General features: G+C 42.9%; 3 protein-coding genes across 3 annotated transcripts in view; all 3 read right to left on the bottom strand.

Annotated features, from left to right (window-relative positions):
• Positions 1 to 14361: 14361 nt before the first annotated feature.
• On the bottom strand, positions 14362 to 64211 carry LOC142201159 (glutamate decarboxylase 1-like). The gene is made up of 16 exons (XM_075271985.1): positions 64028 to 64211; positions 50583 to 50783; positions 36698 to 36841; positions 35775 to 36017; positions 30264 to 30354; positions 30071 to 30183; positions 29696 to 29811; positions 26594 to 26673; positions 23244 to 23298; positions 20999 to 21115; positions 20856 to 20920; positions 20503 to 20581; positions 18656 to 18805; positions 18095 to 18202; positions 15249 to 15338; positions 14362 to 14541 (listed from the first exon to the last, which is right to left on the bottom strand). The coding sequence occupies exons 1-16, from the start codon at positions 64209 to 64211 to the stop codon at positions 14362 to 14364; spliced, it is 2016 nt and encodes a 671-aa protein (XP_075128086.1).
• A 19748-nt stretch (positions 64212 to 83959) lies between these two features.
• On the bottom strand, positions 83960 to 84946 carry MC4R (melanocortin 4 receptor). Its single transcript, XM_075272200.1, has one exon. It carries the CDS (start codon positions 84944 to 84946, stop codon positions 83960 to 83962), a length of 987 nt encoding a protein of 328 aa, XP_075128301.1.
• A 25905-nt stretch (positions 84947 to 110851) lies between these two features.
• Positions 110852 to 144179, bottom strand: part of C4H5orf22 (chromosome 4 C5orf22 homolog) — a 59459-nt gene continuing 26131 nt past the window's right edge. Inside the window, exons 5-9 of the mRNA XM_075270945.1 lie at positions 143300 to 143362; positions 139228 to 139349; positions 135358 to 135424; positions 113314 to 113453; positions 110852 to 111621 (exon numbers count right to left, since the gene is read on the bottom strand). Of these exons, the coding sequence (XP_075127046.1) occupies positions 111489 to 111621; positions 113314 to 113453; positions 135358 to 135424; positions 139228 to 139349; positions 143300 to 143362 (525 nt within the window). The 3' untranslated portion in view covers positions 110852 to 111488. The remainder of the gene's footprint in view (positions 111622 to 113313; positions 113454 to 135357; positions 135425 to 139227; positions 139350 to 143299; positions 143363 to 144179) is intronic.

Here is a 144179-nt window from a genome sequence, read left to right on the forward strand (position 1 = left end):
ACATATTGCATAAGCAATACCGAGAAACAGATGACAAATCCTAGAACACTCATCATCTGAAAGCAAATCCGTCCATCGCACATCTTTTACTGTCTTAAAAAGACAGAATTTAGCAATGCATTAGCAATGTAATGAATTGCATTAGTGATCAGATCACCTGGGGTTCAGGACACCCCTAAAAAAAGTAAAATTCAAATCACCTTGCATTCCCTAGAACTCATATAAAAGTTTAAAAAAATGCCCATAAAAAAATTAAGAGCCAAACCGTCATTTTTTTCGCTACTTTGCTTTTCATAAAAATTTTAATAAAAATCATCAAAGTAATAGACATTCCCCCAAATGAACACAGAGTTGGTCTGTGTTCATTTTACACTCAACACTTTTCTATCTACTATCAGTCTAATTTTTGCAAACTAATGGGACTTTTTCTTTGTTGATTAACAATTTTACTATAACTTATGTTTATTAAGTAATCTGTCATATGATAGACAATAATTGCGTAGTGACTTTGGTTCTGCTACTACTTGTTGAATTTCTATCTTGTATATACAGTATCAAATAAGAAGCAAATCCAGGCAGTATTAGTATATGCATATTAAAAACAGTATTAAATATAATAAAGAAGTTAAAATACAAGTAATATATTTATTATTACACTCGGCTTTAAACAACCAACCTCAGATACAGAATTATCACCAGCTAATAAATAATTCAAATAGTTTTTCCACCACTTATAAAATATTAAGTTGTCTATAAGAGAAATGTCATAAGTGAATAGCTTGATATTTAAACAACATCCATAATTGATTTTTAATTACAGGATTGTTAGGTACTTCTGATTCCTCACAGTGCATCAAAATCTGTCGAAAAGTCAAAAACCAACCTGTATGAAATGAATATTCTAATATAATTGAAAATTCAGTCTAATAATAGATTTGCATTGAAAATAGGGTTTGAACCTGACAGTAGATTGTCAAAAGTGTAATTTAAATAATTAAATAAAGTACAGTGGTAACATTTAATTTCTTGAAGTTTCAAAGTAGACTTGGCATGTTTCATTCATACCAACGTGAAATGCTATATGGAGGAAACACAGACACCACTGCAGAAAACCTGAACAAGTGTGCATACACAAAAATGTCAAAATTACTTTCAATTTATTACACAAATTAATCAATAATAGGCCATGTGTGTGTATATATATATAGAGAGAGAGAGAGAGAGAGAGAGAGAGAGAGAGAGAGAGAGAGAGAGAGAGAGAGAGACTGACACTGACTATTGAGAACACAGAGATACCAAAATGGCCACTAATGGTAATAGTTTTGGTCCTGTGACTGATTAATTCTGCATGTAATTATCACTAGTGGTCTTTGGGTATGTGTTTTCACTATATACTACTGTACAGCAGTAAGAATGCTTTCAAAAAGAATAGCCTTAGTTTATTTTTTGTCAAACCTTCAAACCAGCATCAGTTCTTCTAGGTACACTTACACATAGTTATTGAAGGAACTTGGCGGAGTGGTTGCTCCAAACATCTTGAAGAACTAACCACAGATCCACACAGACTCTATGATGTTGAGATCAGAGCTTTCTGGGGGCCGTTTCATCATTTCCAGGATTCTTCTTACAAAGAAAATGTTTGATTTGGATTTTGCTTTTGTTCATTCACATAATTATGTAATTGACAAAAATAAACTAGTAATTAACTTTTTAAAAGCATTGTTACTTTAAAATATTTTTCCACAGCTGGCTAAAAGTTTTGCACGGCACTATACATATACAGTATATGAATATATGTTTGAAACATCTTGAAAACTTACCTCAGTTCTTCTGTGGATGTAGGCTCGCTCAAATCCTTCTGTCTCTTCATGTAATCATAAACAGACTCAAAGATGTGGGGATCAGGGCTCTATGTGCGCCATGTCATCAATTCTAGGACTCCTTGTTCTTCTTTATGCTTAAGTAAATTCCTAATGACATTGACTGTTCCGCAACCCAGTGGAAGAGACCAGACGATGAGAGTAGTAGTGACAATGGCTGTGCCACCTGCAAGGCTGACCACACTTCTACATACACCCCAATCCCACTCCAGGGCCAAACACAGTTGAGGTTGGTCCTGCAGCACTACCGGATGGTGGTAGTAGTAGTAGTAATTCCCCCGGGGAACTTGTAGCTGGGAGAGGAGACCTCTCCTCTCTGAGCCGGTGTGATGGTGTTCAAAAGGGCCCCGGTGTTATTCAGGATTCCAGGTTGCAGTGCAAACAGGTAACAGTTTATTAACTGGAACACTCAGCAAACCAGCAGCTTGCAGTTTGGGGTTGTAGTACATTGTCCAACCCCAGCCTTGGTCACAGGAGATTGCCCAGGAATATTCAGGCTCTTGAATGTAATACTCCACTACTCTTCTTCGCATGCCACTCCTAGCCAAGGATATTGGGGCTAGTAGTACAACAGAGAGCTCTGACAGGGATCTGGGTACCTGGATACTAGGCCCGAATAGGTTCCTCCTATCAGAGTCCTCTGTAGTTACTACTGGCATGGCAGACAAAGTCCAAGCAAGTGTCACCTTGTTGCACGGCAGTCACTGGAAGAGTATGGGGCAGTAAATGATGCTCCTTGGGACTGTAATGGCCAACTGTTGGCCCAGAGACCAGCCGTGGTGGAGGAAAGCTCTGGACACACAATGCTAATTCTCCACTAACTCTCTGAACTAAGGGTCACCATGGAGACAGGTCTCCTACAACCCCACCCAGTGGCCTGTGATAGGCCAGGGCTGGACCAAGGCAAGGATTTGAACAGCACAGGGGGAAAAAGAGGGACAGCTGCACACAATGACACATAACATAAAGGATGGGACATACCAACATAGCCCAGAGGCTCAATAGACAAACACAGAAATAGCATATCCTTCTGGGATGCTGCAACTGTAGCTGTTGGGGTCATTATAAGCATCAGCAAAGTCTCTTCCAAATTTCAAAGCAGGCTGGGGTACAAATTGCCCTGCTCAATCCTGTTTCATGACTACTTATGAGTAGAGGTGGGCGAATCGAGGGTTCAACCTGAATATTCCAAATCAATCAGTTTTTAACAAAATCAAACAAAAGGCGAGTTGTTTTGGGTGAACAAAAATGGCCACCACATTATTCCCTTAGGGTCAGTGGCGTAACTAGGAATGGTGGGGCCCCGTGGCGAACTTTTGACATGGGGCCCCCCCCCCCATCCCAACTGACGCCGAAGACCTCGACTGACCCCCTCCTCCGCACTCTATTATGTCCCTTACTTACTTGCCCCTGCACACAGTATTAACCCCAATAGTGTCCCCTGCACACACAGTATTAACCCCAATAGTGTCCCCTGCACACACAGTATTAACCCCAATAGTGTCCCCTGCACACACAGTGTTAACCCCAATAGTGTCCCCTGCACACACAGTGTTAACCCCAATAGTGTCCCCTGCACACACAGTGTTAACCCCAATAGTGTCCCCTGCACACACAGTGTTAACCCCTATAGTGTCCCCTGCACACACAGTATTAACCCCTATAGTGTCCCCTGCACACACAGTGTTAACCCCTATAGTGTCCCCTGCACACACAGTGTTAACCCCTATAGTGTCCCCTGCACACACAGTGTTAACCCCTATAGTGTCCCCTGCACACACAGTGTTAACCCCTATAGTGTCCCCTGCACACACAGTGTTAACCCCTATAGTGTCCCCTGCACACACAGTGTTAACCCCTATAGTGTCCCCTGCACACAGTGTTAACCCCAATAGTGTCCCTCTGTGTACACCCATAAACAATTATTATACTCTGGGGTCTTTTCAGACCCCAGAGTATAATAATCGGAGACTAAATCGGGAATAAAAACATTAAAAAAAAAAACCACTGTTGCTTCTTACCTGTTCCCCGGCTCCTGTGCTGTGCTGTCCTCCTCTCGCGTCCTTCGTTAATGACGTCGGACGTCACATGACCCGGGAAGCATGCCGGGTTCATGTGACGTCAGAGACGTCAGACAGCAGTAGGACGGAGGCCTGGCAGGATCGCGGAGAGGTAAGTAACAGTTTTTTATGTTTATTACCTCTCCCGATCCGCCGGTCATTATACTCGGGGGTCTGCAAAGACCCCCGAGTATAATGATAGCCTCTGTGGGGCCCGCGGTGTCACTTGCCGATCCCGGCCCAGCCAGGATCGGCAAGTGAATAGGGCCCGTAACTGCCTATTGGAAAAAACCGCAGCGGTAGCGGCTGTCACCGGGCCCCCTAATGGCCCGGGCCCTGTGGCAGCTGCTACTGCTGCTACCACGGTAGTTACGCCCCTGCTTAGGGTCCATTCACACAGAGTTTTTTGGCGCTGATTTTGACGCTGAATCCACGGCAGAATCCATGTGGAAAAAAAGCCTCCGGTTCCTTCTTCGTTAAAAAAATCAGTGGGAATGCACCCTTAGGCTGCATTCACACTACGTAACGCTAGCGTGTATCACAGCCGTACACGCCGGCGTTACAGCAGGGCTGCCGTACACTTCACATTCATTTCTATGGGAGCCGGCATGCGAGCGCTCCCCATAGAAATGAATGGGCTGCTTCTTTCACTGCGAGCAGTCCCATTGAAGTGAATGGGAAGTGCCGGCATATACGGCAAGCTCTGCTCATGCCGTGCCGTACACGCCGGCACTTCCCATTCACTTCAATGGGACTGCTCGCAGTGAAAGAAGCAGCCCATTCATTTCTATGGGGAGCGCTCGTATGCCGGCTCCCATAGAAATGAATGTGAAGTGTACGGCAGCCCTGCTGTAACGCCGGCGTGTACGGCTGTGATACACGCTGGCGTTACGTAGTGTAAATGCAGCCTTAGAGAGATTTTACATAGATAGGTTTCCAGGAGCCCTGAGAGTGTTCTGCACTATTTCTTAAGCTAATTTAAGGTGTAGTTCGTATCAAACTTGTATCAAGGCTTCTGATTGGGCACCAGCAGTCATATGGGGCACATCAACATCATGACATTGGATAAGAGGCTGAAAGCGGCCCCAGGAGCCATAGTAATAGTGGGGGGTTTTATCTAATGAAACATTGGAGTATAATAATGATTTGTGACTGTCTCACTCCTAAAATTCCGGATTTGGGAAGACTCAAAATGTTTGGGAAAATGTGTGACAAACCCGTGCTCTTACGAATTAGTTCACTCATCCCTGTCACTTACCACATATTGTGATGGTGAACACTATCTTCCCTGGTTCTCTGTCACATTTGAGGATTTTATGTTTATTTTTCATGGTTCATAGGAGAAAACCTCACAAAACTATAGAATAAGTCAATGTATTCACTGATGAATCATTAAGATGCCTGACTGTGTAAAACAGATTTAGCATTTTTAATCAACACATTATCCTTTAAACATCTGCTTAATCTTTATGTTAATTGAAAAATGTATTTCATTAAATGAATGTGCAAATCCTCAGTTCTAGTAGATACAGGGGCTATGAATTAATGCTATTATAAAATGTGACCATGATGTAATTTGCTTAGCATGTGTTTGTGTTAACACTAGATGGCACTGTTTAATAGAAAAACAAACTAAATACCATAAATTGAGATGATCTCTAAAGTATAGGATTAATTTATTTCAATATAATGTATGAAGTCATAGTTTTTTTTCTTTAGCCTCTATATATTTTCTGTTGCATGCAGAGTTCACAGGGTATATTGGTCATATCTGACAATGATAAGGCCATTGTGTCTGCTAAGCATACCAGGCATGCAAGTGCCAGACACTAGGGCAGTCAGTGAAAAAACATGCTCACTAATGAAGGGGGATTTCTTTTATACTAACAAATATTACTGATCAATTGCAGAATCTACATATTCATGAATCCAGCAAACACATCTGTATAAAGCTATGCAATACAATAATATTACTTTTAGGGTTTTTGATTTGTCCCAACTAATTCTAGAGTTTCTCACCCCTCGTTCACATCTGTGTTTGTATTCTATTCGGGGGAGTCCACATGGGGACCCCCCCTGAACGGAATACCAAACGCATTGGCAAGCAGTGCCAGTGAAAGCACACAGATCCCATAGACTATTATGAGATCTGTGTGGTTGCCGCAAGATCTCCGCACAAATCAACAATCAGACTTCCTCTTTCTCATTCATACACTTTTACAAATAGCATATCATAATCCCTCTACTTCTGAAATATACAGGAGAACTGTAAGAGTTCCTGACCAGAATCATTGGGTGAGATTCCCCGACACTTCACTCTACATGGACTAAAAATGGCTCATTCAAAAACTTTCACAGGCCTGAGACACAGTAGCACATATATGTAGCAAAGAAGGCAACTCTATAAAGAAAGTTACCTTTAGTAACCTCTCCTGTTTGATCCAAGAGACTCCCAAAGGAGATAAAAGAACAAAAGCAGGTTAAAGCACCTACCTACCACTTGGATTTTGAAGTTTGTCTTTCCTTTGAGCAGGTCCCCATATTATTAGCATACTTCCCAAACGTCCTGATTTCCACGGGACATTCATGAGTTGGGGGGAGGTATGTCCCGATTTCAACTCAGATCTGCGTCTGGAACATATGCGACTAAAGCAAGGAGCTGTCAGAGCTCAGCTCCTTGCTTTGCCGCTGCACTCCGGGGAAGCGAGGAAAAGGTGAGTTTAAGTGGTTTTTGTGTGTAGACATTGAGGTGGAACATGAAACTGGGGGCAGATGAAGGAGGGGACGGCATGACACTGGGGGCAGAGATGGGGGGACATGATTCTGGGGGCAGAGATGTGGGGACATGAATCTGGGGGCAGAGATGGGGGGACATGATTCTGGGTGCAGAGATGGGGGAGACATGAATCTGGGGCAGAGATGGGGGGTCATGAATCTGGGGGCAGAGACGGGGGGACATGAATCTGGGGGCAGAGACGGGGGGACATGAATCTGGGGGCAGAGATGGGGGGACATGAATCTGGGGCAGAGATGGGGGGACATGAATCTATGGGCAGAGATGGGGGACATGATTCTGGGTGCAGAGATGTGGGGACATGAATCTGGGTGCAGAGATGTGGGGACATGAATCTGGGGGCAGAGATGGGGGGACATGAATCTGGGGACAGAGATGGGGGACATGATTCTGGGGGCAGAGATGTGGGGACATGAATCTGGGGGCAGAGATGGGGGGACATGAATCTGGGGGCAGAGATGGGGGGACATGAATCTGGGGGCAGAGATGTGGGGACATGAATCTGGGGACAGAGATGGGGGACATGAATCTGGGGGCAGAGATGTGGGGACATGGATCTGAGGGCAGAGATGGGGGCCATGAATCTGGGGGCAGAGATGGGGGACATGAATCTGGGGGCAGAAATGGGGGGACATGGATCTGAGGGCAGAGATGGGGGCCATGAATCTGGGGGCAGAGATGGGGGACATGAATCGTGGGGTAGAGATGTGGGGACATGAATCTGGGGGCAGAGATGGGGAGGCATGAATCTGGGGGCAGAGATGGGGAGGCATGAATCTGGGGGCAGAGATGGGGAGGCATGAATCTGGGGGCAGAGATGGGGGACATGAATCTGGGGGCAGAGATGGGGGGACATGAATCTGGGGCAGAGATGGGGGAACATGAATCTGGGGGAAGAGATGGGGGGACATGAATCTGGGGGCAGAGATGGGGGGCATGAATCTTGGGGCAGAGATGTGGGGACATGAATCTGGGGGCAGAGATGGGGGGACGTGATTCTGGGGGTAGAGATGGGGCGACATGAATCTGGGGGCAGAGATGGGGGACATGATTCTGGGGGCAGAGATGTGGGGACATGAATCTGGGAGCAGAGATGGGGGGACATGAATCTGGGGGCAGAGATGGGGGAGACATGAATCTGGGGCAGAGATGGGGGGCATGAATCTGGGGGCAGAGACGGGGGGACATGAATCTGGGGCAGAGACGAGGGGACATGAATCTGTGGGCAGAGATGGGGGACATGATTCTGGGTGCAGAGATGTGGGGACATGATTCTGGGTGCAGAGATGTGGGGACATGAATCTGGGGGCAGAGATGGGGGGACATGAATCTGGGGGCAGAGATGGGGGACATGAATCTGGGGGCAGAGATATGGGGACATGTATCTGGGGGCAGAAATGGGGGGACATGGATCTGAGGGCAGAGATGGGGGCCATGAATCTGGGGGAAGAGATGGGAGACATGAATTTTGAAGCAGAGATGTGGGGACATGAATCTGGGGGAAGATATGGGGAGGCATGAATCTGGGGGAAGAGATGGGGAGGCATGAATCTGGGGGCAGAGATGGGGAGGCATGAATCTGGGGGCAGAGATGGGGGGACATGAATCTGGGGGCAGAGATGGGGGGACATGAATCTGGGGCAGAGATGGGGGGCATGAATCTTGGGGCAGAGATGTGGGGACATGAATCTGGGGGCAAAGATGGGGGGACATGAATCTGGGGGCAGAGATGGGGGGACATGAATCTGGGGGCAGAGATGGGTGGGACATGAATCTGGGGCAGAGATGGGGGGACATGAATCTGGGGGCAGAGATGGGGCGACATGAATCTGAGGGCAGAGATGGGGGACATGAATCTGGGGCAGAGATGGGGGAACATTAATCTGGGGGAAGAGATGGGGGACATGAATCTGGGGGCAGAGATGGGGGATATGAATCTGGGGCAGAGATGGGGGACATGAATCTGGGGCAGAGATGGGGGACATGAATCTAGGGGCAGAGATTGGGGACATGAATCTAGGGGCAGAGATTGGAGACATGAATCTGGGGGCAGAGATGGGGGGACATGAATCTGGGGCAGAGATGGGGGAACATTAATCTGGGGGAAGAGATGGCGGGACATGAATCTGGGGGAAGAGATGGGGGGCATGAATCTTGGGGCAGAGATGGGGGCATGAATCTTGGGGCAGAGATGTGGGGACATGAATCTGGGGGCAGAGCTGGAGGGACATGATTCTGGGTGCAGAGATGTGGGGACATGAATCTGGGGCAAAGATGGGGGGACATGAATCTGGGGCAGAGATGGGGGGACATGAATCTGAGGGCAGAGATGGGGGACATGAATCTTAGGGCAGAGATGGGGGACATGAATCTAGGGGCAGAGATTGGAGACATGAATCTGGGGACAGAGATGGGGGGACATGAATCTGGGGCACAGATGGGGGAACATTAATCTGGGGAAGAGATGTGGGGACATGAATCTGGGGGCAGAGATGGGGAGGCATGAATCTGGGGGCAGAGATGGGGAGGCATGAATCTGGGGGAAGAGATGGGGAGGCATGAATCTGGGGGCAGAGATGGGGGACATGAATCTGGGGGCAGAGATGGGGGGACATGAATTTGGGGCAGAGATGGGGAACATGAATCTGGGGGAAGAGATGGGGGGACATGAATCTGGGGGCAGAGATGGGGGGCATGAATCTTGGGGCAGAGATGTGGGGACATGAATCTGGGGGCAGAGATGGGGGGACGTGATTCTGGGTGCAGAGATGTGGGGACATGAATATGGGGGCAAAGATGGGGGGACATGAATCTGGGGGCAGAGATGGGGGGACATGAATCTGGGGGCAGAGATGGGGGGGACATGAATCTGGGGGTAGAGATGGGGCAACATGAATCTGGGGGCAGAGATGGGGGACATGATTCTGGGGGCAGAGATGTGGGGACATGAATCTGGGGGCAGAGATGGGGGGACATGAATCTGGGGGCAGAGATGGGGGGACATGATTCTGGGTGCAGAGATGGGGGAGACATGAATCTGGGGCAGAGATGGGGGGCATGAATCTGGGGGCAGAGATGGGGAGGCATGAATCTGGGGGCAGAGATGGGGAGGCATGAATCTGGGGGCAGAGATGGGGGGACATGAATCTTGGGGCAGAGATGTGGGGACATGTATCTGGGGGCAGAAACGGGGGGACATGGATCTGAGGGCAGAGATGGGGGGCCATGAATCTGGGGGCAGAGATGGGAGACATGAATCTTGAAGCAGAGATGTGGGGACATGAATCTGGGGGCAGAGATGGGGAGGCATGAATCTGGGGGCAGAGATGGGGGGCCATGAATCTGGGGGCAGAGATGGGAGACATGAATCTTGAAGCAGAGATGGGGGACATGAATCGGGGGGCAGAGATGGGGCGACATGAATCTGAGGGCAGAGATGGGGGACATGAATCTGGGGCAGAGATGGGGGAACATTAATCTGGGGGAAGAGATGGGGGACATGAATCTGGGGGCAGAGATGGGGGACATGAATCTGGGGGCAGAGATGGGGGACATGAATCTGGGGCAGAGATGGGGGACATGAATCTAGGGGCAGAGATTGGGGACATGAATATGGGGCAGAGATTGGAGACATGAATCTGGGGGCAGAGATGGGGGGACATGAATCTGGGGGCAGAGATGGGAGACATGAATCTTGAAGCAGAGATGGGGGACATGAATCGGGGGGCAGAGATGGGGCGACATGAATCTGAGGGCAGAGATGGGGGACATGAATCTGGGGCAGAGATGGGGGAACATTAATCTGGGGGAAGAGATGGGGGACATGAATCTGGGGGCAGAGATGGGGGACATGAATCTGGGGGCAGAGATGGGGGACATGAATCTGGGGCAGAGATGGGGGACATGAATCTAGGGGCAGAGATTGGGGACATGAATATGGGGCAGAGATTGGAGACATGAATCTGGGGGCAGAGATGGGGGGACATGAATCTGGGGCAGAGATGGGGGAACATTAATCTGGGGGAAGAGATGGGGGACATGAATCTGGGGGCAGAGATGGGGGGCATGAATCTTGGGGCAGAGATGTGGAGACATGAATCTGGGGGCAGAGCTGGAGGGACATGATTTGATTTACCCCAACTAATTCAAGAGTTTGTTACCCTAATGGCGCCAGAGAGTGGAGAAACACGTAGCTTGGTAGGTTTCAAAGCAGCTGTGGGGATTGGTCTCTCCAAACCATCTTTATTTTAGCTCAAAATGCGTAATACATACCTCACATAAAATGGCCTCAAAAGTGATGAGTTAAAGGTTCTGCGATTGCCCTACAGGTACCTACCACTTATATAAAGTAAAAGGTTTATAAGGTCACTTATAGTACTTCTGCTTTCCAAATATATTTTATAATATCTATGGGGAAGGTAGCTTGGTAGAAGCAGTGGTGCAGAATCAAACAGTCAAGACCAGGACACAAACTATGCAGTAAACGGTTTATTTAGAAAAAAATAGGAAAATAAATAAACCTTCGATTCAGGCACAAATGAGGAAAACAAAATACAACCTTAACTTCAGGAAAAAAGAAAACAAAGTCCTGCTCGTCCGAGAGATTAACTAAACAGAGGTAATAACCTAACTATACATGTGGCTTACTACCAGCCACATGGAAAACACAAGCACAAATTGGTCTCACCGGACTCAGGGTTACAGGACAGAACCAGCCACCTCCTCACTTCCTGGATCTGCCCTGAAGTGCAGGCTCTGCAGTCTTTTATGGGCCAGTAACGAGTCTCAGGACCCACACCTGGGGCTGAAACCTATTCCAGACCCGCACTGGACCACACATAAGTCAGGAATCTGGGGCTGATATAGAGGGACTCCAGCATTGCCTCTCACCTTCTCACACAACAAATTGATTAACAAAATTCCAAGAACAAATATTTCACAGTATCCTATTTCCATTATGCTAGATGTGAAATTGGGACATTAACAGTCATTTACCATCAATTTATTAACCCCTTTGTAACTTCATCTTCTGATCCTTAACGTGTTTTAATTATGTATCAACTTAACCAATTATTTAATCAATTACGATAACTCTATCAATGCACACTATAAGCTGACAGTCTCAATGCCTTAAAATTTTTGATCCGTTGCCAAGAAGACAAGGTCATTTGGGAGGCTACAGGTGAAACCTCACACAATTGTTTGTGTTCTTGTGATTTAGCCAGCTGTAATCCCTACACTGGTCTCTGCCATATCAAATAAAAAGAAGAAAGCATTGCTGTATATAAAGATATATTGTATTATCTTGCATTATAAAGGCTCAGACACGTGTGGGGGCAAAAAAGAAAAAAAAAAATATATAAATCTCTATCATACAATAACAAAGTCTGGTGGAGGAGAAAAGATTGTTCAAACAAGTCTACTATAAACGCAACATAAAGGAAAATAATTGCTTGAAAGGCTATTATGTTGTACAAATACTTTTAAGACATTTATTTCCTAAGCAGACAGCTGCCTCTAATCATTACTATGATCATCTCAATGTTTGAAGCACAAGCTGGCTTCCTAGATGATATTGAGCAGCCATGAATACATTTTTTGATAAATGTGCCATCATGTGCACAGTTGATGGCACATGATCAAGACCATAAGCAGTAAGGAAGTGACTTTATACAAAGAAACCCTTGGAAATCCCCTTGGAAAAGTAAGCTGGAGAGTCACTTTTTGACTAAGGACTATAAAAGGAGCATGTCAGCTAGGCAGAGTCTCTCAGAAGCAAAAATGGTCAGAGGGTCACCACTCTGTGAGAAGGTGCATCAAAAAGGTGTGAAACAATTTCAGAAAAATATTCCAACAAAATTGCAAAGACTTTGAATATCCCACCATATGACATCACCATATAAGATCATCAAAAAATTAAAGAATCTGGAGAAATTCATGGGCACAAAGGACAGCGCCAATGGTTAATATTGGATGTTCGTAATTTACGGGGCCCTCAGGCAGCAGTGCATTAAAAAAGGTATGAATCGGTATTGTAAATCACTGCATGGTGTCAGAAATACTTACAGAATTGTTGTCTGTGAACAAAGTTTACTGTGTAATCCACAAATGCATACTCTTTCATGCAAAGAAGAAGTCATGCATCAAGACAATCCCAAAACGCTACCGTCTTCTCTGAGTGAAAGCTTGTTTAAGGTGGACTGAGGAAAATGGAAAATGGTTAAGGAACAAGCTCACTGGTTGGTGAATTTGTAATAATGTTTATGGGACCTGTCTCTGGTATGAACATATATGTCATCTAAGTAAGATCTAAGTTTCACCCTGGTGTTGAGAAACTCAGTGAACATCAAACAGTCTTGGTGGGTCTACTTGTGAATTGTTTTGAGGGACTGAATTTTTGCCATGCGATCTCCAATCAAGGCCAACCTTCTTTTTTTTTTTTTTTATTCTCCAGCCATATTTGATAAACACACATTTGAGAGCTTCTCAAAGTACCTGTATGGGAGTTGGGTCATGGGCATGATTCAACTCAAACTCCCAAATCATGTAGTTAATATTGTTTGTACATGCAACGTCTTTGAGGAGACTGTTATTCAAGCACCACATAAAGGGGCACAATATGAAGCCTGGGATCTCTAGGGAGAGGAAAACCAGAGCATAGTCAGACCATAGAGCTGAACGAATACGGCCCATTGGGGACCAGGAAAGGACATTGTGATGCACCAGGCAGTGGTAATACACTTGTTATTCAACTTGTACAATTGGAAGGGGGAGGAAGGAGTATGGGGAAGCTGAATCAATAGCCGGGGCTAGCACCAATTAAAATCACCTCCAAGTATAATAACCCCCTCATTAAACTCTGCAAGTTTTCCAAGAAAGTTATTACAGTAGGCCATTTTCTGCTGACCTGCTACATTGACCACTGTGCCTCCAATGTGCAACTTCAGGAAAGCGAATCTGCCCTCAGCGTCAAACATCGTGTCCAGTACCTCGTTTTGGAGAGACCTAGGCAAACCAATAGATACTCCCTTGGACTTTGCAGTTGGGGAGGAAAATCCTCACCAAGAAAAGGGTGGATAAATTGGCTAATACACCAATGTACACACTACTCAGGGTTGCAACAACCCCGGTGGGACACAAGCTTTCTAATGGCAAAGTCACTATCCCCTACACCATAGTTCCTCCCAATAGCACCCAGAATACAGCTATTGACCTCCTGGCATTTTAGCCATCAGGGTGAAAGCTTGATGCCCCAGATCCCGGGGGCACCTTTAGGGACGGGGACCCTTGGCAATTGCTTGGTCGGAAATACTTAAACTCAAATGTAGAAACAGTTTATTTAAAAATTACATTTAAAAAAACATGCCTAAGATTTACGTTACAAGATTGTAAGGTATTTCATTTTATAAACACAAAAAGGGCAGGTCTCATGTAGATAGAAATGTTTTTAAACTCTCAACTATACATAAAATATTGATACATAGATGAAGTGCAGATCTACAAAAATCGTGCAAACCCCCCCAAAAAAACAACCCCTACACACAAGCATGTATAATCTAAGGCAATAATAACCATTGAAGTGCATTTTGCCTGCAGCACATTTCCAAGAAAAAATAAAGATATAGCATTAAACTTCTAGGTCACTTCCAAACCGCTCAATTTCATCCAGAATAAAATCTATATCAGATTTTTTAGAAGCCGGGTTAGAAAACACCATGCGGAAGAAATTGGGCTTTTCCTTCAGAGGTTGGTAACTGACCATTACTGTTCCTTCCTCCATCATCTGAGCTTTAATTTTTGCAGTAACCTTAAAAAACCAAGATAAAATGTACATTAATGAAGTATGCTGAACAGGAGGTAGTTTATGATTAGAGATGAGCGAGTACTGTTCGGATCAGCCGATCCGAATAGCACGCTCCATAGAAATGAATGGAAGCACCTGGTACTTCCGCTTTGACGGCGGACGGCCGCTTAACTCCCCGCGTGCCAGCTACGTCCATTCATTTCTATGCGAGCGTGCTGTTCAGATCGGCTGATCCGAACAGTACTCGCTCATCTCTATTTATGATCTAAAAGGGCTTGTCCAATAGTGTAACACTTATGATCTGTCCCAATCAAGTCAATTGGGTTGAGATTGCAGTTCCTTTCCCAACCACTATTCAAGAATACTGATAGCATCACAACCAGAGTGTCACACTACTGAAATTCTAAGTAAAATGTATACAGCACAATACATACAAGCACTGGAAGACCTACCAAGTTATCCAAGATAGAAGAAACATTGATAGCTTCCTTGTGAAGTTATCATTGTAGTTAATGGAAAAGAATAATGGATGGATTTGGATTCCTTTAAACACAAATACATATCCCATGAGTTGTATGTATGTTTGTTTGTTTGCGTAGACCTTTAGCTAGCCAATTTCACTTTGGTCCAGGTCAATGGAAATTCGGTCTACATTTACACCACATGGCTTAGTATAGTTAAGGACACAGCAGATATTTCCTATACCTCACCTTATGCAGTTTAGTATTCCATTCTTTGGTCCTCGGTATGCTTTTTAGACTGGGTGGTATATACCAAAAACATACATTGGTGTGCTCCGGCTAAAAAAAAAAAAAAAAAGAAAAGAAAAAGTGAATGTGATACAATATAACTTGAAAAATACAGGAAAAAAAAAATTCAGATCTTCATGGGAAGTTTAACTTCATTGTATTACAGACAATTGTAATCTGTTTACTGTATAAATAGAAATTAAAGTGGTTTAAGTTCATTTTGATGGCATGTTAAGTTAGCGACTGATTAAGAATAAAAAGCTAAACCAAGAACTGTCCGGCTTCCAGGTCAAACTTCTAGTCCTCAGCTGTAGTGAGGATTTGCAGAATACCTTTGAGGCCAGTGTTTGCTTGAAGAAGTGTATGCAGACCCCTCTGTACTGCAGCCAGGTAAACAGATACCAGTACAATGCACTGAAGATCAGCGCCTAGGTCAGATAACTTTTAGGCCGGGACCTCATGGGACAGAAAATCCGCGGGAATAATCGCGGTGTTTTACAGTAAGTGCAAAGTGAATGGGATTCTAGAGAATCCCATGCCCACTTTATGGTAAAAAACACACGCCACGATTTCCAAAACTGGCGCGGTTTTGGAAATGACAGCATGATAATTATATCTACGCTGGCAGTTTCCCCATAGATATAATTGTAACAGAAAGTCCGCAGAGGAAAACTCTGTGAACTTTCTGTTTAAAGTACTGCAGGAAGAACTGCGATGTGTTGCTGCCAAGGTTTTTCCTGCAGTGCTTTATTGCCGTAGCCTTAAAGAAGACTTTTCACCACCTCTGCCATCTCCAATTTGTTGAATCATTTAATGGGTGCTACTCCACTGATTCCGGCATAGTTGTAATTTTTTTCTGCAGCCCCCCACTATTCTCAAACAATCAGTGAAGTTAGTGTTGGTGCTTGATAGATAGTGTCAGGCAGGAGCAGGCGAGAGGAGAGATTCTGAGCTTTGACATTATACACTTCAGTTGATAAATCTAAATCACACCACCTTGTTTGCTTCTACCCAACACTACAGAGCCCAAATAGCACATGATGCACCAATATTCACTGCACTTCTTGCTTGGGAACAGTGGGAGATAGAGGAAAAAAACTCAACTGTGCCGGTGGAGCCGCATATATTAAAAAGAAACTTACACCACCTCTGACAAGTCCAGGTCTCTGCTTCATTTGATAGGGACTGCTCCACTGAATACAGCACAGTTGGAATTTTTTGTCAAGTTCCCAAGCAATAAATGCTCTCTGTTTTGGTGCAGTGTCAGGCAGGAACAGGAAAGGTGGTGCAATTCACAGCTCCAGTCTGTGGCGGCAATGTCAGTTCAGAATCACACACCTTATCTTTTCTTGCCTGCCTGACAGAGAGCCTAAATAACATATCAGTCTTCAAAAGCTACCTGTACTTATTGCTTAGGAATAGAGATGAGCGAGTACTGTTCGGTTCAGCCAATCCGAACAGCACACTCGCATAGAAATGAATGGACGTAGCCGGCACGTGGGGGGGTTAAGCGGCCGGCCGCCGTCAAAGCGGAAGTACCAGGTGCATCCATTCATTTCTATGGAGCGTGCTGTTCAGATCGGCTGATCCGAACAGTACTCGCTCATCTCTACTTAGGAACGATGAGGGCTAGAGTAAAATATGCTAACATACTGCAGCATTATCACACAACAAAATTGACATTGATACACTACAACTGTACTGAAGTTGTTATTAAGGCTTATCATAGCTATATTACTGGAAGCTTTCAGAACAATACGGCTGTCATAGTAACAGGGATGCTCCCACGATTTCGCCTGGGGAACCAGCAGCCATCTTTAAAGCTCCAACATCCACCATAATAGTACAGAGAGGGAAGGAGGGGATGGGGGTGTCCAGAAAGGTTTAAAAGGCAATCTGAGTGGGAAAATCAAAAGTAATGATAGTACCTTATAGTGCCACTTACACACTTTTCAGCTTCATCACCGAGAAATTGACTGTTTAATTCATATGCACGTTAGGTGAAAAGGGCTTTGGGGGCATTTCTTTACTCTGTGCTTTAGATTACCTTCCCCTGCTGTTTCCCCACCTCCACACACCATTCTTTGAATGACAGCTCTGCCTTGGGGAGAACAGGGCAGCCGTCAGGAAAGGTAATCTACAGCACAGGTGAAAAGGGCTTTTTCTTATACCCCCCAGGCTTTGCTTTAACTTGCATATGAATAAAACAGTGATTTTCTCAATAATGAAACTACAAAGCTAAATAACAGACCTAATTGAAAAGTCTAAGGAGCACTACAAGGTACTGTCATTACTTGGATTAAAAATCTTTAAATGACAGACTCCCTTTAAAGCACTGAATGTGTGGCATGAAGATGGCACCATAGCACCCTTCAAACTGGGCTGTGAGATAAGAAAATAGGAGACAGAACTCTTAAGTTACTGAAGACTTTATAGCCTGCTGTGATTAGTAAGGTCACTGTGTGCCTAGATTGGCATCACCCTAGAACAGTTGTATGATGTGTAGATGGAAATCATACACAGCAGCCCACATTTTTGCAATCCTGGACAACCCCTTTACAATAGTTAAAGAGTTATCCATACCAGTGTACCATATTAACAGTGTGCCAGTCTCACTCCCTGTGTATTATGTGACAGATTCATCTACAATGTGTACACTTTACGTATCTGCCCTGCTCTTAATCTCTCATCACCTGAGTAGTGCCTGACAACACCAATACCTTGCCCACTCGCATCTCAAAAAGTGGTTTATAATATGGTTGTAGCTCCAATGGACCACCTTAGCAAGAAGATAAGCAGGGACTTACTTCATCAGGAAAGACTAGTTCAAAGTTCTCTCTAAATTTTAGTTTCTTGTACAGGTATTCTGCATTTTCCAGACATCTGTTAACTTGTAGTTCAAAGCCAATTGTACCCTAAAGACACAAAAGTAGAGTTTAGTAAATTTTGTTAATCTGTTTCTATCAAAGGAATGCTATATTCCTTGAATATATTGCCCTTAGAAACAACCAATGAAAACCAGAGTGATTATACTGAAAGTGTTTTAGACCACCATTAAACCCTATTGTCATCCAATTTTGAATCGACAGAACTAAGTGGGAGTCAAGTGCTACAGGTCTAACATGCTCCATCTAGCATCCTTCCATCCAACATTCCTTACTACAATGTAAACCAGTACATTGCATATTTGAGGCTTTCCCGTCAGATGATGGTTGCAGCAGGTCAAGCCTCGTGCACAGCGAAAAAAAGAAATCAAAGGAAACCACATCCATTTGATGTACACAGGCTCTGCAATATATAGCCTGAAAAACACTTGTAAAGTCAGGTCTTTTAGAGAAAGAAAAAATAAATAAACACAAGCAACTTACTTTTGCTTTCCACATAAGCCATAGCTTAAAAACATCAACATGTCTGCCACACTGGATAGTCTTATCTCCTGTATCGTAAGCTACATCGTATTGTTTGTCTGGTTGGAAAAGATAATTGGCACATAACTCATTGCAAACTTGCAAAAGACCCTGCAAGATAAAGACACTTAAGTTATTTGGGAGAGGAAAAGGACAAGTGTAGAACAGATGTATCTATCATTAACAAGTGCGAAGCAGAAACATGAAGGAAAATCTGTTCTTTCTGTGGATATTTGAACTATTCTGAATAGCTTCATGCATGTTTGTATTTTTTTTATGTAGATTGTGAGACCCATATAGGGCTCACAATCTACATTTTTCCCTATCAGTATGTCTTTAGAGTATGGGAGGAAAGCCAAGTAAAAACGAGGAGAACATACAAACTCCTTACATATGTTGTCCTTGGCAGGTTTTGAACCCAGGACTCCAGCACTACAAGGCTGAAGTGCTAACCACTGAGCCACCGTGTTGCCCCAGCCTCATGCATTTTAGGTAAAACATGCAAGTCATACACCTGAGAAAAGTCAAGGACATTTACAATTTACCTTTTCTAGGGAAATGAGCTGCTCACAGTCATCTCTGACACTAGGATTTTAGGGAATACCACGCCCCTGTTGCTAGGGCTAGATAGATTAGTCACATCCCTGTTTATCCATGCCATGCACCTCAGGTAGAAGTCGGAGAACTCTCTCTACCAGGTCACCAGAGAACCTGAGTATTAAAGCCTACATCTCAGCACCACTTTCGGATGGTTTGTGACAGACCAAGTTTTCTAAGCCAGAAAGTCCAAGTGTATGTATTTGTGCTTGGATTTACCATTAATGGGGGCCCCCTTATTGACAGCTTGATTTGGACACTTTTAAGCCAGGTTCACACAGGGATATTTTGGTCAGGATTTTGACGTGGAATCCGCGTCAAAATCCGGCTCAAAAAACCGCCTCCCTTTGAATTCAATGGGTTTCTTTTTCCATGAGCAGTTTGTTTCCACAACGTGCCCTTTCTTGAGGCAGATTCCGCAATGAAATTCGCCACAGAGTCTGCGGCACGACACCTCCCTCCTGACTAGGCCCATTCATTTGGGCATAATCCGGAGAGGAATGCCGCGACTGGATGCCGATGCACTGTATGTAGTCGCTGTGTGAACCCGGCTTTAAAGTTTTTGACAGTGTTGTATTGCTGAGTTTTGGGGTTTTTTCTATATATTAAGGAGATTTCTCATCTCAGGGTTTCGGCTGCCTTCCCATCTCCTCTCCCTTTCACTTCCTGGTTTTCGGCTCCGCAGTGTCTTCTGTACTTGTTTCTAAATTGCAAATCTATTTGGATTTACACAAAGAGCTAAGAGAAGTACTGATCACAAAACTGTTCTAAACCTTATCAGGGCTCAGAAACTGAACGCAATATGTAGAGAGGGCGTGAAGTGTATATGGGTGGCTAGAAGCAGGGACTGAGTCATTAGCCGACCACTTGTGCTAGATGAGAAGTGGTATGTAACCTTGACAGTATCTGGCAAATGTAGCAAGATATTGCAATGTAGTCTGCAACCATAAAAACACTTCAGTCAGCTCAAGCGAAAAATGTAAATATGATCTTGGAGATGGGAATGCCATTTTAAGGTTAACATTGATGAAAAGTCAACTTTTTGTCAATGTAATTATGCAAAAAAAAACTAAAGCAAAAACGTTAGTAATTCTTTTGGCGTGTTTCCTCAAAGCACTATATTGAGGACTAAATTATGCTGCACAATTCATGGTACACTGGCATTAAGTAACATATAAGCAAGACAAAGTGAATAGAAAATGTATAGTTACCTTCTCCCTAAAGAGAATTGCAGAACACTGAAGGGGAACACCCATCATTTTATGTGGATTCCATGTCACCGAATTAGCCCTATTGCGGGAAGGGGAGGTTGGAATTGGTGAGAAAACAAAAGTTATATTAGATGGCCAATCAATATTCCAAAGGTGGGTAACCCTTTTAATGTCAGAAGGTTGCTCTACATGTTCTCAGACTCAGACAAAAAAAAAACAAACTCAAAAACACACACACCACAACACACACATAAACAGACACACTCCACACAATGGTGAAGCTGTGAGCCATTGCATCATTGCTTCACCATTCACCTGTGTGATGCAGGATCAAAGAATCAAAACCACTGTACCTTTCAACACCATGCAGTTTGGTCCTGTGCTTTTTTGACAAAAGCAATCCTCCACCCCATGCTGCCTACATCAATGCAAACATAGTTCATTAGATGCAATTTAAGATTCTGCTTAATTGTTAGGTTTAAGGAATTTACTTTACATCAACGTGCATCCAGAGTCCATGTTTTTTACATATGTCAGCTATCTTGACAAAGGGATCAAATGCTCCATATACTGTAGTCCCAGCAGTGGCACTGACATAGAATGGTACATGTCCCTGCAAACAGAGGTGATATAGAAGGCAGTGAAGATATTTCTGAAGCTAATGTGAAGCACTTTTCAAACTCTTTATTGAAAAGTTGCATACATTTTTTTTTTTTTACATAATGTGATCGAATTGATGCAACTGTAGGAGTCACAAAGATCACAGCTGTAACCAGGCCCAGCGGTCAGCTTCACGACACTAATATTGAAGATTTAAGATTTTCTTTCCGATTTCTTACAATAGATGACAATCTGTGCATCATAAATGTATTAAGTAGATACGCAGCTTTTCAACATCAGAAACCTTAACCATTTCTTATCAAGGAAAAAAAAACTCATCTTACAAAATTAAGGAGCAATTATAACTTGGTATACCTAATACAGAGCAAATTCTTAGTTATTATTATTGGTAATAAAGATAAAACATAAAGGAGAGGAGGATAGTTTATGGGAAGGCAGTTTGGGCTACATTCCCCACCATTCATATAAAGGAATCATTGGGGTCCAGGAGATAAGGCGATGATAAAAAAAGTTGGTCACTACCGTTTAGATAATAACAATAATTGAACAAGACCAGTACATATTTCAGAACTCTACTCAAATGCATCTAAAGCCAAAGCAAGGTACAATTGTATTATTCTATTGAAGCACTTTAGAAACTAAGATACAAGTGTCCAATATACTGAACATGTATGTTAATGTAAGAAAATTTCGGTCTTTTAACCCCTTCCTGATATCCGTCGTACTATGTATTACGGTCTTTAAAGATGGCGACCACTCTGCATAGTTACCAGGTCTAATGGTCTAAGACCTAGCGCTAACCCCCTCAATCAGAAGCCACTCAAACGCCACTAAAAACCCACTAAAAACTCCTAGCTTTGTGACTATGTCTATGATCAATCTCAATAGCTATGCAGCGAATTTTCTACAGACTGCCATACAGTGTCAGAATATGGCGACTTAATGAAATTAAGTCGGGGACCGATCGGAGGCATTAGAGCCGGTTGTCTACTGCTTAAAGCAGTAGACACCCGGCGGCTATGACGGCCGCCCGGCTCCCGGGCGGTCGCCATAGTTACACACCCGACACGCGCCGTACTATTACAGCGCATTTCGGGAAGGGGTTAAGCAGTCACATGCCTCTTTGAAAGGAAAAATAAATAAATAAGAAAAAGTTATGGGGTTTGGAAGGCAGTGAGTGAGTCAAAAATGAAAATCAAAAAATGCCTGCCTGTCACGGGAAAGGGTTAATATTATATTTGTAATGAAACCTCAGAGTCAGTTTCTCCAATATGTCAGCATACAGCTTTCTGCAGAGAATACAATACACTGTTGGATTTATGCTTTGCAGGCTAAGTCCCCACGTTGCTGAAATGCAGATTCTCAAACTGAGTTATTGGGAAGAACAAAAGTTACAGACAGGTGCTGGTTACCTGGACCACAAAAAAAAATAAAAAATGTCATATGGACACAAACTGAAGTGGAGTATAAGGGTGCATTCACACTGAGTAAACGCTAGCTTATTCTGAACGTAAAACACGTTCAGAATAAGCGGCGTCTAAAGCAGCTCCATTCATTTCTATGGGAGCGGGGATACGAGCGCTCCCCATAGAAATGAATGGGCTGCTTCTTTCACTCCGTGCAGTCCCATTGAAGTGAATGGGGAGTGCCGGCGTATACGGCAAGCTCTGCTCATGCCGGAGCGTACACGCCGGCACTTCCCATTCACTTCAATGGGACTGCACGGAGTGAAAGAAGCAGCCCATTCATTTCTATGGGGAGCGCTCGTATCCCCGCTCCCATAGAAATGAATGGAGCTGCTTTAGACGCCGCTTATTCTGAACGTGTTTTACGTTCAGAATAAGCTAGCGTTTACTCAGTGTGAATTCACCCTAAGGGTGCATGCACACTGAGTAACGCCGGGCGTGTATGAGAGCCGTACACGCCGGCATTACGGCAGACTGCCGAACACTTCCCATTCACTTCAATGGGAGCGCTCGTAACAGCGGCGTTTACGAGCGCTCCCATTGAAGTGAATGGGAAGTGTTCGGCAGCCCTGCTGTAACGCCGGCGTGTACAGCTCTCATACACGCCCGGCGTTACGTAGTGTGAATGCACCCTAACAGTGCTTTACTGCTTACCTTGTCCTTCTCAGCCATTATCTTTGCTTCCAAATCAGATGGAATCATCTTGCCCCTGGCAATACAACAGTTACAAACATTACACATTTGCAGAAGATGGAGCTTTTTGCAAGAAGCCGGCTTGGTGATCACTTTTCAAAACTCCAACTATCAGTTTTTATCACAAATCATGTTGGATAAATGGCTATGCTGGGCCTGTTTCAGCAATTTTATGGTTCAAGAACCCCAAGCAGAAAATGCCTTCCTCTGGGAAATCTATTAGGGTGGGGTTATCGGATTTATATAATCTCTTGATCCCAATGCTCTCTCTTCCTCCACAGCATGTATATACTATGTATGATTATACTATGTACAAATTATTCATTATTCTTGCCCATTTTAATTTTCTTATGGTCCAGACTAATCTGGAGATGGGTCATGTGGGTATTCTGTGGGTATGCTCTGTGATTTGTACAGATGTCAAGGTGAAGGATGGATAAGACGGCAAGCTGCTCATCCATTGTCAATGGTGAATTCTAGCTCTATAACAGAAGTGTTATCTTAGTAATTGTAACTGTAGTGATAAGACGGCAGAGAACCAATCTTTCAGCACAGAACTATACTGTGAGACTTCCCAAGTAGTCAGTAACAACATTACAATATTTTCTATTAAAAAGTGACTGAACAATACAGGATTTTTGCTATTCCATGAAAGAGTACCTGCCAGATCCCCTGATAGGTCTGTTTTACTAAATTTTATTGCATCTTTTTGTAGAACTTTAATGTGAATTTCCACTAGAAATTAAACAGTAATTTGACAACTAGTGTTGCCATTTCTCTAGTTAAAAAGGGGGTACCTCTAGACCAGTGATGGCGAACCTTTTAGAGATCGAGTGCCCAAACTGCAACCCAAAACCCACAAATTTATCACAAAGTGCCAACATGGCAATTTAACCTTAATAATGTGTGGATCCACAATTGCACACAAGTACAGACCTGCAAAATATGGTCATACGAATGGGGATTTATAGAGCTTTCTGCTCCACTTTGACCCTCACACAGTCCAGTCTGCTTTATAGTGACCCCCACACAGTTCAACCTGCTCTACAGTGGCCCCCACAAAGTGTAATCTGCTGCACTGTGGCCCCACACAGTACAATTTGCTCCACGGTGGCCCCCACACAGTATAATCTGTTCCACGGATGGGTGCCCAAAGAGAGCGCTCTGAATGCCACCTCTGGCACCAGTGCCATAGGTTCGCCATCTCTGCTCTAGACAATTCAATACTATCAGGACTGGATTGAGCAGTGCAAGTTTGTAGGTACATATCCACAACTGGTAGAGATGGGCAAACTGGTGCATTCTGACCCACATATTCCTAAAACGTTGGTTTTTAACTAAACCAAATAAATGTCAATTTGTCTCAGACAAACTAAAATGGTCACTGTCATATGTATTGCACCATGAAAATACAGGAGACACACGTCTAAGTAATTGATGTTACAGCCAATTGTCAGTGGTATGTCATTAACTATAATTATATATAAATTATTTATATTACCCACACACATTTTGATTTCACGGCTGTTCCCTTAAATGGATAATTTATTTATTTATTTTTAAATATTGAAAATGTGTAACAGCAATTGGAAAGACTCAATCTGAAACTGAAACCGAAACCCACAGATTGTACAGGCAGGTACAGTCATACCTAGACTGCTCCAGTTTCATGGCATATAACCTTGACTTTATGGAATTCTAGGCCAATTGGTTAAAGCAGTGGAAGGAGCTGTCCCCATTTGCCATGGGAGTTTTTTCTTATTCAGTGCTGCCAGTCGCATTTGACTGAAGGATGAAATTTGCCCACAACTATGTTGCCTGCTGCTCCTAAACAGCCAGACATCTCCTGCAACCTATTCCATCACATATTCCTTACTGTACTGACACAGTTACCACCATCCAGACTTGTCCTGCGATCTGGCCTACCATGTTCTACTATTCAACACCATTAGTGCCACAGTGTTGGCATACAATTATATTTAAAAGTTCACACCTCAAAAAATAAAAAAATAAAAAATTTGTATTTGCTAGTTTGAAGTCACATCTGCTCCCATAAAGGGATAATATGGAGTGGCTTTTTTTTTCACCCCTCATCCACTTTTCAACTGATAGGGACACAGGAAAACCACTTTATCCCTTTTCAACCAGGCACACTGCCACAGATTTATATTAAACATAACAAGCTTGTTGCACTTACAAATATCCAAAATGGGCTATTGTTTCTATAGAAAACCATTACTACTTCTAATAATGTATGTGTATATAATATATTGTACAAAAAAAAACATGGAAAAATCGTGGCATTTTACAGTAATTGCAAAGTGGATGGGAATCATGTGAATCTCATGCCCACTTTGCGTTTAAAACCGCAGTGCGGACACGCTGCTATTTCCTAAACTGGCGCGGTTTTGGAAATAGCAGCATGTCAATTACCGTATTTTCCGGACTACAAGGCGCACATAAAATCCTACGATTTCCTCAGAAATTGAAAGTGCGCCTTATAGTCCTTATATAGCCTTATATGTGGATGGAAGCAGCGGCACACGAGGAGTTAAGCGGCAGCCGCCGGCAAAGTCTGCGCGCCGCTTCCATACATTGCAATGGGAGCGTGCTATTCGAATAGTGCCATTGAAATGAATAGAAGCGGCTGGCACGCGGGGGGTTAAGCGGCCGCCGGCAAAGTCTGCGTGCCGCTTTCAATCACCGCCTTATAGTCCGGTGCGCCTTATATATGAACCTAGACAGGACTATAAGGCGCTCATGGGTAATGCGCTTTATAGTCCAGTGCGCCTTATAGTCCGCAAAATACGGTATATCTACGGAAACGCCGGCAGCTTTCCCGTAGATATAATGGTAACACAAAGTCTGCGGGGGAAAACTCAGCGAACTTTCTGTTTAAAGCGTGGCGTGAAGAACCGTGATGCGTTCCCACCACGTTTTTTTCTTGCAAAGCTTTATAGCTGCAAATCGTCCTGTGGGACCTTAGCCTAAATGTTTAAAACACAGTGTCAGTGCGGTGTGTTTGCCGCTGTCTTTGCCTTAGAAAGCTGTCGATTTACTCTTAAAGGTTTTAGTATAAATGGTACATAGTTCTAAGTGGACAGGTTCTCTAATTTTTATTGTATTCGAGCCAGATATTTTCTGAGAAACCATGAAGAACAGTTTTGAAGTGGCTCTAGCATTCATTCAGCATGCTAGCATTTAGCATTCAAGTCTATAATCTAAACTGTGTGAATAGACAAGTATACAGTCCCAAGTTACAGAACAAAGATTGGTACAATGATAAAAAGTGAACAGTAACTAAAACTCACCTTTCATCACACTTAATAGCAATTACATATTCTGTTCCAATGCCAAGCACAGCAGATGCTTTCTGAAAGGAATAGTGACTCTACAGAAGGAAAAAAAAAATCTGAACAATAGATGAATTCCAGGCACAAGGCCATGAGAACATACAGTGTATTAGTTGGAGTCTCACTGACTGAACAGTACAATAAGTATGATTTATCTAAACCCCATGCAATTCAATTTTATAGAATGCCATTTGAGATTCCTGCTACTATATAAACTCAGGAACTGAAGCCCTAAGTGCAACTTATAGAAGCTTCTTCAATATTTCCTTATTCCTTTTGTAGTTATTCATGGCTTTGGCTCAAAACAAAAGGAAAAAAGTAGGGAGTGGGTGAGGACTAGAGACAAGTGAATCTGTTCAGCTCCTACCAGTTTTAGTCCAAATTTCCAACTTGCAGGCACACTCGAAAGTCACTTCATTTAAGAAAGCCAAAGCTTTTGCAGTTCTAAGATGAACTCAAGCGCCCACTAACATGTAACACAAAGTATAAGAGCAGAGGAGACAGATCACATGTCTAAGGGGGTGTTCACACTACTGTCGGTGTCTGACGGCTAGTGTCCGCTGCTAATGTCCATTCAAAATCTTGCACGGACATTAGGAGCGGACACTAGCTGTGTCCGTGACATTTTTCATTCATTTAAATGGAGATCGAGTGCGTTGTGTTACACTCCGTGCCTGTCCTTAAGTGTCCGTTCCTAAAGATGTCCATCTTTTCAAGCAAACAGAAAAAAACCTACATGTCGGGTTTTGCTGTCCTCTGGAAAAGTCGGACATCTTTAGGAACGGACACTTAAGGATAGGCACGGAGTGTAAAACAACGCACCCGATCTCCATTTAAATGAATGAAAAATGTCACGGACACAGCTAGTGTCCGCTCCTAATGTCCATGCAAGATTTTGAATGGACATTAGCAGCGGACACTAGCCGTCAGACACCGACGGTAGTGTGAACGCTCCCTAATACCCAAGTGGACTTTTGGCATCACCTAACAACTGTTATTTCAGCACCGAACTTTCACCCTATAGAATTCTAATCAACAAAAAAAAAAGTTGTATTATAAATAATAGAACATTCTTACCAGTTCTAGTAGGTAATGTAGCATCACACACTAAGGTCACACAGCTTTGCAAGAGCAAGGGAGACACATTGGGAACAGAAAAACAATACTGAAACACCCTACCACCCTAATAATAGCTCCTGCCCTAACAAGGGCTACATTACCTACTGGAACTGGTAAGAATGTTCCATTATTTTTAATACACCTTTTTTTTTGTCGATTATGGGGTTGTTTTTTATAACCTAGAGTCTTCTGCTATAATTCTGTAGAGTTATGGTTGTGATTGAGCTTTCTTTTTACCACTAGTAATGTTTTAGCAGCAATTGCTTTGTAATACACAGCGATAACAAGTCTTTCCCCTTATTTAGAGTATCACAAAATAGCTCAGAGTCTCTGCAGCAGTCTGACATGACATTAGCACTGTAACCTGACCACCTTCTTTGAGTTATTGGCACACAGACTATAAGATTCTCCTCTTATGCTGCACTTCTGCCTCATGTTACATGTGGCGGCGGCCATTTTAGTTCATCTGAGACAATTTGAAAAAGTTTCAGCTTCATCAAAAACTGATGCTTCAGAAATTCAGGTTGAAACCAGTTTGTTACAAATAATTTTGCTAATCTCTAGTAGTCATGCTGGCCTGCACAGTGCTGCTTAAAGTGAGTCACATGACTGAAGAGGTCTGTAGCCAAAGCTTATCTATTCATCATGGAGGCATGTTAAAGGGATTCTATCATCAGAATCCATTTTTATAATAACTAATACCACGTAGGAATAGCCTTAAGAATGGCTATTCTTCCCTACCTTTAGAATTCTTTTCCACGCCGCTGTTCTGTAGATATCCCGGTTTTTATCGATATGCTAATGAGTCTCCAGACAGCACAGGGGGCATTCCCCCATGCTAAAACAGCACTGGTGGCATTCCCTGTACTGCTTGAAAACTCTCAAGTGCTGCCTCCATCTTCTACAGCTGCACCTTTCCACCGTGTCCTCTGCAAGGTCTTCTTCCGGCGATTCTGTCTTTGGGATGTAAATCCAGCACATGCGCAGTCGGCTCTGCCATCAGGCTTTGGGCAGAGCCAACTGTGCATGTCTGTTTGTCCATTTTATTGTGGCTGAGTGTACTGTTCCTGTAATGATAGAATCCTTTGAAGTAAAATTCATTTTCCTATTTATCAGTGGTAGAGGCATAACTTGAAGCTCCTGGGCCTACTACTTACCTTAGAATAGTGTTATATTTTATGCACCAGAGGGACCTTTGGAGGCCCCAAGGTTGGTAGCAACTGCTACCTCTGCACCCCCTATAGGTACGTACATGATCAGGGGCCCTATGGAGGTGCAGTTACTGTGTGGGGCACCATCTTGCTCAAATTGAATTCTGACTATAGCTATGGTGGCGGCAACAGGCATGGCATCAGGATGACACCAAGGTGGAAATAACAAACACTTGTGTCAGCTGGGAAGAGTGATGGAATAAGTAGGGTACTTAAGAGTGGACAAGTCATGGTCAGGAGATACCTTTTTAACAGGTTTCATCAGGAAAGTGAACAACTCTAATCAGAGAAGTCACATGGGAGTCTGCATATGTATTTACTTATACACCAGTCACCTAAATGTTCTGCAGAGTGCTGGTTTACTACTGGTATGTACCCCTACATGATTTCTGTATGGTCTTCTATATGGTCTTCTATGTTTTAATATTTTTTACCCATTAAGAGTGTGTTGCTCACAGTATTCCATCCAAAGCTAATTTTTTTTATATAAATCCCTCAAGAAAATTCTGCACATTCCTCTGTATCAGCCTCAAGCTATACTTTAGCTACAGGGGTACAGATTTTGTTTCCTTCAATGATTTTCAATACTGTATGTCTTTGCAATTTTTTGTCGTGGGACACGTTGTTTTTGTTTGTATTATTTTGGGATATGTTAGATTATACCGTTTGTAATACAAGTCATACAAAATAGTTTGTTGTACTGTAGCTGGAATGTCAGGATCTTACATACATGTTCTGAAGTGAAGAGAACAATTGTTGGTAGTGCAGCCATCCCCTTTATTTTCACAATAGGAAAATACGTGTGTCGCGCTACAAGAACACTGTACAGGTTTGAAATGGTACCACCTAAGGGATTGTGGGGAAAAAAATTTAAAAGTAACAGCTATTTAAACTATACTGTATATTTGCAAAGTACTACATTGAATATCTACAAAGCATAGAATCACAGATGAAAAGTATTAAAAACCACCGAATACTTATTTTTCTGTTACTTGTCATTTGCCTTACCACTTACAGAAAACTTAGATTTTATATACCCCCCCCCCCCCCTCTTTTTTTTTTTTAATACTTGGAAAGGTTCAGTGATCTAAAGGATTATACTTACCAGGCGAGAATATACCATCAGCTTCAAGTCCTCTCCAGCCTACTAACTCATGCATTTTCTTGATCAATAATCCTTCCATAATAATGAACACTGGTGCAATTTCATATGTGAACCTACAGGAGTAGGAAGGGTGGTATTCACAATAGGAAAACAATATTATGCTGCAACAATATCTATAAAGGCAGATACATACATGTTAGTGTTTGCTGCTGCTGTCAGCCATTCACCTGCAAGTCCAACCACGTCAAGGCCACCGGAAAGTTGATTGAAATACCGAGGATGGGCTGTTTTTTTGTTGTTGTTGTTTGTTTGTTTGTTTTAGAGGGGGTGTGGAAGGAACAAAAATAAATAAATAAAAAATTACTAAGAGTACCACAATGCTGCTTTTGCTTAATGTGGATTATATATACACATAAACACACATTAACCCTTCGTTCACATCTGCGCTTGGTAATCCGTTCAGGGAGTCTGCATGGGGACTCTCCCGAACGGAATACCAAACGTATTGGTAAGCAGTGTGCAGTGAAAGCACACAGACCCCATTAACTATAATGGCGTCTGTGTGCTCTCCGTGTGCTGCCCTGTACGAATCATGCAGATAGGAACGTAGATCATGAAGTACTTTTCTGCCTCGTGGAAAGCACATGGACCCCATTATAGTCTATAGCTTTCACTGCACACTGTTTGCCAATGTGTTCGGTATTCCGTCCGGGGGGGGTCCACCAGTGGTGGATCCAGGGTTTGCGGGGCCCTGGGCAATTGACTTTGGCGGGGCCCTACTTACTGGGGGTCTTGCACTTCTAACCTGTACTTCCCAACTGTTGAAGACTAGAAAGAGGGAACAAAACGTGCGGCGCGCGCAGCGCGTCGCAACAAATTAGGCCCCACCCACTTTTATGTTGACTCCACCCATTCTCATTCAATTTTCATGTGATTCCACATAGTATAATCCTCCTACAGTCACCCGTAAATTATATCTCCCCCCATTTTCATATACACCCTTCATCTACCTCTAGTTTCATGTCCCCCCCTCTATCTCTGTCCCCAGTTTCATGCCATTCTCCCCCTTTATCTGCCCACAGTTTCATTTCCCCCCGTCTCTGCCCCAGTGTCATGCCATCCCCCCCTTCATCTGCCCCAGTGTCATGCCGTTCTCCCCCCTTCATTTGCCCCAGTGTCATGCCGTTCTCCCCCCTTCATCTGCCCCAGTGTCATGCTGTTCTCTCACCCTTCATTTGCCCCAGTGTCATGCTGTTCTCCCCCTCTTCATCTGCCCCAGTGTCATGCCGTTCTCCCCCCCTTCATCTGCCCCAGTGTCATGCTGTTCTCTCCCTCTCTATCTGTCCCAGTGCCATGCTGTTCTCCCCCTCCATCTGCCCCAGTGTCATGCTGTTCTCCCCCCCTTCATCTGCCTCAGTGTCATGCCATTCTCCCCCCTTCATCTGCCCCAGTGTCATGCTGTTCTCTCCCCCTCTATCTGTCCCAGTGCCATGCCGTTCTCCCCCTCCATCTGCCCCAGTGTCATGCTGTTCTCCCCCCCTTCATCTGCCCCAGTGTCATGCCATTCTCCCCCCTTCATCTGCCCCAGTGTCATGCTGTTCTCTCCCCCTCTATCTGTCCCAGTGCCATGCCGTTCTCCCCCCTTCATCTGCCCCAGTGTCATGCCATTCTCCCCCCTTCATCTGCCCCAGTATCATGCTGTTCTCCCCCCTCCATCTGCCCCAGTGTCATGCTGTTCTCCCCCCCTCCATCTGCCCCAGTGTCATGCCGTTCTCCCCCCTCCATCTGCCCCAGTGTCATGCCGTTCTCCCCCCTCCATCTGCCCCAGTGTCATGCTGTTCTCCCCCCTTCATCTGCCCCAGTGTCATGCCGTTCTCCCCCCTCCATCTGCCCCAGTGTCATGCTGTTCTCTCCCCCTCTTCATCTGCCCCAGTGTCATGCCGTTCTCCCCCTCCATCTGCCCCAGTGTCATGCTGTTCTCCCCCCCTCCATCTGCCCCAGTGCCATGCCGTTCTCCCCCCTCCATCTGCCCCAGTGTCATGCCGTTCTCACACACACTCACCATTCCTCATTCCCCCGCAGCTCTCTCCCTCATACACATATTGTAGCCACGATGTGATGACGTCATCACATAGCGGCTACAAATGCCGGAGGCCCGGAGCTCAGCGTTAAAGCAGGAGCTGAGCTGTAACAGCTCCGGCTTTAAACGCCTATGCATTCAGCTCATCGGCGGTAGGACGCCGAATAAGCGCGGGGCCCCGGGCGGTTGCCCGGCTCGCCCGGCTCTGGATCCGCCCCTGGGGTCCACATGCGGACTCCCCCAACAGATTACCAAACGCAGATGTGAACGAGGGGTGAGGTTCAAACAAATATCAAACGGACTGTTTACCTGTGAACTAAGGGCCCGTGCACACGGAGTTAACGCGAGTGCATTTTAGCATAATACACGTGTATAGAATACACGTGTTAAAATAACACTCCCATTGACTTCAATGAAATTTTTTACACATGTAAAAAAACGTGCCAAAAAACGTGTCGCGTTTTTGATGCTTTTTTTACACTTGTAAAAGACTTTATTGAAGTCAAGGGGAGTGTTATTTTCAGTCTCTGATTGATGTCAATGGGTAGCACGCGTATATCGGCACCCATTGAAATCAATGGGCTCTATTATGAAGCGCAGCGCTCGGACACGTGTATACGTGTCTAAAGGAGCGGCGTGCTACGCCGTGTGAAGGCACCCTTAGAATGTTTTGCTGAATACAAAATGGACGCTATCAGAAATACTGATTTGCTGGTTAGCAGCCATTTCTCCTTTCCAAACTATAAATACTTAAGATTTTTAATAAAGAGGAGTATGTTCATAAACACACTTCTCTCTGGTATACTGTACAACTAATACCAATTTGGACCCAAAGATGAACAAACACTGAGTCTTACCAGCAAATGAGAAGAAAGATTATTCCACAACACCTAATTTTTACGGAAATCATGGCTGGGTTTCTGACTATAGTTCCTAGGCTGTAGAAAGTTCCTGCATCCATGGTTTTATCCACTGGCAACTGATCAAGACAAAAGATCAATCACTAAGATGGATAAGAATATATTTAAAATTCTGCAACTAACAATTAGTCATTTTCAGACCATCTTGTTAGTTTAAAAGGCTTTGCCATAACAGGTTTATGGTAGGCTTGTGAATTGAGACTGGTGCACATTTATTCCAAAGCGTGTTTTGTCTCTCAGCTTTGACAACTTGTGTGTGACATGTTTTTATGCCAGAAATTAGAAAAAAAAGGCCCAAGTTTTCACCAAAAATTGTGACCATTATCCCTCTTTTACACCCCACTTTCCCAAGAAATTGCTATGTCAGGGTCAAGTCTTAGGAGAAGCACTGTGTTTCCCAGCAGAGTAAGTATAAAATTGATGCCAGAAGCTGATGTAATTTATAGCTCCTATGTATGCGAGGATTCTGTTACATACAGGGCAGTAGACATGCCCAAATCACTAAAGAGTTATTCCCATTCTGGCAAATCATTGTTAAAATGAGAACATTCCTGACTGGATACATTGTCTAGGTTTGACAATGGAAGCGCTTAATAGGTTTAGGATGTACCAATGATTTGATGGTTGAATAGAACCTAACACATTGTCTGCTATCTTGGGCTGAGAATGTGTTAATTTGTGTGCGATTCTGCTACTCTTGATAAAATAAGATAATCCTTTAATAATCCCACAGTGGGGAAATTTCAGCATGTTACAGCAGCATAGTAATACAGATACAGGATAATACACAGTAATATATTACAGATGTAGACACACATATGCTGAGAAGAGAAGATATACTAGGAGTCCATAGAAGCTAAGGAACAGAAGAATAAAGAAGGAAGACATCATAATCATTCGTTTTTTGCGCGGAGTAATCTTCGCTTGGGCTGATGTAGATTATACAGCCTGGTTGCGGTTGGAAGGAAGGACCTGTGATAGCACTCCTTCTCACACTTGGGGTGAAGCAGACGGTCACTTACAGTGATGCCAAGTGCCATCAAGGTCCCATACATGGGGTGGGATTTGTTCTCCTGCATGGAGGTCACCACGGACAGTATCCTTCTGTCACCCACCACCTGTACTGGGTCCAAGGGGCTCCCCAGGACAGAGCTGGTCCTTCTGATCAGCCTGTTAAGCCTATTTCTGTCCCTGGTTGATATATTGCTGCCCAGCAGGCCACACCAAAAAAGATGGCTGAAGCAACCACAGAGTTGAAAAAGGCCCTAAGAAGTGTCCCCTGGACTCTGAAGGCCCTCAGCCTCCTGAGCAGGTAGAGTCTGCTGTGGCCCTTTCTGTGCAGCGCCTCCAGGTGATCAGCCCAGTCTAGTTTATTATCTATATATACCCTAAGGGGATTGTTTATGCTACACCTAGATGCAATCAGGTGGAACAGGATCTTCTATTGAATACAACACCTAGATATACTAGCATCTAGCAGATAATTCCTTATGGTCGCTAAGCGCTGAAAATTTTAGCCATTTTATATAATTTTTAGGGCACAATGTTACATACCTTAAATAAAGACACGTAATTCACTGTTATTCCCTTCCCCTTTTTTCCTGGTTGTAGTAGTTATTAGGGAAAGCTTTCTTTGTGGAATTATCCCACGATTTACATTTTTCTCGCTATATGCTGAAGGGTGACCCATTCATCGGAGTGCCATCTATCTCCCATTTGCCTCAATGAAGGTTCCGTTCTAATGCCATGGAGCAGTATAAAACCTGCTCTATAGTCGACTGAACTTAGAATTTGAACCCCCACCCCCTGTCAGGAGAGCCTACTGAGAGTGACTAAATATCATATGGAATAAAGGGTACCATTAGAAAGCCCATTAAAAAAAAATCCCCAGGGCAACATGGTGGCTCTGTGGTTAGCACTGCAGCCTTGTAGTGCTGGAGTCCTGGGTTTGAATCCGCCAGGAACAACATCTGCGAGGAGTTTGTATGTTCTTCCCATGTTTGTGTAGATTTCCTCCCATTCTACAAAAAGACATACTTAAAATGAAAAAAAAAAAAAAATAGGGCTCAATCTACATTTAAAAAAAAAACAAAAAACTCCTTTTGTACAGATATATGATTGTAGTAATATAAACTCACAGAGTTTCGAAGGCAGGGATTTAAAAATGAATATTTTAAGAGGCAGCATCAGGAATGTACTGCAGAAGAAACCACACAAAACTGATAGTACATAGAAGTCATATCACCAGGACAATAAATGATCAATAATGGGCATGCCAATTAGCACCTCAAATGAAAACCACCTACCAATGCATGAATATTAATTAAAGGTGTATGTATATGTCTATGGTTACATAATTGTACAGTTTTAAAGAGTTACAGCGAGTATATTGGAAAATTGTGCATCAATTTCTCACAGTTCTGTTTAATGTTACTTTGAGGATAAAATTAGTCCAGTGTGACACTAGTTACAGTCACAGCTCAGTAACCAGCCATCTGTTGTGTAACAAGCCGTACACCTATGTTCTTCACATGAACAGAGATTAAGTTTTATCCACTGCAAGTAAATAATGAACAACAGCAAGGAAAGGTCTAGAAAACCACGAGGAACTGATACAGAAAGTATATTGGCAAATGGTATAACTTATTATACAAAAACATATTTACTGAAACTGGACAAGCCCTTTAATTCAAAATGTACATACCTGTTTTAACACCATATTTTAAAGTATCTCTACAGTCGACGAGAATCTGCTCCAAAGGTTCTGGATGATCTGATAATTCAAGATTAAATCCTTCCAAACCTTCTAGCAACTGATGAGGGTGATGGAAGTCTAGAATTTTACTTTTCCCATCAAATGTTTTCTTTATGTAGCTGAAGAGAATGTCAAACATTTCTAGTAAAAAAGCCTTGGTGTATTTTTCTCCATTTCTTGCTGGAAGTAAATCTGTGCAATATATAAAGAGCAGTCACAATACTTTGTCAACTGTAATGCTATTTCAGATTCAAGTACACACAAAGCGAAACCTAGAACACAGCTCAATCATTATATTATAGGCAAGCTATGAGTAAGGAATCGTGAATTATCTCCAACGCGTAAGCTCTTTATGTTTTTTTCTACATGTCTGGATCCATGTTCATGTATGATTTTTAACCAACTGTGAGTAAAAGTTAAATCTAAATATTTTGGCATGCTGGAGTACATTTTTTAATTTTTTTCTTTATTATGCTCAATCATTATATGTCATAGAATAGCTGAAGAGCTGTAAATAGTGAATGTGGGGAGAGACCACCATTTCAGAGCTTATTAGGTTTACTTACTGCAGTTATCATGGCATAGACAATGGTAATAAGTTTTCTTACAGTCATTGGGTTTCTTTTCTTAGAATATGATGTACAAAAGACAAAACCCTTTATAATGGCAAAGCAACTTTCACCAAAGATGTGTACTGTGCTTTGAGTTCTATCCAAGGTTCAAATGCATGAAGCAACATGTAACAAGATCAGTAGATAATAAATCTGAATATTTGCATTGTTCTGCACCATTATATCTAGATTTAAACTAAATGGTTGAAATTTAAGGCTCACTAGATAAAACAAATTGCCAAAGTCATCTCAGCACCTTACCTGAGGCAAATACATTGGAAAAGTCAGAAAATCCTTGTCCAAGGCCTTCCTCTTTACCATGCTTTTTAATATTATCAATGAACTGCTCACTCCATTGCTTACTTTGACTGTAATCTTCACCTTGACATATCTGATGAGAATTGTCTGTAGATACAAAATGCAAATAGCTTCACTATAATCAGGTAGTCCATCACCTGATGCAGATTTCAGCCCTAGAAGGACACCATAGCAGAAATTTAGCAGCATTTTCACCTAAAATCAGATGACTTTTGCTGCAACATGCCTCTAAGGCCAGTTGCAGACGACCGTGGCTTTGTATCCATGTATTTCCCGGCTAATACACTGACTCAATCATTTCAATGGGCCCGCATATAGGACTGTGAATTTCACGGTCCCAGTTCCGTGTTCGGGCAGACAGTCCAGGCTGCAAAATATAGAACACGTCCTTTTCCTGCCCTATTTTGCAGCCCTTGCTATTCATGAAAGGAGCTGTGGAGGCACGGTACATGCACATACGGCACACGGGCAATACCCCCATGTCCCACCAAACCCCCCCCCCCCCAACTGGTGCTTTTAATTCATGCAAGAAGGTTAAATCAAAGATGTCTGCAACCGGCCTAAGAATCAGTGCAGACATCCTGCAACTTTCAACATTTGTAACCTGCAGCATTGATTGACATGCCGCAGATTGAAAATGTCATTTGTAGAAGTGTCATCCATTAAGCTGCTACAGTACATAACAGTGGGTTAGCTGCTCTAGCCTCTTCATTTTGGGCATCTTGAAAGCTCCTGTACACCAGAATTTAAGTCTATACTAGATGAGTACTGGCATCTGAACCATTTTTCTGGCATAGATAAAATCTTACGTTCCCCTGATCTATAAATTCTCATTCACATTACTAACAAGTATGTTAAGTATTTTTAGGCTAAGGCCCCACTCTTTTAAGTGTACACTAAATCCCCTATCTATTTTTGTTTGTAAGGCCCCATGGTGTGGAAACTCATTGGGTTTTGAAGATTTTGCTTTGGTTTTTTTGAGCCAGCTATGAGTGCCTTGAAAAGTAATTGAAAGTATAAAAGGATTTTTCACTTCTGTTAAATTCACTTCTGACTTTGGCTCAAAAAAAAAAAAAAAAACGCAACAAAACCTGTTGTGTTTCTGCATAGTGAAATTTTAGCCTTAGAGTACAACATACTTAACAGCAAAACAAAAAAAAAATTCCAGGGTTGGGTTCCAGCAGCTTCTTTCAAACAGTTAAAGTAACAGTGTATATATTACATACAGTATATACTCATGTACATATATTGCATATAGGGGCAAAAGCAGTGTGGATGTGGAGGCAAGCAAAGCAGGGAAAATGGTGGCTAGAGGCAAAGGGATGTCCATAGGCAGCAAGGGCAAAGATGCAAAACTCTCCCCTGTTTCAAGAATTTTCCTGACTTGTCTCCCCACAAAACATTCCTGGGAGGAGGGCTGAAACACCACCCTCCTCCTCCTCCGCTGTTAGATTGACCCCAGCTACGAGCTGGAAACGCTGCAACACTGGTGTGGGGAGACGTCAGCGGGCCGTGCTGAAGCTCATCAGCTTGGAGGCCAGGCAGCACACTGCCTACAAAGTGAGTCATGCCATCCTCGATGAGACGGCAATGTGGTTTTTGCCACTGCACCTGGGCCCAGGCATGTTGTCATGTGTGATAATGGCCGTAACCTGGGATCGGCTCTGTAGCTTGGCAGCCTGCAACATATTCCATGCCTGGGCCACATTTTTAACTCATTGCTGCTAATCTTTTTAAAAAGGTACCCCAATGTTCCTGAGCTACTGGTGAAAGTGTGGCGCTTGTGCGGATAGTTTTTAAAGTCTATAGTTGCCGCTGCTAGCCTCTATGCACTCCTACAACGCCTGTACCTGCTGGAACAACGGCTGTTGTGCGACGTCTCCACACTGCTGGCACTAAACATATCATGTGTTGAGCAGAGTGTGTGAGCAGCACAGACCTTTGATGTAGTTCCAACTCCAAAACCCTCGGGTTCGTCAAAGTCAACTCCCTCAGTTGCTCAACCATGAGTGGCCATGGGTGGCAGACTTATGTGAAATCCCATCCATTGCACTGGACACGAAACATTAGCATGCGCTCAGCACAACTCCGGATATGGCAGCTGCGTTAAGCAGGGTGCAGGGTACAACACAGACCAGGCCCGAGCACCAGGAACAGGTGTTAGAAATACTGCAGCATCCGCCATTTCCTTCCAATTTTGGGGTTTTGGACCCGCCACCGACTTGTCTGGACCTCAGTGGGGATCATGAGACACAGTTGCCATCAGGGCAAGCTGTGGTCATGTGCGGTTTGCAGTAAGGGGGCAATGCGCAATTGGAAGAGGAGTTGGTGGATGACGAGGCCACCGACCCCACATGGACAGGGGTGATGTCTAGGGGCTAAAGCAGTGTAGATGTGGAGGGAAGCTAATTCAACAAAAAAACAGGGTAGAAGCAAAGGCATAAACTGGGGTGATGTTTAGGGGCTAAAGCAGTGTAGATGTGGAGGGAAGCTAATTCAACAAAAAAAACAGGGTAAAAGCAAAGGCATAAACTGGGGTGATGTTTAGGGGCTAAAGCAGTGTAGATGTGGAGGGAAGCTAATTCAACAAAAAAACAGGGTAGAAGCAAAGGCATAAACTGGGGTGATGTTTAGAGGCTAAAGCAGTGTAGATGTGGAGGGAAGCTAAGCAGCAAAAACAGTGGGTAGAAGCAAAGGCATGCAAAACTCTACCCTGTTGGAAGACTTATTCCTAGGTCTGGAACACGTTAATGGCCCCCCCTGGACAAATTACTGCCACTCAAGGGCCTAGTGTCACCATGAGGGACAAGTATAGGCGCATGTTGTGGGAATATCTGGCCGACACCAGCTCTGTCCTCTCCGATCACTCTGTGCTCTACAGCCTACACTTATTTTCTCATCTTTTTTTCTGCACTGCACATCTCTTGCCTACTTCCTTTGGGATCTTAGAAGTGGTGGTCCACTTCCAAAGGTGGTAATTTCAGTGCTGGAGATGTCAATAGACAGTGTAACGGGAGTAGCTGAGGTATCGCTGTCTTAACCACTTTTTGGCACAAAATTAACTTCCAAAGCCAAGTATGGTGCAAGTATATGATGCAAGGACACCTACACACCTATCTCTGACACATTGGGGAGTTCACCCTTATGCGCCCTTTTGGCCTGCACCATCATGCGCCTCTTCCCAGCCACTCCACATCTCCCAAGCTTTTCATTGCAGGCAGAAGTACAACACAACCCACCCCCATGCCCAAGCCTTTAACAGCCTCATCGATAAACTGCTGGCCCTGGAGATGTTGGTGTTTGTTTATGCTTCTGGATACCCAGGCCTTCCGTCAGCAGATGGCAGCTGGGGCACCTCCCTATGCTGGGCCTAGCCGTTACTACTTCTCTTGGTGTGCTGTCCCTGCCTTGCGCCTGCATGTGTCCCATAACATCAGTCGGGCCCAGAGCTCTGCGCTTTGCTGCAAGGTCCACTTGACCACCGACACATGGACAAGCGCCTGTGGTCAGGGATGCTGCAGTGCTTATCTTTAATGACAGGCAGGGTGAATGTGGTGGAGTCTGGTCCCCGGGTGCAAACTGGGGTGGCCTATCTCCTCTCCCAGGCCAAAATTCATGGCAGGAATAGACTGAAACCCTACGACGCTGCAACCTCCACCCCAGCTACTAGCGGCAAACGCTAAAACACTGGTGTGGGGAGACGTCAGCAGGCGGTGCTGAAGCTCATCAGCTTGGGGGACAGACAGCACAGTGCCTCCGAGGTCAGGGATGCCATCCTGGCTGAGATGGCATTTTTTTTTCCCTGCTACACCTGGGGCCTGGCATTTTTGCGCCTGTGATAATGGCTGGAACCTGGTAGCAGATCTGGAGCTTGCCAGACTCAAACACGGTCCACGCATGGCCCACGTTTTCAACTTGTTGGTGCAATGTTTCTTTGAAACCTACACCATGGTGCCTGATATACAGGTCAAAGTGGGGCCATTTTCGTAAGTGAGAACTAGCCTCTGCTAGGCAGAAAACATTCAGAGCACACTCCTCTCATCTTCGCACCGTTGGCTGGCGGAGGAAGATGAGGGGGTTGGAGTGGCATCTGATGTCCCTGTCCCACACGAGGCTAGAGGGTGCACTTCAGTGCATCCCATTGCTTCACCACAAATGGTGTGAAGGGGAGTGGAAAACGGAGGAAATGGAGAGTGACCCTTACAGTTGGGGCCAGCAAAGGCATGCCAAGTAACACACTGGCACACATGGCTGACTTCATCTTGGGTTGCTTTTCAAGAGTCTAACACATATTTCACATCATGGGGAACAAATAATACTGGATTTTTACAAGCCTCGAACCCCGGTCTAGGTCTAATGTCTGTTCCTTTCTTATATTAGGGGAGAGGGAAAAAATTACTTCAGTGATACGTTTAGCGTACATAGACTGACTATTAATGTGTATCCCACTTAGTGTTGTTAGGGTTACACACCGTCACAACCTGGCTAAAGCTTCTATAGCTGTTAATAAAGTCAACATAACTTTACGGTATCCAAAAAGACAGCTGTACCGACAGAGAGCAAGACAAATGTCAACCAAAGCTGTGAGCTCTGAACACCCACAGTGACTTTGGCGTCATCATCATTATAAGGGAGCGGGTGGTAATAAATAACTTGGCAGTGCCTAAAACCCAAAAAGCTTATACAACTATATTTACATTAAGATACACAAATGACACTTTTTAGTAGCATGTCATGAGACAAGCTGATAAGATCTTCCTTTGTGCAGTGCTATTTGAAAGTTAAACGCTGCCTTCATTTTAATTCTGGAGAAGGTGCAGACATTAGATCTAGAACATGTTGTCTTCATTGTCCAAATCCTCTATATAGGTAGTGTTTTTCGGGCCAAACTGTCTGGGAACGAGCTGGTGCAGCACTGACAACCTGGGTGAATATGGCAAGAGCCTGAGATGTAGGGTGAATGAATCCCCAAATTATTTGGGGAATTTCCACTCAGAAACTGGCACTATATGGCAGTGGCAGGACTTGAAGGTATTTGTAACCCCAATATATTCTTTGCATTCCCAGTCAGACAATGGCACTATATGGCAGTGGCAGGACTTGAAGGTATTTGTAACCCCAATATATTCTTTGAATTCCCAGTGAGAAACTGGCACTATATGGCAGTGGCAGGACTTGAAGGTATTTGTAACCCCAATATATTCTTTGAATTCCCAGTCAGACAATGGCACTATATGGCAGTGGCAGGACTTGAAGGTATTTGTAACCCCAATATATTCTTTGCATTCCCAGTCAGACAATGGCACTATATGGCAGTGGGAGGACTTGAAGGTATTTGTAACCCCAATATATTCTTTAAATTCCCAGTGAGAAACTGGCACTATATGGCAGTGGCAGGACTTGAAGGTATTTGTAACCCCAATATATTCTTTGAATTCCCAGTCAGACAATGGCACTATATGGCAGTGGCAGGACTTGAAGGTATTTATAACCCCAATATATTCTTTGCATTCCCAGTCAGACAATGGCACTATATGGCAGTGGCAGGACTTGAAGGTATTTGTAACCCCAATATATTCTTTGCATTCCCAGTCAGACAATGGCACTATATGGCAGTGGCAGGACTTGAAGGTATTTGTAACCCCAATATATTCTTTGAATTCCCAGTCAGACAATGGCACTATATGGCAGTGGCAGGACTTGAAGGTATTTGTAACCCCAATATATTCTTTGCATTCCCAGTCAGACAATGGCACTATATGGCAGTGGCAGGACTTGAAGGTATTTGTAACCCCAATATATTCTTTGCATTCCCAGTCAGACAATGGCACTATATGGCAGTGGCAGGACTTGAAGGAATTTAACCCCAATATATTCTTTGCATTCCCAGTCAGACAATGGCACTATATGGCAGTGGCAGGACTTGAAGGTATTTGTAACCCCAATATATTCTTTGAATTCCCAGTGAGAAACTGGCACTATTTGGCAGTGGCAGGACTTGAAGGTATTTGTAACCCCAATATATTCTTTGCATTCCCAGTCAGACAATGGCACTATATGGCAGTGGCAGGACTTGAAGGTATTTGTAACCCCAATATATTCTTTGCATTCCCAGTCAGACAATGGCACTGTATGGCAGTGGCAGGACTTGAAGGTATTTGTAACCCCAATATATTCTTTGCATTCCCAGTCAGACAATGGCACTGTATGGCAGTGGCAGGACTTGAAGGTATTTGTAACCCCAATATATTCTTTGCATTCCCAGTCAGACAATGGCACTGTATGGCAGTGGCAGGACTTGAAGGTATTTGTAACCCCAATATATTCTTTGCATTCCCAGTCAGACAATGGCACTGTATGGCAGTGGCAGGACTTGAAGGTATTTGTAACCCCAATATATTCTTTGCATTCCCAGTCAGACAATGGCACTATATGGCAGTGGCAGGACTTGAAGGTATTTGTAACCCCAATATATTCTTTGAATTCCCAGTCAGACAATGGCACTATATGGCAGTGGCAGGACTTGAAGGTATTTGTAACCCCAATATATTCTTTGAATTCCCAGTCAGACAATGGCACTATATGGCAGTGGCAGGACTTGAAGGTATTTGTAACCCCAATATATTCTTTGCATTCCCAGTCAGACAATGGCACTATATGGCAGTGGCAGGACTTGAAGGTATTTGTAACCCCAATATATTCTTTGCATTCCCAGTCAGACAATGGCACTATATGGCAGTGGCAGGACTTGAAGGTATTTGTAACCCCAATATATTCTTCAAATTCCCAGTCAGACAATGGCACTATATGGCAGTAGCAAAAATAGTGGGTGTATATAGCCCCAATTCTATTGCTAGGGGACTTGCAGGGTATTTCTGGGGTGAAGGTGGGGGGGCACACCGTTGGAACGGGGATCGGGGGTGTATATATAGGGTATACGGGAATACACTGTCAGTGTATTCCATTCAGGATCCTGGGAAAGCTGGGTTGGGGTGATTGAGCCCGTCAGTGCCACGTTACACTGACAAGCTTCTCCCTGGAATTGAAGTTATATGTAACCCCAATATATTCTTTGAATTCCCAGTCAGACAATGGCACTATATGGCAGTAGCAAAAATAGTCGGTGTATATAGCCCCAATTCTATTGCTAGGGGACTTGCAGGGTATTTCTGGGGTGAAGGTGGGGGGAAACACCGTTGGAATGGGGATCGGGGGTATATATAGGGTATACGGGAATACACTGTCAGTGTATTCCATTCAGGATCCGGGGAAAGCTGGGTTGCGGCGATTGAGCCCGTCAGTGCCACGTTACACTGACAAGCTTCTCCCTGGAATTTAGCTCTTACAAGAGCTGTTGGTTGTCTTCTCCTTCCTATCCTAGCCTGTCCCTGCCTACCCAGAATCTAAGCCCTAGCTAACTGGACGGAAACCTCCGTCCCCGGTGAATTGCAAGCTCAGAATGACGCAAACCTGGGCAGCGCTGTTCTTTTAAATTAGAGGTCACATGTTTTCGGCAGCCAATGGGTTTTTCCTACTTTTTTCAACGTCACCTGTGTCGTAGTTCCTGTCCCACCTACCCTGCGCTGTTATTGGAGCAAAAAAGGCGCCAGGGAAGGTGGGAGAGGAATCGAGTAATGGCGCACTTTACCACGCGGTGTTCGATTCGATTCGAACATGCCGAACAGCCTAATATCCGATCGAACATGAGTTCGATAGAACACTGTTCGCTCATCTCTAATAATAATACAAAAAAGTGCATATCGAAATAAATACATAAAATAAACTAATTGTTATTAAGCACTACTTTTTATGCATTTATACCATTTACCCTCCCCCCTTTATATATATATTGTTTATTGACTTTATATATTCATTTTAGACTTCTGATCTTTCATTGAATTATTAAGTAAATATTAGGAAGGTTCCATTTCAATGTGTATTGCCTGCAGCGTCTTACTTTTTACCAGTTATTTATACACATTTACACACACACACACACACACACACACACACGTAGTTACACGGATCAGAGGTTGTTGCCAATAGTCTGTTAGAAAGCATCACCAATTTAGGCTTTGCTGCAGTCAGACTCATGTGTGACACCACCCTAAGTGTAGTCATTCAGAAATACAGTAGGGTTAGATTTCTGCCAAGTGCAGCCATATTCTTTGCTATAATGCATGATGTAGTAGTGCAGTCCTAAATTACTCAACTGCATATTGCCATGTAGCCCTGAGAAGGATTAAACAAAGAAAAGCTAGAAAACATCTTGTATTTCTAGTCATTCATGTCTCTAAGCCCTTAAGTACTATCATGGTGTCTATCATACACCACTACCATACACATATAACGATAGAAACCATGATAAGGGTTAATATTGCTAGATGCAGTAGAACCAACAAACACAAGTTGTGTAAATCAATCTGGCGGAGACAAGATTAGCATATAAAGCATCAATTGATTTATTTTTTTTTAAATATCTACGTCTATCATGTGATTAAGGGCCATGTATAGTATGGATACTGAAATGCAGCCGTATTATATTTGTGAGAAACAGTCTTGAGATTTGTCCCAGAAATGTGTAGGATTAAAAATCCACTCAGTACATCTGCCTGTACTGTGTGCAGTATATGGTTAATTCCTTGCCGACCTCATGTACATTAATAGGAGACAGTTGTGGGAAATAGGATGGCTTAGTCTGTAGAGACATAAACACACACTGCATACAGTACAGTCAGATGTACTAAGTGGATTTTTAATCATTCACATTTCTAGGACAAATCTAAAGACTGTTTCACACAAGTATAATACAATTGCATTTCAGTGTCCATATTACATACAGCTCCCAGACCACACATGATCTCATAACAATTTACCAGTATCACAGATCCTCAGTTCCATCACACCATGTACACATTTCTTTTCACATTTTCTAGTTAAACTGCAGTCCCCACTCCAGACCCATCTGTTTAAGTACTGGCATCTCCCATAACATAAAAAGTTCTCTACAATCTAATTTAGCATTCCTCAATAATTATACAAAACTAAATCTAAAACACACACGACAAACTATGCAGATTGATAAACAAGACTGGTAACAAACCGAGCAGGTAAACATACTCCACACGGATGAGAATAAAGCTATTTCTACAAGAAAGCCCAATAAAAGATATATAGGGTTAGTCTTACTGAGCTCATTCGTGGCAGTCATAGTTCCACTGAAACACCTAAATGTTGCACTGCAAAGATACAATGCTCATTAAACAAAACCACAGAAATCCATAGAGCTAATGATGTGCAATGCACACTTGTCTAGGCTTTTTGTACTGTAATGTGCTGGGAGTTTCCTCCCACTTGTTTCCTACGTGGGAGGGTTCTCTTGGTTTTGTCTTTTTTATGTCCTCAGGCTACATTGTGACCAATAGATAAAATGCTGATGCATATTATTTGTTTTGGCAAAATTTCCTCATTGGTTAGTTAGACCTGTTTTTAACCCCTTCCCGACATCCACAGTAATAGTATGGCACTGCTGGGAATGACTTCCCACAAATCTTTGTGCACACCCTGCCATGCGGATTATCATCCGTATTCTACGGTTGACACTGTCTTGGACTCCTGTAACACCTGCGGTCAGAACCGGGTCCGATCCCAGGTGTTAACCCCATCTCAGGGGTTTCAGTATGTCTTGGGGCCTGATCGGCACCCCCGTAACTTGTTGGGGGTATTCCTAATAGGCAGCCTGGGGTCTGATCAGTGACCCTGGGTCTGCCCTCCATCTTCCCCTCCACGTACCTGGTTGAACCTGCCAGAAGTGGAGGCTGCCAGCCGTTTTGTGTCTGCATGGGCTGACAGCCTCCTATACACAGCAATACATGAGTATTGCAGCATTTATCTATTCAAGCAGCGATCAGAACATCGTTGCTACAATCCCCTATGGGGACAGAAAAAGAAAGTAAAAAAAAACAAAAGTTTAAATATGTTTTTAAAAAAAAAGAAAGAAAGCCCCAAAAATCCCATTTTCCCATTGTCAGTGTCTGAGGTTGCTAGGTGGGGTGGCATAGACACACAAGTCCAGTTTCTTTTAGTCCAAAACAAAGGTAGAGTTTATTTTCACACAAAAAGGTAGTGTAGCAACAAAAGGAAACAATACAAAAATAAATACCTGCCCGGCTAGGCTCTAACTAAACATAGAATAGGTTACCTCACCTAGAATAACAGAAATCCAAAAAGCCAGTAGAATCATTCAGGACACAGCTCCAAAAATATGACCTCTCTGTTTGCTCTCCAGCCGAACTCTGCCAAAGTGTTGCTGCTGGAGCTGGCTTCTTAAGCCTCCTTGACAAGGAGACTCTCTGCACCTGAGTCGCTGCTGGAACATCCCCAAAGTGTGGACGGGGGGGGGGGTGGAATGACAGGTCCCACTACCAATCCTACATGTCATTCCTAAAAATCCAGCCCAATGCTGAGCATTTACCAAAATGCTCAGCAGACGAAAGTTGTCTGCTGAGAACAAACATTCCTGGAGTTTTCTCATCTCACCCTCCTGAGTAGTCTGGGTGAGATGTACACCCCCTCCATTACCTGACCAGCCATCGGCTTACACCATATAAAATGTTTTATTATGTAAAATAAAGAAAAATAGAAAAAAATTACATATTTGGTATCAGCGCATCTGTAAAAACCTGAACAATAAAAATTATTTAACCTGCACAGTGAACGAAATAAAAAAAACTTAGAAAACTGCAGAAAATAATAATTATTATCCCCTTTGCCTCACAAAATGTTCAATATAAAGTAATCAAACGGTCATATGAAAACCAATGTGGTATTAATAAAAAGAAAAGGTCATCCCGCAAAAAATAAGTCCTCAACTGGCTCAGTCAACAGAAAAATAAAAATGTTATGCCTTTCAGAAGATGGCGATGCAAAAATAATAGATTTTTTTCTATATATTGAATTTTATTCTGCACAAATAGCAACGCATTAAAAAAATAATATATATGAGGTAGCACCGTAATCGTACCGACCCGCAGAATAAAGGTAACATGTTACTTATGCTGTACGCTGCACGGGATAAAAAATAAATGCTAAAAAGTAATGCCAGAATTTATATTTTCTTTTACGTCCCACCCAGAAAGAGTTAATAAAATTTAGTCAATAAGTTACAGGCACCCCAAAGTGGTGGCATGGAAAAGTACAACTCATGCCGCAAACAACAAGCCCTCATATGGCCACATTGCCAGAAAAAAAAAGCTTGTACAATGTAAAGACAAACCCCCCAAAAATCGCCAAATCATTAGGCCATATCAATCTGCAACTAGAAGGAAATGTATAATCTGTGCGAGCGTTTTCAGGGGACACCACAGATTTACAGTTTATGAGAGAGAATACACCAGCGCTGATCCCCTAGCATGCCCCTCTTCCCCGTCCGTGTCGTAGGAGCTAGTGGGGAAATAGCATGGGATATGGTGTACCCAATATACTCCGCACAACTTACATATTCACTTCTGGGATACTAATGCTCACTACAATGATAAATTCTTTGAGGGGCGCAGTTTTCTTTTTTTTCTTTTTTTTTTGGTCTTTATTTAAGAACAAGTTACAGCTTAACACAGAGGGGATAGGAACGAAAGGAAGATAGGGACACGAAATGCCCCAACTGACAGCGTCAAAACATACAGTATATACATTAACATGAATTATGTGCAAAAAATAAAAAATAAAGAGGCAACAGGAGAATGGAAACCACCAGAGAAAGACTCTTACTGTGCAAGAGGAGGTCATCTAAGTTTGGAAAACTGGATCCATGGGCCCCAAGTCTTGAGATAATTGTCGCATTTACCCGACGCCCATCCACAAAGCTCCTCAAACCGGCAAATCTGGTTAACTCTGGAGAGCTATTCTGAATGAGTGGACTCTGTGGTCTGCAGCCACCATTGAGGAATCAGAAACTTTGTGGCTGCAAAAAGATATGTTGTCAAATCCCTTTTAGAGGTTTCTAGGTGAGCATCAGGCAAAGTTAATGCCACCTGGGACATAGAGTTCTGAAAGCCAGATTTAAGTATGACCCTCAAAGAGGACTCCACCGACCTCCAGTACAAACTTAAGGCTGGACTGGACCACCATATGTGGGAAAGAGAACCGATGTCTTGGTTACAACGCCATCACTGTTCGTTGTGCTCTAAGTGATATGCATGTAACCACTTTGGGGTCTTATACCAATGCGTCAGGAGCTTGTAATGATTCTCCTGCAGCCTCACACAGGAGGAATATCCATGTGGCATTGATAGGACACGCTTGACTTAATCATCTGACAGAGATAACCCCAGCTCCAATTTCCAAGAATGTATAAAGGTTGGCCTAGTGGGTTCTCTGTTCACAATAGATGTATGGAGGACATGCAACACTTTTCGGAGTTTGGACAGAGGAGCCAGAATCAGCTTTTCAAAATCCGTAGATTCCTGTCTCATCATGAATTTGTAATAGAAAAGCAAGATTATTTGAGATAAATGCTTCCTGTGTAATTTGTTCAAGGTGGGTAGGTCGACCAGTTGTAGTAATTGATCATCTGTCAGAGAGCCACTTGATGCCTGGATAGACAGTAGGGGTTTATCGCTTAACTTGGACCACAAGTCTTGCGGACCATTAATAGCCAGTATGTCAGGAATCAGGGAAATTGGCAACACCCATGAGGGGAATGGAGCAAGACACAGGCTTGTGCCCATGCCTGTATTAGACCTGCTAGTAAAGGGCTGGATCTCCCAGTGGCCTAAGTGGTTCGTTTGCATAGCCACAAATCCCATAGAAAGCTAGGACCATGTATGGCCATTAGGAAGTGTGAAACTGCGGCATTCCTGGCAGGCTTTATCAGTTCAAGTCAACAGAACAGTTGAATGGCATTATAATAAGCATGAACATCCAGGAGACCCATCCCCCACAAGTTTGCTCCTAACCAATAGAGAGTGGTCCAGTCTTCGTCTTTTACGTTTCCAGACAAATCTGGAAAAAAGGGACCGAATCTCTTTGAAGAAAACGGTGGGCAACACAATGGGAACCATGTTCATTACGTATAAGAGTTTGGGCATGATATACATTTTTAACAGATTAATCCTACCCATCCAGGAGAGGAGTGGGATGTTGTAATCCTCTAACAATTTTTTGATAGTGGAGAGTAATGGAGAGGGCATGCTGACTCGGAAAAGGGAGTGAGTGGCTTTAGCTTTGCTATCAGCGATTGCAGTAGGGTAATGTTTAGTAGTTCCAAGTTCCTAAAAATTTACCTTAACATTACTTGCCACAGTGTTCCAGCTGATGGGTAATAGCTGGGAGAGATACCTCCAGTTTTGTGACAAAGAATAATAGATCATCAACAAAAGCTGTAGCCTGAAGACAGGCATCACCAGTGTGTAGGCCCAAGATATTGCTTTCTTGCCAAATGCTCTGTAATAACGTCTCCAGTACCAATATAAAAAGGACCGGGGATAGGGGGCATCCATTTCTCGTACCATTGGCGTGCTGCAGTGCTGGGAATTCTTTCCTTTGGGATGAGAGCAATATGAGCTTCCAGAGATTGTTTCGGCCAGGACTGACCCAATAGAAGGGAGTTGTAAGTGCTATGCAAGTGTGGGAGCAGGGTCTTCAGGAACTTCTTGTGATTAGGGAGTGACAAGCCATCAGGGCCTGTGCTCTTACCTGAAGGACTAAGAATAATTGATCAATGTCTGGGGTCACCATAATGGAAACTTGGTGTTTGTTGATGACCTGGTGAATGTGTGATCTATCTTTAGTTTTTTTATAAGAGTGGACATTAACCTCCCATCTTTACTACCATGGATGTATATCTTATGTCGATAAAGTAAATGTGACCTAGCGGACTTAAGGCTGAGCAAACTTCTTAATCGTTCCCTTAGGCTCATCAGCTCGGTCCATTTTTCCTCAACACTGGAGAATTTGTGCGTCCTTTCCAGAGAGGAGATCTTGGCCAGTGGGTCATAAATTTCCTTCTGTGTTTTCTTCTTAAAGCTAGATCCTAGCGATAGGAGAACCCCTCTTATATAGGACTTATGGGTCTCCCAAATCACAGAAGGGGGTGGGGTGAGGGTGGAGGCAGTATTTGTTTCAAAAAAGAAATGGTGGTGTGTCTGAACAGCCTCCACAGCCTCCGCCCAGTTCAACAAGGTCTCATTTAGATGCCAGTGCTATTCCCTAGGTGTCAGAAGGTGTGGAGCATAGAACAGGGTACATGGTCTGAGACCGTAATGTTGCCAATAGAAGCCTGTCCTGGTATGTCTTGTGCGGAGTGGAATAAGAAGAATAGTCTCTACCCTTGGTGTGCAGGAGCCTCCAGCTATCTAATAACTTTAGGTCCTGTACTTTCATATGAAGTTTCCGCAAGGCTGCTTGTGTAAGGGCGGACTTTTGTGTGGAGGAATCTAGTAGGCGGTTTAGCACTGGGTTAAAGTCGCCCATACCAATACTTCTCCGCCTATTCATATTGGGTTCCCATTATATTTATATTTTTTTTTCCTCTTTTTTTCTTTTCTTCCATTAATTTTTGTAATTTTTCCTTGACTGTTCCTTCTCTCCCCATTTTTTCTTCATTTACAGCCTTTTACTGGTGGTTTTTGCCGGTTGCCTGAGTTCTACACACTATTTTTGTGTATTCCCATTCATTTCTATGGGACTTCCGGTTGCGTTCCACCAGAATTTAACCTACTGGGCACAGCAATTTATGCCCCTTTGTTCCTCTGCACACTCCCAGCAGCTTCTTAAGTGTATACTGGGCGCAGGGTGTCCTTGGACAGGTGGTGACGTCACTTCCAGTGGTTTCACTTCCGGTCTGATGGCACTTGGCACCAATCTATTCTATTTAAACCTCTACATGTGGTTGGCACATCACCTCATCCTCAGAACATTCCACATTGCTTCCACTCTATTCCTTTCTACCTCACTACATCGCTAAGATTGTCTAGGATCTGTTTTGGCAGCCTTCATTGTTATCTGTATTAGCAAGCTGGACATCCTTCCTTTAAATACTCTAATTTGATTTGTATTTGTATTAATTTATTTGCTTATTTTTGAGTGTCATATACTCTGTTTTTGCCCCCATTAGTAGGATATGGTTTACCAACTACCGTCTTGTATGTACGTTTCTTTGTGAGTTTTGTAAATAGACATTTGTATATGTGCACATATGTATATATAGATACACCTACTGCTTTACATTAATTACTTATGTATTTTGTACTATTATTATAAGATATAATATGTTTTTGTTTCTTTTGTTCCTATTTTAAGATGCAATGATGAAGGTCCATAGAACTGAAACATTTTTTTTGGTGGATGCTTATGATTGTGGATACAATAAACTCAATGCATTTTCAAAGTCAATTTTGAGTGCCAGAAATGTCTTACTTTTGGTGATTCGACTGTGAGAGGCCTTTTCTGCAGCATCTAAACACTTGAACCGAGCGACGGTACATTACTACGAGTATAGTATTTACTCATAACCGCTCAGGATGTGGCTGTATGCCTATTAATGTTTAACCCCTTCCCGACATGCGCCGTAATAGTACGGCGCGTGTCGGGTCTGTAACTATGGCGACCGCCCGGGAGCCGGGCGGCCGTCATAGCCGCCGGGTGTCTACTGCTTTAAGCAGTAGACAACCGGCTCTAATGCCTCCGATCGGTCCCCGGACCGATCGGAGGCATTAACCCCTCCGGCGCTGCTGTCAAAGGCGCCGGAGGCGCCATCTTCCCGGTGGCACATGGGCGCCGCCATTTTGGCAAGGATCGCCGGCTCCTGGAGCATGCTCCAGGGCCGACCCCCCGTTGCCATGACAGCCGGGAGCCTTGTTAAGGGCTCCCAGCCAGTCTGCAAATTCTCTCTTTTGCAGGCTGGTGTATACAGCCTGCAAAAGAGATGATGATTTTTTGCAATGCATTGCAATGCATTAGCATTGTAATGCATTGCATTAGTGATCAGACCCCCTGGGGTTCAACACCCCTAGGGGGTCTAATAAATGCAAAAAAAAAATAAAAAAAAAGTTAAAAAAAATATAAAAAAATATAAAAAGTATTAAAAGTTCAAATCACCCCCCTTTCCCTAGAACACATATAAAAGTAGTTAAAAACTGTGAAACATATACATGTTAGGTATCCCCGCGTCCGAAATCGCCCGCTCTACAAATCTATAAAAATATTTTTCCTGTTCGGTAAACGCCGTAGCAGGAAAAATAGTCAAAAGTGCCAAACCGCCGTTTTTTCACTGTTTTAATTCTGAAAAAAATTTGAATAAAAAGTGATCAAAGCAATAACATTTCCCGAAAATGGTAGAAATAAAAAGTACACCCGGCCCCGCAAAAAAAGACGCCCTATATATCCCCGTACACCTATGTATAAAAAAGTTACGGCCGTTGGAATATGGCGACTTTTAGAAAAAAAATTTTTTAACACCGTTTTGGAATTTTTTTTAGGGGTCAAAATGTAAATAAAACCATATAAATTTGGTATCCCTGGAACCGTACCGAAACACAGAATACAGGGGACATGTCATTTTGGCTGCACAGTGAACGCCGTAAAACCAAAGCCCGTAAGAAAGTCGCAGAAATGCATTTTTTCTTCAAATCCACCCCATTCTGAATTTTTTTCCTGCTTCCCAGTACATTATATAGAATAATTAATGGTGGCATCATGAAGAAAAAATTGTCCCGCAAAAATTAAGACCTCATATGACTCTGGGAGCGGAGAAATAAAAAAGTTATGGGGTTTAGAAGGAGGGGAGTCAAAAACGAAAAACGAAAATCAAAAAATGCCATCGGCGGGAAGGGGTTAATAGGATAGGATAGGCCATAAATAAAAATTTCTGGACAATCCCTTTAAAATCCACTACCATTACTATACTACATCATCAGTCCAAATTGAGTATTTCAATGTAGTGTTTATTTTCTCTCCACTGTCTCCTTATTATTTCTTTTTACTATCCTGATATTTTTGTTTATTGTCATTGCATATGTATGTTAGTTGTCTTTATATACTCCTCACATCTATAGATATTTATGCTCTCGTACAGATAGCATGACTACCATTACATAGCTGAGGGCCAAGACCAGCTGCCAGAGTCAAAAGATTCTCAATAGTGATCACAACATCCAGGGGGTCTGGAGGTAAAATTGTCGACCCGTCGCTCCTTGGACACGCCCCAATAAGATCATGGGTTCTGAGGGGTTGCGAAGGCAGCCAGAAGGACGTGCAATGGCCTCTTGACTGCCTATGCACAGTTCCCATAGTACCTAATGTGCGATATTCTAAGATCCCAGCTTCAAGTCCCCTTGTTCTCTCTTAAAGTCCTCTTTAAATATAGTGATTATTGTTAATATTACTTGTATAGAACTTGTCATGTGTAATGAAGCTTTAGTGTTTTCTTTTACTTATATTCTATAATACATCCGCAATTAGTGCAAATAAAATAACTGGTTTAAAATAAAAAGAACTAGTAGGACATTTAAAAAAAAAAAAAATATAGTCAGCCTTTCTTTGTATGTTATTTCTCTAAAAGCACAGAGGGTTTTTTGTTCAGTGAAATATCCATTTACACTAGCTCAAAAAACCTTTGTTGAACAGTACAAAGGATATCAAGGTAACCGGAAAATGAATGGGTTGTCTGTAAATAAACTTAGAAGTACATTTCTATTCCATAACCAGGAATTACATTCATGTTATACTGTTGTATATTAGACAAGTAATTATGTCACATCAAGCATATATATTATTGACAATATTTCTAAGCAAAATAGAGGTTAACATAAAGCCCTGGAGGTGCCCTCTTACCATAAAAGAAGAGGCACTGTTTAACTATTGTTCCAAATGTAATTAGATACAGAGCTATCTGCTGTTAGAAAGTCTATTTACGTTGTGAGAGAGTGAAGAGTGTGGTCTGGGAAGACAGGCATGTCCCAGCCAGGCAGCTAAAGGGTGTTTGGTAAAGACCCACACCAGGGAGGTCAGCTGACTAATCAGGCCCTAATAACAGTCTGTGTGTGAAGACTAGCAGGGTGGCACCATACTGACAGAGTTGAACTGTCCAGACCGGACATCTAAAGCAGTTACTGTGCCACCCGTTGTTATTGCCAAGGTGGGAGACTGGTAGCCAGTCTCCTGTATAGTCAGGGAAAAGTTTCCTTACGTTTAAGTTAGTTTCTCAGCCGAGAAGGGTTTTGTTTTGTTTATACTGTGGCTTTGCAAAAGCAGTGTATACGTTACATGTGAATAAAGCCTGAACCTGTGTGCAATCCAGTGTCTGTATCCCTGTTTCCTGCACTGCTCCAAGCATCTACCTGAGCGATTCCCCACAACGTGTACTCTATTAAAAATGAGAACATGGAATGTGACTAGTGTCACATAAAGGTTAGAACATTGCAGTCTGCCAATCTAATTACACGTAGGAAGACAGAAGAGATGCTGTCTATGGGAGCTACATTATGGTTCAGTACAATGAACAGTAAAATTTAACCTTGCTCTAATAAGTATACAGTGATAAGCTGTGCAAAGATAAAAAATAATACATTTCTATAAACTGCTTGCAAATATTTGCTGTAGTTTTTGTATGTGCAACATTTTTCATGTTTTATCTAACAAAAACAGCAGAGCTCGCCTGTGCACAATTTATAGACCACTTGCTCTCAACACAGAGCATTCCAAAATTCATCAGTAAATCTGATCATACATATGAGATAGTTATCTGTAGATCATTGGCATATCAATATCAATTTTGTAACTACTGTATATGGCCACCACTGACATCAAACGGTGAGACATCACAAAGTAATGTAAGCTTTTCCCTATAAAATAGCAGAACAATACCGCCTAAGATATTTATCCCTTAATCACACTCAACTGGTGCAAGCTACCCTTAACCCCTTCCTGCCGACTGCATTTTTTGATTTTCGTTTTTTGTTTTTGACTCCCCTTCTTCCAAACCCCATATCTTTTTTTTTTTTTTTCACTCAAAGAGCCATATGGGATGTTAATGTTTGTGGGACAAATTGTTCTTCATGATGCTACTATTAAATATTCTGTACAATGTACTAGGAAGCTGGAAATTTTTTTAGAATGGGGTGGATTTGAAGAAAAAATGCATTTGTGCGACTTTCTTATGGGCTTCGTTTACACGGCATTCACTGTGCAGTCAAAATGACATGTCATCTGCATTCTATGTTTCGGTACGATTCTGGTGATACCAAGTTTATATGGTTTTATTTACATTTTAACTCCTTAATAAAAATCCAAAACTGTGCGAAAAAATTTTTCTTCTAAAAGACACCATATTCTGACGGCCATAGCTTTTTTATACTTCCGTGTACGGGGATCCATAGGGCGTCTTTTTTTGTGGGATCAGGTATGCTTTTTATTTATATCATTTTGGGGAATTGATATTGCTTGATCACTTTTTATTCAAATTTTTATCCAAGGCAAAACAGTGAAAAAATGCCCTTTTGGCACTTTTGACTTTTTTTCCCCACTACGTTTACCGTACAGGAAAAATATTGTTATAGATTTGTAGAGCGGGCATTTTCGGACACATTGGGGGTGATTTGAATTTTTTTTTATATATTTTTTTATTTAAATAAAAAAATTATGCATTTATTAGAGTAGCCTGCAATAGAACCCATTGAATGACAGGCCGGAGAGCCTTCACAAGACTACCTGCTGTCATGATAATGCAATCCCAACCCTGGAACTTGCTAGTACGTACTAGTACAGACGAGGGGTTTTCCAGGCAAAAAATGCCTTTTTGAAAAAGGTTTGTTAGTGCTGTTAATGGGTTAATAAATGCACCAATATACCTTTAGCCATGTTTTGAGTGATTTCTGGGTGTCTGTGGGAGCTCTTGGTATCTTCAGCATTTGTTTACATGGTTCAGATTCCAGCTATGTAACTTCCACACTACCTCCCTCTCACCTCACTCCCACCATTCCTCTTCCCTCCCTCCCATACTCCCCCTCCCTGTCGCTCTAGCTATCCTGCCCACTACTAGCCCTCGCTACCTATTCAGCTCAACCCCCGACCCCATTATGTACCTCTCTTCCCTCCAGGCTTCCTCCTGTAGGACGGCCCCATCTTCTTTTGTCATGACTTTTGGATAGGGGATGGACCCTCACTCCTTCCTAAAACCACACAAACTACAGTAAATATTGACTATAGACCATTGGGATTCACAAATATTGTAAAATCCCCACCTGTCTGACATACAGCACCTGACCAGACAGAAATAAAGGGGCAGCACACTTGCAATTCTAGAAGAGCCAGTACACTTTACGGGCACCACCGACCCTGTGCTTAACCACTGTGCCTGCCCCTGGATGATGTTACTATTACCAAATCCTTCAGGCTGGCCATTTCCAAAGCTCAGCCTGTTCACCACCATGAGGTTTAACCTCCTCTATTAGAGGCTCTAAGATGAGAACGATCTTATCTTTCCTTTTTCACTATTTTTGTCTGTATCTTCAAGAATCCTGTACTCAAGTACCCTTGCACTATGAATAGCTAACTATTTGGAAAGGAAAAACCTGCAGACTATTTTTCTTTGTGTCTATTGTTAATACTTGGAAGATGCCTGCAGTCGGATGAATGAAGTGTACATGTGGTGGCTTTGTTATAGCCTTGGTACTATCTCCCATGAGCTAAGGAGCATGGTCAACCTGAGGCAGACAAAGCATGGAGGAGAAACCTGAATGAAATTGCAGACTCCTTCTTTCAAGGAAATGTTTTTGGCATCTATTAATTATGCTTGGAAGATGCCTGCGGTCAGCTGACTGGAATTTCTTCTTCCTGGGGACATGTGGAGACTTTGTTACAGTTTTTGTTACCATCATCCACCCTTCCCATGAGTTAAGAAAGCATGGCAAGAGAGCAGATAGCATGGAGGAATAATCAGCACCCTGTCTCACTGGATGGCTTCAGACTTCTTCGGGAGAATAGAATACTTGCCAGTGGAAAAAAAAGACAGGAGGAGGGTTTACGAAAGATGGTGTACTTTTTAGGGGGCATTTTTGTGGTTACGGAACAATAGTGCTAATGCATGATATCGAACTATCAGCTGTGAGCATGAGATCGTACTACCTACTGTAACGGGATTAGCTCAGGGATCATCGTCTCCTCAAATAGACGAGAACTTTTTGGTACAAAAATGAAAGTTCAATCCAGTCAAGTATGGTGCACCTGGCCACATCCAGTTTTATTAGGATTTTTTCAGGCAAAACAAAATGGAAACAATACAAAATAAAAACCTAACCATCCGGCTTCTACCTTCAACAACAGGTATCCTAACTAAAGGGAGCTGGGCCTTCTGCACAGCTCCCTAAACACAAAATACAGCAGATTTACTCACACTTGGTTTCCCAGGATCAGAGAGAGCCATATACCTGTGGGCTTCCCTTCAGGAACACAGGAATTAACCCAACACATCCCAAAAACCTGGAGAGGCTGAGTGGAGTAGAGCCACACCCAATTCTCCCTACCCCGGCAGCCAGACCTTTACCAGGGTTTTGGTGAAACCCTCCAGCCAAGAACACAGCTTTTCTCAGCTGCATTAGATTGTGTATGACAGGAACCATTTGAGAAATGTACACTCCTTCAATGAATTTGCCCCTGGTCCTGTTACAGTACCAAAGGAACTACCACACGTTATCATCATGATAGTTGCATATGTCCTCCACCTCTGCAAAAAGCTAATATATCCTGTTATGGCTATAAGCTGTGCCCCCTCCTCGTGTCCTCCAACCACAGTCGGGCTGTATTATCAACATCACTTCACACAGAGAACTAAATGATCCTGAAGTTTTTTCTTTCTTTTTAGTTGCCATGACTCCTAGCATCTCTATCTGCTATGAGCTTGTATGTGTTCTCTCTAGTTATATACTACTCTACTATTCATGATGCTGTATCACACTGAATTTCCCCATTGTGGGACTATTAAAGGATTATCTTATCTTATCTTATCTTATAGGTCTTTGGAAGGTTTGAAAACCACCTGCCCATATCACTTTAAACAACAACACACTGGATGCCACACTGCAAATCACACTAGATTCTCTGAAGTATTGTGTATTTGGAGAAACCTGTGTTGCTATGTCTATCCATTATCAGATTGACCCCCTTCCAGGCAGTTCGGAGGCAATCAATAGTATATAGTACTTAGGACTCCATTGATACTGCAATATTGGAGCTATTTAGACCTTCTATCTACCTGTATTTAGGCTTATCTATCTCTCCTGAGGAACCCATTCATTTGGAGGAAACATGCTGAGGAGTAATTGAGCTTATATTTGTTTCAGAGTAGGCAACAGATAGGAATACATTGGTCTCGTTATTTGATTTTATTCTATTACCAGGGGACTTGGGTTTATCTATTTACTATATACTACTGGTTAATATTAATAAGTGTAGTGTGAACAAGCCTAAGTGCTTACTTCCCCTTGCTCCAACTTACCCAAGGAAACGCTATACAGAAGCATGTTGTCACCAGCATTTACAGAAGTTAACATCAACTTATAAGTAGTGAGAAACAGCTCAGATCAACATCAGTGGTCCATATAAGAGGAAGAGAACATTTCTTTCGTCAACAGAACAGGTGCACTTCTCACAGGGCTTTACATTCAATACTAAAGTGGTCGTCTTTCCTTTTATATGAAAGACTGCCCAGCTGAGATGACTAAAAGGCATCAGGCAGCAGCATGTGAAGGCTGTACAATTAATGGTGTGAAAGGGACAAAGCTCACTGCAAACACTATTGGTGCAATTAGGTTTCACCCATTTGGAGAATCATCGCGCCACCCTCTTTCCAGAAGGTATCAGATCAAGTTACATTTGATAACTCAGCAGCAAATAAACAATTAAAGTGACAATGTAACATCATACAGTACAGTACCTGTATATCAGTATATTCAGCGAAATACACATCCTAAAATGCACAATAAGAAAAGTAAAGTGCAAGAAAATATACACAACAGTCACAAAAGCAAGGCGGCAGGTGGGATCTCCTCTGGCACACAGTTTTTCTCCCAGAACTCCGACCCCTAGTCCATACCTCCCAACTGCCACGGATTCTGCAGGACAGTCCCGGGTTATGTCCTACAATCGCGATCAGCTTGTCCCAGATTCAACTCATCTGCGTCCGAAGATTAGAAAATTGGACTGGGGAGAGATGAAGGAGGACATTAATTAAACTGGGGGTAGATGACGAGGAGCAAGTAAACTGGAGGCAGATGAAGAGGGGAAATTCAGCTAGTGGCAGATATAGGGGGCAATTAAGATGGGGCAGAAGAAGAGGGGAAATTAAACTGTGGACAGATGAAGGGGTAATTAAACTGGAGGCAGATGTAGGGGGACATTACGCAGGTGACAGATGAAGAGAAGACTAAACTAGTGGCAGATGAAGGGGTAGTAAACTGATGACAGATGAAGGGGGCATGAAATTGGTGGCAGATGGAAAGCAGGACATTCAATTGGTGGCAGATGAAGAGGGACATTAAACTGAGGATAGATTGATGGTACATTAAACTGGAGACAGATGTAGGAGTGGACATTAAACTGTGGTGGACAGATGGAGGGTGACATTAAACTAGCGACAACTGGAAAAGGACATTAAACCCTGGGAGTAGCTGGAGGGGGACATTTCTGCCTCTAGTTGCCCCCAGTTGCCCCCTTCCAGCTTCCCCAGTTTAAAAGGGCTCTATCAGCAAAATTATGCTGTATGAGCCCCACATATGCGTGAATAGCCTTTAAAAAGGCTATTCAGGCACCACTAATCTTATTTTAACCCCCCTCCCATTTTAAAATAAAACTATAAAAACATATATGTAAATTATACCTTAGCGTGCATGCTGGGTGGGTGGTCGTGCATGGTCCGACATCATCTTCTGGCACGCCTTCCTCTTCTTTCTTCTTTTTTTGGTGACGCCCTGCGGTCTTGGCTCATCCCCGGCTTCATCGTCGTCTTCTTCCAGTAGTTCAAATCCGATTGGATCAAATCCGGCCTGGGCGCACTGCCATTGAGAAAAATGACGCCGAAGCGTGCACAGTAGCTCCGGAGGAAGTGCTACTGCGCACACGCTAGATTTGAACCAATCGGATTTGAATCGAAGATAACGATGAAGTCGGGGAGAAGCCAGGACTGGAGGGCATTGCCGAAAGAAGAAAAAAGAAGAGGAAGGCGTGCCAGAAGATGACGTCGGACCATGGATCACCGCCCAGCGTGCATGCTAAGGTATGATTTACATATATGTTTTTATAGTTTTATTTTAAAATGGGAGGGGGGTTTAAAATAACATTACCGGTGTCTGAATAGCCTTTTTAAAGGCTATTCACGCATATGTGGGGCTCATACAGCATAATTTTGCTGATAGAGCCCCTTTAATGTCTACCTCTATTTGCCCCCAGTTTAAACTGGGCATAAGGATAGGGACTTCATACTGTGGGGAAAGTCCAGGGGAATACTATAATTTGAGGTCATATAATGTTAAGGTGACTGTAGGAGCGTTATACTGTGTGAGGGTACAATGGGCAATGGGCAGAGTCAACATAGAAGCTATGTTATGATATGGCGAAAATAATTAAAATAAATATTTTATTGATATGCATTAAAATATATTCCCCGGGTATCAAACTTGATAAAAAGTCGTAACAACCCCCAAGTCCAGCTGTACAAGTTCCCTACACAAGATCCAAACAAAAAAGTGAATTCAAGTGGCAGATTCTCTATTAATAACTAGCACACACCCTTGGCTCACTTGTGTGAAATAATAGGAAGGATTGAGTGCAAATATTACATAAATTATTTATTGCACACAACAAAATCCCTATACAACTTGAAAGAAGGGACACATAATCGATAAAAGGGTGGGGTGGAAATAGGTTAACAATCCCAGCTCTAATTGTAATGCCTGGGATAGGGACTGGACACCCACTAATTATAGTTAGGTGGCTTCCCTAACTCCATAGATACATCATATTTGAAGCATCCTGCGCAACTATAAAATGCTGCTGACAAAAGTATCCATAGATACATTATTCCACAATTTTGTGTATCACAGTAACCGCTGGAGACTAACAGAGTACAGCCACCGCCTCAAGTAATATAATGATTAGAGATGAGCGAACACTAAAATGTTCGAGGTTCGAAATTCGATTCGAACAGCCGCTCACTGTTCATGTGTTCGAATGGGTTTCGAACCCCATTATAGTCTATGGGGAACATAAACTCGTTAAGGGGGAAACCCAAATTCGTGTCTGGAGGGTCACCAAGTCCACTATGACACCCCAGGAAATGATACCAACACCCTGGAATGACACTGGGACAGCAGGGGAAGCATGTCTGGGGGCATAAAAGTCACTTTATTTAATGGAAATCCCTGTCAGTTTGCGATTTTCGCAAGCTAACTTTTCCCCATAGAAATGCATTGGCCAGTGCTGATTGGCCAGAGTACGGAACTCGACCAATCAGCGCTGGCTCTGCTGGAGGAGGCGGAGTCTAAGATCGCTCCACACCAGTCTCCATTCAGGTCCGACCTTAGACTCCGCCTCCTCCGGCAGAGCCAGCGCTGATTGGCCGAAGGCTGGCCAATGCATTCCTATGCGAATGCAGAGACTTAGCAGTGCTGAGTCAGTTTTGCTCAACTACACATCTGATGCACACTCGGCACTGCTACATCAGATGTAGAAATCTGATGTAGCAGAGCCGAGGGTGCACTAGAACCCCTGTGCAAACTCAGTTCACGCTAATAGAATGCATTGGCCAGCGCTGATTGGCCAATGCATTCTATTAGCCCGATGAAGTAGAGCTGAATGTGTGTGCTAAGCACACACATTCAGCACTGCTTCATCACGCCAATACAATGCATTAGCCAGTGCTGATTGGCCAGAGTACGGAATTCGGCCAATCAGCGCAGGCCAATGCATTCTATTAGCCCGATGAAGTAGAGCTGAATGTGTGTGCTAAGCACACACATTCAGCACTGCTTCATCACGCCAATACAATGCATTAGCCAGTGCTGATTGGCCAGAGTACGGAATTCGGCCAATCAGCGCTGGCTCTGCTGGAGGAGGCGGAGTCTAAGATCGCTCCACACCAGTCTCCATTCAGGTCCGACCTTAGACTCCGCCTCCTCCAGCAGAGCCAGCGCTGATTGGCCGAATTCCGTACTCTGTCCAATCAGCACTGGCTAATGCATTGTATTGGCGTGATGAAGCAGTGCTGAATGTGTGTGCTTAGCACACACATTCAGCTCTACTTCATCGGGCTAATAGAATGCATTGGGCAATCAGCGCTGGCCAATGCATTCTATTAGCTTGATGAAGCAGAGTGTGCACAAGGGTTCAAGCGCACCCTCGGCTCTGATGTAGCAGAGCCGAGGGTGCGCTTGAACCCTTGTGCAGCCTCGGCTCTGCTACATCAGAGCCGAGGGTGCGCTTGAACCCTTGTGCACACTCTGCTTCCTCAAGCTAATAGAATGCATTGGCCAGCACTGATTGGCCAGAGTACGGAATTCGGCCAATCAGCGCTGGCCAATGCATCCCTATGGGAAAAAGTTTATCTCACAAAAATCACAATTACACACCCGATAGAGCCCCAAAAAGTTATTTTTAATAACATTCCCCCCTAAATAAAGGTTATCCCTAGCTATCCCTGCCTGTACAGCTATCCCTGTCTCATAGTCACAAAGTTCACATTCTCATATGACCCGGATTTGAAATCCACTATTCGTCTAAAATGGAGGTCACCTGATTTCGGCAGCCAATGACTTTTTCCAATTTTTTTCAATGCCCCCGGTGTCGTAGTTCCTGTCCCACCTCCCCTGCGCTGTTATTGGTGCAAAAAAGGCGCCAGGGAAGGTGGGAGGGGAATCGAATTTTGGCGCACTTTACCACGCGGTGTTCGATTCGATTCGAACATGGCGAACACCCTGATATCCGATCGAACATGTGTTCGATAGAACACTGTTCGCTCATCTCTAATAATGATGAAATTATCCTAACCAGCGGGGTATAAACCTACACTGCCACATATATGATAATCAATGTCATTACGCGTTTCGCTCTTGATTGTAAGAGCTCCTCAGGAGACTAACAGGTATTAGCAATCACAAAATAAGTGGTGAAAAAGTCCTTCATGCAGCTATTCTAATAAACGTGATAATGACGGACAAAACCGCCGTTCCTCGTGCCTTGATGGTAGGAGCAAGTAGTTAAATTGTAACAACCAAGGGTCTAACTCACCTGCCCGCTCGCTCTCCCCACTTGGACTGGGGGCGTGTCTCACAACTCTACCCCCAAGTCCCAATTGGCTAGCAAGCACACCGGTCAGGTAATCATAGTACCCGGGACGCCAACTCGCGTCCACATGATCAAAACGAAGCATACAGCGCTTATAAGAAGGTGATCTTAGTTGGCAAATCTCCATGATACTAAATAAAAGATGTCATATTATATTAAATGATGTACCCAGAATGACATTAATCCAGGCAAAATCGAAAAGGTATCTACCTGTTATAAATAGATATAGAGCCTAACGCTAGGTTCACAGCTGCGTTCGGGTGTCCGTTCTGTGGTTTCCGTCTTCTGCATGCAAGAAGACGGAAACCACAGACTGGGTCCGGCCGTGAGCGGCGGTGAATGTTTTATGCTCTCCGCCGCAAAACCGTTTTTTTAAATCTGGACACAGAGTACTGCATGTCCGACTCTGTGTCCGGATTTAAAAAAACAGTTTCGCGGCGGAGAGCATAAAACGCTCACTGCCGCTCACGGCCGGACAGCTTTCTCACCCATTCAAATGAATGGGTGAGAAAGAGTCCTGCAGGTTTCCGTCTTCTGCCCCTGTTTTGTGCAGGAAACGGAAACCTGCAGAACGGACACCGGGCGCAGATGTGAATGAGCCGTAAATCATTGATAGTGATACACTCAGGATGACCAAGATCATAATCATAGTGCTTTGCAACAGTTGTGTGTCCTACATGGCCATGTATCTTATTGTCACATTTTAGTAAATTAAACAAAACGGGTCGCAGGATCCTTCATAGCCATAGTTCTCACTTTCATATTCTAATATACTAGGTAATAAGGCCGCAGGGTTTTATAATGCATCAATGAAAACGCATCAATCTGAACAGGGTCCAGTGTCTTCTTTATTAAAATCCCACCATTATTCAGAATGAGAACCCATATCCGTTGCGGGCAAAGAGGTTAGTGAATTGTAATCATAGATTACCATAATGATGTTCAAAAGTCAATTATAAATAATAAATAGCAGGACTCCACATGGTATTAAAGGGGTTCAATTTAGGAAAATATGGAATCAGAAATTTCTCACCAGACAAATGGGAATGAAGAGGGGAAAAACTATACACCGACACCATACTGGATACGATCAGATAACGTGGGAATGTCCAAAGTAAGTTCCCCCAAATTACTTCTGTATAGATAATAATAATAATAATAATACATTTTATTTATATAGCACCAACATATTCCGCAGCGCTGTACAATTTGTAGGGTTAAAATACAGACAGATACATTACAAGGAGAATCATTTCACACAATGGGACTGAGGGCCCTGCTCGCAAGAGCTTACAATCTATGAGGTAGAGGGGGTGACACAAGAGGTAGCAGGGGCGGTATTACTTATACAGGGGTCAGACACTTCTGTAATAGAGGTGACTGTCATTACACAAACATAAAACTTTATGAGCCGTCACCAGTCGTGTCCTGTAACATGTGGATGGAGCTTGGACCTATAAAGTTATCCTGAGATGACATCATATCATGTGGGATAATGTGGGAGCGGGGACAGAGGACGGTTAAGGGTTTACGTTAGACATTGTGATAGGCTTGTCTGAAAAGATGCGTCTTTAGTTTGCGTTTGAAACTGTAGAAATTGGGAGTTAATCTGATTGTCCGGGGTAGAGCATTCCAGAGAAGTGGTGCAGCTCGGGATAAGTCTTGTATACGAGCGTGGGAGGTTCTGATAATAGAGGATGTAAGTGTTAGGTCATTGAGTGAGCGGAGAGCACGGGTTGGGCGGTAGACAGAGATGAGGGAGGAAATGTATGGAGGTGCGGCATTATGGAGAGCCTTGTGGATGAGAGTAATAACTTTATATTTTATTCTATAATGAATAGGCAGCCTATGTAGCGACTGGCACAGACCAGAGGCATCGCTGTAGCGTCTAGCCTGATAGATGAGCCTGGCCGCTGCATTCAGAATAGATTGTAGAGGGGATAGTTTAGTGAGGGGAAGACCAATTAGTAAGGAGTTACAGTAGTCAAGGCGAGAATGAATCAGAGAGACAGTAAGTGTCTTTAGTGTATCTCTGGTAAGGAAAGGGCGTATTCTGGAGATGTTTTTGAGGTGGAGGTGACATGAACGTGCAAGTGATTCAACATGAGGGGTGAAGGAAAGGTTTGCGTCAAACATAACCCCGAGGCAGCGGGCCTGCTGCCTAGGAGTTATAGTAAGGCCTGAGACTGCAATGGATATATCAGGGACAGATCTATTAGATGGTGGAGACAGTAGTAGTTCAGTCTTGGAGAGATTTAGTTTCAGATAGAGCGAGAACATGATATTAGAGACAGCAGAGAGACAGTCACTGGTGTTCTGTATGAGTGCAGGGGTGATGTCACGGGAAGATGTGTATAATTGGGTGTCATCAGCATAAAGATGGTACCTGAAGCCAAATCTGGCAATGGTTTGTCCAATGGGGGCTGTGTAGAGAGAGAAGAGCAGGGGGCCTAGGACCGAGCCCTGAGGAACCCCAACAGCAAGGGAAAGAGGGGAGGAAACAGAGCCCGCAAATGATACACTGAAGGTGCGGTCTGAGAGATAAGAGGAGAACCAGGAGAGCGCAGTGTCATTGAGACCAACTGAGCGGAGCCTATTGAGGAGGAGATGATGGTCAACAGTGTCAAAAGCTGCAGAGAGGTCCAGAAGAATAAGAAGAGAGAAGTCGCCATTGGATTTAGCCATTAGGAGATCATTGGAGACTTTTGTGAGAGCCGTTTCAGTAGAGTGCAGAGCGCAAAGCCAGATTGTAAGGGGTCAAGCAGAGAGTTAGCAGAGAGATAGCGGATTAAACGAGAATAGACCAGGCGTTCCAAAAGTTTAGAGCTGAAGGGGAGTTTAGAGACAGGTCGATAGTTAGCAGCACAGGATGGGTCCAGGGAGGGTTTTTTCAATAGCGGGGTTATAACAGCATGCTTGAAGGAGGATGGGAAGATTCCAGAAGAGAGAGAGAGGTTAAATATTTTAGTAAGGTAAGTAGTGACAGCAGGCGACAGAGATTGGAGAAGATGTGAGGGGAAGGGGTCACTGCTGCAGGTTGTAGGGCGAGATGAAGAAAGTAGTTGGGAGACTTCCTCTTCTGTAACAGGTTCAAAAGATGAGAATGGACAGTCTGAAGTGCGGTTGGTGAGGGGATCCTTGCTATGGTAGGTGGTGGGATCAATGCGACCTGCGGCTTGGGCAGTGATTTCCTGACGGATCTTATCAATTTTAGCATGGAAATACGTGGCCAGGTCATCAGCACTAAGGTCTGTGAATGGCGTCTGCACCTTGGGTGTGAGTAAGGAGTGAAAAGTTTCAAAAAGCCTTTTAGGATTGCTGGAGAGAGAAGAGATGAGGGCGGTGAAATAGTCTTGCTTGGCGAGGTGAAGGGCAGAACTATATGTTTTAAGCATAAACTTGAAGTGGAGGAAATCTGCAGGTGAGCGTGATTTTCTCCAGAGACGTTCGGCACACCTAGAGCACCGCTGAAGAAATCGTGTCTGTGGCGTGTGCCAGGGCTGCTGCCTCCTTCGTGGGACTTTACGAGTGGAGGGGGGAGCCACCTCATCCAATGCATTTTTAAGGGTTTCATTATAGTGACTGGTGGCCAGATTGGGACAGGAGATTGAGGAGATGGGGGACAGAGAGGATGGTAGAGTATCTAAGAGGTACTGGGTGTCGATAGTACGCAAGTTCCTATATGTGTGTTGGGTAGGTGTATCTTGTGAAGGGGAGAGGGCACTGATGGTGAGAGACAGAAGGTTATGATCAGAGAGGGGCAGAGCAGAGTTAGTAAATTTAGAAATTGTGAGGAGTCGATGGAAGACAAGATCAATCGTGTTTCCACCTACATGTGTGGCAGAAGAAGAACATTGTGAAAGACCAAGAGAAGTGGTTAATGAGAGAAACTGTGAGGCAGCTGGGGAGTGAGGGGTGTCAATAGGGATGTTAAAGTCACCCATGATGAGGGTAGGAATGTCACTGGATAAAAAGTGGGGAAGCCAGGAAGCAAAGTGATCCAAAAATTGGTAGGGTGAGCCAGGTGGACGGTAGATCACAGCTACCCGTAAGGAGAGTGGGCGAAAAAGTCTGATAGCATGGACTTCAAATGAGGAGAACGTGAGTGAGGGTACCGGTGGAATGGCCTGAAAAATGCACTGTGGTGACAGAAGTAAGCCTACCCCACCACCCTGCCTGTTGTCAGGCCTAGAGGTATGTGAGAATTGTAGGCCACCATGAGACAGAGCAGCAAGGGAGGTTGTGTCTGCCTGCTGGATCTAGGTTTCAGTAAGGGCGAGCAGGCTGAGGGATTTACTAAGGAATAAGTCATTAATGTATTCTAGTTTGTTACACACTGAGCGGGCGTTCCAGAGAGAGCAGCTAAAAGAGACAGGGGAGGGGTGAGGGGAAGGAACACGGTAAATATTGATGAGGTTTGTAGGCCTTCTATGTGTGCAGGGAGAGGAGTTAGTGAAGGAAGGAGGGCCGGGGTTAGGAGAGATGTCCCCAGCAGCTAGGAGGACTAACATGGACAGAGACAGAAGGTGGTTCAGTGATTTATGTGAGCGCTTATATTTGGTATCACTGCTAAAAGAAGTAAAGGGATTAAAGAGACTGAAAAAGTGTGTGAGAGCTGTACATGGGAGAGGGAAGAAGAGAGGGACTGACATGGATGGTGTGTGCAGGTGGTAGAGGTGGAGGAGAGATCTGCAGGAAGCCAATGGCTAAGATAGTAAGAGACAGTGTAGCTATAGGATACCATGTGGTAAAACTTGTTCTTTTAGGTTGTAAGTTACCTGGTGTTCTGCCATGGTTAGCCTGTTTCGTGCCCTGTTTAAGTGCCATGTATAAGTGCACTTTGGTTAATCTGCACTTCGGTTAAGATGCAATTTGGTTAAGATTAGAGATGAGCGAACAGTGTTCTATCGAACACATGTTCGATCGGATATCAGGCTGTTCGATGTGTTCGATTCGAATCGAACATCACGTGGCAAACTCCCAAAAAATTCGATTCCCCTCCCACCTTCCCTGGCGCTTTTTTTGCACCAATAACAGCGCAGGGGAGGTGGGACAGGAACTACGACACCGGAGGCATCGAAAAAAATCGGAAAAAGTCATTGGCTGCCGAAATCAGGTGACCTCCATTTTAGACGAATAGTGGATTTCAAATCCGGGTCATATGAGAATGTGAACTTTGTGACTAAGAGACAGGGATAGCTGTACAGGCAGGGATAGCTAGGGATAACCTTTATTTAGGTAGGAATGTTATTAAAAATAACTTTTTGGGGCTCTATCGGGTGTGTAATTGTGATTTTTGTGACATAAACTTTTTCCAATAGGAATGCATTGGACAGCGCTGATTGGCCAGAGTACGGAACTCGACCAATCAGCGCTGGCTCTGCTGGAGGAGGCGGAGTCTAAGATCGCTCCACACCAGTCTCCATTCAGGTCCGACCTTAGACTCTGCCTCCTCCGGCAGAGCCAGCGCTGATTGGTCGAATTCCGTACTCTGGCCAATCAGCGCTGGCCAATGCATTCCTATGGATTCCTATATTCACACTCGGCTCTGCTACATCACACACTCGGCTCTGCTATATCAGATGGGCTGACCGGCACATCAGATGTAGCAGAGCCGAGTGTGCACACTCGGCATTGCTACATCACACACTCGGCTCTGCTATATCAGATGGGCTGACCGGCAATAGGAAGGGTCAGTTGGGGGCTTCAGCTTAGGGCACACTGTCCCTTGTGCCCCTTCCTCCAGGGTTCACCAGCAGCTTCTGGGGAATTATCATCTGCTATTCCCTAACAGAATAACCGGCCCCCAAAAAACCTACATCCATTGCTTCCCTACAGATAGCATGGATCCTATTCAGTGCCTTGCAGCCAAGTTGGATGGATTGACAGGCCTGGTAGCTGAGCTAGCTAAACAGGTTCAGGCCCTAACTGAGGCTGCTGCATCATCCCCAGCTGTTTTGGCATCTTATAAGGTCAAGATGTTACTCCCGGATCGTTTCTCAGGGGACCATGAAAAATTTGAGACTTTCAGGGAGTCTTGTCACTTGTACTTCCGTGTCAATCCACATGCGACTCAGGCCCAAATGGTGGGAGTGGTTATATCTCTTTTACAGGGGGATCCACAAGCTTGGGCCCTTAAACTCCCTCCTGATGCTAATGAGTAGTCTGATGTGGAAAAAAAAATTAAGTCCCTGGGCTCTATCTATGCTGAGCCAGACCACATTGCACTTGCGGAATCTCAACTTCTCACCATGCGGCAGGGGAAACGCTCTTCAGAGGAGTATTGCTCTGAGTTCCGTAAGTACAGTGTAACCGCAGGTTGGTGTGAGTCAGCGCTAAAAGCTCAACAAAGTTTGTGTGACCGTGTGAAGGAGCTCTGGGTTGGTCACCCAGATCCCCCTACTCTTGAGCAGGCCATGACTTTGGCGGTCCGTATTGACCGTAAGATCCGAGAAAATTTAAAAGAGAGAGTAGGGCCTGTTGCCTCCAAGTTTTCTGTCTCTTCCTCTCTCTCCTCTGAAAAACCTACCTTTCCTCCCCTCACTTCTGGTGAGGAACCCATGCAACTGGGAGCTGTGGATGCCAGAACACGATGAGAACATAGTCTCAGGAATAACCTGTGCCTGTACTGTGGTTCCTCTGGTCATGTCATCCGAGACTGCTCTATCAGACCCTTGTCACCAGTGAAAAAACTTCAGTGCCTGAGTGGTAGTCAGGAGAACCACTCAGGCAACCAGGTATTTGGTGGGAATAAGATGATGTTATCTGTGTCTCTGTCCTCTGGGGACAGGTCTGTTTCTGGCAAGGCCCTAGTTGACTCTGGGTCTGCAGCAAACTTTATTAAATATTCAGTTGTTGAATCTTTGGGCATTGAGCTTTTGCCACTTGACACACCTATGTCAATTACTGGTGCAGATTCTACTCCACTAGCCAGGGGTCAAGTCCGTTTTAAAACCCCCTTAATCTCCTTGCAAGTGGGTTCTACACACACTGAAGCCATAAGCTTTTTTGTTATGGAGCATCTGTCTTCTGATGTCATTTTGGGGCTCCCTTGGTTGAATCTCCATAACCCTATTTTTGATTGGGGTAAAAAGGAATTGGTAAAGTGGGGAGATCAGTGCTCATCCAACTGTATTGCTTTACATTCTGTAGATTGTGTCAGTGAGGAGAAGGTCTCAGCTACTAAAAGTTGGGAACGCCCCTCCGGTATTAAAACCTGGTGGTATCAGAAACGCCAGGTGAATAAAAAATGTTTGCCTGGTTCTCAAGCGTCTGTGGTTCAAGCAGAACCAAAATACAAGGCAGGGAAAATTCAGAATCCCTCTAAAACTAGTTTGTCTGGTGAGGGTCCGGTGGCCCCTCATAAAAGGGGGGGTACTGTAACATCTCTGCCTGTTCGGGGTTCTGCGCCACCCTCTGCTCGCATGCTGCGGCGCAGGAGGCGGGCGCAGTTTGATAATTTGCTTGATGTTTTTAGTTGCACTGTGTGAATACGGCTCTAGTTCTGTAATTGTATTTGCACCACACCCGTCTTCTGCCCTTGTTGCCTCTGTCCATTCAGTGGTTTGATTTTGTCTTGCCTGTATTGACAGCCTGCCTTCCTGTCATGTTCAGGGTGGGTTCTTCCTCCCCTATTTAGTCTTGGCTCATATTCACACTGGTGCCGGTTATTGCCTCTTGCTTGCTGGTTTCCCTTGCTGTTCTGTTACTTGTATTCTAATCCTTGACCTCTGGCTTCCCTACTGACAATTCTTTTGGACTCTGATTTGGCACTGCATCGCTCTCCTGTTACCGAACCCTGGCTAGCTGACCTCCCTTTGTTGTTGTTCGTCTTGTCTGCGTTTTGTGTTTTACGTATTCAGGGAGGGACTGTCTTCGTGGTTGCCGCCTATTACCTAGGATAGGGTCTGGCAATAGGAAGGGAAAGTTGGGGGCTTCAGCTTAGGGCTCACTGTCCCTTGTGCCCCTTCCTCCAGGGTTCACCAGCAGCTTCTGGGGAATTATCATTTGCTATTCCCTAACAGTTGGCTGTTATTGTTTGTAATAAACCACATTCGTGGAAAAAGAAAATGTCCATTGCAGAAAATTAGTAGCAGTAGTAGTAGTCCAAAATCATGGAGGCATTCAAGGCCATTTCCTCCCTTTGCCCCCGCCATCTTGGAAACCTAGAGGGTACCATCAGAAAATTCTTAGGAGAAAAGTCAGCATCACACTGGATTCCTTAAAATATAACTTTTAATTCATCTTGTAGAAAAAAAATAGTCCAAACCAAACAAAAAATGAAAGATGGGAAAAACATGTAGACACAAAAAGTGAATGAAAAGCGCTGACGCATTTCGGGACTGTCTATCCCTTAGTCATATCGCAAATAGAACTCTGAATGTCTCTCAGGCTACCAACTTTATTTATACTCCCTTTAAAGACCAATCGTCAGTAATCAATTCATTAGACACCTGCCCGTTTACAACCTATAGTCAAACCAACATATCCAAGCTAAGTTAACAATATTCACCTGCGCCTTACCTTTATCTGATGCTATTTAATTGTGTTTCAATACGATTAAAACATGAATAAATACTATAACCAACTTGTTTCTTTATATCATAACTATTTACTTACACATTCTATGCCAAATGAATCGCAACTTGAAACACTCTATTGTAAAACCTCCATACACTGAGACTTCATCTCATAAGTATATAAACATTGATTATATTAAAGAAGGAAGGAAAGGAGAAGGGGGAAACTAAGTTCTAAGTTTTCTTTATTCTAATATGGGAGTTCTGAGAAACTCACTATAATTTCAAAGGATGAATGGGACCCTACAATCAATCCACGATAATCATATGATCACAGCCAACCAATCACCTTTCAATATGATTCCGGTCAATTTACAAGCATTTCATGAATGAAACTTTTCAGCTCATCATATAGTTATGTGGCCGTTCTCAACCAATACAATTACATTTAAGCAAATGTTGCATATCTACATTGTGTTACCTTTAATATTTCTTCTTATATTATAGAATGATATTCTATTTCAATATAATTAATTAAAGATATGGATAAACACATTAGCTAACATTTTGCTTCCTTACGTCAGTAGTTGCTTACAATCGCTTCGAGATTTGACAGAAAATGGAAAACCACTTTTCATAAGCTACAATCTTTATTGACGCCAAAACGTTTGAATTTTTTACACTATGCGCACTTCCAAATGATTATTCAGAAACTCAAGTTGGACACTCCCTCTAAGAGGGCGCTAACACCATTTGAAACTATATTAAACTCTGCTGATCCCATGAAACGTTCTATCTCGAAGTGTAAGTCCATTCTCTACAATTCTAGCTCCCCTTCCAAACCTCTCTATATCTCCTCTTGGGAGAAAGAATTAAATGTTAAATTGACAGAGGAAGATACAGCTTTGATCCTCAGAAACTCCAATGGTTTTTCTACATGCGTAAGGCAGCAAGAACTACATTTTAAAGTTCTTTCTCGTTGGTATAAAACACCAGAATGGCTTCGCCATAGGAAACTTTCTGACACTGATTTATGCTGGAGATGTAAAAAACAAACGGGATCCATGCTACATATCTGGTGGACATGTGACCTCATACAGGTTTACTGGAAAGATATTCAGTCCCAGATCAATCGCATTTTGAAGTCGAATTATGTGCTGACTCCAGAATTTGTTCTCTTGTCGAAGCCATTATCACCAGGTGTTAAATTGAAAGAAAATCTTTTGACTCATCTTGTAGAAGGAGCTAAACAATTGATACCGCTCTATTGGTTGAAATCTGACATTCCACCTGTAGCTTTGAGGCTCGAAAAAATGCATCAAATCGCTAGATTTGAAGAACTAATCAGTTGGAAAGAGAGATCCCATGACAAATATCTCAAAATTTGGGCACCCTGGTGGAAATCCCTTTCGCTATGATTTTGTTGGATATACTTACGCTGTCTTGATATATCCCCATTCTGTCATCCTAAACCCTTTTCTTTACCTTCCTCTCTCTTCCCCCCCCATCTCTCTTCCCCCCAGTTTATGTTTGGTGTGTGCTCATTGTTGGACACATCTTGACTTTATTGCTAGTTTTCCGATTCTTAACGTAATGAAGCAGACATGGACGCAACTAGGCTGTATATTGTCTTTATTGTTTTCTCATATCTACATGAAAACGACTTAGAGGTCTTATTCCATCTTTACCTTACATGGTTTTGTACGTAATTTCTTGTAACTAATTTGTTTGAATTGATACTACTTATCTTGTACTGTTCATAAGAGATGTAAAATATATAAAAATTTCAATAAAATAAGATTTAAAAGAAAAAGTAGTTGCTTACAATACGGTCCCATGCCGAATCTTTAACGGCTTGGAACACTCCATTTCACAATCTTTTTGTATTAAAACCTAAAATAGATGTAGAAAAGGTTGATCTTTTTTATTATTTCTTATTATAGAGGAAAGGGAGAACTTGGCCTCCTTAATCCTGTTCACGGAGCTACAATAAACGCACCAAAACTTTAAAACATGAATGTAATCCATTTATCCGTGTTTCGTTCTCTGTCATGTCTAAACTAACAAGACATGGTGGTGTGGGCCTTCCGAACCTATACCATTATCATCTTGCAATTACCCTTAGTTATCTAAAATACTGGTGGAACACTACACAGGGAAAAATATGGCCATCTTTGGAATCTAACATACTCAATATCTTGAACTTGAAATCACTACTATTATACCCTCCAATAAAACTCTCCTCCTCAACTTTTATCCCCCCTTCAGTTAAAGCTTCACTAGAAGCCTGGGAAAAAGGATGCTTGATTGCTACAAAGGACTGCTCCTGAAACTCCTAGAGAGTGGAATAGGAGGAAGTACATATGACGTCATCAAGAGCTCCTACACCGGAAACCAGTGCAGTGTGAAGGTGAATGCGGACAAATTGGCTCATTATTTCACATATTTTGGGGTTACCTGAACATTGCTCCACTGTGGCATGCCACCTTCAACTTACCGTATATACTCGAGTATAAGCCGAATTTTTCAGCACAGTTTTTGTGCTGAAAAAGCCCCCCTCAACTTATACTCGAGTCAGCAAAAAAAAAAAAAAAAAATTCTTTGGGGGGGGGGGGAGTTTATGACCAGCAGCAATATCAATGTATAGAACCTCCCATAAAATAGTGAGGAAAAAAAGAAGCTTTAAAAAAAAAAAAATTTTAAAGTTCTAAATCACTCCTTTCCCTAGAATAGACACAAAAGTAGAAAATTACTGTGAAACACATACACATTAGGTATCCTGTGTCTGAAAGTGCCCGGTCTACTGAATATAGGGTATCTGCAGTGCTCCTCTTCCCTCGGGAAGGGGTTAATAGGAGCACTGCAGATACCCTATATTCAGCCGGGCTGAATTCCAAGTGGGAAAAAAAAAAGCAGTCCTCAAACTCAGGGAAGGGGCAGACAGACAACCAAAACACCCCCTCCCCTTTCCCAGCACCCAGCAACTACTGCACCCAAAAACTCTGACCATTTTAATTTTTGAAATTTTCCAGTAGCTGCTGCATTTCCTCCCCTTGGCTTATACTCGGGTCAATTTTTTTGTGGTAAAATTAGGGGGGTCGGCTTATATTTGGGTCAGCTTATACTCGAGTATATACGGTACTCAGCTTTTATGTTCAAAGTACAATGTCCCCATCAGCACCCTTGGCCTTACTCCTGCTGGGAATCCATAACTTCCCACCACACTATAGGACTCTTATATGCCACACGTCTATTAATAGCTGGACATTGGAAATCTCTATATATCCCTTCACTTACAAAAGTTATATCCACTACCACACACCATTGTATACAAGAACACATGTTGGCCTGTCAAGAACGCAAAGTCACAAAATTCTCTTCTCAGTGGTCGATTTGGCTGGCACACCACCCTCTTCCTTGTAATTGACCAATGAGATTGTACCGTTCCCCAGAACTATTGAATGTTAATTCACGGTATCTGTAGACACCGAATATCAACAACACGAAATGATAATGTCCACTGTATTAGGTTGGTAAGGACTTCCCGTATTCCCCCTACCTAACCCTTCCTTCCACAGGTTTTCGTCTACCCTCATCAACCGCAAAACACCTCAACTCGATGATCGATGGACATTTAATGCTTTCTTTGAAATTTATTCAATAATATCTATTGACAATATTGTCTCTATTAATGTGATGTTTTCTGTGATCCTTATTATCCTTTGTTTTATTTGTTAATTTGGAAAATTCAATAAAAACTATTGAAAAGAAACAATAAAAAAGCAAAACTCACATTTCCAATTCCCCAACAATTCTGTTTCATTGCTTCCCAGGACCCGATGTCTCTCTTGGCAGGAGGAAATATTATCGTCCGGCAATCAAATACTTAAAATGTAACTTTTACTTCATTGATATAAAAAACATAAACATGTTTCAGGAGCAATGCTATGACTAAGGGACTCAACACCATGTCCTGAAATGCGTAAGCTGTTCCTCTTTTTTCTTGCTCCTGAAACATGTTTATGTTTTTTATATCAATGAAGTAAAAGTTACATTTTAAGTATTTGATTGCCGGACGATAATTTTTTCTATTTTGTCTGTTGTTGGCCCTTACAATCTGGGGTTGTCCGTTGCAGTCATTGCATATATACATGCAGTCAGATGTAGCGGTTTTTCCTTTTGATTTTTCAGGAGGAAATATTGCTTAGCCAATCACTGAGGTGGATCATTTTGTTGTTTGATGTGAGGGAGAGGGAAGCAGATACTGGCATGGGACCAAGGAAGTGTCGAAATGGGATAGATGGGGGGGGGGTTGAGGTGAGTATTTCTTCTTTTTTTTTTTTTTTTTTTAAGCCATTCTGATGTTTTGTCAAAAAATTCCCAACTGGACAAAACATTTTTTAAGGAGAAACGTAGGTCTTGGTAAATAGAAATTACCAGTTGGGAATTCATTTGTGCGGTAAGCACACGGAGCCCATTATAGTCTATGGGGTCCGTGCGCTTTGCAAGCACATCGCTTGCAATTGCGATTGCATTCCGTCCGGGGGGTCTCCATGCGGACACCTTGCGGACGAAATACAAACGCTAGTGTGAACCAACCCTTAAGAGTATTAATTTACTTATCTGGTCCCTGGGGGTGTTGATTACAGACCCACGGATTCTGGCGATGTTACAACCCCCAAGTCATGTGATCCAAGGCAGCGTTTGCCCACCCTGAATCACATTGCCACCACTTCCCCCTTGATCACACCAGTAATTAATTAATGGTGAGATCAGGGAGTAAGGGGCAGACTGTCGTTGGAACTCCGAAGTCCATCATCAGCATCTTCCAGACCAGGTAAGAAAATTCACTTTCCTATTATACAATGCCTAATCAATTAAGGTTCCTTATGTTCTGTCACTCGTGCATGATGTTCTACAGTTTGTCTACTCTATTGCTGTCCCTCTTGTTACTTGACCATGTCTTCTTATCTGCTGCCTGCCTTGACCCTCTGCTGTTCTAACACGTTGCCTAAATTCTGCCTGTCCCAACTTCAACCTGCTTATTTGTGTGAATGTTCTCTGTCAGCCCTGTTCTCTGTTCAGCTGGCTTCAACTTCAGCCTTCTGACGTAGTAATATGTGTTGATGTCATCTGCCATTGACACATCCCTGAAGTGACATCCACTATCTAGGGATTAAGTTAGTAGTTATCCAGTACTTATCCAGTAGTTATCTTCCTGTTCACACAGACAACACTTCAGCTGTAATCAAAGACTAAACCTGTCATAGTAGCTGCTTCATTGGACACATAGAACCAAACTAACCTGAACCAGCTCTGTGCATGAACCTCTGAAAGGCGTCATAGAGAACACCTTCACACAGGCGAAACACAATGTCATGGCACAACCAGAAGAGAGTCACCACTCGTTCACATCTGCGTTGGTAATCCATTTGGGGGAGTCTGCATGGAGACTCTGACGAGAACCTTGAACAGCTGATTATGCCACGCCCCTTTCGAAGTTTCTAGAAGGTCTCGTCAGCTGATTAGAAATAACCTAAGCCTTACATTCAGCTGCCTGAGGTAATTTAAAAAGGGTGGGAAAAATTAACCCTTCATATTATAAACCAAACAATATGAAGTGCTTTCCTGAGGAGAAAATGTTACATTTTATTCATAAAAATTTGATTATTTTGCTGGAACCATGCCACCATGTGTCCCCCGAGCAATTAATGCTCTGGGGGGCCCCTTCATTCTGAATTTTTTTCCGGCTTCCCTGTACATTTCACAGGATATTGAATGGTGCCATTACAAAGTACAATTGTCTTACAAACAATAAGCCATCATGTGACTGTGGACGGAAAAAAATTTTTTACCTCTTGAAAGGTGCGGAGGAAAAAACAGATACGCAAAAATGAAAATTACCTAGGTCTCTAAGGGGTTAAACATACATCATGTGGCTTCACCCAGATAGTAAGTTTTTTTAATTCTGTTTTGGGGGATTATGGATGCAGTCATCTTGCCTGACTTGGTACTGCAATTCCAGAAATGTATTTTACAGTGGGCTCTTGAGCATGAGAAACTTTATAACATATACAGATACAGGTCACGGTACATGGAAACGAAAGAGGTAAGCTGTGTGGCAGCATCCTGATTGTAATCTCCTTTAGGGTGCATTCACACTGAGTAAACGCTAGCTTATTCTGAACGTAAAACACGTTCAGAATAAGCGGCGTCTAAAGCAGCTCCATTCATTTCTATGGGAGCGGGGATACGAGCGCTCCCCATAGAAATGAATGGGCTGCTTCTTTCACTCCGTGCAGTCCCATTGAAGTGAATGGGGAATGCCGGCGTATACGGCTAGCTCTGCTCATGCCGGAGCATACACGCCGGCACTCCCCATTCACTTCAATGGGACTGCACGGAGTGAAAGAAGCAGCCCATTCATTTCTATGGGGAGCGCTCGTATCCCCGCTCCCATAGAAATGAATGGAGCTGCTTTAGACGCCGCTTATTCTGAACGTGTTTTACGTTCAGAATAAGCTAGCGTTTACTCAGTGTGAATACACCCTTAGGCTGGGGCCCCAAGGGCTGGAAATGCCGCGATTTCCCCGTGGCAGAAAAGCTGCAGGAAAAATCACGGCATTTAACAGTAACTGCAAAGTGGATGGGATTCATGCGAATCCCATACCCACTTTGCGTTTAAAACCACAGTGGGAACACGCTGCGATTTCCAAAACCAGCGCGGTTTTGGAAATTACAGCATGTCAATTATGTCTAAGGAAACCCTGTAGATATAATTATAACAGAAAGTCCACAGAGGAAAACTCAGCGAACTTTCTGTTCAAAGCTCTGCGGGAAGAACCGCAGTGCATTCTTGCCGCATTTTTTCCCGTCCTGTGGGGCCTTAGCCTTACTCTGTTTTAGGGGATTATGAAAGCAGTCATCTTACCTGACTTGGTACTCTAAGGAAGCCTGCACATGGAGTTACGTTCCGCTCATTCTGAACGTAAAACTCATTCAGAATGAGCGTGTAAAAACCAGATCCCATTGATTTCTATGGGTGCCGACATACGCGTGCTACTCATTGAAATCAATGGGAGGGTTTTTTCCCTATTGCATTCAATGTAATATGCGCATACCACACTCGCACGCAAACACACTCAGATGAATGCACACTACACATACGGACGGACAGAGCACGTGTACTCACACACAACTACCGCATGGATGGACACTTGCACTGCGCACGCACAAACACATGGATCACATGAGCACATATACGCATACATATACACGGACCACACACGTGCATGCACACATGCATGGATCACACGCGTGCACACACACGCATACATATACACAGACCACACATGTGCTTGCACACATGCATACTGTCACATGGATCACACGCGTGCACACACACACACATGACACACACTGACAAAACACGTCTGGTATCCTTAGTGGCTGTTTGCACAATACAGTATTTTTCACGGGCATTTGGAGGTTCCATAGATTTCTTTGTGCACAAAGCTGTGAATTTTGGCAATTATGGCTCAGATTTCCAGTGGAAATGAGGGACTATTTTTCCTAGATGCACCAGGAGGTTCTAGTAAAACATTTTTACTTACGATAATTTTCTGCTTGCAGAAATTGGCTTAAACAATGACATTGCCTTGGCTGCTGCATCATCTGGGATTGTGGCCACTCTTTTAGATGGAAGGCAAATTGCTCATTCAGCATTAGGATTGCCCTTTAATCTAAGGTCTGTAATATCACTTAGGCTTGGTTCAGACGGGGGGTTTTGGTCCAGATTTTGACATTACAATAAGTAACCAAGGAGTTTTTAAAGTCAAAGATTGCTACACGTTTTGGTACACATGTACCAATCTCTCTCATTTTAGGAAAATTTTCCAAATATCAGAGCCAAACAAATGTTTTATGGACAAATAAGAAAACATAAAATATTAATAAAGCAGGTAAGTGATGTTCATCTGAGTACTAATACACAAAAACATTCGTATACTGTATGAAAACATAAGCAGCATTTATTAAGACCATAAATCACAAAAATCTGTACAATCCCAGTAACCTTCACAAGTTCTTCTAACTAAACAATCAGAGACAGCGTAACATTTTATTACCAACACTGGTCAAACTTCCACTGCTTTAAAGAATGTTAACACTGACCATTATCTACTCTTATGCTAGTGTGTATAAATATATACCATCAATCCATCAAATAAAAGAAAATGGACATTGTGGACTCCCCAGTGGCATAAAACTTGTCATTATCATCTAGTAGCATAGCCAGTGGGCCCATAGAAGCCCGTCACCACACTTAGGCCCCGTTCACACGGGGAGTGGAAGGGCGGATTTTGACACAGAGAGTGACACCGGGAGCTGCGTCTCTCTCGGGCCAAAATCTGCCTGCCACGACTGTCGCGGATTCTGACAGTTGCGGCTTCCCCCTCCGGAGTAGGCTCAAATGAATGGGCCGACTCCGGAGGTGGCTGCCGCGAGGCGGACACCGAGGCTCAATGAGCCGTGGAATCAGCCTGAAGAAAGGGCAGCTTGTTTCTTTTTTCCACTAGCAGCAACATGCCACTAGTGCAAAAAAGAACACTAACGGTCTCCATAGACCACCATTGTGAGGGAGCGGATTATGACGTGGATTATGCGCCATAATCCGCCCCCTCTGTGCCCGTGTGAATTAGCTTCAATTATTGTTACTTTTCTATTGTGTTCCTACCCTACACAGCACAATATAAGGCAGTGTATGTGTATCTTCAATACTCCTCACTTCTCTCCACTATCAGGTTCCTTTGATGATTTGACACAGTGGAAAGGGAGAATAATTTAAGATACATATGCTACCACATTCCATGCTGTATAAGGAAAGAGTCCATTAAACAAGCTACAGGTCATATCATACTTTACAAAATGAATTATTACTTTAGCATCACAAAGAAAAACTATTACTTTATGGGCGTACAGAAGGGGTTTATCATTTTAAGCAACGAGTTTCAATTTCAACGGGTTCCAGGGACGCAAAGAAGGAAACTATTACTGTGGGGCCAGATGCGGCATTATTATTTTGTAGAGCACAAATGGAGAAAATTTGCTGTGTAGGAGAACAAAGGGGTCAGTTATTACTTTGTGGGAGTACAACAGGAGTATTATCACTGTGTGGGGACACAAAGGGGACATTATTTTGAGGTGGGTGGAGTGTAGGCACTATTACTTTGTTTAGCATAAAAGGGGGCACTAATACCGTGTGGGAGACACAGAAGAAGGCGCTGATGGTAGCAGCAACAGAACAAGTTGTAGCGGGAGGAAGTAATCATGGTGGCCTGGGCATGACTAGAGAAAAGAGAGAGTGGACAACTGCAATCAGAAAAGATATTGCCTTTCCTGGAAGTGTTTTGTATTAACTTTCGTGTATTGTGTAGAACTGACACAGTATATGGCCATTATTTGTTGACTGCATCATTAAGACTTATATTCCGTATTTAAAGCTGAGCTACTCTATCTAAGACTGCTATGTTTAAAAAGCTGTGTTTTAGATACTGCATTTGACATTCCCCTTATGCTGTAGGTCAGAGTGAAGAGATACTGTAAGCAATGGTTTGTTGTCTATGTCAAATCTATGTGTTACATAATTTGCCATTCATTTGAATTAATACCATTTAATACCACATGTATGTATGCACTTTCCACAGCTAGCCATATGACTAGGGGTCTATGACTCTGGACGGGCTTTGTTCAGCTTCAATAGGAAGGGAGTTGTTATGTTAATGCTAATAAATCAATAATCGTATCAGAAAATATAGTATTTATTTTACTTCATGGAATGTGAATTCAAGTGCTTCAGACCAATTTCTGTCGGGAAAAGAAATGCTGGAGGAATTGTATGTTGTTTAGTGCTTCAGTTACAGAACAATCTTCTTAAAAGGGTTCTCCATTTATATAATTAAAGTAATCTGAAGTAACCTCCGTTCTTTCTCATCTTGTAGCTTACACCCTGTAGCAATTCAATACTTGAGAGATCATCTTGGGGACCATCGGCTATGCTATTTGTGTTCAAGCAATACACTTGTAACCACAATTCAGAAAATCTTCAAAAAAGTGACATATTTTATGTTGCAATTTTAAAGTTCTAATATGTATAATAATAACTATGCAACATTATATATCATATCACTGATATCAGATAAAGCAATGGCTCACTGCAGGATTCAGACACGCAAGTGGTTTATGGTACAGGTGAAAAAACTGATAAAACATCCACTCACACACCTAACAATGCATGAGAGGGGTGGGTAGCTGGTATTCTGAATGCACCCAGATAAAACTTATATAGGGTGCCAGTTACATGTTGCTCATCACCTGTATACATACCGTATACCCCACAAGCACCACCACCCAATTCCCCTCCACAGTAAGAGGGCCTGACTGCATCATGCAAAAAATGACTTAATAACCATGTGGTATAAGTAGATAGTTTGACCAAAATATTCAGGTTTTCAAGGGTACTATGCTGAAATCAAAATCAATATATTGAAAAATATGTGGTTTATAATGTCTGTTTTCAATTTTATCTTACAGACTTGCAAAACATGGGGACCCTTGACCCCCTTATGTTTGTTGAAGGAAAATGAGGTGTTGGGAATCACATGTGATCTAATAGTTTGGTGTAACTAATAGGCCGTAGGCCACCATACATTACCATGTTGACTGGCACCACTTGGGTCTGTCTGCAACTTGCAATGAGTCATTGCTTCACCTAATAATAGGTAACTATAGCTTATCCATAATAATAACAACTTTATTTACATAAGTAGAGAACACTTTTCCTGGGGTTATCCACTTTCTAATATTCACGGCCTATCTCTTCGGGTCTTGGACATCAATATTAGAAGATAACCCAAGTAACTGAGAAAAATATTGGAAAATTTGTATTAAAACTTAAGTATTGAATTCATTTTAAATACATAACCAAGAATATCAAAGAAAAATAGAATAAAAAGGAGCAGTAAATTACATTTACACATAACATAGCATGAATGAGAAATCCTAAACTGCAACACAAAAAGGTCTCACTCTGAGGGGCCACACGGTGGCTCAGTGGTTAGCAGTGCAGCCTTGCAGTGCTGGGTCCTGGTGTTCAAATCCTGTCAAGGGCAAAAAAAACCATCTGCAAGGAGTTTGTATGTTCTCCCTGTGTTTGCATGGATTTCCATCCCATACTCCAAAGACATACTGATAGGGAAAAATGTACATTGTGAGATCTATGTGGGGCTCACAATCTACATTAAAAAAAAAAGAAGAAAGGTCTCGCTCCTGAGTCCACCTGTAGTAATGGCCAAAACGCTCATCTTCCCATAAAATAACAACATATCATTTCCTTCAACGTTTTTCTTAACTCCTGACTTCGCAGAGCATAAATTAGTGGATCAATAACAGAATTGCACATGATAAGAGTAAGATACACATTAAAGTGGGACATGAAGCATACACAATACGGGTTCTGGGGACAAGAAATGTAAAAAATGAGATGCAGAAAGAAAGGAGCCCAGCAAACAACAAAAACTCCAAGTAAGATAGTCAGTGTAATGGCTCCTTTCATATTTGCTCCTTGCCTCATGGTGCTGGTCCCTGACAGAACCGCAATTCTCTTCATATGCAGCCTGGCCAGCATGAACATATGCACATACAGGGAGACCATAAGAGCAAGCATGGTGAAGATTATACTGATCAGGCAAATAATGACCACATTACTGTCATAGTACAAAATAAATAAGATGCCCGAGAGTGAGCATGATGTCCAAATACAAGTTATAATGAGGACCGTTCTCTTGACTGTGATAATGGTATGATACTGAAGAGCATAAAAAATAGTAAAGTACCTGTCTACTGCAATAGACAGCAGACTGCAAATAGAGGCGAGGAAGGAGCTGCAAATGATAGAATCCAAGATGTTGTCAATGCTCTCAATCAAGTGTTGTGCTTTTCTACCTGTATTACTTGAAAGAGTGATAACAACAGTTTCAAAGCCATTAGATACACTCACAAGCATATCTGCCACTGCCAGGCTACAGATGAAGAAGTACATTGGAGAATGAAGGTTTTTGTTTCGAGATATTGCAACTATGACCAGTATGTTTTCTAGCAAGCTCACAATTCCCAAGATCACAAAGACTTCAGGCAAGACAAATAACTGTTCATAGCATCCTTCAGATTGATGGCTCTTTTCCATGATTTCTTTGGATCCAATGTGCAATCCATGACTGTGATTTCGAAAGTGAATGAAATGCATCCTGTGGTGCTGCTGCTGAAGATGGTGATGTGTTAAATTCATTTTCTCCACTCACTCAAGGGTTTAACATAGCCGTTGTAACACACTTATTTCCAGATGACGCAGCATTCATAAAAGCAAGGAAAAGTCATTCACTTAAGCCCAAATTACGCCTGATGTTTTCCTCTTTTCACTGTCCAGTAAATAACATTCCTTATTTTTCTCCAAGCTGCATCAAAAACCTTGTCATGTTTTGACACTTATACAAACATGTACTGTACTGTCTTGAGTATCCCTGCAGTGATGAGAAGACGGCATACATATAGTATACAGCAGTATTTATATGGTGTGGAGAAAAGAATGAAACAGTTTGCTTCCACCTCTCTTATTCTCTGTTAGCCAATGAGGACAGAGAAAAACCTTGCTTTATTGAATGCTGAATATGTCAGTAATTGACTGCGTCATCTGGAAACAAGCATGGTATACCGGTTATGTTAAATGAGTAGAACGATTATTATACAGCCAGCAGCAGAGGGAATGTAAGTCAGCTCTTACAGTAATATCCATCACATACAAACAGTATGACTGGCAGCACCTGGTTTACTCACCATCAAAATGATTGAGAGACATGCAAACCTGTATGTTTATGTAAAGGGAATGTCTGCGCCATTGCAAAATATTATTAACCTACAGTATATAAGATAGAATGTTAAGAACTACCTAATTATTTATTGATTTATTGCTCAAGGTTTCTGTGACTGCTTGTTTTAATAACACTATCTAGTCCATGTATATTTTTGTATAATAAAATTACTATTCTGCTTTTTTTCAAATTCATACCACCAAAACTACTTTTCCCATTTTTTTTTTGCACTTTTCTAGTTCATGCCTAAAGTAGTTGTCTTCTTTAGATCAGAAAAAAACATAATGCATGGTTTGGAATCATTTTACCTCTTCCTGTCTGTAATATGATCTAATAATAGGCAGGTAGTTAACACGTAACAATAGTCTTAAAAAAGGCTATTCTTCTCCTACCTCTAGTAGTGTTCTCTGCGCCACCATTCGTTTTCGTTAGATATTCCCGAATTTCTTCGGTATACAAATCATTCTTCTCACAGCCCTGGGGGCGTTCCCCTGTGCTCAAATAGCATTGAAGGCGTCACCTCTGCCATAGGGCTTCGAGCAGAGCCAACTGTGCATGTCTGCAGCCATTTTCTTGAGGCCGCTTACATGAGCGTACTGTGCATGCAGAGTTTCCACAAAATAGTAAGTCAAGCAGAGGTCCATGTTGGTGACAACTGACCCAGAAAAGTCTACAGTGTATGGCACCAAGGGACAGTAGGTGACAACTGACCTATTTATGCAAAATGATAAGCCAGGCAGAGGTTAATGTAGGTGTCCCAGGTAGGTATACAGATACCAGAACATGACATCGCGAGAACAGGCAAAAGAGTAGTTGAGGTACAGCCCAAGGTCAGGGCAAACAGAGTTTGTGCAAAATGGTAATCCAGGCAGAGATAAACATAGGCAGACTGCTAGCATTACAAAAGACATCTTGGCAGGGAATGAGGTATCCTTGGATCAGACAGAGATGTTAGGAAACAGGCCAAGACCAAAAATAGGTAATCAGCAAACAAAGCAAAAAAGAAATACCTAAGCAGGACACTAGCAGGCTGGAAACATTTGCACAGGCAGCTTCCTGTTAAGGAAGGAAATTTAGAAAGCCCACAGGTGAAATGGCTAAGTGCAGACAGCAAAATCATAGGTTCTAAAAGGGCCAGTTCACGCTATAGGCAAGGAATGGAGGAAACTATGAAAACTGCACAGCAGACAGAGAGTGGGCACTGCCAAGCATATCAAGGCAGTGCTAAAGTGCCACACCATTAAGACTCTTTTTTTTGGCCCAGGTTATGGACTGACATTCCTGAGAATGACAGTAACATTAATATTCACAACCGGCTGAAATTCTTTATTGATGGAGTCAAACAAGAAAAAAGTGTCATCATTGCACTATTCAGATTTGACCTTTGTCTGTGGGAGGGACAACTGGTAAACACAACCTCATGGAAGTAAGGGATCAGACAACAGATGAATCGATCAGGCATAGGACAAAGGTGCTGAAAGAGTCTCAACCTTGACAACATTGTTAATACTGGCACACAGAAGCCATGCAAAACCTGTGAACCTGAGCCGTGTCATTTTCACAGCTTGTACACTGACCCATTTATTTCTGTGGCCGCATACACATGCTGGTATACTATCATGGGCTCATGTATGCAGCTGGGAACCCAGAGCAAAACTCAGGGCAGATCCTATACCTGTCTGTTTTACAGCCTGAGTTCGCTGAAAGTGTTAGGGACATCAAGGGGTCCTCATAATAGAGCATGTTGCAGAGTTCCAAATTAAATAACAGGCCTGGATAAGCTAGACCCATCCTTTAGGCCTGGAGAAGCCACGCACACACACAGCTGATAGTGTATCAAGTGAGTTATTTTTAATGGTGCAAAAAGGTAGTTTAAATATAATACAGACAAAAGCAGGTTGGACTATTCTAATGACATGATTGGTTGAAGAGTTATAACATAAGGTGTGGCACGTGACTATTGGATACAGCCTAATGTAATCTGCATCTCATTATTACTCTCCAAACTGGGATGACCTTTCTCATGAAATAAAGAAGAATTTAAAATATTTATGTGTAAACCAACATCTTACACTAATTCTAGATGTATATATCACAGCAAGAGAGATAATGATCACATGCTGGTCAGACCACTCCAGTCTTGGGCTAACGATCAATAGGTTATAGAACCTGTTTCTACACACACCTTCAAAGATGAGACCCTTACCACAAACAGATAAGGAGTTATAACCCATCCATTAACATTCCACATGCCTTATCCCCTAAAGGGCTCTCTTAGACTCTAAACAGACATTCTTATAAAGTTTATATAAGAAAAAGATTACAAGATGGCTGACAAAATACAAGATGGAGGATGTGATCCTAACATCTCCAAAATCAATTACATTCCTTTCTGTGTCCAAACTCATTAACATACAAAGAGCTGGCCTTTATCTCTCTTTCCCATGTGGTCAAACTCGTTTACACAGGCATGGCACATGGCATAGGAATTATATAGACAAATGGATTTATACATTATAATTCACAGTTTAGCCATGTTTTAAATTGTCAGATCATTCAGACTATCTAATATAAGTAAACATAACTTTCTCAAGCTCCCACAACTCAATGACTTTAGTAAATACACAAAACATTGCCAATCAGTGCAGCAGGCAGAAGATATGGGAGAGCTTATAATATGGATTAAAATCAAAAAGAATTTTTATCGTGGCCACTGGTCTCCCAAATCTATCTACCATACCACATCTGTTCTTACTAATCATACACCTACTGAAATCCTAAGCATATACAAGATTTATAAACAATATACATGACTCTACTGCTGGGCAGAAGGGCGTCCCTGGCTAACTGTCAGAAACGCCCTTCTGACTGTAAAGCGCTACGGTACCGGGAGCAATAGCGCTTTACCCGGGGCACAGATCGGGAAAGCCGAGAGTGCACTGAATTCAGCGCACTGTCAACAGTTCAGCAGTATATAGAACTGCCTGTGCCCAATCTGATGAAAGGTCCTCTTTAAATAGTATTGACATATATTGCACGCCAATACAGCTGTGGAGCTCCTAGGATTCAAGCAATCAGACTAAAAGCCTAATGCTATGAATCCTGGGGGCCCCTTGGGGACAGGGTCCCTGGGAAATTTCCCAGTTTGCACCCCCAATGCTGGCCCTGAGCAGTTATTAACAAAGTTTTGCTTTTGCTGAAAATGCCCAAACTATTAATATATAAAAATATTTTTCCCGCTTTGAAGTCTCACCACACCTTTGGTCCTACCCTCCAGGTGTGCAAACCCCTCCCTAGTAAGGAGCAGGTGTTCTCTTCTCCCTCTCCCTTGTTTCCCATTCTAGGTAATCCCGACTTTCCGGCAGGCCTCACCCTGGGGCCCTTCCAGCATTGGCAGGCAGAGGGCATTGCACTTCCGTACTGGGAACTCTTGGCATTCGCATGGGGATCTATTATCGGATCCAGACCTTCCTCCTCTGGGACCTTGGAGGGTCCTACAACTTTCCAATTTCCTCTCCTCGCTCCCCAGCTCCATGAGCTATGATAGACCCCTCACGAACTTTGAAAAAGCCTGTTCTGATTCTGGTTTACTCAGGCTCTTGGATTTCTTTCTTTGATTTTTTTTTTTTAAGTGTGGATTGTGAACCCCACATAGAGTTCACAATGCACATTTTTCCCTATCAGTCTGTCTTTGGAATATGGGATGGAAATCCATGCAAACACGGGGAGAACATAGAAATACAATATTCGTTTCCCCTCCAACCTCCCCTGGCGCCTTTTTTTTTAACTCCAATGTCTATGGAGGGGAGGTATTCGATTGAATATATTCACTCATCTCTAGTAATGGTGTGTAAACATAGACTGCTGCTCACTTTGAGATTGTCACTAGATGGTACCATGTTCTATCTAAGTTACACAGGTTCTTCCTGGCCTCCTCTCCAGTCTGCTGGCACTGTGGCACAGAGGAGAGGACCCTTTTGCACATCTTCTGGAGTTTTCCTGTGCTGAGGGATTTTTGGGATGGCCTTCACAAATTGATTGTTCAGATCTTTCAGATTCCCCTTCCCTGCACCCAAGCCCTCTTCCTGCTCCACCTCTTGGACCTCCCTCTGCGGACTTACCGCAGATCTGCTTTGCATCACATGATTAATGCTGCTAGGGCTTGTATCCCGGCACTCTGGAAATCGTCTCGTCCACCCTTTCTCTGCCACTGGATCCTTAAGGTGGATGACATTCAATGTATGGAGGACCTCACGGAGTCCCTGAGGGACGAGCGCAATGCCTTTATAAAGGCTTGGACGCCATGGATTCTCTTCCAGGGTACTCAACTCTATTGAGATCTGTTAGGTTGAGGCCGTTCTGGTAGCCTGGCTCCCATGTCTGGGATCGGAGTCGCTCACCGCTCCTGCGCTACCCCCCCCTTCTTTTTTTTTTTTTGCTCTTTTTCCCTTTCTTCTCTCTCCTCGAAACTTTCCCTTTCTTCTTCTTCTTTCTCTTTTATCTAATTGATTGTGATGTTTCATCGCACTGTAATTATCGATTTGCTTTGTAATGTTATTGGTTGTCGCATTTGGTTCTGTTTATATTTTTGTCTCGGACCCCTTCTTGTCTTGTGGGTCTTGTTTTGCAGTTTGTATATATTGTTTTGTTATAAATAAAGAATTTATAAAACATATATATATTTTTCCAGAATGGTGAAAGCTATAACAGTTGCTGATTCAACATTTATTTCAGTCACCTCTGCCCCCAAACTAAAACTTGCCTAGGAACAAAACAAGCAAAACCCCAAAACGTTTTAAATAAAGAGAATGTAAAATCATTGGGTTAAAACCCACAAAAGCAGTGAGTCAAGATCTGGGCGCCAACACTAGTTGATGAGCCATCTCCACAAATGACATACATAACTATAACTTAGAGATACTATGGACTCTATGGGGGAGCTCTATTATGCCTCGCACACCAGTTTTTTGGCATAAAAGGTGTGAAAAAGTTGCAAAATTTTACCCGAATCTGGCTTTTCTGTACGTCTTTGCAACTTTTTTTTGATTTGTGCAGTTCCTGCCACTTTCCAGATGTAGGCCACTGGCCTCTTCAGCCAGCAGTAGCGTGTGCTTGATTTATGAGGAACCTGGTTTTCCTAAATGCTAATGACATAATCAGAGATTAAAGCTAGAACCCTTAGCAGGGCATATATGTCCTATAATTCACACTGACCATAGAAGGGATTTGGGATGACCATAGTTAGTTATGGTGTGAAATCTTATGACAAATACTAATATTGATGATATTCACATTCCACCTAATGCAGCTGACAAATATGTGTTCTTGACCTGAATTTGAAATGCATTTCCTAAAACAATACAGAAAGATCCATTTTAGGAGCTTAAGGTATTAAGTTATTAACCCATTTGCGCCGCAGAATTGAGTGATTCCATAATTTATTCCCTGTGCTTGTTCTAAAAATCTAACTGTTACTGGCTATCAGAATTATTTTTCTTGATTTCTTCTATCACAACTAAAAGAGGTGCAATGCTATGACATCATCGTGTCCTCCTGTGCTAAGATACAGACATGTGTCCATGGTTCTCAGTGTCTTGTAAATCATAGGCCTGAAGTGGCTTGTGGTTTACAAGACAGTTAAGTTGCAGGATGCATTTTAACTAGATCTGTCTGCAAACAGCCATCTAATTAAAAGTAAAGCATGTATTAATTGCGGCCCTAGGGTAGATTTCACAGATTCAGTGGACACAGGGCAGTTGCTTCTTCTAACCCCCCCCCCCCCCCCCCTTCCCGGCTACATCACTGGTCCATACCCTTGGCAACAGTAAAAGGCCAGTTGCAGAAATACTACTGTTACTATTATAAGCTCTTACAAAATAACAGGCCTGAAAAAATACAGAGGCATTCTATAGTGAATGTTACCATAGTAACAGCAGCAAGCCATACTTATCTTCTACATCACATAGCAAAAGTAATATTATTAATTATACGATATCACCAAACTAGCTATATAGAGCAAGTTATATAGGCCATAATTATAACACTGATAATACTGTAAATACACATATACATACAGAAGATCTGGACATGACGCTGATTCATTTATCATTGTAGATGTATGAAATACACTGAATACTGTCTGTGCATGTGTAGTATTTCGTCTTCTATGGGGTGTCATGTTGTTTCATTTGCTTACTGTACCTGTAGCACATAGAGACCAGACAATAACACTAAGAAAGAAAGAAACAGTAAAAGTACTGTATACTGAAAGCGGTATGAGATAAGGAACTCTCCTATGACAGTGTGCAAGGTCTTAGAGGAGCATCTGTAGAAAATTACTTAAAAGGAGCTTTCAAGTCTTCTGCCATGCACTATATATCGGTATCACTCTAGCATGTCCCCACCTTGACAAAAATGTATCCACATTAATGTATCATCTACTTAACAGTAGGATTTAATAGTAGGTATGTACGTACCTATTAATAATGCTGAAATAAAGTTCATCCATGTATGATGTACATTACTTACCGAGGTCGCTGTGTTTTGTCAATTGATGTGTTTACATACTATAATAATTAACAGATAACCGCAAATTGCAAGTACAATATTGCACCCTGTCAGATAAAAGACAGAGATCAGCCATTTTTCACTCTGATAACATTTTCAGTGTGTGTGACAGAGACTGTGAAGAAGTCTGTTTTGGGTCTTAGAGGCTGAGCATTCGTTTTCATTTTTACCATATTGAATTTCAAGAACCATAATGTAGCTTTTTTGGGAGAGTATTGGGTAATTCAAAAAAAATAAAAATCCTATGTTTTTTCCAACTGTTTACTCTTTAGCAAGTTAACTTATTCTCTTTACCAATAGGATCGCAGCAATACCATCTGTCCAATATTTGTTTAGTTTTTCATGGGCCCCTACATAACAATAGACATGTAGCCTAATAATACCGCGCAACAATGATTTTGCTACTGAGAGAAAAACATGTGATTTATACTAAAATGAGTGCTCTGATTCCAAATATGAACTCAGAATTTGCAAAATTTCCTGACGGGTTACAACAATTCTGACTTTGGATTTGGAATCCATACACTAGATTTAGTATAAGACAAATGGTTTTTGCCCAGTAGCAGACGGAAAGTTTTTGTTGTTGTTCCCAATTAACCTGATATTTACAGAATCAAGATACAGATAGAAAGCAAGTAGCCGTAATTTGCTAAAATAAATAATCCAAATGGGTAGATAAAGTGCAATACTGTATCCTCTTGTGGTATGTGTGACACCAAATACGTTATTGTTAAATGGAGGAAGGAAACTGAAGTATATTTCAGGATCACTCTGTTTTTCTGAATTAGAATTTTAATTAATTTAAAACAAAGCGTATGACACTGTCGGGGCTTTTAAGACCCTATGTAACCAATTTTTAGATCTCTAAGGCAAGTACAGGCAAAGTCATGTCAAGTGACAGCTAGGCTATGTTCACACTCGCACTGGGCTGTCCGTCATTCCGGTCTACTGGGAAACCTCAGTCGGACTGCTAAAATGGACTATAATGGGGTTTGCCCGTTGTTCGTGCAGGAATTTTCTCTCTGATTTTTGGCGGAGACTGCAGTGCAGATGTGAACTTGTGAAGCAACAAAAAGCGTTGTGGGAACAACTGTGGCAGAAACGCATTACAGTTTTTACTGCAGCGCTTTTTACAGTGTTTTCCTCTAGCAAAGTGCGGATTGATCCATGCCTGATACATTTTGATAAATGTAATTTTTTCCACACTTGTGGTGATTAGTTTGGTCCAGCTAGTTGTTACAACACCACCTGCAGCACTTAACACTCTCTTAGCCATTATGATTGAGCCTGGACAAGAAAAACATCAATGGCCATCTGAGCCAGCTCCTTTCTCTGGTCTAATCTGCTGGCCCAGAAGTCCATGGGGGTCAAGGTTATCTGCCGGAGTAAGCAAACAGTCTAAGTACAACTGTACCTGGTTGCAGTGGCGTAACTAGGAATGGCAGGGCCCTGTAGCGAACTTTTGACATGGCCCCCCCCTTCCTGACCAACACCGTAGACCTTGACCGACCGACCCCCCCCCCCACACACATTCCTGCGTGCTCTATTATGTCCCTCAGTGGCCCCTGCACACAGTATTACACCCCATTGTGGCCCCTGCACACGGGATTATGCCCCATAATGAACACCCATGAACAATTATTATACTCTGTGGTATTTTCAGACCCCAGAGTATAATAATCAGAGTCCGAGGGGAGATACAGACATAAAAAAAAGTTACTTAGCTGTCTCCAGCTCCGCTGCAGTCTTTGGTGGTGTTGGCCATCTTCAATAACGCACGGATGTCACATGACATTTCATGCCCTCCCTCCATCTGCTCCCAGTTTCATGTCCTCCCTCCATCTGCCCCCAGTTTCATGCACCCCTCATCTCTAACCCCATTTTCATGTCCTCCCCTCCTTCTATGCCCCTAGGTTACTATTGCTCCTCAATTGCTCCACACCACACATACATACACACTCACACACTCTCCATTCTGCATCTCACATCCCCCTCCCCTTCAGTACAATACAATACAATACACAGAGCACCCCTTGACTACAATTAGACAGTCATTAGTAACAGCAATTGCAGGCAAGTCTGAATACAAACAATGTTTAAAGTACTGATCCATCTACTGACACTCACCTCCCCCTCCTCCTCATACACAGATATCAGGACACTGTCCCCTCCTCCTAGTACACAGATATCAGGACACTGACCTCCCCCTCATACACAGATATCAGGACACTGTCCTCTCCCCTCCTGCAGACCACACATACATACACACTCACACACAAACACACACACATTCTCCATCTCACATTACCCCTCCCCTTCAATACCCAGCACCACATCTGTCCTTCTCTTCATCTCTTGCAGGACTGCATGGGCTATAGACACGCCCACCTAGTCATGTGACAGCTGATGTCACACAAAGTCCTTCATCTACAGGTCCTACAAGCTTTCCCCCGATCTTATCGCAGTTACAACAGTTTGTCTGTGATAAGAGCAGGGGTAGCAGTCAGGGGTAGCTGTCACTGGGCCCCCTAATGTCCCGGGCACTGTGGCTGCTGCCTCTGCTGCTATGGTGGTAGTTACACCACTGCCTGGTTGTATAGCTACAGGGTGTTAATAAACTGCTGTGTGCATACCTTCCAACCGTCCCGATTTCCGCAGGACATTCACGATTTGGGTGACATGTCCCGCGGTCCTGGTTGGAGGGAGTTATGTCCCGATTTCAACTGAGATCTGCGTCCAGAGGACGCAGATCTGAGTTGAACACATACGCGGCTGAAGCAAGGAGCTGACACAGGTTAGCTCCTTGTTTCGCCGCTGCCGCCGGCTACTGGCTTGTAGACGTGATGTGATGACGTCACATCGCGTCTACAACTGTGTCAGCGAGAGAGAGAGAGGTGCGCAGAGAGCAGCGGGGGAACGAAGGAGAAGGTAAGTGTAATGTGTACTGAGGTGGAACATGAAACTGGAGGCAGATGAAGGAGGGGACGGCATGACACTGGAGGCAGAGATGTGGGGACATGAATCTGGGGGCAGAGATGGGGGACATGAATCTGGGGGCAGAGATGCAGGACATGTATCTGGGGGAAGAGATGTGGGGACATGAATCTGGGGGCACAGATGGAGAGGACATGAATCTGGGGGCAGAGATGGAGGGACATGAATCTGGGGGCAGAGATGGAGGGACATGAATCTGGGGCAGAGATGGAGGAGACATGAATCTGGGGGCAGAGATGGAGGAGACATGAATCTGGGGACAGAGATGGAGAGGATATGAATCTGGGGCAGAGATGGAGGGACATGAATCTGGGGGCAGAGATGGAGGGGACATGAATCTGGGGGCAGAGATGGGGGACATGAATCTGGGGCAGAGATGGAGGGACATGAATCTGGGGGCAGAGATGGAGGGGACATGAATCTGGGGGCAGAGATGGGGGACATGAATCTGGGGACAGAGATGGAGGGACATGAAACTGGGGGCAGAGATGGGGGACATGAATCTGAGGGCAGAGATGGAGGGGGGACATGAATCTGGGGGCAGAGATGGAGGGGGGACATGAAACTGGGGGCAGATGAAGGGTGTATATGAAACTGGTCGAGAGATAGAGGGGGGACATATAATTTATGGGTGACTGTAGGAGGATTATACTGTGTGCGGGCACATGAAAAATTAATGAGTGGGCGGAGTCAACACAAGTGGGCGGGGCTAAATTGCTGCGGCGCGCGTTTTGTCCCTCTTTCGGTTCTTCAAAAGTTGGGAGGTATGTGTGTGTCTGGTTGATGGTGCAAAGTAAACAAAAATCTGGTCCATCATGTCCTGGATACCATATTGTCTGCTGCTGGTGCTGATTTTCCTGCTGGTACTTGTAATGGTGATGTTGGAAGAGGGGGTGGAGCGCTGATTGAGTGAGGAGGTAGACTGCGAGAGGACAGAAATCTCCAGGACATACATGTGGCTAGACTTATGTGGCTAGATGTATGCACTTCGTTAGGAGAGTCTTCGTTTAGTGAGACATACCCAATGTTAAGTCGGGTTTGTTACCAACAGCAGTTGTCTTGTCAACCCAAGACTGGGGAGGAGAGGAAATTACAACTGTTCAGCCACCTGTGCGTCCCTTAGTTGTAAAGGTTTGCTCAAATGAACACTGTGCTAGAACCGACTGGTGCAAGTTCTGAATCTTGGTACGTGTCTTCAATAAAGATTCAGAACTTGCACCAGTCAGTTGTAGCGCAGTGTTCATTTGGGCAAACCTTTACAACTAAGGGACGCCCAGGCAGCTGAACAGTTGTAATGTGGCTAGAATAGGGAGTCATCAATCTAAAAGCTGTGACAAGCTGAATATTCAGACATCCTATCCTGATATTAAACCTTTTTGGCTTTTTGGCCCCTATCTATCTCAATAGATGTTGCTGTTTCAAGCCATTTAGATCTCAGTTCAAGATTCATTTGCGGTAAACAAGATTAGAATGAGCATTGTCCTGTATATAGAATTGTGTTTTCTGAGGACAGTAGGCATGGCCATTTGCATTCAGTTTTCTTCTATTATATACACCATCATTTTTTTCATGACCTCCTCTGCCCTATAACAGCTATGTAACTACTTTCCGCACACAGCGGTAGACATGTATTCACTGCTACAACATAATGTAATTCATTCTGATTGCAATATGTGAAGTATTACCACTTAAAGGGCTGAATCACTATGTTAGCACTCTTCTATTTTTTTGAAGGGCATGTATCACTTATATACCTTATATTTTCATCAATTTAAAGGAGCTCTATCATTGGAAAAAGTCATTTTTAAGTAATCACATGCTTGCATAGCCTTTAGAAAGGCTAATCCACACCTACCTTTTGTATGTAAATTGCCTCAGTAGTGTTTGAATAAGTCCGTTTTTATTCATATGCACATTAGGTTCTCAGTGCACAGGAAGTTGTCAGCAGCCTCCTCTCTATGCTGTGTGCTATGTGTGAGAGCAGGGAGGAGTCAGCAGCAGCCTGTGCTATTTACACAGAGTGCACGAAGAGACTTCCGGGCACCTGACCAATGTATTTACATTTGCCTCAACACACAGGGGCCCCTATTAGCTGATGTTAAAGCTGTACTGTTCATGGTGTCCTCCTGATATATAGGGAAAGTATATATCGGGAGAACACCATGTGCAGCTTCGGCATCAGCTATTGGCTGCTTGCAATCCTTCACTTATCTGCAGCAGCTATTGCTGCTTTCTTCCCTGTCCGTGCTGACTGAAATTCTCCCTTCCCCCTCATAAACTATTGCCTCATCCCTCACATCATAGCGTGTGGGGAAGACTGGGAGCAGTCTGCTGTAATGCTTCACTCCTGGAAAATGTGAGTATATTCTTTGGGTAAAATATGTATATTTAATATGTACAGTGCCTACAAGTAGTATTCAACCCCCTGCAGATTTAGTAGGTTTACACATTCGGAATTAACTTGGCATTGTGACATTTGGACTGTAGATCAGCCTGGAAGTGTGAAATGCACTGCAGCAAAAAAGAATGTTATTTCTTTGTTTCATTTTTTTTTAAATTGTGAAAAGTTTATTCAGAGGGTCATTTATTATTCAACCCCTCAAACCACCAGAATTCTGTTTGGTTCCCCTAAAGTATTAAGAAGTAGTTCAGGCACAAAGAACAATGATCTTCACATGTTTGGATTAATTATCTCTTTTTCCAGCCTTTTCTGACTATTTAAGACCCTCCCCAAACTTGTGAACAGCACTCATACATGGTCAACATGGGAAAGACAAAGGAGCATTCCAAGGCCATCAGAGACAAGATCGTGGAGGGTCACAAGGCTGGCAAGGGGTACAAAACCCTTTCCAAGGAGTTGGGCCTACCTGTCTCCACTGTTGGGAGCATCATCCGGAAGTGGAAGGCTTATGGAACTACTGTTAGCCTTCCACGGCCTGGACAGCCTTTGAAAGTTTCCTCCCGTGCCGAGGCCAGGCTTGTCCGAAGAGTCAAGGCTAACCCAAGGACAACAGGGAAGGAGCTCCGGGAAGATCTCATGGCAGTGGTGACATTGGTTTCAGTCAATACCATAAGTAACGTACTCCACCACAATGGTCTCCGTTCCAGACGAGCCCGTAAGGTACCTTTACTTTCAAAGCGTCATGTCAAGGCTCATCTACAGTTTGCTAATGATCACTTGGAGGACTCTGAGACAGACTGGTTCAAGGTTCTCTGGTCTGATGAGACCAAGATCGAGATCTTTGGTGCCAACCACACACGTGACATTTGGAGACTGGATGGCACTGCATACGACCCCAAGAATACCATCCCTACAGTCAAGCATGGTGGTGGCAGCATCATGCTGTGGGGCTGCTTCTCAGCCAAGGGGCCTGGCCATCTGGTCCGCATCCATGGGAAGATGGATAGCACGGCCTACCTGGAGATTTTGGCCAAGAACCTCCGCTCCTCCATCAAGGATCTTAAGATGGGTCGTCATTTCATCTTCCAACAAGACAACGACCCAAAGCACACAGCCAAGAAAACCAAGGCCTGGTTCAAGAGGGAAAAAATCAAGGTGTTGCAGTGGCCTAGTCAGTCTCCTGACCTTAACCCAATTGAAAACTTGTGGAAGGAGCTCAAGATTAAAGTTCACATGAGACACCCAAAGAACCTCGATAACTTGGAGAAGATCTGCATGGAGGAGTGGGCCAAGATAACTCCAGAGACCTGTGCCGGCCTGATCAGGTCTTATAAAAGACGATTATTAGCTGTAATTGCAAACAAGGGTTATTCCACAAAATATTAAACCTAGGGGTTGAATAATAATTGACCCACACTTTTATGTTTAAAATTTATTAAAATTTAACTGAGCAACATAACTTTTTGGTTTGTAAGATTTATGCATCTGTTAATAAATCCTGCTCTTGTTTGAAGTTTGAAGGCTCTAACTTATTTGCATCTTATCAAACCTGCTAAATCTGCAGGGGGTTGAATACTACTTGTAGGCACTGTATATATTGTGGGGAACCGCTCAGGCAGATGCTAGGTAGCAGTGTAGGAAACAGGGACACAGACACTGGGTTGCACACAAGTTCAGGCTTTATTCACTTGCAGTGCATTAATTGCCTTTGCAAAGGCACAATTAAACCAAAACCTTCTCGGCTGAGAACTAAACTAAACACAAGCAAAATTTTCCCTGTCTATACAGAAGCCTGGCTACCAGACTCCCACCTTGGTAACAACAACGGGTGGCACAGTACCTGCTCTGTAGATTCAGTTTGGACAAGTCAGCTCTGTCAGTGTGGTGCCACACTTCCCGTACTAGTACGGCGGATGTCGGGAAAGGGTTAAGGACATTACATCAAAGTTGGATCAACCTGTAGTGTGTTTTTCCACTTTAATTTTGTTTTTGTTTTTTTTTGGGGGGGGACTCAAAATCCAGGCCTCCATTGGTTAATAAATTTGATTTCCATTGATGATTTTTGTGTGATTTTGTTGTCATCACATTCAACTTTGTACAGAACAAAGTATTTAATGAGAATATTTCATTCATTCAGATCTAGGATGTGTTATTTGAGTTTCCCTTTATTTTTTTGAGCAGTGTAGTATGTGAACATAAATTCATAACAGTTACGAAGCCATATCATTTACCGGGATAAAAAGTAACCTATGTTTTAATTGAGTTTACAAATTATCTATGTGCCAAATTTCATTCAAATCCATTCATCTGTTTTTGCGTGATTGACTAACAAACATCCAACATCCAATCTTCCACATTACTAATATTAGTAGGAAGGATGGGGTCTGTGTGCTTTCACTGCACACGGCTTGCTAATGCTTTCGGTAGTCCATTCAGGGGGTCCCCATGCGGACTCCCCGAATGCATTACTGAACGCAGATGTGAACCAGGCCTGAGTGTGTAGGTATATAGTGTATGCAATCCCATCCTCACGTTGCAGAAAAATACACGCAGCTGACACATTGCAATTTCCAAAACTACCTGTCACCGGCGGTTTCCCTATAGGTATAATGGAAGCAGAAAGTCCGCAGCGGAAACCTCTGTGGAGTTTGTGCAATAAGCTCTGCGGGAAAAACTGATGTGCCACCGGGGTTTTTCCTGCAGCGCTTTTTTCTGCGTCTTGCTACATGGGGCCTTATCCTTATAGATGCTCAGTAAATTGAGATAAGGATGAGGCCCAACAGCAAAGAAACACTGTGGAGAAAAAAAAAGCGGTGAATCACAATGTATTTTTTTAAATAGTATTTTCATTGCACTTTTCATGCATTTTCCCTGTACTTTCTCCCAATTGCGCAGCTGAAAGTAACAGGCCATGGTTTTTTTTTTGAAGCGCACGCATTTTAGAGTTTGCGGCAGTTCCACATCTTTTTTCCTGCAATGTGTGGATGAGGTAAATTTAATTAAATTTCATTCACTTTGCTGATTCTGTAAAACACACACACACACGGCCATGAAAAATTTGGCCCAGACAACCTCTTCAAAGAGGTTGTCTATAAACTGGAGTAATCACTGTGGTAGCCGCCAGGGAGGTGTAAACAAAAAGTATACTTTCCTGTCTCCAGCACCCAGTTGTCCCCCACCTGTATCTGTTCAGTCTCATGGCGGAGACTTATTTCTGGAAATCCTGTACCTAATTGGTCTCAGCGATCACTTGAGGTGCAGGACTCCCAGCCAGGAGGCGCCAGCACAAGACTGAACGGACACTGGCGTCAGACAACGGAGACAGGTGAGTATGTTTTTTTTATTTTACACCTCCCGACCAGCACGAGTTGCTACAATTCTTGGACAACCACTTTAACCCTTTTACTGCCAAGGGTCTCTGGAAATTTTGGACCTCCAGTAGCCAGAGCAATTTTCACAGTTTTGAGATGGATAAATCAAAACTAAATTGCAACAGTAAAAAAGCATCCAACCCCCCATACCTATATATTTTCTTAAAGTAGACACCTGCAGCATTGTCTCAATGCCACTTGGTACTGTATACGAACAGGCACCTTCATGCAATTTTGATTTAAAGTGAATGTTTTATGAAAAGATGCAAATAAATGTATATTAGTTGTTAAAAGTGGAAACCAAACAATAAATTATCTGCACAAAACCTCCTAAAAATAAGAGTTTAAAATGTGCAGAGTTCATTCATATAACTATGGCCTACATCCGCATGCGTCTTCAGAAAATCACCAGAACTGGAAGGAACAAAAATCTGCTTTGAAGCTGGAAATACTAAAAAAAAGTATCATCCTATAAAATGTAGGGCTTACACACCATGAAAAGTAAGTGAACCCCTAAACCCTATATATTTTTTGAAAGTAGACACCCTGAAGATTACATATGTCTCAATGGGGCATCGATAGCCACATCCACCTTCATGCAACTTTGTGACAAACACAAAACATTTTTTGAAAAAATGCACTAAAACACATATTTGCATCTCAGATTCATATACAAAATACATTTAAAATAATATGTTATGGTGTATACAATGTGTATATATACTATATGAACCACAAACATAAACTACAACAAGAGCTCGGACTCCCAAAAACATGAATACAGAAGACAAGCAGGATTTTGCTGTTATTCACTAATATGTTAAAAAGCTATACTGCACCTAGCAAACTGTGACTGTGATCCCAAAATCTAACTTTTTTGAGATTGCACAGCATACCATATATAAAAACACAACTTAATGTTTCATATATACAACCACCTTCATGCAACGTTGCGCCAAACAGAGATTGCATGCAAAAATTGCACAAAAATTCAAATTTACCACTCAACTCAAGCAATCCCTTTCTGCAATCAAAATGTACTTTCTAAAAAACTGCAATATGTGAGGAGTTCATACATACTACACATGTATATATTTACAGGTGCGAGTGTTAAAGAAACGCCAAAATCACAGAAATGTGCCAACCCATTTTGTGCATGCAAATTAAATTGGACTTTCCATCAAAATATTATTTTCCATCCCCCTATAAAAATTTTAGCAAACTATACGTTCATCTCTAGTGATAATAGTTATTACTATTATTTTAGCGTGTAACGGATATCGCTAGAGGTGTATCTTACTCTAGAAAGCTCAGATATAGACAGGGATTGGGTGAAATGTAAACTTTATCCATGATTTTGTGTATATGTTGTGTAAGTGTTTGGTGTGACTTGTTTTTTGGTGCTGCAACCTGGACAATAGTAAATATCTGGGTGACAGCACCAATAAGTTTCCTGGTAATGTTCAGAGGGTATTACAAAAAAATACCCCACTAGTAATTCTCAGGGGGGAAATTACCTGTTTGTGACAGAGTGCAAAAGTACAGTATGATCTCTGATTGACAGGAGGGGGGAAATAGGGACTAAAGACCCTTCTCCCCCCCTCCTGGGGTCACATACAGGCTGTGCACAGAGACAGAGAAAATGCTTCTCTGTCTCTGTGCACGCTGGCTGCAGGCTGCTCCTCCTCCCGCCTTTCTGTTTCACTAATGCTTGCCGAGACAGGGGGGGGCACTTTAAAGTCCTGTATCTCAGCACTCGTTTGGGTATGAAGACAATTTTAGATTCATTTTAAAGATGAGAATATCTTCATAATAGCCCTTACAGAATTTTAGCAAATTGCTGTTAAAAACGCTGTCGGATATTGAGATCTTCAATGAGATCTCAATCCCCAATAGCGTTTTCAACCGTGAATCGCTTTGGCACAGTAAGGGTTAATATGAAGAACTTGGAATCATTTTAAAGATGAGATTCTCATCTTTAAAATGAATCTAAAATTATCTTCATAGTCCAAACGAGTCCAGAGATATGGACATTAGAAGTAAGGACGTAGCAGCTACGTTCTTGGCTAGACAAGTGACACCCTGGGAGTACGGAAAGCTACGTCCTTGTCAAGAAAAGGATTAAAGAATTTATCCATGTTTCTAATATTGATGGCCTGTCCTTAGGATAGGCTATCAATGTTACATCTGTGATGATACAACAGCCAAGACCTCTGCAGATCAGCTTTTCCAGGACACTGCAGCTACAGGTAATGGTAACATTTCTAGGAGCCATGATGTTCACTTGCCATACAAAATGTAGCAGTAGGTTTAGGTAGTGAAGTGGTGCACATGGTATAGTGGGTGAGGAGCATAGTTCCCGACATGTTATTACCTTTAGCCGTCGTGTCTCGTTACCGCTGATCTGCAGGGTCCTGGCGGTGGGCCCTAGACACCCCAGTCTAACCCTGATGGTGACTATTACCCAGATGTCCCCCAACCTTCACTTTTGACAGTGTGTCAGGTTGATTTGTTAAAATTAGGTCTAGAAGTGCCTCGCCTCTTGTTGGGTCCTGAACTAGTTGTGAGAGTTAATTGTCTTTTATTACTGACAAGAACCTGTTCCCTTTGTTGGACCTGCAGGTTTCTGCTTCTCATTTGATATCTGGGTAGTTGAAATCCCCCATAATAATGACTTTATTATGCTTTGTGGCCTCATCTATTTGTTTTATTTTCAGTATATTTTCAGCTTCTTCTTCTTATATTTGGAGATTTATAACAAACCCCTATCAGTATTTTGTTATTATTTGCACCCATAAAAACTCCACATATTCATTTTCCTCCTAGATGTCCTCACGCAGGACTGGCTTAAAGGGGTTGTCCCATCACAAGGATCCTATCTATACTGCTTGTTAATGTGGATGTAAGACTTTTCCTAAATACACTGCTTCAGCAAAACTGCTTTGTTTGTCCACTATCTTACTTTATTCAATTCATTGTTGACACAGCCCTTGACTTATCTGCTCAAAAGTCAAGTGATGTATCTGCCTGCTCTCAGGGGGAGGGAGGAGGGGCTAAGTGCACGGAAGAGAGCCTGTGTTTCTAGCTATTCCTGTGTCTGCACCATATGTGACCTAGGTCCTGCACTCAGATAGGGGAGAGGAGCTGCTTTCATTTCTGAACGTCTTCTGTTCTCCCAGTTATCAGGCTAGCTAATTCAATTGTGTTCATTATGGCAGAGGCAGGCAGTCTCTGTATGTAACACAGAATGGAGTTGCTCCTGCCTGTACTTCATAGTCCAATATTGTGCATATAGTGTTTAAGGACCTTTGATGACATCACAGGCCCTTCAGCCGCCCCATAGGATCACGCTATGCGGTGGGCTGAGCTACATGTTAATTTGGGGGCGGAGCAAAACGACAGGTTGCATGTGAAACCCCGCCCACCAAATGACGCAAGAAACCAGGAAGAAAGAAGATTTTACAGCAGTGAAGACTGGTGAGTATGCGACGTGGGAATACCCCTTTAAGGCAGGATTTTACGTATAAGCAAACACCTCCCCCTTTCCTATTGGTACGCTCCTTTATAAACATACTGTAGCCTTGTATATTTACAGCCCAGTCATAGCTAGAATCCAGCCAGGTCTCACTTACCCCCACCATGTCATAATTTTCTTCCAACATTATCACTTCTAGTTGCTCCATCTTGTTAGTGAAACTTCAGGCATTGGTATACATACATTGCATAGATTTATCTTCCCTACTCTTCCACTGCCTACTGATTGTTCTAACCCCATCCCCCGCTCCACCCCCAGTTACACTATCTAGCCCTCTTTCCATCTCTACACTATCTTGGCCTCTACATATGTTACCCTCCCCCCAGTCCCTAGTTTAAACACTCCTCCAACTATCTAGCCATCTTCTCCTCCAGCATAGCTGTACCCTCCCCATTGACGTCCAGCCCACCCCTAGCATAGAACCTTTAGCCCACAGCAAAGTCGTCCCAGTTCTCCAGGAACCCAAACCCCTCCTTCCTACACCAACTCTTGAGCCACTTGTTTACCTCTCTAATCTCCCGCTGCCACTTCTGTGTGGCTCGCAGAACAGGCAGTATTTCTGAGAATACTACCCTGGAGGTCCTTGCCTTCAGTTTGCACCCTAGATTCCTGAAAGCAGACCTTCCACCTACCACTAACTTTGTCACTTGTGCCAATGTGCACCATGACCACTGGATCCACACCAGCCCCACCCAGTAATCTGTCAACCTGATCCATGATGTGTCAAACTAGAGCGCCAGGAAGGCAACACACCGTACAATGATTCCAGTCTTTGTGACAGATTGCCCTCTGTTCCCTTGAATCCCCACTACCAGCACTTGTCTAGTCTGCTCTGCACTCCTATCCCCCTTTTTACTGGAGCAGATAGTCCCCTGGCTGTCAGAAGAAGTGTCTTGCTGCAGTGGTGTGAGGCCAGGTTCAGACAGGGTATTTTGGACTGGAATTTAATGCGGAGGCCGCCTCAGGCTCTGGTCCAAAATACGGGTAGCCGTGACTGGATGCCGATCTGGATTAGGCCCAAATGAATGAGCCTAGTCGGAAGGAGGGAATGTCTTCAGGCGGATTCGCCTCGCGAAGAATGAGCATGTCGCCTCTTTTTTCCAGAAGCCGGAACAAACGGCTACCGGAAAAAAGAACTGACCGGCTCCCATTGATTCCGATTCTGTCTCAAAATCCTGACCAAAAAAAACTACGTGTGAACTCAGCCTTACCCCTGTACTAACATCCCCCTCATCTGCTAATTTAACAAACTTGTTGGACTGTGCCAGTTCAGGACTAACCTCCCTGGCACTGTGACAATGTCTTTTTGGCCGTAGCATTTTACATTACCTACAAAGTGGACGGGATTCTGGTTAATCCCATTCACACATTGCAGATAAAAAAAAATCTACAGCAAAGAAGCTGCGATTTTAAAAACGTTAGTATTTTTGAAAATAGCAGTATGTCTATTATACCTACGGCAATACTTATTATAACTGTATAGTTATAATAAGTAAGAAAGTCTCTGTGTACTTGCTGTGAAAAACACTACGAAAAAACCATGATGAGTTTCTATATGTTTTTCTTACAGCCGGTTTTGAGTTTGACTATTACTAGCCCATTTCTATTAGTACACATGCAGGTGCTGTAACATCCATAATTATGCCCTAATAAAAGGTAGCATGACTAAAGAGCGTTAAAAGGAATGAGTGACCTATTTTTTTTTTAAATGAAGCTTTATGTTAAATTTCTTTTTTAAAATAATTTTTCAGTTTTTTTAATTTTTCATGTTATTAATATGGTTTAAAATGAATCCTAAAAATCCTGCAGTTCTGACTTTGTCCACTTGGTTATATAATATTCAGCGATTTATTGTTTTCTATGATGAGGTTCAACTTATTATGCAAATTGGATTTTAGTGACAAAGATTAAATTTTTTGTTTTTCAATTAAACTCATGGTTGGTCTTATCTCTCTGGGCTGTTTGGATCACTGAAATCAATTTCAAACACCTGTGATAATTATTAGGCTAAGTTCACATGGGGTATTTTGGTCAGGATTTTGAGGCCAAATGGCGTCTATCAGTTCTTTTTTCCAGGAGCTGTTTGTTCCGGCTCCCAGAAAAAACGAAGCAATGTGCTCATTCTTCAGGCGGATTCACCTCTGCCTCAGTTTCCAGACCAAAAAACCCCGTGTGAACCCAGCCTCAGTTTGTTAGGGGGCATTCACACTACTTATACTGAAGCTTATTCTGAACGTAAAACACGTTCAGAATAAGCGGCGTATAAAGCAGCTCCATTCATTTCTATGGGAGCCGGCATACGAGTGCTCCCCATAGAAATGAATGGGCTGCTTCTTTCACTATGAGCAGTCCCATTGAAGTGAATGGGAAGTGCCGGCGTGTACGGCAAGCTCCGCTCATGCCGAGCCGTACACGCTAGCACATCCCATTCACTTCAATGGGACTGCTCATAGTGAAAGAAGCAGCCCATTCATTTCTATGGGGAGCACTCGTATGCCGGCTCCCATAGAAATGAATGGAGCTGCTTTATACGCCGCTTATTCTGAACGTGTTTTATATTCAGAATAAGCTTCAGTATACGTAGTGTGAATGCCCCCTTAGGTGAACTCAATTATTGGAAACCTACTTAAGTCTGGGGCCCCACATTGCAAATATGTATCGTTTTGGCCATAGTGGAAATGCTGTGGCAAAAATGCTGCATATTACAGTACTTACAAAGTGGATGGGATCATGGCTAATCCCATCCAAACATTGCTGCGATTTCAAAAAGTGTTGCGTTTTTGTAAATTGCAGCACACCAACTATACCTATTGAAACACTGGCTTTTTCCATATAGGTATATTAGAAAAAAATGCATAATCAAAGCATGTTGATTATGAAATTAAAAGGTTGGAGCTATAATTAAAGTCGGGGCCCCATGGACCAGAAACGCCGCGATTTGCCCGCAGCGGAGACGCTGCCGGAAAAATCGCAGCGTTGTACATGTGAATCCTATCTCCACTTTGCAGAAAAGATCACAGCGCGGACACACTGTGATTTGCAAAGCTGTTGCGGCTTTGCAAATCGCAGCATGTCAATTATATCTACAGAAACGCTGGCGGCTTTTCCGTAGATATAATGTTAAGAGAAAGTCTGCAGAGGAAAACTCTGTGAACTTTCTCTTAAAAGCGCTGCAGAAAGAACCGCAATGCGTTCACGCAGTGGTTCTTCCCGCAGCGCTTTAGTGCTGCGGATATGGCCCGTGGACCTAAAGGGGTTATTCAGAATTACAAAACATGGCAGATTTCTTACAGAAAATGTTCCACATCTTTACATATGAAATGATATCACATGTGTTGGTCACACAACCATGCCATAGCACAGCTCCATTCAAAATAAATCCTGGATTTCCACTAGCAGAAAATTCCACTAGTGGAAAAAAAAAAGCTAGCAGAACCCATTGAAATTAATGGGAGGCTTTTTTTTCTACGTGGAAAATGCCAGACTAAATTCTTCACCATTTTCCTCCATATGAATGCACCCTTACACCCTCCTCTTAATGGAGTGTTGGTTGCACATGCATGCTGCTACTCCATTCATTTCTATGGGACTGCCACATGCTGCCCTTCAACTCCAGCAGTCCCAAAATATATGGAACTGCAGGATGGGATGCATGGTATAATCCTCATCCCACCACTGTCCTCATGACTGATGGTGACCCCAATGAGTGAACGCTGACTGATCTGCAATTAAAAGTGGTTATACAAGACTTTAAAAATATGGCTGCTTTTTTCATATCAAGAAGTGAAATCACATCCTTTGGTTACATGGCCATGCTACAGCTCAATCTCATTAATTTCAATGGGATGGAGCTGTGCCATTGGCATATGACCAAAAGACATGATGTCACTTCCTGAAAAGAAAAAGGCAACCATTTAATCTCTAAATTTTATAAAATTTTAATTAATAAGTGAGCAAGTAGGAATATTTATATAGAATTCTGTATGATCACTATACAGCTACTGTACAAAAGGATTTTCAACAAATAAAAACAATCCTTAGTCATCATCCGTGACATTTAAAATGGTTATTGAACACACAATCTACATCTCCAAATCTTTATGTTCTATAGAGATTAGAAACTGACATCGCATATGTGCAAAGTACAAACACAACATCCAATGTAATTTTATAAAATGAATATTGGCAGTTACGCTTATTGCGCTTATTGCTCACAGTGATACAAATGCTGTTCCTCTCTACTTATCAATGTACTATACTTTGTGTGCACTATGCTGTTGCTAGGCAACTATTAATGGCAGAAAACAAGTCTATAAAATACAAATGCTTCAAGCCTCCATTATTTATCCCCTTCTGGCTCATATATATATATATATATATATATATATATATATATATATATATATATATATATATATATATATATATATTTTTTATTTTTTTTTTCTTTTGTTTGTTTGTTTCTACCTCACCATATTCCAAGAGCCACAACCTTAGAATTTTTCATTTATGGTGAATTTTGAGATATTTTGGTAACAGATCCTCTTTAAATATGCCAGAATGACTAATACAAACGGAAGACTTAAAATTAAAACAAAAAGAAAAAAAAACACACAAAACCTGCCTCAAGGTTTCTGTGCTCCACAACTGAAAAAGTTGTTAAAAGTTGATTTAGGGAAGTGATGTCTCACCCAATACAACTCTGTTACTGATCTTCTATGAGCTAACAATTTGGCAGCTTCACATATTATTTATCCCTTTAAATATATTCACAGTTCTATTTTTCACCATATTTGCTTATTCCCTGGCACATGATGTGATTGTATTGCTTAATACATTTATTAAGAACAGTTTTTGGTTGTATAAATTTACAGAAATCTGACCCAAGATATCTCACATTGATACTTAAGGAAATGTATCATCAGAAAATGACGTTGCATGTAAATCAGGTTTTTCACATCAGAGTTTTTCTCATAATTAATATTTACAGCACCTGGCTAAAGTTTCCATCAAGCCCAGTGTCACTGGAGTGGAAGACACAAGCTTGACCACCATGTTCATCAGGGCTGTGGAGTTGGTACACAGACAACTGACTCCTTCACAAATGATGACAAGATAGGTCATCAGTATATGATATGCCTTGGTATGACACCTACATTGCCTGTCCACTAGCAGCTTCTGCATTTTGCAATGTTGCTTTGTTTGCCTGCTCTTGAAATTATTCTTTCCATTGTTTACTTAGCGTTTCCATAGAGCTGACCCTGTGTGACAGGACAAGTGATGTTACTGCTCTTACTGTTATCTACAGTTCTACTAACAGGATAATCAGTTCAGCTAATTGCAGTTTGCTGATAAAGCCCTGTCTATTATCTCTATTATTATAAACACACAGATAACACCGAGTCTGTTCTCTACAAGCATCTGCATATTATCCAATCTGTATTTATATTAGATTTCTAGTAAATATAAGTATTGTGAAAAATACAGGAAGTGAGATGAAGAGAGAGCAGGCAAAGCTGATGTAACAGGGAGATAGGAAAATCCCTTTAAGTGAAGGGTTGTACAGTATGTATGAGCACATTCAAAATTAGATATTTGACTGAAGATGTACAATTCCTTTATGATTTTTGAGATGATGTATATAAATTTTGCTGTGTGCTATATATCAAGTATAATTGTAAAACAAACGTACATATAAATCCAATATTGCTGAAAAGCCTGTAACTGACTTTGACAATTATGTACAACACTGACATACAAATAAGTAGTTACAACAAACAGCCATTTTTCCATCTTAATAACTACAAATATGCAGTTAATGTATAGTATAGCCAAGACTTCTTAAGGAAGGACAACACCATGTGAATACCACCAATATAAAACTGATTTTTATGCAGTCTTAAAACATACCTCCAGTTATAAACAACTTTTCATATATGAATAGTACAGGTGAACAGAAACATAATTTTTCTTTTAAACTTAAAGGGGTATTCCCACGTCGCATACTCACCAGTCTTCGTTGCTGTAAATTCTTCTTTCTTCTGACTTTGTTGCATCATTGGTGGGCGGGGTTACATATGCAAAGCCAGCGACGAGATGCCGCTGGCCCTGCGTGCACGCTCATAGGCCAGTCTAGCCTTCACAATGCGAATACAGACCCGGCATCCGCCTCTCTCTATTACAGCGGATGCCGGGTCTGTATTCGCATTGTGAAGGCTAGACTGGTCTATGAGCGTGCACGCAGGGCCAACGGCATCTCGCCGCTTGGCTTAGCATATGTGAATACAGACCCGGCATCCGCTGTAATAGAGAGTCGGATGCCGGGGAGTGTAGACGCCGGCACAGATGCCTGCAACAGCTATGCTCCTGTGCTGCATGAAGCCAGCAGCGGCAGAAGTGATGCTGTTATTCCGCTCCTCCGCCCCCTTCCCCCCAGCCTCCTCCCCCCAGGCCCAAATCGCGGATTAAAGGGGTTGTCCCATCACAAGGATCCTATCTATACTGCTAGCTAATTCAATTGTGTTCATTATGGCAGAGGCAGGCAGTCTCTGTATGTAACACAGAATGGAGTTGCTCCTGCCTGTACTTCATAGTCCAATATTGTGCATATAGTGTTTACGGACCTTTGATGACATCACAGGCCCTTCAGCCGCCCCATAAGATCACGCTATGTGGTGGGCGGAGCTAAACGGCAGGTTGCATGTGAAACCCCGCCCACCAAATGATGCAAGAAACCAGGAAGAAAAAAGATTTTACAGCAGTGAAGACTGGTGAGTATGTGACGTGGGAATACCCCTTTAAGTGTTGATCCACGCATTATATCATCAGTCAGTACTAGGGCTTTTCTTTGAACATCCTATCTTTTCCAAACTACACAATACAAAGAATAGCTTTATAGAGGTCCCTAAATGGATTATCTAATCATGGGGTGATAATATGACCTGTGATACTAACAAATCATGTACAGACAATACTTCGATAATTTAACAGGTAGTACAGTAATAGATGAAAAAAAAAAAAACAGACTAAGTTTATTGTGTCAGAAACGGTTCTATTTTCAGGCCACTATGTGAATACTGATCACGATCCGACAATCAGACAGATGATGATCCAGGAGAAAATTCTAAATGAACATCTAATGTGCCATAAAGTGAACGAAGAACATCCAGAACCTTTTCCTGTATGTAGTCAACTTGTTCAGAAGGGCAATAGTCATCAAGACTGGACCTGGGAAACAGACAATAAATCAAGTCATAATATGAGTTGAAACAATAAAAACTACGCATTATACAAATGATAAGAAAGCAACAATTTACCTCAGTTGAGTTCTCTATTTCACTGCTAATCTGCCTGCATAAGAAGACCTTCTCTGCAGAACTAACAGATTACCGAACTCACAGCCTGAATGCGGTCTTTGTACTATGACATCCAATTATAATTCTATGATCACTGCAGCAGTAAGCACTTCAATGTATATAATAAAGCTAAATATCAGTACACTAACAAATTACAAGTAACCAACAATAATCATTAAATTTAAAAAAAAAAAAAAAAAACCCCCAAAAACAATATTAGATCATGCACATGTTTCAGGGCACCCCATTTATGCTACTCTGGGTGCTCCTATAAACAATGCTTACAGAATAGGTCAATCAAATGTTTTCAACTTGAACCTCATCAGTCAATCTGCAGTCAACCCATGACCTCACCAGCAAAGAAATACTAGCATGGAGCCCCATAGAAATGCCACTGTGCAGCAAACATAATAACCCCACCAATGGCAATTAAATAAGAGTGCATCATGAATAATAACCCTAGTACTAGGGCTGGGTGATTATGACCTAAATCAAAATCACAATTTATTGGGCATTTTACCCAATATCTATGTCATTATCTAAGTTAAGCCCACTTTAAATCACGTCCTTTTTACAATATGTTTTAAGTGTTGGGCGAGTATTCATGTTGCGAGGTTTGCCTGGCAGTGTAATTTGGACCAAACACGGCTGAACCGAAACTGCCATTATTATAGTGTGGGGTCTCTTAAGACCCCAGAATATAATTAGCAGAGGGCCAGGGGAGGTGAGGAAACATAAAAACAGGATTACTTACCTATTCTGCATCTGGCGCAACTCCCTGCTGTTTTTGGAGCTACTGGGTGATGTTAGGGACCACTGACTAGGCCTTAGTGTCACATGGTATTGTAAAAAAAAAGTGTTGTGATTCCATGTGAAGTCTCCTAGTCCCTGATGTCAGCCAATAGCATCAAACACAGCAGGAAGTTGCGCTGGAGGGCCGGGGTAACACTGTTTTTTTTTTTGTTTGATCACCTCCCCTGGGCCTCAACTCATTATGCTTTGGGGTCTGAAGAGACCCCAAGGTATAATAATAGCAGTTTCGGTTTGGGCCGAACAAAATTGAAAATTTTGTAAAAACCGAACCGAAATAAGTGACGTGAACAAAATCATATCCCAGGTGATGTTTGGTTTCGGCTATTCGATTAACTGTCCAGCCCTATCTATTGGAAAAAAAATACCAAACTGCAACACAAAATGGCAGCATTCAGCAGAAAATACCAACCCAGAAGTGCCAAACAACAAAGTGCAAGGCAACATCTTACTCTTGCACCACCAAATACCACTGTGCAGCACAAAATACCACCACAGTAGAGCATCACTAGTAGCAGCACCTTCCCCTCATTTATGGTCATCACAGCTGCTTCAGCCTTAATAGCTAGTGGGACAGCACTGATGACAAGATAACATTATCAGAGCTTCTGCTCTAAAGTCCTTGCTTTGTGCAAAATATGACACTGGCAGGGACCTGCACCTCACCAATCAATGATGCCTGCCTCACAGTTTTAGAAGCATTCTTATGACATTGTAAGAAATTTGTGGACTATTAAGCTACACTACCACTTACCTGGCTAATGTGACAAGGGTTGGTTTTGGGAGATGTTTCAATAAATGTTTCATGGATTGGATTAAACATTCAATTTCCATCTCTGAGCTGACATGATGGGGAAGCTCGGCATAATCACATGTAAGACCAGCTTGATGAATCTGTAGGACAATAAATATCACCAAGTGAGAAAAGAGACAGGTCTGTTGACCCTTTCCAAGGTTCTTCCCATATATATATATATATATATATATATATATATATATATATATACATACAGTGTGTATATATATATATATATATATATATATATATATATACAGTTAGGGCCAGAAATATTTGGACAGTGACACAAGTTTTGTTATTTTAGCGGTTTACTAAAACATGTTCAGAAATACAATTATATATATAATATGGGATGAAAGTGCACACTCCCAGCTGCAATATGAGAGTTTCCACATCCAAATCGGAGAAAGGGTTTAGGAATCATAGCTCTGTAATGCATAGCCTCCTCTTTTTCAAGGGACCAAAAGTAATTGGACAATGGACTCTAAGGGCTGCAATTAACTCTGAAGGTGTCTCCCTCGTAAACCTGTAATCAATGAAGTAGTTAAAAGGTCTGGGGTTGATTCCAGGTGTGTGGTTTTGCATTTGGAAGCTGTTGCTGTGACCAGACAACATGCGGTCAAAGGAAGTCTCAATTGAGGTGAAGCAGAACATCCTGAGGCTGAAAAAAAAGAAAAAAATCCATCAGAGAGATAGCAGACATGCTTGGAGTAGCAAAATCAACAGTCGGGTACATTCTAAGAAAAAAGGAATTGACTGGTGAGCTTGGGAACTCAAAAAGGCCTGGGCGTCCACGGATGACAACAGTGGTGGATGATCGCCGCATACTTTCTTTGGTCAAGAAGAACCCGTTCACAACATCAACTGAAGTCCAGAACACTCTCAGTGAAGTAGGTGTATCTGTCTTTAAGTCAACAGTAAAGAGAAGACTCCATGAAAATAATACAAAGGGTTCACATCTAGATGCAAACCATTCATCAATTCCAAAAATAGACAGGCTAGAGTTAAATTTGCTGAAAAACACCTCAAGAAGCCAGCTCAGTTCTGGAAAAGTATTCTATGGACAGATGAGACAAAGATCAACCTGTACCAGAATGATGGGAAGAAAAAAGTTTGGAGAAGAAAGGGAACGGCACATGATCCAAGGCACACCACATCCTCTGTAAAACATGGTGGAGGCAACGTGATGGCATGGGCATGCATGGCTTTCAATGGCACTGGGTCACTTGTGTTTATTGATGACATAACAGCAGACAAGAGTAGCCGGATGAATTCTGAAGTGTACCGGGATATACTTTCAACCCAGATTCAGCCAAATGCTGCCAAGTTGATCGGACGGCGCTTCATAGTACAGATGGACAATGACCCCAAGCATACAGCCAAAGCTACCCAGGAGTTCATGAGTGCAAAAAAGTGGAACATTCTGCAATGGCCAAGTCAATCACCAGATCTTAACCCAATTGAGCATGCATTTCACTTGCTCAAATCCAGACTTAAGGCGGAAAGACCCACAAACAAGCAAGACCAGAAGGCTGCGGCTGTAAAGGCCTGGCAAAGCATTAAGAAGGTGGAAACCCAGCATTTGGTGATGTCCATGGGTTCCAGACTTAAGGCAGTGATTGCCTCCAAAGGATTCGCAACAAAATATTGAAAATAAAAATATTTTGTTTGCGTTATGTTTATTTGTCCAATTACTTTTGAGCTCCTAAAATGTGGAGTGCTTGTAAAGAAATGTGTACAATTCCTACATTTTCTATCAGATATTTTTGTTCAACCCTTCAAATTAAACGTTACAATCTGCACTTGAATTCTGTTGTAGAGGTTTCATTTCAAAACCAATGTGGTGGCATGCAGAGCCCAACTCACGAAAATTGTGTCACTGTCCAAATATTTCTGGCCCTAACTGTATATATATATATATATATATTCAATTCCTACAATACTCTAAGTCAAATTTCATTCAAAGACTGCACTCCTGGCCAATTCCCATCTTGAGTCACCTTTGAGGCTGTAGATTATAATCGTAAAGAGATACATACAGAGTGTCCGGAAAATAAGTACACAAAATAAAAGGGTGGACTTTAGCCGGTATATGAAGCGTTTTTTTTTACTAATAAACGTGTGACTGGAAATGCTCTGCTGTGGTGCTGCAGGTAGACCAAGATGTCGGTTTCCTATTCCTCGCTGCACCATGTGAAAGGAGAAACAAAGAAAAGAAAGCGCTTTAATGGGAAATCAGTTTAATCACTGTTACTTATTTACAAGAATTTCTCGAAGTGCTGGCTGCCTGCCTCGATGCAAGCAGTGCAATGCTGGATAGACACACCCGTTCACAGACTCCTGGCATGGCCCTCACCGCGACAAACACAGCCAGGATGCGGTTCACGAGCTCTTCGTGGGTTGGCACAGGCGTTGGGTACACAAAGGACCTGACATGTCCCCACAAGAAAAAATCAAGTGGGGTCAAATCCGGTGAGGGGGCCACAGCACAGGTCCACCGCGTCCGGACCACTGATTCGGCCATCGGTTGTTGAAGTGTTCACAAACGATGTGGCCAAAATGGGGAGGTGCTTCATCCTGCTGGAGCCACATCCTTGCCCTCATGTTCAAAGGCACGTCTTCGAGCAACACCAGCAAATCATCCGGCAGAAATGCCAGGTAGTTGTTGGCGTTGAGTCTCGGTGAGAGGAAAAAGGGCCCTAAGATGTTGTCTCCCAGAATTCCTGCCCAGACATTTGCAGAGAACTGATCCTGGTTCTAGTGAATAAAGTGGGTTTGGGGATCACTTACTCCCATATGTGGCTGTTGTGGTTGTTGAAGAATCCGTCCCTGGTAAAACAGGTTTCGTACGTCCACATGACAACCCCTGCAAAGATGGGATCCTGCACATTCTGCTGGAGGTACCACCTACAGAAATTAATGTGAAGCGGGTTGTCAGTTGGCTTCAGACCCTGAACCTTTCGGAAGTAGAATGGGTATAGGCCCTCGTCATGCAATACCTCCCACACAACGGACTTGTTTGTCTGAAATCATAAACTGCAGGCATGTGTAAACATTGATTGCTGGTGTCAAATGTGAAAACAAGTCACCTGCTAACTCTTACTTACCTGTGTTGCACTGCCGACAGCACCCGTGAAGGACCTCTGGAGGACACCCTCCTCAAACTCCAGGGTCCGCACAGAGTGAGAATGGCCCATGTCATCAGGTGCTTGAAACATTCCGCGCCCGCGAAGCTGGCGGTCAGTGGTGACAAATGTACATTGATTTGGCAGATAACGGTTAGGGAACCTCTCTGCGTAAATCTACCTTGCCGCATTAGCGTTTCCATCTGCGGCACTATAGGACAGATGCATGTCTGCCCGCTCCACCCATGTGAATTGATGCATGGTTTATGTCAACAAAATGCCTGAAAGGGAATAAGGAAAATGCTTGTTCTTGTACCGTGTTAGCCAGTGGGTAGGAAATATAAAAAAAAAAACAAAAAACTTGATAGTCTTCAGTAGTTCATACCTTTTTAATGGCTAACTAATAATGATGACAGATTACAACGTTTCGGAACTCTTGGCTCCTTTCTCAAGTAAATTTAAAACCATTTCTGAAGGATGCATATTTATGTACAAAAGGACACATAGGGATAGAATTCCAGGAGGAAGGGGGGTAGAGGGTTATTAGTAATTGGTACAAACAATGTAAACATTGCAGGTTTTTTATCAGTTCTCAGGTCATTGATTTCTGTAAGATGACATAAAACCAGGGTCATAATTTATAATCATAAATCCGTCGTTTTCTATTTGATTTGAAATTCCCTCTTAAAACCTAAATTTTAATGTGATCGGTGAAAGGGAATATGCTTACATTCACTGTGTCGGTCTACCTGCAGCGCCGCCACGGTGCATTTCCGGTCACATGTTCATTAATAAAAAAAAAATAATTATTCATATACCGGCTAAAGTCCACCCTTTCAATTTGTGTACTTCTTTTCTGGACACCCTGCATATATGTATTATGAAAAGATGACAGGCAGAGTGCTGGAGTCACAGTATATCTCCCCCAGATTTCTGACCAGTGTGGGTCTTGAATAGGCTTCATCACAGGTGTGGGTCCTGGGCTCATTACTGGGTCATAAAAGATGGCAGAGCCTGCATTTCAGGGCAGATCCTGAGAGTGAGAGGAAGTGCCTGGGTCTGTCCTGACACTGAGTCTGGTAAGACTGTACTGCACTCTTTTTGTTGATTTGCGAGGCTGGTAGTAAACCACCCGTACAGTTAGTATGTATTGTTAGTGCTCAGACAAGCAGAGTTTTGTTTCACACTTTTTGCCTGAAGTTAAGGCTGTATTTTATTTTGCTCATTTTGTGCCTGATATGAAGGTTTACTAATTTTGCTGTTTTTTCTAAATAAACCTGTTTTGCTACAGTTTTGTGTCCCTGTCTCTGACTGGTTGGGTCCGCACCATTGCTGCTACCGAGCTACCTTCCCCACAGTATATAGACACAGCCCAGCCTTGACAGTCAGTTACAGTTGCGATAAAAATATCAGCACCAGCATATAATAATAGTCCAGGAAAGAAAGCCAAGGACAAGACTTGTGTGGCTCCAAGATAGCGATAAAAATATCAGCACCAACATATAAAAATAAAATGTAACTTTTAATCATGCAAAGACTAAAATAAACACGGTTACAAACCCATGGGTACAGGGGTCAACAAGCCTACGCGTTTCGGGATAAAAAAAAAAACCCCATAGAAGCAGAAAATCCAGCACCAGGCAACTAGGTTGTGTTTAAAACTTAACTTTTAATAAAAGTGATCAAAGTCCATAAAAATGCACCAGATACAAAAATATAGTTGCAAAAAAAGTCTTCAAACTTACAGAGACATGTTGAGGAGACGTACACAAGACAAGACATAAAGGGAAAGGCACCTACGCATTTCAAAGCTACTGCTTCTTAGTCATGGTGATAAACTGCTAATGCCCCAGCCCATAATATATACCCAAGGAACTAGGGTTAATGGGCAACAGATGAATAAGGGCGTAACTCTGAGTCTATGTGTAGGAATAGAAAATCACAACATATATATTAAGTAACAAATCTCATGTCTCAAAATACATACATAATAGCATTCATATAATGTACATACAATGAATCGAATGATGGATCAAATATTACAGACGAGAAAAGAAGAAAAAGGCTGAGTACCTGGAAAACCTAAGTATTATGAATGTTAGGGCAGTAGGAAAACACCTTGAAACATGTGTATTTGGCACTTGCAGTGAGGAGAGCTTGTCACCAGCAGTGAATTTGGCCCTTGTAGTAAGTTGAGGTTGGCACCAACATTTGTTTTGAAAATCAGGGTGGATTGAGCCTCTAACCAGCAGAGTTTCGGCAAATTCATGGTGGAGGGAGCCTCTAAACACCCCAGTTTGGGCAAATTCATGGTGGAGGGAGCCTCTAAAAACCCCAGTTTGGACCAATTCATGGTGGAGGGAGCCTCTAACCAGCCCAGTGTGGGCAAATTCATGGTGGAGGGAGCCTCTAAAAAACCCAGTTTGGACCAATTCATGGTGGAGGGAGCCTCTAAACAGCCCAGTTTGGGCAAATTCATGGTGGAGGGAGCCTCTAACCAGCCCAGTTTGGACCAATTAATGGTGGAGGGAGCCTCTAAACAGCCAAGTTTGGACCAATTCATGGTGGAGGGAGCCTCTAACCAGCCCAGTTTGGACCAATTAATGGTGGAGGGAGCCTCTAAACAGCCAAGTTTGGACCAATTCATGGTGGAGGGAGCCTCTAAAAACCCCAGTTTGGACCAATTCATGGTGGAGGGAGCCTCTAACCAGCCCAGTTTGGGCAAATTCATGGTGGAGGGAGCCTCTAAACAGCCCAGTTTGGGCACATTCATGGTGGAGGGAGCCTCTAACCAGCCCAGTTTGGACCAATTAATGGTGGAGGGAGCCGCTAAACAGCCAAGTTTGGACCAATTCATGGTGGAGGGAGCCTCTAAAAACCCCAGTTTGGACCAATTCATGGTGGAGGGAGCCTCTAAAAAACCCAGTTTGGACCAATTCATGGTGGAGGGAGCCTCTAACCAGCCCAGTTTGGACCAATTAATGGTGGAGGGAGCCTCTAAACAGCCAAGTTTGGACCAATTCATGGTGGAGGGAGCCTCTAAAAACCCCAGTTTGGACCAATTCATGGTGGAGGGAGCCTCTAAACAGCCCAGTTTGGGCAAATTCATGGTGGAGGGAGCCTCTAACCAGCCCAGTTTGGACCAATTAATGGTGGAGGGAGCCTCTAAACAGCCAAGTTTGGACCAATTCATGGTGGAGGGAGCCTCTAACCAGCCCAGTTTGGACCATATAATGGTGGAGGGAGCCTCTAAACAGCCAAGTTTTGGGAAATTCATGGTGGAGGGAGCCTCTAACCAGCCCAGTGTGGGCAAATTCATGGTGGAGGGAGCCTCTAAAAAACCCAGTTTGGACCAATTCATGGTGGAGGGAGCCTCTAACCAGCCCAGTGTGGGCAAATTCATGGTGGAGGGAGCCTCTAACCAGCCCAGTTTGGGCAAATTCATGGTGGAGGGAGCCTCTAAACAGCCCAGTTTGGGCAAATTCATGGTGGAGGGAGCCTCTAAACAGCCCAGTTTGGACCAATTCATGGTGGAGGGAGCCTCTAAAAAACCCAGTTTGGACCAATTCATGGTGGAGGGAGCCTCTAAACAGCCCAGTTTGGGCAAATTCATGGTGGAGGGAGCCTCTAACCAGCCCAGTTTGGACCAATTAATGGTGGAGGGAGCCTCTAAACAGCCAAGTTTGGACCAATTCATGGTGGAGGGAGCCTCTAACCAGCCCAGTTTGGACCAATTAATGGTGGAGGGAGCCTCTAAACAGCCAAGTTTTGGGAAATTCATGGTGGAGGGAGCCTCTAACCAGCCCAGTGTGGGCAAATTCATGGTGGAGGGAGCCTCTAACCAGCCCAGTTTGGACCAATTCATGGTGGAGGGAGCCTCTAAACAGCCAAGTTTGGACCAATTCATGGTGGAGGGAGCCTCTAAAAACCCCAATTTGGACCAATTCATGGTGGAGGGAGCCTCTAAACAGCCCAGTTTGGGCAAATTCATGGTGGAGGGAGCCTCTAACCAGCCCAGTTTGGACCAATTAATGGTGGAGGGAGCCTCTAAACAGCCAAGTTTGGACCAATTCATGGTGGAGGGAGCCTCTAACCAGCCCAGTTTGGACCAATTAATGGTGGAGGGAGCCTCTAAACAGCCAAGTTTTGGGAAATTCATGGTGGAGGGAGCCTCTAACCAGCCCAGTGTGGGCAAATTCATGGTGGAGGGAGCCTCTAACCAGCCCAGTTTGGACCAATTAATGGTGGAGGGAGCCTCTAAACAGCCAAGTTTGGACCAATTCATGGTGGAGGGAGCCTCTAAAAACCCCAGTTTGGACCAATTCATGGTGGAGGGAGCCTCTAAACAGCCCAGTTTGGGCAAATTCATGGTGGAGGGAGCCTCTAACCAGCCCAGTTTGGACCAATTAATGGTGGAGGGAGCCTCTAAACAGCCAAGTTTGGACCAATTCATGGTGGAGGGAGCCTCTAACCAGCCCAGTTTGGACCAATTAATGGTGGAGGGAGCCTCTAAACAGCCAAGTTTTGGGAAATTCATGGTGGAGGGAGCCTCTAACCAGCCCAGTTTGGACCAATTCATGGTGGAGGGAGCCTCTAAACAGCCCAGTTTGGGCAAATTCATGGTGGAGGGAGCCTCTAAAAAACCCAGTTTGGACCAATTCATGGTGGAGGGAGCCTCTAACCAGCCCAGTTTGGACCAATTAATGGTGGAGGGAGCCTCTAAACAGCCAAGTTTGGACCAATTCATGGTGGAGGGAGCCTCTAAAAACCCCAGTTTGGACCAATTCATGGTGGAGGGAGCCTCTAACCAGCCCAGTTTGGGCAAATTCATGGTGGAGGGAGCCTCTAAACAGCCCAGTTTGGGCACATTCATGGTGGAGGGGGCCTCTAACCAGCCCAGTTTGGACCAATTCATGGTGGAGGGAGCCTCTAACCAGCCCAGTTTGGGCAAATTCATGGTGGAGGGAGCCTCTAAACAGCCCAGTTTGGGCACATTCATGGTGGAGGGAGCCTCTAACCAGCCCAGTTTGGACCAATTAATGGTGGAGGGAGCCGCTAAACAGCCCAGTTTGGACCAATTCATGGTGGAGGGAGCCTCTAAAAACCCCAGTTTGGACCAATTCATGGTGGAGGGAGCCTCTAAAAAACCCAGTTTGGACCAATTCATGGTGGAGGGAGCCTCTAACCAGCCCAGTTTGGACCAATTAATGGTGGAGGGAGCCTCTAAACAGCCAAGTTTGGACCAATTCATGGTGGAGGGAGCCTCTAAAAACCCCAGTTTGGACCAAATCATGGTGGAGGGAGCCTCTAAACAGCCCAGTTTGGGCAAATTCATGGTGGAGGGAGCCTCTAACCAGCCCAGTTTGGACCAATTAATGGTGGAGGGAGCCTCTAAACAGCCAAGTTTGGACCAATTCATGGTGGAGGGAGCCTCTAACCAGCCCAGTTTGGACCAATTAATGGTGGAGGGAGCCTCTAAACAGCCAAGTTTTGGGAAATTCATGGTGGAGGGAGCCTCTAACCAGCCCAGTGTGGGCAAATTCATGGTGGAGGGAGCCTCTAAAAAACCCAGTTTGGACCAATTCATGGTGGAGGGAGCCTCTAAACAGCCCAGTTTGGGCAAATTCATGGTGGAGGGAGCCTCTAAACAGCCCAGTTTGGGCAAATTCATGGTGGAGGGAGCCTCTAACCAGCCCAGTTTGGACCAATTAATGGTGGAGGGAGCCTCTAACCAGCCCAGTTTGGGCAAATTCATGGTGGAGGGAGCCTCTAAACAGCCCAGTTTGGACCAATTCATGGTGGAGGGAGCCTCTAAAAAACCCAGTTTGGACCAATTCATGGTGGAGGGAGCCTCTAAACAGCCCAGTTTGGGCAAATTCATGGTGGAGGGAGCCTCTAACCAGCCCAGTTTGGACCAATTAATGGTGGAGGGAGCCTCTAAACAGCCAAGTTTGGACCAATTCATGGTGGAGGGAGCCTCTAACCAGCCCAGTTTGGACCAATTAATGGTGGAGGGAGCCTCTAAACAGCCAAGTTTGGACCAATTCATGGTGGAGGGAGCCTCTAAAAACCCCAGTTTGGACCAATTCATGGTGGAGGGAGCCTCTAACCAGCCCAGTTTGGGCAAATTCATGGTGGAGGGAGCCTCTAAACAGCCAAGTTTGGACCAATTCATGGTGGAGGGAGCCTCTAAAAACCCCAGTTTGGACCAATTCATGGTGGAGGGAGCCTCTAAACAGCCCAGTTTGGGCAAATTCATGGTGGAGGGAGCCTCTAACCAGCCCAGTTTGGACCAATTAATGGTGGAGGGAGCCTCTAAACAGCCAAGTTTGGACCAATTCATGGTGGAGGGAGCCTCTAACCAGCCCAGTTTGGACCAATTAATGGTGGAGGGAGCCTCTAAACAGCCAAGTTTTGGGAAATTCATGGTGGAGGGAGCCTCTAACCAGCCCAGTTTGGACCAATTCATGGTGGAGGGAGCCTCTAAACAGCCCAGTTTGGGCAAATTCATGGTGGAGGGAGCCTCTAAAAAACCCAGTTTGGACCAATTCATGGTGGAGGGAGCCTCTAACCAGCCCAGTTTGGACCAATTAATGGTGGAGGGAGCCGCTAAACAGCCCAGTTTGGACCAATTCATGGTGGAGGGAGCCTCTAAAAACCCCAGTTTGGACCAATTCATGGTGGAGGGAGCCTCTAAACAGCCCAGTTTGGGCAAATTCATGGTGGAGGGAGCCTCTAACCAGCAGAGTTGGTGGAAATCAGGGTGGAGGGAGCCTAGTATTAGCAGAATTGTGCAACGCTTATGGTGGATGAGTATGAGGATGCGGAGGAATTGGAGAGGTTGAGTACAGACATGGAGTTTCATGTTGGGGTGCTTTACACAGGTGGGCACAAAAATGACGGCTCTACCCAGTGGTGGTTCATTTTTATCAAAGTGAGCCGGTCGGCACTCTCAGCTGACAGACGGGTGCGCTTGTCAGTGATGATGCCACCGGCTGCACTGAACACCCTCTCAGATAGGACGCTGGCGGCAGGACAGGACAGCACCTCCAAGGCATATAGGGCAAGTTCAAGCCACAGGTCCAACTTCGACACCCAATACGTGTAGGGCGCAGAGGGGTCGGAGAGGACAGGGCTGTGGTCGGAAAGGTATTCCCGCAACATGCGCCTATACTTCTCACGCCTGGTGACACTAGGACCCTCCGTGGCGGCACTTTGGCGAGGGGGTGCCATCAAGGTGTCCCAGACCTTAGACAGTGTGCCCCTCGTTTGTGTGGACCGGTGAGAACTTGGTTGCCTACTGGAGGAACTGCCCTCCCTGCCGCCAACGTCACATGCTGGAAACATCTCCATCATATTCTGCACCAATTGCCTGTGGCAAGCATTGATGCGATTGGCCCTCCCCTCTACCGGAATAAAAGACGAGATGTTGTTTTTATACCGGGGGTCAAGGATAGCAAAGATCCAGTACTGGTTGTCCTCCATGATTTTGACAATACGCTTGTCGGTTGTAAAGCACCCCAACATGAACTCAGCCATGTCTGCCACAGTGTTAGTTGGCATGACTCCTCTGGCCCCACCGGAAAGTTCAATCTCCATTTCCTCCTCATCCTCCATGTCTACCCATCCGCGCTGCAACAATGGGACGATTCGAAGTTGCCCGGAAGCCTCCTGTATCACCATCACATCATCGGACAACTCTTCTTCCTCCTCCTCCTCCATTAAACGCAGTGAAGCGGACAGATGTGTGGACCTACTCTCCAGCTGTGACAGATCGGATGCTATCCCTAACTCCTCTGTGTGATCTGAGTTATCCCTGATGTCAATCAGGGATTCTCTCAGAACACACAAGAGCGGGATTGTAAGGCTCACCATCGCATCCTCAGAGCTCACCCTCCTTGTGGACTCCTCAAAGACCCGTAGGATGTCACAAAGGTCTCTCATCCATGGCCACTCATGGATGTGAAACTAAGGCAGCTGACTTTGTGGCACCCTAGGGTTTTGTAGCTGGTATTCCATCAAAGGTCTCTGCTGCTCAACCACTCTATTCAACATCTGAAACGTTGAGTTCCAGCGTGTGGGGACGTCGCACAAAAGCCGGTGTTGTGGCACATGCAGGCGTTGCTGGAGAGATTTTAAGCTAGCAGCGGCTACTGTCGACTTGCGAAAGTGGGCGCACATGCGCCGCACTTTCACCAGTAGCTCTGGAACATTGGGGTAGCTCTTTAGGAAACGTTGCACCACTAGGTTGAAGACGTGGGCCAGGCATGGAACATGTTGGAGTCCGGCAAGCTCCAGAGCTGCTACCAGGTTCCGGCCGTTATCACAAACGACCATGCCTGGGCCCAGGTGCAGCGGCTCAAACCATATTGCCGTCTCATCGAGGAGGGCATCCCTCACCTCGGAGGCAGTGTGCTGTCTGTCCCCCAAGCTGATCAGCTTCAGCACAGCCTGCTGACGTCTACCAACGCCAGTGCTGCAACGTTTCCAACTCGTAGCTGGGGTCAATCTAACAGCGGAGGAGGAGGCGGTGGCGGAGGAGGAGGCGGTGGCGGAGGAGGAGGCGGTAGAGGAGGAGGAGGAGGGGGGTGTTCTTCTCGTGTCCCTGCCAGGAATGTTAGGCGGGGAGACGAGGTACACCGGGCCAGTTTGGGAAGCAGTCCCAGCCTCAACTACATTCACCCAGTGTGCCGTCAGTGAAATGTAGCGTCCCTGTCCGCATGCACTTGTCCACGCGTCGGTGGTCAAGTGGACCTTTGTGCAAAGCGCGGAACTAAGGGCCCGCCTGATGTTGAGTGACACGTGCTGGTGCAAGGCGGGGACGGCACACCGGGAGAAGTAGTGACGGCTAGGGACGGCATAGTGAGGTGCCGCAGTTGCCATCAGGTCCAGGAAGGCGGGAGTTTCAACAAGCCGGAACGCCAACATCTCCTGGGCCAGCAGTTTAGCGATGTTGGCGTTCAAGGCTTGCGCGTGTGGGTGGTTAGCAGTGTATTTCTGCCGCCGCTCCAATGTCTGAGAGATGGTGGGTTGTTGTAAAGAAACGCCTGATGGTGCCTTTGATGGTGCAGGAGAAGGAGATAAGACAGGACCAGGGGAGGATGAGGTAGAAGTCAACAAAGTGGCGGAGGCAGATGAAGTGGTGTCCTGGCTCGTCCTCTGGAGTGCATCGCCAGCACAGTCAGCAGTGGCAGTGGCAGAGGCAGTGGCAGTGGCGTGAACGGCAGGCGGCCTTTGTCCTGCCGTTGCTGCCTGCCACTGATTCCAGTGCTTGGATTCCAAATGACGGCGCATTGAAGTGGTGGACAGGTTGCTCTTCTCAGAGCCCCTAATCAATTTCGAGAGGCAAATTGTGCAGACAACACTATATCTGTCCTCGGCGCATTCCTTGAAAAAACTCCACACCTTCGAGAAACGTGCCCTCGAGGTGGGAGTTTTTCGGGGCTGGGTACGAACTGGAACATCTTGGGAGATTCCGGGTGTGGCCTGGCTTCGCCTAAGCTGCTGACCTCTGCCTCTGCCTCTAGCTACCCTTTTTGGTGCTGCACCTGCCTCAACATCCACACTACTTTCCCCGCTTGACATCCCCCCTGTCCAGGTCGGGTCAGTGTCCTCATCATCCACCACTTCCTCTTCCAACTCCTGTCTCATCTCCTCCTCCCGCACAATGCGCCGGTCAACTGGATGCCCTGACGGCAACTGCGTCACATCATCGTCGATGAGGGTGGGTTGCTGGTCATCCACCACCAAATCGAACGGAGATGGAGGAGACTCTAGTGTTTGAGCATCTGGACACAGATGCTCCTCTGTTAGGTTCGTGGAATCGTGACGTGGAGAGGCAGGTTGAGGGACAATGAAAGGAGCGGAGAACAGCTCTGGGGAGCAGGGACAGTTTGGGTTATTGTTCTGTAAAGCTTCGGAATTTTGGGAGGAAGGAAGACAAGACTGTTGGGTAATAGGAGGAGAGGAGGCAGAGTCTGACTGGCTGCTGGACAATGTGCTGTAAGCGTTCTCTGACAGCCATTGCAAGACCTGTTCCTGGTTCTCGGGCCTACTAAGGTTTGTACCCTGCAGTTTAGTTAATGTGGCAAGCAACCCTGGCACTGTGGAGTGGCGCAATGCTTGCTGCCCCACAGGAGTAGGCACGGGACGCCCTGTGGCTTCACTGCTACCTTGCTCCCCAGAACCATTCCCCCGACCTCGCCCACGGCCTCGTCCACGTCCCTTTCCGGGAGCCTTGCGCATTTTGAATTCCTAGTTAGAAATTGGCACTGTATACCAGTAGTAAAAATTGTGGGTGCACGTAACTCCAATATATTCTTTGAATTCCCAGTTAGAAACTGGCACTATATGGCAGTAGCAAGAAATGAGGGTATTTATAACCCCAATATATTCTTTGAATTCCCAGTCAGACAATGGCACTGTATACCAGTAGTAACCACAATATATTCTTTGAATTACCAGTCAGAAACTGGCACTATATGGCAGTAGCAAGAAATGAGGGTATTTATAACCCCAATATATTCTTTGAATTCCCAGTCAGACAATGGCACTGTATACCAGTAGTAAAAATTGTGGGTGCACGTAACCACAATATATTCTTTGAATTACCAGTCAGAAACTGGCACTATATGGCAGTAGCAAGAAATGAGGGTATTTATAACCCCAATATATTCTTTGAATTCCCAGTCAGACAATGGCACTGTATACCAGTAGTAAAAATTGTGGGTGCACGTAACCCCAATATATTCTTTGAATTCCCAGTCAGACACTGGCACTATATGGCAGTAGCAAGAAATGAGGGTATTTGTATTCCCAATATATTCTTTGAATTCCCAGTCAGACAATGGCACTGTATACCAGTAGTAAAAATTGTGGGTGCACGTAACCACAATATATTCTTTGAATTACCAGTCAGAAACTGGCACTATATGGCAGTAGCAAGAAATGAGGGTATTTGTATTCCCAATATATTCTTTGAATTCCCAGTCAGACAATGGCACTGTATACCAGTAGTAAAAATTGTGGGTGCACGTAACCCCAATATATTCTTTGAATTCCCAGTCAGAAACTGGCACTATATGGCAGTAGCAAGAAATGAGGGTATTTATAACCCCAATATATTCTTTGAATTCCCAGTCAGACAATGGCACTGTATACCAGTAGTAAAAATTGTGGGTGCACGTAACCACAATATATTCTTTGAATTACCAGTCAGAAACTGGCACTATATGGCAGTAGCAAGAAATGAGGGTATTTATAACCCCAATATATTCTTTGAATTCCCAGTCAGACAATGGCACTGTATACCAGTAGTAAAAATTGTGGGTGCACGTAACCCCAATATATTCTTTGAATTCCCAGTCAGAAACTGGCACTATATGGCAGTAGCAAGAAATGAGGGTATTTATAACCCCAATATATTCTTTGAATTCCCAGTCAGACAATGGCACTGTATACCAGTAGTAAAAATTGTGGGTGCACGTAACCACAATATATTCTTTGAATTACCAGTCAGAAACTGGCACTATATGGCAGTAGCAAGAAATGAGGGTATTTATAACCCCAATATATTCTTTGAATTCCCAGTCAGACAATGGCACTGTATACCAGTAGTAAAAATTGTGGGTGCACGTAACCCCAATATATTCTTTGAATTCCCAGTCAGAAACTGGCACTATATGGCAGTAGCAAGAAATGAGGGTATTTATAACCTCAATATATTCTTTGAATTCCCAGTCAGACAATGGCACTGTATACCAGTAGTAAAAATTGTGGGTGCACGTAACCCCAATATATTCTTTGAATTCCCAGTCAGAAACTGGCACTATATGGCAGTAGCAAGAAATGAGGGTATTTATAACCCCAATATATTCTTTGAATTCCCAGTCAGACAATGGCACTGTATACCAGTAGTAAAAATTGTGGGTGCACGTAACCACAATATATTCTTTGAATTACCAGTCAGAAACTGGCACTATATGGCAGTAGCAAGAAATGAGGGTATTTATAACCCCAATATATTCTTTGAATTCCCAGTCAGACAATGGCACTGTATACCAGTAGTAAAAATTGTGGGTGCACGTAACCCCAATATATTCTTTGAATTCCCAGTCAGAAACTGGCACTATATGGCAGTAGCAAGAAATGAGGGTATTTATAACCCCAATATATTCTTTGAATTCCCAGTCAGACAATGGCACTGTATACCAGTAGTAAAAATTGTGGGTGCACGTAACCACAATATATTCTTTGAATTACCAGTCAGAAACTGGCACTATATGGCAGTAGCAAGAAATGAGGGTATTTATAACCCCAATATATTCTTTGAATTCCCAGTCAGACAATGGCACTGTATACCAGTAGTAAAAATTGTGGGTGCACGTAACCCCAATATATTCTTTGAATTCCCAGTCAGAAACTGGCACTATATGGCAGTAGCAAGAAATGAGGGTATTTATAACCCCAATATATTCTTTGAATTCCCAGTCAGACAATGGCACTGTATACCAGTAGTAAAAATTGTGGGTGCACGTAACCCCAATATATTCTTTGAATTCCCAGTCAGAAACTGGCACTATATGGCAGTAGCAAGAAATGAGGGTATTTATAACCCCAATATATTCTTTGAATTCCCAGTCAGACAATGGCACTGTATACCAGTAGTAAAAATTGTGGGTGCACGTAACCACAATATATTCTTTGAATTACCAGTCAGAAACTGGCACTATATGGCAGTAGCAAGAAATGAGGGTATTTATAACCCCAATATATTCTTTGAATTCCAGTCAGACAATGGCACTGTATACCAGTAGTAAAAATTGTGGGTGCACGTAACCCCAATATATTCTTTGAATTCCCAGTCAGAAACTGGCACTATATGGCAGTAGCAAGAAATGAGGGTATTTATAACCCCAATATATTCTTTGAATTCCCAGTCAGACAATGGCACTGTATACCAGTAGTAAAAATTGTGGGTGCACGTAACCACAATATATTCTTTGAATTACCAGTCAGAAACTGGCACTATATGGCAGTAGCAAGAAATGAGGGTATTTATAACCCCAATATATTCTTTGAATTCCCAGTCAGACAATGGCACTGTATACCAGTAGTAAAAATTGTGGGTGCACGTAACCCCAATATATTCTTTGAATTCCCAGTCAGAAACTGGCACTATATGGCAGTAGCAAGAAATGAGGGTATTTATAACCCCAATATATTCTTTGAATTCCCAGTCAGACAATGGCACTGTATACCAGTAGTAAAAATTGTGGGTGCACGTAACCCCAATATATTCTTTGAATTCCCAGTCAGAAACTGGCACTATATGGCAGTAGCAAGAAATGAGGGTATTTATAACCCCAATATATTCTTTGAATTCCCAGTCAGACAATGGCACTGTATACCAGTAGTAAAAATTGTGGGTGCACGTAACCACAATATATTCTTTGAATTACCAGTCAGAAACTGGCACTATATGGCAGTAGCAAGAAATGAGGGTATTTATAACCCCAATATATTCTTTGAATTCCCAGTCAGACAATGGCACTGTATACCAGTAGTAAAAATTGTGGGTGCACGTAACCCCAATATATTCTTTGAATTCCCAGTCAGACACTGGCACTATATGGCAGTAGCAAGAAATGAGGGTATTTGTATTCCCAATATATTCTTTGAATTCCCAGTCAGACAATGGCACTGTATACCAGTAGTAAAAATTGTGGGTGCACGTAACCACAATATATTCTTTGAATTACCAGTCAGAAACTGGCACTATATGGCAGTAGCAAGAAATGAGGGTATTTATAACCCCAATATATTCTTTGAATTCCCAGTCAGACAATGGCACTGTATACCAGTAGTAAAAATTGTGGGTGCACGTAACCCCAATATATTCTTTGAATTCCCAGTCAGACACTGGCACTATATGGCAGTAGCAAGAAATGAGGGTATTTGTATTCCCAATATATTCTTTGAATTCCCAGTCAGACAATGGCACTGTATACCAGTAGTAAAAATTGTGGGTGCACGTAACCACAATATATTCTTTGAATTACCAGTCAGAAACTGGCACTATATGGCAGTAGCAAGAAATGAGGGTATTTGTATTCCCAATATATTCTTTGAATTCCCAGTCAGACAATGGCACTGTATACCAGTAGTAAAAATTGTGGGTGCACGTAACCCCAATATATTCTTTGAATTACCAGTCAGAAACTGGCACTATATGGCAGTAGCAAGAAATGAGGGTATTTGTATTCCCAATATATTCTTTGAATTCCCAGTCAGACAATGGCACTGTATACCAGTAGTAAAAATTGTGGGTGTATATAGCCCCAATTCTATTGCTAGGGGACTTGCAGGGTATTTCTGGGGTGAAGGTGGGGGGGCACACCGTTGGAACGGGTATCGGGGTATATATCGGGTATACGGGAATACACTGACAGTGTATTCCATTCAGGATCCTGGGAAAGCTGGGTTGCGGCGATTGAGCCCGTTAGTGCCACGTTACACTGACAAGCTTCTCCCTGGAATTTAGCTCTTATAAGAGCTGTTGGTTGTCTTCTCCTTCCTATCTAGCCTGTCCCTGCCTACCCAGAATCTAACCCCTAGCTAACTGGACGGAAACCTCCGTCCCCGGTGAATCGCAAGCTCAGAATGACGCGAAAATGGGCGGCGCTGTTCTTTTAAATTAGAGGTCACATGTTTTCGGCAGCCAATGGGTTTTGCCTACTTTTTTCAACGTCACCGGTGTCGTAGTTCCTGTCCCACCTACCCTGCGCTGTTATTGGAGCAAAAAAGGCGCCAGGGAAGGTGGGAGGGGAATCGAGTAATGGCGCACTTTACCACGCGGTGTTCGATTCGATTCGAACATGCCGAACAGCCTAATATCCGATCGAACATGAGTTCGATAGAACACTGTTCGCTCATCTCTAGTAAAGATGCTTGAGTGCCTATGTACACTAAATAAAGCCCAATCTAATAAGTATTCAAAAAATGCCAAAAAGATATACTGCAAAAGGCGACAAAGAACCCGCACATGTGAACAGGACTCTATTGCCACACGTGTGAACAGGACTCCTATATCCCGAAATACATATGAGGCATAAAAGCGCTGCAGTCGAATCGGTAAATATTTAAACAAATAAAATATAATGCCAACATTACGCTCTAAAATATTCATTATACGAATGTAATTTCTTCACATGAGTTGTTTTAGGATGTCTTTTTCCTTTTTTAACATTCATTATACTTAGGTTTTCCAGGTACTCAGCCTTTTTCTTCTTTTCTTGTCTTTAATATTCGTTCCATTATTCTATTCATTGTACGTACATTATATGAATGCTATTATGTATGTATTTTGAGACATGAGATGTGTTACTCAATATATATGTTGTGAGTTTCTATTCCTACACATAGACTCAGAGTTACGCCCTTATTCATCTGTTGCCCATTAACCCTAGTTCCCTGGGTATATATTATGGGCTGGGGCATTAGCAGTTTATCATCATGAATAAGAAGCAGTAGCTTTGAAACGCGTAGGTGCCTTTCCAGTCTTGTGTACATCTCCTCAACATGTCTCTGTAAGTTTGAAGAATTTTTTGCAACTATATTTTTGTATCTGGTGCTTTTTTATGGACTTTGATCACTTTTATTAAAAGTTAAGTTTTAAACATATCATAGTGGCCTGGTGCGGGACTTCCTGCTTCTATTTGTTTATCCATTGCCTCGACCGGGAGGTTATTTATCCGTGCACTGAATGGCCAAGGACTTTTCACTTGTATATATTTATACACTTTTGGGCCGTGGACTGCTTTTGCTCGTTGATTCATAAAAAAACATCCATTACTTATAGCATGATTAAGAGACGTTTTATTTGTCCCGAAATGCGTAGGCTTGTCGACCACTTTTCCCTTTGGTTTTGTAACTGTTTTTATTTTAGTCTTTGTATGATTTAAAGTTAAATTTTATATTTATATGCTGGTGCTGATATTTTTATCTCCATCTTGGAGTCACACAAGTCTCTTGTCCTGGACTTTCTTTCATGCATCGGCTTTTACTTCATATGGTTCTTGTTGAGCTGTGGGTTTTTTTTTGTTTGTTTGGATTTCAGTCAATTACAGTAGCTTTAAGTACTTTACGCTAATGCATCGGTAGGCTAAAAGCCGCTTCAACATGGATGGTAAAGTCTATCAGAAATACATTACAAGCTACTATTCTTTGTTCTGAATCAAAATACAGATAGTTTATCCTAGTAGAAAAATTGTGGGCGATTAATCAAACAAACTGCACCAGAAATCTGGAATAATTTGCTGCAAAAAAAATCTAACTGGACTCCTGCCACATTTATCAAATGACTTCTACAAAAAATGGATGTGTGGTTTTGCCAGAAGGGGTGTGATCTCACTGAAAGTGGGTGTGGCCTTATCTGCAACACTGTGCGCCAACATGTGCCCAATTTTGGTGATTATACATTGTAAAATTGTCCACTCATTACCAGTGGAGCTTTGGCTTTGCAGTCCTTGCTTTGTGCAAAAGGTGACACTGGCAGGGACTTGTGCCTCACATTTTTAGAAGCAAGCTACTATTCTTAGTTCATTAGTCTCTTTAGACTAGAAAGTGAATCAAAATACAGAGAGCTTATCCTAGTGGAAATATTGAGGGCAATTTATGAAACAAAATTCACCAGGATTCGAGAAAAATTTGCGACAAAAACTATCCAACATAACTTATGCCACATTTTTCAAATGTTTTGACACTTTTCATACACAATGGCTTTGCAAGAAAGGATATGATCTCACTGAAAGTGGGTGTGGCCTAAGTTCCAACACCGCGCCAACAATGTGCCCAATTTTGGCGATATTCAATTTTAGACACTTTGATCAATCTGGCACAGTTTATCACTTTATAGCCTAAATCTGCAATTACTAACTTTTACAGACAGTATTAAGTAAATCTGCCCTAATTGCTTGGTTAAGCTAAAAGTTATTTTTGCATACCTCCCAACCGTCCTGGATTCTGCGGGACATTCGCAGATTCGGGGCCCTGTCCTGCAGTTCCAGTCGGTGGGAGGTATGTCCCGGTTTCAACTCATCTGCTTCTGGAGGTGAATACATAGGCGAGTAAAGCAGGTGCTTTTGTTGGTTTGATTCCAATAAAGTTTTGCATGCTCTTCCAAGTTGGAGCAAGCGCAGAGCTTCTATTAGTGGTCCCCACCTATACTGGAGGCGTGCCATTTGGTCGATTTGGATTTTTGTTTACTCTTCAGGGTTGTAAAAGGACACTGCTGCTCATCCCACACTCAACGGTATTTAGAGTTTATTCTGCCTCACTGGGGAACCTCCAATTGTCAATTTATCCTGGATATACCAGTTGCTCGGTGCTTCACTGTTTTTCACATTGCTCTTTAAGTAGTTATCCTGCTCTTTGACTTCAACCTGACTGCTCTCTTACATAAGATTAATATCCATATTTAGCCTCATACACAGACCTCTATGGAGAAGGGAGGGGTGACTAGAAGGCTCTTGTCAGCTGGTTAAATGACTTATTGCCTCATTCATTGCACTGGTAGCCCCTTATATACAAGTCTAGTAGTGTTAAAAGTGCATAGTGTACAGAAAATATTTCAGTCTCTTTTCTAGTAGTCTCCTCCTACCCTTCCCCTCTTCATAGAGTATTAAATAGGAAGTAACTCAGCCTGAAAAGTAAAGAAGACAACATATTTAACTGTAATAAGATATATTACAAAGATTCTTATATTCACCTTAAGTATTCATTCATGTATGCATAGTTGTTTATAACTGGGGGAGCAATTTATGTCTTTATTGGGGTTGAGCCGATCTTGAGATTTCAGGATTGTTTTTAAAATTCGATTTCCGATCATTTTCCATCTGAACCCGATCCTAATGCAAGTCAATGGGATTTTTTAATGATCGAAAATTGGATTTTAAAAAACGATCCTATTCACTACACAGTGTGGAGTTCAAAAATGGAAGACTTCCATTTTTGGACTCCATGCTGTGTAGTGATTAAAAAATCCGCCAGCTACTTAGTCTCCCCTGCTGTCCGGTTACCTGCAGAGAACTGCTGCATTGCTCACATCTCCCCTCCCTGTACCCGCCCACACTCTCCTAAGCCACAACAAGCCCCGCCTACTCCCAGCATCAGTAACACTAGCCTAAGGACGCGGGGGCATGCCCGACGCTCTGCAGGTGTGTGAATGAGAGAGGAGAGGACCGAGAACAATGTCTAGGAGCTCCAGGGAGCGGCAGCTGTTCTATGCAGGTAAGTTCAGCGATCAGGATCGGAATTTCGTTCTCTATCTTTTTTTTAGGTGGGATCGGAACCCTATTGTGATCGTGAAATTTACTCGATCGCCGATCAGGATCTGATCTTTTCATCCCGATCACTCAACCCTAGTCTTTATACATTTATTTTTTCTCCACGTGCTTTCCTGCTAAACTTAAACTAGTATGCATACTCCTGTGAACCTATTTATCTAAATGACAATTCAGACAAATTACTTCTTAGGGGTCTAAAGTGTGCTCATGCACACTGAAGAAGGGGTATATTTACCCACCTTCACTGAACAACTCCACGAGCACTAGAGAGGAGTCTAATGAGGATCACTGGACTCATCTCTGGGTAAATATAAAGGACTTGGTTTTTAGGCTTTCTTTACATGAACACGGACAGTGTTACAACAGGGCTATTTGGGACCCTAAGCTACCAGTCTATAAGAGCCTGCAGGTGGTTTCGCTATCCAAATCGATCTGACATGTTCCCTTTAAATGGAGTAGAATTAAACAAATCACAAACAAATATCACAAGTAAAAAAAATAAAACAAAAACGAAAAAATAAATCCTTTACCATTTCATAGTCAGGTGCTTCCATTCGACACTTCAGACTATTCACAAGCTGGACAAGGCTGCTCATTCTGGAAATAAAGGAAAACCCTTCAATTTGTATACAGTATTTATCCATACACATATAAAACCTGTGAAATAATTTGCATTCACCTTTACAATTAGCTATTTTATGAGCATGTTTGCAATAAAAAAAATAACCTGGGTTGCAGTAATAATACATTCTATAATAATACATTATATTTATATAGCGCTGTACAGTAACAAAAACTGGGTGTATTAAATCCTATAAACAGGGATTCTTCTTTAGTACTCACATGGTGGCAAAATGCTGTTAGACTGTACTGTGACTGATGAATTAGAAAGTAATGTAGAACATATGGCATATGACCCACACAAGTCTCTACCTAGCAAAACACATTTATCTGATACAAAGGGCACCTGAGCCCCTAAAACTTGTGGCTCCTGACATTCTCATAATAATAACATCATTTCAGCTGTCTTGTTGAAGGTGTGATTTGATGATGAAGCAAATGCCTGGTGACAGTTTAAAGACTGACATAAAACAAAACTAGAAAACCAGTGGACTGAGCAGAAAGTGTGATTAATGGCTTACTTGTATGTACCTATACAATAGTATATGCAGCTCAGCTTAACAATCCAACAACTACATCTACTGGCAATCCTAAGGCATTGCAAGGGAAGAATGAGAAATCTATTCTTGTGCAATGCCAGGTATCTGACTTGTACTGATCACTTTTATACAGTCACTTTTATACAGACTTCGAGCTGTAACCTACCAGCATTATTTGCTTGACTAATTTCTGTAGATATTGTACAGTACTGTGCGGAAAAACCGTAATCCAGCGTACAGTATGAAAAAGTGTCTGTTCTACCAGCGTGTTGATTTTTTTTCTATTACAGCAAGCAGAATTATAGAAGGAGCTCTTGACTAAAATACAGGTATTTACAAACAGGGTTGTGGAGATGGCAAGTCAAACCGCCAACTCCAACGCCTCTATTTTTCCAAAACTTGACCCAGTTCCAACTACGGCTCTTACTCTTTTACAAATGGCTAATTTCCGATAAATTCTCATCCATGGCAAAGCATGAAACCTTAGAAGCATGGATACTTCTCACTAATCTAAGCTGGCCAAAGTTATGTGAAAGAAATGTACCAGCAGGCTTAAACAGACCAGACAACTATCTAGAAATGATTGACAACATCCATAAATTGTGCCTGCAATTTCAAGAGAGCGGCGGTAGTAAATATCGGCTAGAGATGGCAGCACTCATTACACAGGACTATGCTAATAGAACAGAATTATGTCTGCAAGAACATCTGCTTCTTACTAGTGAGGATTATAGCAGGAATGATTCAAGTATGGATACTATACCATGGCAGTGAGGAAGAAGCTAGGGACTAAGAGGAACATGGAAACCTATCCTACTTTAGGAAAAAAAATGTAGTGATTGTAATGATACAAAAGAGGAACAGATCATTAAAAAGAGGTAAAATCATCCTGTCATCTCTGCTCCCACGAAACGATGTCCCTGAACACATCATCAGGGAGATCAACATAGAGCTGGCAACCAAAATCAGATCAACACCAGTCATCACCCTGGCACAACACTCCTCCATAAACCAGCATCACCTATACGACGATAAACACCTCAACAAACAAGGAGACAGTCTTCTGGCCAAAGAACTTAAAGACATAGTGCTCAACAGAACCCCCCGGCCCATACCCCATATGAGACAAAAACCCATGGAGAAGTCACCTGTCAGGAAAAAGCCCCAAACACCACATCCCCCTCAACATACAAGACAAAAACCCGTGGAGAAGTTGCCTGGCTGGAAAATACCTCAAACACCGCATCTCCCCCAACAAACTGGAAATGGATACTTCCATAAACCATGGCGGAAGCCACCTGTGCCATACAGGGCAAGGCAGAACAGAGACATGGAGAGGATAGAGACCATGTTCAGCACTCTGTGCAGCACACTGATCCCGACTGTACTCAACATCAACGTTGTCTGAAACAGTCCAAAAAAATCCCTAGATGTCACCAGACAAAATCTGAGCTGTGCAGGGTAAGATAACAGAACATAACATCGACTACATTGGGATACATACACCTACACAAGCTTACATTCCATTCTAAATCCATAGGCACTAATATAGAGCGCCCCCTTTCCCCTTTGCAATTGCAGTTAAAACTACCACTCTTCCGTGAAGGTCTTTTGGATGATTTAGGAGTTTCTCTGTGGTTTTGTAAGGTCAGACACAGATGTTGGACATGCGGCTTGTAAGCTCGATTCTAGTTCATCCAAGATGATGATTTACACATGAACCTTGCCTAACAATGTATCAATGGATCTTGCATTTTGCATTGGGGAACAGTCATCATAGAAAAAGGCCTTCCTCAAACTTTTCAAAGTTAGAAGCATACAATTGTCCAAAATGTTTTGGTGTACTGAAGTATTAAAGGGCTTTCCCACATTATCAGTTTATCCCCTATCTATATCAGAAAATGTTACCTGCTCTAATTAGACCAGTGGTTGGGCAGCGCATGCCTCATTGCTCAAAAAAGCTAATTTACACATTGAAGAGAATGGCGATCTATCGGCAACGAAGACACCGATTCACAAGTGGAAAACAGAGTTTGTTTCACTTGATCCAACCTCTCTATCTGCAGAGCTGAGTTGATATACTGGGCTCTGGTAACAAAGTCCCTTTTATCGACACATGCTATATGACAAATATATTCGTCTCCGCCTCCTGTACTGCGATTATATTTATTTAAAATAAAAAAAAACTTTTTTTATTGCCCCAAAACGTACTGATAGGGATTGTAGATTTTGAGCCCAATATGGGACAGTGACTGACACGGTCTGTAAAAGTGCTGTGGAATATGATGGCGCTATACAAGTAAGCATAAGCAGTAGTAAAACATAGAAACAAAATACTTTATACATTGGGTATTGCTGTAATTGTACTGACCCACAGAATAAAATTAACATGTCATTTATATCGTATAATGAACAATGTAAAAACACAAATATAACCCAAAAATGTAAAATTTGCCATTCTTCTAGTTATCCACCTCACGTGAGATGTGAGACATGAGATGATCAGAAAGCATCAATTCTGACATCTGAATTTTAATGTTTATGGCGTTTACATATACTGTAACTGCACGTGTTCTCCGAGACACTGGTTAAAGTGAAAGTGTGAGTATACGCACCTCCACTTAAACCAGTGATATTTCTAAATCTACGTGGATTACAACCATGATCTTGGTCTTATTTTAAAACAAAGATTCCTGGCTCCAGAGGTAGAGCTGTTTAAAGTTACATTGTCCTTGAACGTGTCCTGCTTGGGGTGATCTTTAATGCACTTTGCTAAAGCCTGGAGCAGGGCTCATTCAGAACTGTAGGGGGGAGGGGTTGTTAATGCCTATGTACTTCAACATGGTTCTGTTTAAAAAATACAACTTGTCTTGGCAAAATCAAGCTGTCATACGGCTACATTAATGGACAAATTAAAAGGTAATGGCTCTTAGGAGACAGGGATGAAAAGGCAAAAAAAAAAAAACTCTTTTAAAGCTCCAAATACACGCAAAATTGACTTTGGCTCTGTTTTTATAAAATTGCTCAACTGTTTATATAGATAAATTCTATGCATAATTATGTTCAAACAAAAATTATCCTTTAAAGGTAACGCGCTACTCTCATTAGTTTTACAGATATTAAGTTATATAATGTGTTTTTTTTCCATATACGTTGCTGCTTATCCAGTTTTGCTGGTTGCAGACATCTTGAAGATATATACTGAAGATAATAATGCATAAATGCAATCAGGAGACTTACCCATGATTAGAAGCCCATCTTTGTACAGTCTCCTCACTATCATCCTCACAGAAATCTGCAAATGCAGCTTCCAGATCTTCAAGCTGACGTATGCGGTTCTCTACACAGTCAACTAAGGCCTCCTTTGGAAAGAAATAAAAAAAATTATAAATATACCATTATTTCATTACTTGTGAGAAAAATATTTAGATCTTTATACTACAAGTAATATACAGTACGTCAAAAATATTTTGTGACCACTATAGATAGTTCTCTGGTTTTGCTTTATTTCTTCATGGAGTCACGAGGATAAATCTGCATTGCTCTCAGTGTCATGAATAAATGTATAGTGTAGACCTTAGTAGAGATCAAACTAATGGCTGTTCCAGTCTTCTGGCGTTAATTTAAAGCGCTAAAACCATAGCAGCATCTGCATAAGTGCATATTCACAGGACTGAGTAAATTAGCTAAGTGGCATGCGAGAACCGTGAAAAAAATAGAACATGTTCTATTTTTTCACAGCTCAGACTATTGGGACCATTTTCACAAACCCAATTCACACATTGAAAATGGGTGCCATGTGAATGCGCTGAATAAATGGCTGAGTCTCTGCTAAATTGTGTGAATGAAGCACAACATTAACAACTGCAGTAAAGGTGAATCAACATCAACTGACCAATATTTGTTTGAAAGGTTCCTGTAAAAAAGCTCAACGTATTTAAAGGGGTTTTGCCATTAAAGGAGGAGTTTTCCTGAGATTTCAGACTGAAAAGGCTGTATGTTGGATACAAGCACGATTTGACAAATGCGTTATCCTGACAAGCTTAGCAGAGAATAGCAGACGGTGCTCACAGACACTTCCAGAGTGCACGCTGGAGACTAACTAACATATGAATAAAAACAGGATCAATCAAAAACTACTGAGGCGATTTACATATAAAAGGTATGTGTGGAATAGCCTTTCTTAAAGGCTATGCAAGTATGTGCGTAGGTTAAAAATGACTTTTCCCAATGATAGAGCCCCATCCATTGATACACAGAAAAACAAATCTTCATGGCAAATGGAAGAAGGGGGTCTGGTGGATGTTCATACAATGAATACAGAGGAGGGGGCTTGTTCTCCTCACAGCCTCCACACACATCTGAATATTGCTTTCTCTGTGCACTGGATTGAACAGTCTGCACATCACACAGCTTACAATGTAAGAAAAGTCTACTTATGTACTTGTATCTACGACCAGCTACTTGTGTGATGGCATATTATTCACAAATAGTAAACTATTTTCCGGAATATGCCTATAGATTGCTCTTTTCTTGTTTTTGAGATCTTTTTTAAGCTGAATCATACCTGCATGCATTTGTCCTCTATTTCAAGCCCGGTGTTCCTGGATCAACTAGATTACGCTCACTTGGGCTTTTCTCAGCTACAGAAATACATATAAATAAACCAGTAATAGTTATAATGGATAGGGGAGGGAGGTCCGGACTACTAGTTATTGTGCACGTCCACAGCCTTAGAGGCAAATGAAAAATGAGCTGCCATGATGGGAAAATTATCAGCAGAAAAATGGATACGATACTATGTATGAAGGTTTATGCACTCAAAGAACAGATTGACCAGCAACATCCAGCACATATTTCAACTTTTCATGAAAATTTGAGTATCCTTCTAGCAATATTTTGTGGCCATGAAGGCCTCGTGTACATTGTAAGGTCAGATGACTAAATGCACTCTTAAATGCATGTTACACAAGATTCTATGTGTAGAGCCTTTAAAGGGATTCTATCATTAAAAAACACATTTTAAACTAAGAGCACGTAAAAATAGCCTTTATAAAGCCTATTCATCACTTACCTTATCTTGATGGTCCGCACTGCTGTTTTTGAATTTTTTATTAATTCTTCATTGTTCTCAAAGCACAGGGGAGTGTTCCCCCTGTGCTCTGAGTACAATGTTGTCATCTATTCCAGCACCGCCTTTCTTCTGCTCCGTTGGCTATTCTCCTCCTCTTCACTCCTCTTCTTACAGGAGACCACCGCATAATGGCCGACAGAACAGCCGACTGAACATGTCCGTCGGCCATTTGGGATGGTCTCGGACCAACAGACATGCTCAGTTAGCTGTTCTGTTGGCCATTTTGCAGTGGTCTCCTGTAAGAAGAGGAGGAGAATAGCTGACAGAGAAGAAGCAAGGCGGCGTTGGATAGGATTACAACACTGTGTGCTATCTGAACATATGGGGAATGCCCCCTTGTGCTTTCTGAGAACAATGAAGAATGAATAAAAATTCAGAAACAGTGGCGCGGACCGTCAAGATAAAGGTAAGAGATGAATAGCCTTCATAAAGGCTATTCCTACGTGCTCTTAGTTTAAAATATGCTTTTTAATTTTACATGATCAATGCAATGAAAGGCAATGGTGTTCATTTAAAACATATCTCCAGTTATAAAGATGTTTTCATAAATGAATAGTACAGGTGAAAATATGAAAATGTGTAGCATATCTTATTATAGAAATGTGTTTCCTTTTCAATTTATTAGGCTACTCTCCTTCTCATCTTCAGTCAGACTGTTTATTCACAAGTAAGCCTGACAAGTGGAAAAATAAACATCTTTCCTTAATAAGATATATTATAAAGCTTTTCTTTATATATTCAACTTCACTATTTATTTATGCAAAGCTGTTTATAACTGGAGATATGCCTTAAGTGCATCTGCACCTTGTTTCTAGGTCGTGCCTCATTCTGTGCAGTGGTAACGCCTAACCTTGAGTTAAGAGTTTCAGAAGAACTCATTCACTCAAAGAGTAGCAGAATGCAACAGCTGTAGCTATGTGTGTGTGTCTTTTCCAACAGCCTCCCCCCACCCCCATACACTTCTAGGTAAAAAGTAGGTCAGTGGAGAGGAAAATATTTCTTTAATAAAGATATATTACAAAGTTTTTTTTATATTAACCTGTACAAGTCGTTTTATATTTGGAGACATGCCATAAAACCTATTGAGCAAAATTTATCATGGGTTTTATGCCCATTTAGTGGTGCAAAAAGCTGCATATTTTAGCATATGGATTTTGTCTGTGCAAACATTTGCAACTTTTAACTTTGTTACTTTTTATTCTTGTTATTGTTTAAAAGCATTGAGAAAAAGTAGGGCAGGTTTTGTGGGAGAATAAGATCTGGCACAGATTTCAGTTTCTGGCACTTGGACAGTCAGAGATGCATCAATCATTTTTATTAAAACTAATGTACCTCTTCATAAATCTAATGCATCTTACGCCTGCAAGTAGAAAATGCGGGCCTAAATAATTTCCACACTATATCTAACCAGGAGATTTTAAGCTCTGTATCAGAGAAACAAAGCGATAACCTCTATAAAAGGTATATTAAAGGGGCTCTATCATTGGGAAAGTCATTTTTAACTAAAAACATCCTTGCATAGCCTTTAGAAAGGCTATTCCACACCTACCTTTAGTATGTAGATTGCCTCAGTGGTTTCTGAATAAGTCAGTTTTTTATTCATATGCTAATGAGCTTATAGCCAGCACAGGAAGTTCCCAGCAGCACTAGTCTCTGCTATTATCTCCTATTTGTGTGTGCAAACAGGAAGCAGCAGCCTGTGCTGTATACAGCCATAGGAAACAATAGCATGATGCATCGTGCACCAGTCTAATTAGCATATGAATAAAAACGGACTTATTGAAAAACCACTGAGGCAATTTACATATTAAAGGTAGGTGTGGAATAGACTTTCTAAAGCCTATGAAAGGATGTGATTAGTTAAAAATTACTTTTCCCAATGATAGAGCCCCTTTAAGAAATCAAGGTAGAACATTTGGAAAATGAGGAAATTTCCCACTTTATATTAGTAAAGGCAACATTTTTTGGAGTTAAATTGCTCAGTCAACTGCATCGAATTTCTTCTACTCAATTTGACAACAGGCGCGGAGAAGATTGTTCAGGTAAGCTGGATGCTATAGTTGCCAACTACAGTTAATAGGTCCTGTAATGAATAAAACATTTGGGTTTTGTACAGTTAGTAGCTTTTGCAACTTTACCACCCAGTGTGCTTGAGCAGCTTAAGAGATTTCAACTTACCTTTAAGGAACCAGGGCCTGGTTTTTTGAAGCTGTATAATTCCTGCAAAATTTTATATTCCTCCTGAAAACAAAAGCAGCAGGTAAAACAAAGAGCCAGCAACACATCATGGCACCAGAAAACAGAAAATGCAACTGAATGAGAAAAGAGAGAGAGCTGGTGAGGCACAAAGGTACAGATGCTAAAATCCAGGGAACGTTAGATAACCGTAACAGTCTATTGCATGGCTAATAAGATTGTTCAGACTGTTATTAGGAATTGTCCACGACAGTTCTAGTTAATATTCTAGAAATTGAAATACAATTCGGTGGTTTAGAATCATTAACACTTGAAGATCTGAAGGTCTAAGATCTAATGCAGATCTAAGATCTGAAGGTTTAATGCAGCAATCATTGTCTTAAAGGCTTTGAGGAAGACAAAGCTGACGTCATACTAGTGTTGTGATTTACTAACACCAATGGATCATGTTGTCTCACACTGACTTTTAATTGGGTCCACTGAGTTTCTTCATGATTTTTTTTTTTTTTTTTTTTAAATGTAGATTGTGAGCCCCACATAGAGCTCACAATGTACATTTTTCCCTATCAGTATGTCTTTGGAATATGGGATGGAAATCCATGCAAACACGGGGAGAACATACAAACTCCTTGCAGATGGTTTTATGCCCTTGGCGGGATTTGAACACCAGGACTCCAGCGCTGCAAGGCTGCAGTGCTAACCACTGAGCCACCGTGTGGCCACATGAGTTTCTTCATGATTTTAATCGTGGCCTCCAGGGTCCATCTATCCAGTGTCTCAGAGTCTGGTCCATGATCAGGCCCAAAGCCAAAGTTAAACTGTAGACCCAAGCTAAGATTCTGGCTCTGATGTGAGAGCAGGC

The sequence above is a fragment of the Leptodactylus fuscus genome, chromosome 4 (assembly GCF_031893055.1).
Source record: "Leptodactylus fuscus isolate aLepFus1 chromosome 4, aLepFus1.hap2, whole genome shotgun sequence".
Classification (NCBI taxonomy): Eukaryota; Metazoa; Chordata; class Amphibia; order Anura; family Leptodactylidae; genus Leptodactylus; species Leptodactylus fuscus.

Excerpts from the sequence above, each read along its gene's own strand:
- LOC142201159 (XM_075271985.1), bottom strand. The coding sequence starts at position 64,211 with ATGGAGATTTGCCAACTAAGATCACCTTCTTATAAGCGCTGTATGCTT. Across the intron at positions 50,784-64,027 it reads TGGGGAGAGCGAGCGGGCAG|GATCTAGCTTTAAGAAGAAA; the intron begins GTGAGTTAGACC and ends TCCTATCGCTAG. Across the intron at positions 21,116-23,243 it reads TAATGGCTGAGAAGGACAAG|GGACATGTACCATTCTATGT; the intron begins GTAAGCAGTAAA and ends CTCTGTTTGCAG.
- MC4R (XM_075272200.1), bottom strand. The coding sequence starts at position 84,946 with ATGAATTTAACACATCACCATCTTCAGCAGCAGCACCACAGGATGCAT.